Consider the following 111,948-nt stretch of genomic DNA (forward strand, 5'->3'; position numbering starts at 1 on the left):
TTTATTCGCCAGGGTAATTAGGTCATACTGGGGAATTCCGAAAGGATATGGGTGAAGGCAGTACCTTATCACCGAAAACGAAAGTAAATGCGCGACAAGAAACAAAAGTTTCACGTGAAATGCATTAAACCGAGCCGAGAATGAATTGCAACCGAGAATTTATAGGAACTGAAACTGAAACAATTCGGACGTTAAACAGATATTAGTGTAAATATATTGATTGTTTTGCTGTTGTTGTTGTCTATGCTGTTGTTGTCTGCGTGCTGGTTTTATCAGTAATTTTAGCACAATGTTGGCTCTATCATGCAGAGAAAATAGAAGCTATACACGTTTCTCAAGGACACGCTGAGGTAACAGGCCTGGGCGGGTATCGAACCCGCTCTTCTTGGACCACTAGTTGCGCTACTTGGTTGACTGTGAAGTGTGTACGTTACAGAGCGGTGAGTATTTAAGAGAGGTGATGGTGGGGTTGATAAAATTGCAAAATGATGTTGCATATGAAAATCCACCGCCTCCAAAATGTCTGCGGTCAGCTACGACTGTATGGCTCCAGATATCTAACTATACACTATCCAAATCCGTGCTTGCACACACGCTCAGTCGATAACGTTTTATCTGTAATCGGAAAGAATACTGTCGTTGACTAAGTTCAGTGTAGCATCATTACAATTGTGTGGCTAGTGTACGAAGTGTACGGTTTGATGAGACTTCCATTCCTGTATACATGGTGGCTCATCTGGCCATTATTTTGCTTGCCATTGTTTCATGAGACTCAGTTTGTATGCACTTTTCACAAGGCCATCTTCTCTCTGTCGTCATCGCTCTGACCTTTTAGGTTGAATAATTTAATATTTTTGGACAAGTGGGTGGGTGTTCGTAAGTTTTGGGATGTTTAAGTTATCACGTAATGTTTTCTATCTTCTTTTTATGTGGTCAGATTTATGCACTCAGGTAAGCTTATTTGTTTATTCAAGATATTTTAACGGAAATAAGACTCAATCAATCATCGTTGAGCCGAGAAATACAATTACTATAGCGCAGAGCGAATTTAGTCAGTTACTACTATTGTCATTCCTAATCATTGTGATAATTGGTTTTCGCTGTCAATCTGACTGCGCTTCAGTATATGTGAGCATCTGAATTATTTTTTATCAGCTATCGATAATAGCGAAGTTACATATTCTGATAATGCCTGTTTATTTTGTAGGTGAATAGCCTCCTTTCATGTACAGCTTCCTCGTCTTATTGATTTTCCGCTGGTACTGACCTTATACACAAATATTGTTCAACTTTTATATTTCTATTTTATTATGCTGGTAGAAATATGTGTACATTATAGTACTATTACATACATACATACATACATAAATGTGAAATCACCAAACTCTGCTCGGGTAAAAAAAAAAAAAAAACGTGTTTGATCTCCACTATGAGCTGCTTTATAAATGACCACTCTCTATATAATTTGCATCGATTATTCCTGCGCTACATGGCGATGTTTTATGTAACCCAATGGTAACATTTTAATAGCTCTGTTTGATGTATTGATGATGTTTAAATAGCATGATAGTGTTTCAGTAGTAAGATATGAATGAAGCCTTGACACCATTGCAGAAAATGCAAATAGTCAAGGAAGCAGCCTCGCAGTTAATGGTTTTCTTGTTTTCATACAGTAGTAGCGTAAGTTGTCAAGCGATCACATTCAAATATTAGCTGTGTTTCAGTAGTATGTGATATCTGAGGTCTATATGGAACAGTAATTGTATTTATTCAGTGAACCGTTTTATTTTATTATTTGGCTTGAGAGACAGTTGATATTTAGAAGACATTTAGCAGGAAGTCTCGTAGTCGTCCACATGACCTACTAGTGACGTAGACCGAGCTACATGAAGTCTCGTAGTCGTCCACATGACCTACTAGTGACGTAGACTAGCTACTGGAAGAGGCAACCCACTTCGCGGAGTATGATGAACATAATCTCCTTGGGTTTTCTGTCGCAAAAACATTTATATTTATTCAAAATGTGCTATAACGTCTAATCAAATGTAATTGTGTGTATTTGAACTAACTTGCATTCAGCTCTTTTCACTATCTATCTATCTACTTTCTAGCTACCTTTATCCAACCATGTCTTCTTTGTCTTTCGTTATACACACCGAGTCATTGTGATACTTGGTTTTCGCTATCTATCTGTTATATGCTCACACTTAGTTGGCAACGACGCCGGAACCTATGTGGTAGCCCGAGGTTTGGTTTAAACACGCACTGTCGCTCCTTACTTTGTCTGCTATGTAGAATACTTCTTTTCCATTTAATTTTCAGAATTATGTATAAAGCTTCTACTTTTTATCCCTCCACCCCCATCCTCTTGGAATTTTTTTTTTCTCTTTTTTTTTTTTCTTTTTCTTCCCTGACAATTTACTTCTTTGCTCAGTCAGAAAACAACCCACAATTACATCATTGCTACACTGGAACTTGGTACACTTAAGGAGACCCAGTCTGACTGGAAATGGACAGAAAGACATTTACCATTTCTTGCAAGGAGAAACGCTACACATGGGGTGACATAACGCCGCAACAGTCTTGGCATGCAAATAAAAGGAAAACAAATTGTACGAATCAATAAATAAAGCAAATGTTTTTTATACTCTTTGATTCATTGGAAATACCAATCTCTGATTAATATATAAAAATAGATTATTTTGGAATCAAGCCATCCAAATGCATTGTTTATCATGTCTGGCGAAGTTTAATCAAAGCTGATTTAATAAATCTGTTCAGTGAATTGTATGAGATTTCTTTGCAATAGAAGATAGTAGATATACTATATTTAAAGGTGAAAGTATCGATGCAGCTATAACTAAATAGCAGTCAAGTTAACTTGGCTAATGGGTCCTCTCTCTCTCTCTTTCTCTCTCTCTCTCCAGTGGCTTAAGTGGTTAGAGCGTCCGCCACGGATGAGGAAGGTCGTGGGTTCGAACCCCAGCTGAGTCATTTCAAAGACTTTTAAAAATGGTATTAACAGCTGCCGCTCTCGGCGTTCAGCATTAAAAGGTTGATGTTAGGACTGGTCGGCCTTGAGTCGGGATAAAGCTACTGGGTGACATGATGCTTCATGTTTGCGGCATGCTGTCCTAGTGATAAACGTATATATTGAACCAGAAGGCTAAGGCTCACGGTCACGAGGGAAGGAATAAGGTGTGGATTAATAGTCCTTGCAGGTGCTGCTGCCCATTTCAAGTCACACACACAAATACTTACTTACACACAAGCACAAGTGTGCGCTTCAAACAATTTCAATACAATTATTGAAGCAATTGTTGTTGTTGGGTTTAACACCATTTTTCAGCACACGATAGGCTATGCATGGCGGCCAGTATTAATGGTGGAGGAAGAACCTTGGAAAACCCCGGGAAGAACCACCGACCCACGAGAAGCTACTGGCATGCTTCCTCACATACCCACATTGGCCGAATCCTAGACTCGAACCTACGCAGACAGAGGTGAAATGGCAGTGATCCGTAACGGAGAGAGCTTTGGACCACTCGGCCACTCGGGGCCCCTTATTGAAGCAAAATAATCTAAATGTAGATTTGTATATAAAAAAAATCATCATTCGATATTTTGTATTGTACAAAAAAAAGGTTCATTTAAAAAAAGAAAATTTTAAATGCGCTTTAAAAATGCACTCGCACTTCAGAATGTTTGTATTGTTTTTGTTTTGTTTCTTAGTCGTTTCTTTTTGTTGTTGTTTTATTTTTTCCGTGTTCTAGTGGGTACATCCTCACTGTTAGATCAAATGGTTGAAATCGAACCCGAACTTCACCGTCCATATATCATGAACATCATTCATCCTCATAATTTACGGATGTTAATAACTGAAATACTGTCGACTGACGTTAACCCCAAATCCACCCACCCAGTCATTTCATTGGCTCCGATTCAGTAATGCCATACATCACACGATATTTGATTTAAACATAGTCATGTGCGAGTTACATCCATTACCTTTGAAAGCAATGCAATATATATATATATATATATATATATATATATATATATATATATATATATATATATATATATATATATATATATATATATATATAGTCGAGGTATGCCGAAATATGTTAAAAGTAGGTTCATGTGACGGATATGTTTCTTGAACGGAACGGAACGTTGCTTTACAGTTCCAATAGGCATAATATATTTTTTATTCGTTTCGTTAAAGAATAATATTTCAACTCTACCCGATTTCGACCGCTCGGTTGGCCTAGTGGTTAGAGCTTCCGCCTCGGATGCGGGAGGTCGTGGGCTCGATCCCCGACCGAGTCATACCAGAGACTTACACAAATGGTACTAACTGCTGCCTCACGTAGTGCTCAACACAAGAGGTTTGTGTTAGGACTGGCCGGCCTAGTGTCAGGATAATGTGACTGGATGGGACATCATGCTACATGTCTGCGGCATGATGCCCCAGTGCTAGACATCACTATAAACTTCCACATTGCAGACATTGTAGCAATATGACTGAAAAATTGTTAAAGCTACGTTAAAAATCCTGATCACACGCACACTTTCGAATTAGACCCGTAGCATGATGAAGTTGCAAGCGAAAAGTCGCCTATATCCGGGCCGTTTCTATTTCTTCTGGTAACAACAAGATGTGTATATTTATGTAAACATGCAGTGATTTTTATTACATCAAGGTTAATTGCAAAACTAACAAATCATCAAAATAATTGGTTTGAAACGCACTATTATTTTTTCCTGTCAAACTTTATGTAACAGTTGCGTATCTGCGGACAGGCAGCTACGCTCCTGTATTCAGTTATAACTTGTGCAATGGTAACTTTCATCACTGGTGTATTGACTTTATTTCCATGCTTGCAACGTGTAAATTCCCTGCAGATCGCTATTTATAAATTTTACCTCTTTCTGCACTAAACCAGATATGATAAATGGTGCTTTTCCTGGCTTAGTTCCAAAACAACGCACATTTAATGGTTAGTCAGAGAACGGTCTTTCCAGCAAAACTGAAACTAGACATCGTGATCACTCGCTTTACTAATTGACCTGAATATGTAAAAGAGAGTTCGTACTACAAAAAATTGTAGAACATTTTCAAGTCGAGCAGTGGCGTCTTCTAATAAACTACAAGCTAGTGCGATTAGGCAGAGAATAGTTGGAGGATTTAAATTTGCCCGCAGTAATTTAACCAGCAAAGTCCTGGAAATTTCAACTTCGACAACATGTATTTTGCCCGCAGTAATTTAACCAGCAAAGTCCTGGAAAATTCAACTTCGACAAAATGTATTTGAATTCCCTTGAAACATTAGTGCCATGCTTTTCGAGAGCACATGCGGTGAATCTCCTATAGGCTTTAGACATATGACATACAAAAAAGCATTCAACGTCAGATATTACAATAAATGACATTAGCTTTGACCAAGTTTGGAGAGGATAATTACAAAACCAATATTCGACAGCGTTGAACATACTGCGTTGCACATATATAGGTATCAGCCACATAGAGAAAATTCAATTATGCCTTGCTTTTCTTTGTTTGTTGTGTTCTAATGGCATTTTTATCACATTTATTATTGTCTATATCATACAGTGGAATTGGGAGAAAAGTGCCTTTCACTGCTTCTCTCAAGGACTTGCGGAGGCAGCCATAGAATCTGTGTTAAATACACGAAATGATTATGTAGGCGGACCATCAATGCCCAATCTGGATACAGAAATAGAACGGACAGCTGATTTAGAAATTAAGAATGAATTTGACATCTCTGTAAATATGGATGAAATATTGCAAGGGATAGCGACCGGTATGGAGGCAAACTACATTAAACCTGTAACGGTGTATGAAACGGATATATCAATAAACGTTGATATGTTGATGATATTCGCTTGAAACGACCCGAAAAAAACTTCAAGAAAGAACAACACTGCTGCTTAAATAAAAACGTTTCCAAATTTATTTCAAGACGTGTGTGTGTTTATGGTGGTTCAGTCACTTCAGTAGACGAGAAAGGTATCAGAGCACAAATGACACTATTAAAGGGAATACAACTCAATAGATATAATGCCAGAAGAGGGATCAGTTGTTAAATTTTAAAAATGATAAGCATATATTAAAAGTTTTTTATATCTTTTCTAGTGATTTTCAAAGTATCATCACTGAGAAAAATTGTAATAGTTTCCCATCAAACAAATATATCATGGAGAGTGCAAATAGCTACATACATAACAATAGGGCCTTGCATGTACCTCAAGTCAATTCCTAGATGTTACAGACCAATCGTTTACAGAGGAACCGATTGCCTTTGGATGTATTGGGAGTAATTGGACAGGACAGCCGAAATAATATACAACCAATTAGGGATGAAACTAAAACCAATGGTGTTCACAGGGGAGTATGTAAAACCATTTGACACAAAAATCCATTTCATACCTCTGAGAACAAATATTCAACGATAAAAGTTATAGACGGTGTTGTTCCTGCGGGACAAAGCATGTCACGTATATACAACGGAGCTAACATAAAGGTCACTTGACTGGAGTGATAATAGATGATGTCGATAACGATTATAATTAGAAATACAAATTTAACAAAATCATCCCTTTGTTCATGCACATCTTGTCTGATAATAAAAGTGATCTATTTATGAGAACGTTTCTAAAACAAAATGATCCGGATGAAGAGATAAAAAAAATATTACCGAATGACGATGAAACATATATTTCATTCAGTACGGAATTTATAGTTTCATGAAGGATGGATAGAAATAACTGAAAAGCAGAATCAGCTTTACAGATATTTTTTGGTTCACATCCCAGTCTCTAGAACAGTTGATTAAATATGTAAGGAATGACAAAATAAAATATTTAGGATCCATAACATCTAAATAGCTGACGAAAAAAACATCTGCACATACGAATAGATAGATAGTTTTATACATTAGATGAAACAGCTGTACTGTTCAAAGAAATATCATATTAAAAATCTAAATGATTAAAAACAACGCAGAAAGGCCAAGTTAAAAGTTTTTCACTATATACCAAGACGCCAAAGACCCATTAAATGCATACGATTGCGACATGATTAAATGCATGTCGGTAAAAGAGATGGACAGATTTGAACAAATTATCTTCATATCTTTCCTTCATAACCTCAGTGCTCAACTCTACTAGGATATAATTTCTTTTCCAACTCATGTAGATGGAGCTGATCTCTCGCCAAGCTGTATTTCCGTCCTTTGTTCACGACTTTGAATTATGTCAAAACATGATGGTTCGCTACGTGGTAGATACAAGAACCCGTTCGTATAGTATTTTGCACAACTTTGTACTGTTATATCTACTTGTTGTAAATTGACCCTAGTGATTTAAACATGTAGGAGTCCGGAATTTGTCGTAGATTTTATGTTAAATGTTTGTTCTGTATACGCAAATTGTTTTGTTTTTTTTTTTGTTTTTTTTTTTTTTGTTTTTTTTCTCGCTGACGACGAGGTTGTTTAGCCAGAGACGTTGGGAAACCGTTTTGAAGTTTGCGCCGTTATCAGTTTATGTGTCTATACATGCCTTATTCTCAAGATTTTCAAATGAGGCAATTGTTTCCAGAGGATACCAAGTATTTCTCTGACGAATAAGAAAAACACAGAATTTTGTAATGGTTATATTAACAACTTTTACACGAGCAATCGTTGTATATGGCTTGATTGAAGACACGTGATTATTGATTGTATGGTAAAATTAGCCACAGTGTATCCATTTTCAAATCTTTGTAAAAGAAAAAGTTGATCTTCCCAAAATTTATATTTATGTTGTTTCAGATAGTTGTATAAACATTCAAACAATCAGTATAAATCATTTCTTTACATTGAAAAATTTGGTATGAACTTGACTTTTCATTTGTAAATAAATCGAAACTCAATTCTCTACCTTTACACTGTCACGTGTAATAGTGTTGATTTTCTTTTTAACCTATCCCTTTCCTCTGCATTAATACTAGATTACCTGCTTTTCATTAATGCAACATTTGCCTCCTCTCTTTTGTGTTTCGTTTTTCCATTTCCACTATAAGTTTTCTGTTACATTTACAACATTTTAAACTGATTATAGCATTCGTATTTCAAATTTAATTCCAATTACTATCAAATGAAAAGGTCTTTGAAAAATTAATATTCCAAATATGTATTTCAACGAAGTTTGAAAGGTATTGTGGCTTTTACTTCATATACATCATGTAAACTTCTTCACAAACTTTCTCACACATCATGTGACTTGGGTTAATGTTGTTGTTATCCTTTGTGATTAATGGTTTTATGAATGTCTTAATGCTGAACATGGTTAATGGTTTGTCCAGTAAAAATGCCTATTTCACTGACTGGCTATCTCAATCGCTGCCATCTACGACGTCGGCCATTTAGAATGGTATAAAAACATGCAGTAAATAATGTACATTTGCTTTTTTTTAAGTGTTATGAACAATCTAACAAGATACCCATCTACAGCTGCAACTGTTATTTTCACCCATTTGCGACCTATCATCAATACTTTCCAACGTACAATGATTTCAGATTTAGGCCACAATTTGTCATTCCTATCGTCGATCCGTGGATGAATTCGATACTGAGCAAGATCACTCATATTCATCTCCATCTGATAGGCTGAGCTTATTATCACTCTGCAGGCATTGTTTCTCAACAGATTTTGATACAACTTGGAACACCGGCTTATGCACTCCATTTCTTACCCAAGGTCAATAATTAGCAAGATTAATCAGGTGATATTGCATTAGATTAGATGAACTTGTTAACATTCTAGAGTGTGTATTGACTGTATTTTTGAGCCCATTTTGTGGAAACGTGGGATGGCCATCAAGTTGTATTATGAGAAAAATCTGCAAAGATCACAGAATTTCAGAGCAGTCAGTAATAGTTCTTAAATCATACGTAAATGAGGCATCTTTTTTGGTATAGGGTGGAGGTTAAAACACCTGTTCCTTCTCTCTAAATTAAAGTCAAGGAAATAGCCCTTGTAATGACTACTGAGAATCGCAGGTTTAGGGTCCAGAGTTCTTCACTTTGAAAACAGTGTGAAAACTAGTACAAATACATTTTATAATACCAGATCCATACAAAAGGTCATCAAAACTGACAAAATTAGTAACACTGCACCTTAAAGACAGAAATGAACAATTTGCAATTGAAAGCTTAACAGAAGCTATGAAATTAAAATTATAAGTGAAATTGGACAGTTGCTAGCTAGCATAAACTATGTGCAATGTTGTAATTAAGGATAAGACTTTCTTCACACAATTAAAGATATGTGTTTGCATGTAATTGTGTTCTTTTTTCCTAATATTGGTTTTATTTGAATAAGAATATACTTCCTGAAATATGTAAAAACTTATTAAACATTAATTTCCAGAAAATGATTTCTAAACGAATGGTCACATTTGAAATTCAGAAGCAAATTTTGTTTGGTAAAACAGAGGTCAACAGTTTTTATTATATTAATGTAGCTCAGTAGTTAGCATACTGTATTCATGACTAAAAAGTCGAAACCCTACCATCAGATTACCCTGACCTGGCAACCATAGTGTATCCATGGGCAAGGCATTGTACTCCAACTAACTTCTCATTAAATTAGTTGTGCTATAAACACCAAACAAAACTGCCATGTTACTGTGCCTGAATAATTTATTATTTATATATTATATATTGTTCATATGGCATTTCATATCTTTTTTTTTCTTTCTTGCTTTTAATTTTTGGCAACATTTTTTTTAAAATTACACATATAATTTTCTTCTGAAACTTTCTAATATAATTGCCATGAGTACAGAAACCATTGAGGCCTAATACGAATCTGTGAACTGATGTAAATTTAAGTGTCAGACTTGCAACTCTGCTGAACACCAATTACCACTCATCTGTCAATTTAACTTTTTTAAATCCTGAATGACTTTGACCATGAGCAAGTGATTATACATATTAATTATGCTGTTATCAATGGAATTTTTTATGCAGACTGTAGTAAAATACATACAGTCAGCAGGATATAAATTTGAGATAGAGTCTGCATTGGTCGTGTTCTTATCAAGCCGCATACAACTACTTAGTGAAATGGACAAATGTTGTGTGAACCATATGAATGACATCAGTCCCACATTGGATCCAGGTTAAAAGGACTTTTACACTCCTACTACTTAATCAACTCCATACAGTATATGGGAGACAGGTTGCATGTGGTTGGCACACATGGTGTTATGGTGGTAAGATGCAGTTTATGAAAACTACCCTTCCTATTATTAAACACATATAGGTACTTGCAAGTTAGGTCCAACTGTAAACAAAATAGACCCTGATCTGTCATCACATATTGCACCTGCAGAGCTGGGTCTGTGACATTTGTTAGTCGTAACAAGCCAAACATAGACCCAGATCTGCTGGCACATAATGTGATGGCAGATCTGGCTATGTACAGGTTGAAGATGGAAGAAACTTATAAGTAAATTTATAGTTATTTTTTTCATGTGGCAGTTGATAAAAAATAAAACTATGCCATGATTTTCATCATTAAAAATCCAATGGTGCTGAAGAATTCAGAACTTATTGGCTTCTTGTACAATACGTAAAATAAGATAATATGCTTGGATTTATTTCTTTTTAAGTTTGGTAAAGGCCAGTCTGTATGTCAAGCTAATACTCAATGAATAGTCAAACCTCTATCGTGTTAGGTTTGTGATATTGACTCCAAGGTCAAAGATATGAGTGACTGCATCGTAGACTGAAATGTCTTTGCTCCATTAAGGAACATCTGTAATGGATACAGAAAATATAAACCATTGAAAAACTGTAACCATATGGGTGAATGATTGGTGCCGAATCAATTATTTTTGCTCAATTATGTGACATCTGAAAAATTAAAAGAATCCATATGGTGAATAAGAAAAATACACTGCTAGTGAAAATGGTGCGAACAATCCAATTTCCAATGCTTACATTTCAATGTTTTGACTACTGTTCATAACTGTTTCAACTTTTGCTGTATGTGAATGAAAATCTTAAACCAAAACCTTAAGCTAATTGACAATGCTGATGTTTCTGTCAGAAAAATGACATGAGCTTGAAATGTGGACAATATTAACCCACGTACTTAGCTACTTCAAGCACACTTCATTTTCAAGTTAACACAGTATGTATAAGGTTTAGTGGCCACCTATCGAAAGTCAACAGTTTGCTTTGAAATATCCAGTTTCTTCCAAAGCACACATCACACAAAGATCTCAGCCATCAAGAAACTAAGGACCCCAACTTATGCAGATCTATCATTAAATAATGCAATACAAGCTGAAGAACTTATACAATGAACATGAAACCAATGAAACTGAAATTAAGTTGCAAAATATGGCATGAAAATACTGATGCCATGTAACCGCAAGAAAACTTAATAATATAATTAAAATAATAATATAATAATTTTGTTTGCACTAACTTGGAAGTTTCCAAAAGCAACAGAGCATATATGGTCCTACACACACATGTGCCAAAGACACATGTACACAAGGCAAGTGATTTTAAAAAATGGACAATTTTCTACTTTAATTAATCTCCCCTTACAATACATATTGAATGGGAAAAACAGTAAATATCAAATATATTTTAAATTATAAGAAAACACTGGCTTTCATCAGCTATCTTTATTTCACAAACTTGATTGCAAAGCTCTCTTGGAATGGAAAATACAAATGGTACATCATAATGATATGGTTGCCCTGGGTTACACATTAGTGATAGAAAAATTTGCACTATTCATGAAATCATCACATTAACTTAAACTCAGTAAGCTCTATTCACTGAAAAGGGCATCTGACCATGTTGTTCATTGTCTTTAGAAATTATTACAGGTCATAAACCTTTAGTGTAATCTCTTCAACAAAGACATATCTGCTGCAACTTTAAAGAAACAATTTTGTCTATCATACAAATTTTGGTTTTCTTTTAATACATTTAAGAAAAAATTGTGAATTATCCAGAGAAAAGACCAGTGTAAAATCTTTCAATAATTGGTAAAAAATGAGTCTGCAACTACTGAGGAATTGTTACTGGATTTAACAAAAATGAAAACTCGGGTTCATGGGCCGTTGGCTTACAAAATGATCTGAATATGACCATTCCAAGTATTGCCTGCAAGATCAATTTCCCTATAGGGAACAAAAACCCTTGTGCTTTTTCTTGTCAATATATAACTATTTTCTTTTTTTTTAAATCGGGTGAGGAAGATAAAAATGCTGATGCTGTAAATTTTGTTTAATTTAATGCCAAAAAAATTAAGAAATCTGAAATTAAATGAAAAAATTAATAAAGAAGCATACCTAAGGTACTGAAAACTCTTAGCTAAAATTTGGGCTTTTCACTCTCAGTTTTAGTAAATTTTACAATATTTTGAAGTTGGTCCATTTAGAATTTACTGAAAGTACATGAAGTTTCTTCCAATATCCGAGGAATACACTTCTTGGAAATGTAACTTTTACAGAAGAAACCTTTCAAAGCACAGCTTTATTTATCACAGTACAATATACATACAACTTCAAAAATTCAAAATAATGGATCTTTATGACGGTACTTTATTAAAGAGGGACAAGAAATATGTTTCTATAAAATTGTCATTAGAAAATAACCAGAGTATCAAAATCGTTAACCTGTAAAATGGAATATAAGTTCACAATGCATCAATGAAATAAATTCATGTTACAATACTATGAATCAAGTTGAAAATAAGCACTATTTTTACAACTGTAATAAAGTTGATGGGAGAAAACAATTGCTGCAGATTAGAAAATGTATTGCTTGATATTTTCGATAAAGGTAACTGAATTGGCACAACAATGAATGCATATTTAAATTTTCAATGTCTTAAATAGTACATTTAGTGTTAATGTGTATTTTTCCAAAAAAGTAACAAAATTTCAGAATTTTAATTATTTTATGAAAATAATAAAATCTCTGCAGACAATGTCCCAATTTAAAAGTTTGCCTTCTTTTTAACAAGAATGTTTCCTTCAAGCCTTCATATTAAAGCAATCTATTTCAACAGCATACTATGAAATCCATCATGATTCCTTTCAACACATGAAAAGTTCCTTATTCACTTAGAAGACAGTAATTCTATACTTTGCAGTGAAACTGAAGTATAGTCCATTTGCTCCAGAAGTAGACCTTACAGTTTCAGGGAACCTAAAAATAATTCATTTGCTCCAGAAGTAGACCTTACAGTTTCTGGGAACATAAAGAATAATTCATTTGATCCAGAAGTCGACCTTACAGTTTCAGGGAACCTAAAAAATACTTCATTTGATCCAGAAGTCGACCTTACAGTTTCAGGGAACATAAAGAATAATTCATTTGAACCAGACGATCTGACATTCTCAGTGAACCTAAAAAATAGTCCATTTGATCCAGAAGACCAGATATTTTCAGTAAAGCTAAACAGTCCATTTGATCCAGAAGTATACCTGAAATTTTCAGTGAGCCTAAAGAATAGTCCATTTGATCTGGAGGTAGACCAGATATTTTCAGCAGAAAATCTGTTTTAGTAATCCAGAGATGACTATCAAGTCCTCTAAGGTGTATACAACTCCCACTACAAAGAATTAGACTTTATTAGAAAAAGATTGCTTCTTGATCTTCTCTACTTTTATTGGTTTCCTATGACACCTTTCCCTGGAGTAAATTTGGCTCTTCTGTCCTATTTGACTTGCACACACTAGTGGACATGCAATTACTGTAAACTTCTGACCTACATACCCTAGTGCACAGGCAGTTATTGTAAACATCTGACATACAAACCCATGTGCACAGGCAGTTATTGTAAACATCTTTCCTATATTCCCAAGTACACATTCAATTACTGTGAACATTTGACCTACATAACCTAGTGCACAGGCAGTTATTGTGAACATTTGACCTAAATAACCTAGTGCACATTCAGTTATTGTAAACATTTGATCTACAAACCCTAGTGTAAAGGCAGTTATTGTGAACATCTGATGTACATAACCTAGTGCACATTCAGTTCTTGTGAATATCTGACCTACATTTCCTAGAACACATTTTAATCATTACAATATGGTAGCCACATCAATGACATGTTGCATGTCGAATAATACTTTGTGGAAACCAATCATCTTGAGGTGACCATGTGTGCAATGACCTTATGCATACAGAATATAAAAACAAATAGGAACATAAACTTTGTTCAACTTTTTCTTTAACTTCTAATTTTTACAACTGGACAAAATAGCAAGGATAATGGATCTTTTAAAATAAGCTAATGATAGCTGCAACCTATACAAGGACAGATGGATGAATCAATGGATTGATCCATGAATGAATAGAAAGCACGCTCATCAACAAAGAAGATAAATATTTCCTACTTTTTATATACAACTGTTTTTTTGGGTTTTTTTAAAACCTACCCCGAACTATTAAATCTTGTAACTGTTCATAATGTTATCCCCAAAAAATGCATTTATAGTGAATGCAATTCAGGGGATGCAGCAATTATAAGCATTAACATTTTTAAAGTAAATGGCCTTGCATTTTTGACATGAGCAACAGACATGTGGAAGGGGGTAGAAAAGGAAGAGACACAAGATAAATGGATAGATAGATAAGTAAAGAATGATACGAAGTACAAGGGAGAAAGGAAGAAACAAGATTACCATTAATGATCCATTATATGCCTGTCCTGTGTTTAATAGTCCTCTGTATAGGCAACAGTAGGGTATGGTTAATAGTCCTCTGTATAGGCAAAAGTAGGGTATGGTTAATAGTGCTCAGCATAGGTAATAGTAGGGAATGGTTAATAGTCCTGTGTAGGTTGTTGTTGTTGTAGGGTTTAACGCCATTTTTCAGCACAAGATAGGCTATACATGGCAGCCAGTATTAATGGTGGAGGAAGAAACCAGGAAATCCCCGGAAAGAACCACCGACCCTCGAGAAGCTACTGGCAAGCTTTCTCACATACCCACACTGGCCGAATCCAAGACTCGAACCTACGCAGACAGAGGTGAGATAGCAGTGATCCGTAACGGAGAGCGCTTTAGACCACTCGGCCACTCGGGGCCCCCCTGTGTAGGTAATATTAGGGAATGGTTAATAGTCCTCTACATAGGTAATAGTAGGGAATGATTAATAGTCCACAAAATAGGTAATAGTAGGGTATGGTTAATAGTCCACAAAATAGGTAATAGTAGGATATGGTTAATAGTCCTCTACATAGATAGCAGGGAATGGTTAATTGTCCTGTGTAGGTAATAGCAAGGAATGGTTAATAGTCCTTTGTAAGTAATAGTAGGGAAAAGTTAAAAGTCCTCTATATAGGTAATATTAGGGTATGGTAAACAGTCCTTTACATAGGTAATAGTAGGGTATGGTTAATAGTCCACCATGTAGGAAATGGTTAACTGTGCAGATTAGTGGCCAATTGGTCTCATCAACTTCAGCCTTTATAAATGTATATAGTCCGGAATGAAATTTAATGTCCATCAATAATTACTCTCAAGTTACACTTACAATGACATTTACCAATCACCTCTGGGCCACAGAATCAATAGATTGCTTTATTACCATAAGTACGAGCCAGTTACAATATTTGGTCAAGAACAAAGGTTTTGCTGAAGATTTTTTTAAAATTTGAGCCAGTGACATTGACCTTGAATCTTCTGAGACCAAACTGAATGTGCCTCTTCCATACCTCAAGTACAAGTCCTCAACAACCTTGTGTCAAGGTATATGGCCAATAACAAAAGTTATTACTCTAAAATTACTTTTCTTTTCATTAGGGATCTTGACCTTTGAATTTTTGTTAACAAAATCAAAAGGCTTCTTTCTTTCCCAGTGTGCAAGTCATCCACAATCTCTGGTGACGGTACCTGGCAAAGAACTTAAATTTGTGTCCATTTTTCTTCCTTCAGTTACAATGACCATTGACAGCTCGATCTGAAACTCAATAGCCTTGTTCCTTACCATCCACAATTTGTTTGGTAATTGCAAATGGCAGAGAATTCAAGTTCTTGTGAAAAAGCATTTTTTCATTTCTTGGCCAGTGACCTTTAATCTCTGATCTGTTGAACCCCAAATTAATGGTGTTCTTCTTCACCACAAATGCATGCCATCCACAAAGTCTGATAACTGTTGATGGTGGAAGACTTGATCTATTATGCAAAAACAATTTGTCTTCTTTTAAAAGCCATATTCTTCACCTCTTACCCTGAAATCTATAGGATTCTCCTTATAATAAGTGCAAGCCATCCACAAAGTTCAGCAACTGTAGATAGTGGACAATTCAAGTTATTTCTTGTAAAAACAAAATTGGTAACAGTGCAAGTCCTCCACAAACTTTAGTCTATAACTAAAGTCATTATGCAAAAACAACTTTATTCTATCCATCAGAGCGAACTTGACCTTTCACCTTTTGTCCACAAAAGTACGAGGCTTCTTTCTTGGTAACTTTCATCTTCACTAGCCAAGGTTCCGATACGATAACCCTATCTACATCTTGGCAGATCGAACAAATATATTGGTACTTTGTCCTAGTGACATCTGTTGGATACACGAGTTGCCTCCCTTAGTATATAATGCCAACTAACCAATAGCATGGTGCACTGTACACTGGCTGAAAATGGTGAGGGCAACTGACCTAAAAAGGATACTTTGGAAGCTTAACATTGAAAGGATGACTATGTACCAGTGGGAAGCGATTACAGGTGTATCTGAGTGAAAGGTAATTGTGCAAACATGGACCAGCAATGGAAAATTGCTTATTTATCAGTCCAATCAAGCTGTGTGATCCCCTTGTTTCAATCATGTAGGAAAATTGTTCAAATCTGAACAACTTAATTTTGATTGGATGTGGTGGCTTGCTGCCACATCCAATTTAATTCACAGACTGAAAGAACAGAAATATCTGCTCGATACACCAAGGTGTAGATAAGGTTATCGTTTCAGAACCTTGGCTAGTGAAGATGGGGAACTATAGATAGTGGACAATTTATTAGTTATTGCACAAAAAACAAATGTGATAACATTATCCTAATACAATATACTCTGCCATAAAGCAGGAATATAAAAAAATGAGGTGAGACAGAATAGAGAAATGTTAAAGAAATAGGTCAGAGAGCAAGACGAATTTAGAGCATGAGGGAAAGAGTGAATGAACACTGATTGAGAAGATTTGAAAGAATGAGTTCTTATCTATAATTCACCCACATGCAATTTATGTTGAATGAAGGAAAATAAAGAGAAGGAAGACATGGGAAATAATAGCTGGAGGAAAAATTTCTAGCTGTGATGGGAAAGAAGACAAAATGAAGTTAGACAGGGTAAGGTGGGAAGAAATATAAAAGAGATAGGCAGACTAGAAGATGTAACTGAGAATGCACAAGAAAGTGGGAGAAAGTGAGGAAAGAAAGGAAGAACTAGAAATTTGTCCACATAACAGATACCTATCATTGTGATGCAATTTAAGGGCAAAGTCAAAATGTGACAATAGCTCCATGAAAATGTTGCAGGAAAATGATGAACATCAAATTATTTCAGCTTTTCATAAAGTAAACCTTGTGAAACATTTTATTTCCTTCCATACAGCCCTTACAATCTTAAATTCTCAGAACTTATATATTTTACCTTTATTTTGTTATACCTTGTCAAGAATTTTAACATCTTTGCCTTATATCTTGTAGTAGTACATGTTTACATTTATTTGGTAGGGTTCATTTTCCAAAAGTTAAGCAATTCTTTTGTTTTCTTCAGAAATTATCTTATTTGCATTATATAACCAGTATTGTGATGACAGACCATTAAATCCTGTGCATGCGTGCATACATACATACACAAAAGAATGTAGCAAGTCCAAAAGGGGCCATAACTCTAAACTTTTCACATTAAATGGGAAAGTGGAACCTTATTTAGGTCTTCTTAATATAAAGCCACCTATTAAATTTGGTTTCAATCCAGGAACATATTCAATATTTATTTAGCAAAAACAAATGTGCAAAGTTTAAGTTAAACAGGAAAAGTTCAAATCAAGCTTGACCTAGATCCTGATAATATAAAGCCCCACGGCAAATGTTTCTTCAATTTATAAAATCATTCAAAAGTTTACTGAGCCAAAACTAAAGGGCAAAGTTCTAGATCCAATGTGGCCATAACTCCATAGAATTTGTTAAAAAAAGGTAAAATTCTAACTCAAACCATGAATCGCCTCATGACATGTTTAGTTACAATCCATGAAATTCTTCAAAAATTACTAAGCAGAAAATAAATGTTCAAAGTTCTATTTCAAAAATGGGCCACAAATCCATAAAATTTTAGCGGAAAATAGTGAAAACTTAATTTGAATTCAGTATCTGTAATTTAGAGCCATATACCAGATCTGACTTTATTCCATGAAGTGCGTCAAAAGTTACTGAGCAGACACAAAATTGGAAATGAGCAGCACACCACTCAATGGAAAAAAAAATTCGCAGCAAACAGCAAGTCATAAATCTGGTAAAAATAAATATCTCACAGACAACATAGATGTCATGTTCCATTGATCTTTCAATTTAACAATCAAATTACAGCCTTCTCATTTAGGAAAGCGAAAAACTTCATTTGGAACATTATAGGAAAATGCTGACTGAAAATTGAATACCACTTAATCAATCACTGTACTCTTCTAATAAATATAGGCCCAGTTAAACTTGTACATAAAAAATCAAGAGGTTCTGTGATTCCATGGAAATGTGGATAATGGGACTAGGGATAGAATGCAAACCCAAACTGGAATTAGATTTTATTTCACAACAGCGATGTCATACAACTACATTATATTTTTGATGTTCTTAAAACTCAAAATGCTGATCTCCACTGCATCACAGTGGTGGTGTGCATTTGGACAATACACTTTTAGTGACTGTTTATTATGAAAGAATTTGATATAAAAATTAATTACATTCATATGGGTCTGACTTTACATGGAGCCTTGAGAAACAACTAATGCCTCTAACAATTGGCAACTTAATATACAAAACCTTAGAAACACCCAATCATCTTTACAAGGAATAACTTCCCAAATGAGCCTTGAAAAATACTAAGTGACTTGACAGTTAAATCTTATTAAAATATTACTGTTATTTCTCATTTCATTTTAGCTTAAATAATTCTTATTAATCTGATAAGATCTGCAAGAAACACTTCACTGGATCTCAAGATTAGAGTGATATCGGCATGCAATTTCAGTGTGTAGGCATCTGTTTTAAACTAAAATTGCTGATTTTAAATATCAAGTTGAGGCAATGAATATCAAGAAAATTGAGTTGATCTGCAAGATTTCGGATCTGACTGTAGACCTAATCTAAAATTAATATCAAAATACATTCCTTGAAAATTTGTAAAGATATAGTGAAATATTTATAGATTGCTAACTCCTAACTAGATTTTTTTTAAATATCTTTTCTTTGCACACTGTCTTGTATGGAATTTGTCATAATAGTACAAACTTTGCTACAGACTATCTTAGTGGTCCAATGTGACCCTCAGAAACCCAACAGGTTCTAGCACATATTGGGACAAGTGCTTATATACCCTCAGCGGAATTCTACAGGGAAGCAACTACAGGGCAAGCCAGTGATCACAGGGGCAACTACACTTTCCTAATGTTAACAAAGCCGCACCTTAATTATTAATTGTGATCATAAGCTAGATTACAAGAGTACATACATAAACTAAGTTAGGAAATATCAGCAATGTTCAGCCTCAATGCAGTATATAATTATGCGAGATGAAGACCTAATTATCCCAAATAATAAATAGGGTGATAAAAGATGTTACCGAGTTTACTGTGATAAAATCACTAATTTATAATATATTAATTTAAAATGTGTAAAAGATTATTTATGATCAATTTACATGTACAAAATTTAATATAAATGGTAATCACGTCAATCTTGAGTTGACACTGGATAACAAAAGCTATTAATGAAAAAATCATTAGGAATTGTCTGTAAATGTTGTCAGCCCCCATCCCCCCCCCCCACTATAACACTGAAAACCCTGTGATCAATGAACTTTATTTCCTGAAATTCTGATGTCTAGACTGCCTGCCCATTACAATATCAATTCTAACAACAACTCTCCCCATCATAAAATGCAAAGCTTTTTCTGACTGGTTACTAAAAATAAGTGAACCAGGAATTCCAAGTGGCACTCGAACATGAATCTTTATCTGTGCCTGACATTGATTTGGTTGTCCATACAAAAGAACAAGGTCAGAGAAAGAGGTAGCAGTGAGGATAACTGAAGAGAAAGCAACAGTGCCTGCAGGCAAAATATGAATACAAAGGGAGAAAGGGGAGTTGGCAGGCAAAAGTAATGCAGCAGTGAAGCAGTGAGAACATATGCAGAAAGAGAAGGCATGTAAAGAAAGTGTTACAGAAAGCTTTATTATCTATGACGTAATAAATTAAACATAGGATAATAAATTTATATTAACTTTAGAAAAATATAATTGCAATATTTTTATTCTTTTTTGTGTTTAAAATAACTGTACAGAAGCAACACATCTGCCTGCTTTGAGAAAATGACCTAATTGCTAGCCATCATAGTTGTTGACATAAACACTAACAAATGTTACTACAGAATAAAGTTATGCTCATCCCACTGACATTGTGTCACAGAAGACCAATACAAATAATGGTGATTGTGAAGGAGACTTTTAATTTAAAAAAGTCTTTCAAATTTTTAATCTGAAATGGAACTATATATACAAATAAAAAGTTAAACACCAACATTCATCATTAAACTGAATACACAGATTTTAAGAAAAATATTTGAAAAACTCAGGTCCCCTTCTGGATCTGATGGTCATGGACTACATGCATACACTTATCTACCCCATAATTCTCCTAATTGATGGCAGGATTCTTAACTGCAACTGATGTTGCAGGATACACAATTACCACATATATTCGTTATTAAGTCTGGTCCAAATCCAAACACTGACCCTGACCTACCATCGCATAATATCCCAGCAGATCAGGGACTATGTCATTTGTTCTTCTGATTAGTCCTAGCAAACTACATAGACCCAGATCTGCTGGCACATTATGTGACTGCAGATTCAGATCTATGCAGTTTGCAGATGGATCCATCTTGTAAGCAAGTATATATGGTACTCTCTGTGTCACTGGAAATTATAACTACTGTCAAGATGAGATTCTAATATCTGTTTTGGTGTGATCATAAATTTCCAAATCATTCTACCGATGATTAGTATATATTTACATGAATGAAACAGCAACCTGTAATTATATACTGATGTAATATACATCAAAATAAACTATTTTCAACCTTCAGATAAACTGAAAGGAAAACTGAAAGGACTAAATGTAAGACTGCATTCGGGTAATGTATACATTAGTAGTGTAACTATATGTACACCAATACACACATACATTATTAGTAGTGTAGCTATATTTATGCCAAAACACACATGTATAATATGCATAGTAACTATATTCTATGGCAAAGTAAAACAGTGACCATTCATTAATTGTTATACATGAAGATTATGTATGTACTGTATGATATGCTTACACATAAAACGTTCCTCTTCTACACCAAGAACTATGCACACTATGTCAAGATACATTCATATAATCTTCCAAATGACGGAAACAGCTAGAAGCTAAGCACACCCTGATATCAGAACATATGGACCAGTGATGAGGAAACTATGACCAATGAGTTTATCACCTGCTTTTACATGATTTGTAATTCATATTAAATATGGACTAATAATTAAATGGGTAAACTATGGAGTTGTATTTACAAATTACAATTTTAAAGAAATTTTAGACTGAAAGTTCTATCGACTGGAGCATAAATTTGTTTGTAGTTTTTAATATTTACGTAAATCATACTGAGCATTTTTCCAGAACACTCAAATACTGCACAGATTAGTTTTTACCTCAAGGTTTGTGGGATTATCATGAATGAGACAACATCATGTTACTTCGACGATATTCCTTACACAAATGTGACTGGTTGGTTTTCAAGAAAGGAAATTTTGCCCAAAGAAATGTTTTTGGAGCAAATTTTGTTGACATTAACATAAAGAAAATATCTTTTCAATCTCTCAAATTCAGCAATTTTTAAAAGACATCTATATATCAGATAGATGAAGAGAAGAAACTCTTCCCAGTCCTTCCCATTACCTGCCCTTACCACAGTAATGTAGCAAAAGTGTGCTCTGCATTTCCATGGGGGAGGGGGTGGGTCTGTGGTTTAATAATAATGCAATTATGCAAGTAAGCTCGAAAAAATTCAAATATTTACTTTCTCCTTTGAATACATGCCCTGATCACATTAATGTCAGGAACAGGTAAAAGGAGGAAGAAATTCTGATCATTCAACCTCTACCATGGGCACCCTTCAAAAGAAGAATGTCTAGATTCCCTATATGAAGATAAAAACACTTTCTTAACATAAGAGCAGCACAACTTCAATCATGTAACACTGGACAACTTTACGCAGATAAGAAGAAAAAAAAGTCTTCTTACCGATAAAAGTTCTAGCCTAAACTAGTAAACATGTTAAATCAAATTGAGAGTACTGTCCTGATGTCTGGTCATTTTAATGAATGAAAGCAGCTGATGCCACTGGGTCACATTCTCATCTCAGCAGAGTTAGATCTGAGAGATACAAATTTTAGAAGGCTGACTGTGCATGCCTGCCAAAAACATTTTATTATGTCTCAGACAGAAACATTACTTTCCAATGTGAGAGCTGCATAGATCACTCTGATCTCATCAGCTGAAATCTTAATTAGGAATATCTGACCTTCGTGTACTCCTGAGTACATTAACCATATTAAGGTAGATGGATTATCTACTCTTTCCTAGCCATCACTAGGAGACACGGTGCCCAACACTTTTCTCCTATGTATTCCAAGTAATGCTGGAGAGCACAGAAAGGGTTTTGCATCTCTGCCTCTCCTGTGTGTTTCAAGTAATGCTTAAGGGCACAGAAAGGGTTTTGCATTCCTGCCTCTCTTGACATACTGATTGATGACAGAGTGCACATGATCACTCTTTGTCTGCTGACAGCAACACACTCTTAGGTACAAAATGTGACTGCACCATCAGGACCATGTAACCATCAAATCTAATCTGTAATTTTTGGCGTCTTTCAAAAGGGCATGCAACTCATTTTGCATGACCAAGCTAAAGCTAACAGTAAGCATGTCTTGTAATTGTGCAGCTTCAACAAGGTACTGGCTAAAAGTCTTGAACTGACTAAGCAGAGCTATGTCAAACCCCACAAAGGATTCCAGTTAGGAAATAGGGTGAGAGCTTTGAGCCTATTAATGTCAAAACTTAGCTAGCAGGTCTGATAAATCTTTATCATAACCAATATTTCCTCTGCCATGATGCCCAAGTATGTCAATATCACAGAGCGAGCCTTTGATGGTTGTCAGAGCTACCTCATTTCTCCTAAAAAATCTAGAGAAAAAAGTCACCCAAAGGGACGATGCTGCTGATGCATAGTCCCCGAAAACATCCCATTTTCCCTCATAAGCCTTCAAACTGACGGGCTTTCTAGCTCTTGAGACTCTCTCAACTTCAGGTTGACATTTATTAACTTGTGAGGCTCTCCCAAAAAAGCCTAACTTATTGTGGTTATCCTGCACTATGGAGATTGTCCTCAGCAGGCATTATTCCATGAGTGGCAGAGTATCTGGTCTGTTAACAGATATATCATGAAGCACTGGCTTGCCTGTTAAATTTGGCAGCCAGGTAAATAATGTGGCTTGTTTGCAAGGCTGGAGGATGGCTTAAAAGTGTGCTGGATGGTTGGATGAATGTTGGGATGGTAAGCTGTGGCCAGTTGTATGATTATCTAAGTTCTGGGACAGAAAGTAAAATGGATGGACCAGCTCAATAGACCTCTGCAAAACTCTGCCTATCATGGAGTATGTGGCATTTCTTGCTCATTTCATGACCTTTAATCGCCAGTCGATTGGCACAGTTGGTCAGCCAGTTGGAGTTAGCTCAGAAATTACCTTGACCATACAAGATTTTGGTATTCCACAAAAAAGCTGCAATCTGAATGGAGGGTTTGGGGTCCTCCCACAACGGGGTATCGACAAGGAAGCACCCCCGATCTGGGGGTCCAGAAATGCATTTTACAATCATAAAAAACTGCTTTCTGGTGCAACTTATGATCATAATATATAACAAAATAATCATTTGAAAAACTAACAAACTTACCAAAAAATTTCAACTTGACTTGAATAATTTCACAATATTTACTGTCACATGAATTTGTTCTCCAAAACTATTGGTGCTTAAGTTATTTCATGTGCATGTCAGTGTTCACATCATAATTAAATCACAATAATTTCTCAATTTTTGCAGCAAATATATTATAATTCTCTCTTTTCATAACAAATCTGTAAAATAAACACCCAAGTACATCAACTATATACAAATAATCCCATACATTCACTTGTCTTTTTCTCTAATGGACACAACCTGTTGATATGCCAGTCTAGCTCTTTTTATGGCTTTGGCAAAGATTTGTTTAGCCTTCCTTTTTGACTGACTTTTTTGGCTCAATGTGCAATCGTTTCTTTTCCTTCTCAAACTCGAGCCTTTTTCCTTTCAAGCTGGTGCTTGTGTTGGCGACATGCAGTGCGCAGTCTGACAGAGAGCTACATCTGTTCTCTCATGCAAGAAATCTTTCTTCTTATAGTAATTAAATGCACTTTTTCCAGATGCCTTCTGAGCTTCAATTTTTCCGTATGCAGCTTCTTTTGTAGGTAACATTCCAAACTCTTCCAACTGCGATTAACATAGAACAGAGGTCACAAAATGCCAGTCCTCTAGCCTTCAGTTTTCTTACAAATGGACCAACTGAATTTCCAAACTTTTCACTCCAGCAATTCCCATTTCCATATGTTTTTTAAACCTTTATCTAAACTTCTCGTGTCATGGTCTCTCTTAACAACACGGGACGCCATTTTTTGCAAGAATACTTCTTTTTTCCATTGCTATCAGTTTCCATTACACAAAGATTCACTGGACGAATTTAAACTTTTGACCCATCAGAATACTCTTTACGAGAGTCATGGGCTAACTAATATATGGAATAAATACATTACAAGGTTAGTTGTGGAATGGGACCGAACAGACTGTTTTTTTAAAAACCGGATCAGAGATGATAAAAAAACCCAGACTATATCAAGAAAAATCGGATTCAAGTCGGGAGAAAAGCAGAATTCTGCTTTAAAACAGAGACAAATCATGTCTGCTTTACAAAATTTGTGGCACAACAGATGGACCAACTCAACAGATGCCCATATGGCTCTACACACCACAGAATGGCAGGCCAGTATGTGGCATGGTTTGCTGGTGTGACAGACCATGGTCATCTGTCAATATGGCTGGCAAAATCCGAAAAAATACCCCATGAATCTGGGCTTTAGGGCTCCATAGGCCATGCTCTCCCTTTAACTCCAAGCCACTACTGGAGGTTACATCGCTTCCAGTCCACTGAGACTTTACTCGTTTCTTCAGGTTTTCTTGCAAAACCAGGACCAAATTCCTTCTGGGCACTTCAAGCATACACTGCAGTTAGAAGTCAATGAAAAGTGAGACATGTTGTCTTTGATGACTGTGGCAGTGAAATGACCAGAATAACAAAATGTCAGAAATAACACCCTGAAAGTTAACATAAAATAAAAGTGGAACAAGAGAGACTCATATCATGTGTGTCCTCGTCAACATAAAATCATGCACTTTTTACATTTGATTGTCATTGTTTAACTGAAATGACAAAAATTAAAAATCAGAAATAACATCCTGAAATGTTAAATATAACAATAACAACATTAGGTACTTAAATAAGTAAAATTAGATGCAGTGTGTGCAAATAAACAACCATCAACAAGCACCAACGATACCATGTTGCAGCACAAGTTCAGAAAGAGAAAATATTCCACAACTTTCTCATAAATATCAATCCAAAATAACATATAATGATTGCAACATATAGTAAATATCTTTACACTCAGTACTAAACCAATTTGTCAACAGATGGTCAATAATGTATAAGATACATCTTGGATTTTATCAGAGGTAATGGATACATGTGAAGGCTAAAACTGGGTAAACAACTGTAGCCTAACTACAGTAACTAACTGTGGTAGTTGGAGGTAAAGGAAAGATGTGGGGAAAGTTTCTTCCCTTTCTCCATAAAGTGATATAGACCTGAAAGACTAGAATTTGTCTTTCCACAACTGCTGCATTTGTGAAGTACCTGAGCTTCTTTCCTAATATTACTGTGGTCGGGGAACATGTTCAAAGTTGAAACTGGAGTTGCAGATGTACATAGATTTCAAAACGAAAGGGCCTAAGGCTGTGGACCTCCCAATCATAACACAACCTGAGTAAGGAAGTCAGTGTTTTCCATTAAGGTAGGTCAATGTTCAATAAGTATAATATAATATCCTGTATTGCTATTGTTAACCTGGAAAACATGCATCAGAAATGTTCAGCGGTGAGACCTGATGCAGTAAAAGAAGCATTATATTCAACTAAAATGTTCGTAAATTACAGTTAGACCATAATGATCTCAAGTGTCCAAAACTGCAGTTGTAAACCCAAATGGAAGTCAATGGCTTCTTGCTGCATCTCTCAAGAATTTTTGGTGGTTTTTTTTTTTCTAAATTTCATATGAGAGTGGCAATCATTTTTTCTGCCCTGAGCAATGCTCATGTAAACATGGCTTGATGCCAAAATAAAAGCAACTGTTGCTTTTCTGTTGTTTTTCCAAACGTGCCTAAGAATATGAATATTCTGTCCCAATTGTTTGAACTTTTTTCATGAAAACAATGGCAGATTAATGCATCTGAGCTACTCCTGTCAAATTGGTCTTGTGATTCCCTGTCAAACTTCGCTGAATCTAATTTGAAACCCCTGACTGGGATCCAAACTGGACATGGATTCTGACCACAATGATTTATTTTCATACTGTTTCCTACTATTTTTCTAAGTAATTTAAGAGTCATTTCAGTAAGACTTAGGATAAAATCATACAAGTTGGGAGGTATGGAGCAGCAACAAGCCATATTTACTGATGCAAAAGAACAGGGGAGTTATGACCCAAGGAATTTCACCAAGAAAAATGTGATCTGAGGAAATATTGAAAACTTTCCTTATAAATTAATTTCTAAACTGAACATAGAGCCCAAAGTTATCAATTTTCCAAAATGAACTAATTTAATCCATATCTGAATTTTTATTTCTTTGAAAATGATGAGATGGAATCGAATGATACAAAACATCTAATATTAGTATGACAAAATAAATGTACCCTTTCATCTCAAAATCATGTCCTTCCTGTTTAATGCTTTTAGAAATGTATTGTGTCAACGGTGAATAACTTCCCATACTGCAAATTAGACATTCACTGAATTTCAGACAACAGATCTGAACACACATGAGGAATGAAGCACAAACATGCATGAAGTTATGGTCAATAACTGAGAAAAGCACTTCTACGCACAGATGAGGTAGATAAATAGTTATATAAAAGGTATGATACACAAATAAGAGTTTTAAGGAAAATTATGTTTTCTGTCCCTCATAGCCTTCTAACTAAAGAGAAATTTGGCCATAAAAGTGCACCTCTGTTGATTTTACAGTCTGGATTGCTCTTAAATTTTAAATTAAAAAATCTATCAATTAATTTTAAATTAAACAATCTCAAATAAATAATATATTTATTCTTGAAGCTAATTTTTCTTCCCATCTCTGACCTTGGTTCAAAATTATTTTGTTTCCAAATCTTCAAATCTGATATTAATTTAATGCTTTTTTGTTTTTGGCAGCACTTTTAACACATTATTGGCTATATCATAGCAAGGAAATAGGAGCCAAGTGCCTTTCCCATTGGACACACCAAGGCAGCTGACCTAGACTGGTCTTGTTTAGATTCAAACCCACGACCCCTGGATTAGGAATCTAAAACTCTTTCAACAGAGATTATATGGCTCCCCATGTTAATAATATGGAAGAAAAGACAGAAGCTTTAAAGTGTTTTTTATTTTTATTATTCACATAATTTGAATTTGCCCTCCAATAAAATTATGTTACGAATTAAGGAAGATATCAGCACACAATATCCATTCTTATTTCACTGGTTTTTCTCTGAGACTTTTCTCCAAGACTTAAATATGGATCTCAAATGATGAAATTCTTTTAAGATTTTCATAATTATATAAAAATGCAAAGAAACCTGAAGAAACAATTCCAAAGATATGTATTGATGTAAAAACTCCTGTGGGGACACTCACCAAACAAAATATTGGTACTGATGCTAAAATATCAAATGTATGCAAATGTTAAGAATTTTCTCCAAAATCTGTGCAATAATGGTAAGAGTTTGTTTTTTTAATTAGTAAAAGCCAAATGCATTCATTTTTTATGCAATTATTGAAGTAAATCTCCAAAGTATGAATAATAGACATTTTATACTTGTAACAATAGAGTAAAATGTCATACTGAATGTTTGAAATAAATATTTCAAGGAACAGAACCCCAACTGAAAATAAAATGGACATTTTTTTTCCAATTGAGAGGAAATGCAAAGAAAAGAGAGATTTATTTATTTTTTTATAAATCTGTATAAATGTCCAAAGTTTTGCTAGAGAAATACATGTAGTAAGTCAAAAGTGTATGTATCTTATGTACATGCTTTATTTTTTAAGTATGTACAATTATCCTTATTTTGCAGTAATTTCTTTGTTCCTGAGATTATACAATCAAGCCTCAGTATAACAGACTTTTTTTTAACAAGCAAAACCTTATTCAAAGACAATTCCACTAAGAAAATAAGCAGTAATAATATGGCATATTTTTAAAACCAACAAAATTTAAAAGAAATTTTCAACATCAATATTGTTGCTGGTTTTCTACTGTTAAAACTGTGTGCGGTGACCTGTCTGAAACTCTTGTATGAACATCAGTAACACACTGAGGTAAGTGTCCCTCTGTTTTTCTGAGTTAGTATCATTGATTGAAACCATGTAACAAGTGCATCAACAATCAACAATATGTAACTAAATCTAATATATTCTTTCATAAAATAACAAGTAAGCCTGTGCACGTTCCACAGTGGCTTCTGTTACTTCATTAACCCGGCTATCGCTGATGTGGAACCATCGGCCTGGTGGCGCCATAATCTCACCGACATTATCTTCTTCCACTTCTTCTTCCACCCTGTCTCCCATTTTGAGGATATTCTCTGTGTACTGGTGGAGATATTCATTAACAGAGACCTGACGAGTGCTGAGGAAGTTGGTCAGTGTGCCGATATCAGGTCGGACTTTTACGTATGCCGTGTAGTGGCCGCCCTTCAAATTTCCACTGTGCTCAACCACTCCATAAAGAGAGTACAAGATTTTTTTCTGGCCCCGTTTGACATTCTGCAAGAAGAAATAACTGGAGTAGAAAATGGATCTTTAAAAATTGATGGTTACAAGAATATATGAAATGACAAATGAATTAAGAGTAGGAAATGAAAAGGTTTCTAAGTTTACATGCTTTTTGTATCTACTTATATACAAAGATACTTTTCTCCCCCATATGACTTGCAAGAACTTTGACATAACATTCATTCTACAATTGCTGACAATGCAAATAAATCAAGTGACTCTGCAATCATTAATATTCTTGTCTTGGCCTGGTATTCACATGGTAGTTCAATGATGTTCTACTACAGTATCATGAACCTTACTGATGCCATAATTCCTTGACATGCAGTGAGTATTTGTGAGCAATGATGTGAGAGTGCGTGTGTGATTTGGATTTTTAATGTATCTTTTTTTTTCAATTTTTCAGTCATATCACTACGATATCTGCAGTGTGGCAGTTTATAGTGATGTCTAGCACTGTGGCATCATGCTGCAGACATGTAGCATGATGTCCCTCCCTGTCACATTCTCCTGACACCAGGCCAACCCGTCCTAACACTAACCTCTTAATGTTGAGCGCCAAGCGAAACAGCTGTTAGTACTATTTTTTTAAAAGTTTTTGGTATGATTCAGCCAGGGATCTAACCCATGACCTCCCACATCTGTGGCGGATGCTCTAACCACTAGACCACTGGAGTAGTTCAATGATGTGAGAGAATAAAAATGAATTATTGTTTTACGCTATCCCCTTTAAATTCTTTCTAGTAAAATAGGTTTCTTTGATAATACTCATCTGATAATAATACTTTACAAATAGTACCACCAGCTTGCAAATCCAGCCCTCCAAGCTAAAAGTTTTAGTCATGGGAGCTAAATGTTGTCTGGTCCCATATGTGGCATTCAGACAGAGTAAGCTCCCTTTCATATAGGGACTAGTAACTGGATTAACATTTAGTGGAATGCACCCTCTCCTAGTCGTATGTAACTGAGGGAAGGCTTGTAGGGTGTATCCGAATTATGAATGTATCGGTATCATTGAAGAAACATTTTTTTTTAAAAAATTGGTTTCTTCTTTAAATACGTTACCCAATCAAAATACCTTAGGAGATTAGATAAGAGATTATGGAGTTACATTCTCATACCCTGCCGAGACCATCTGTGATCCCTGTAAAGTATCTGAGACAACTTCTTGATCAAGAACCCAGTACGAGCAGACTGTATGCCCAGATGCAGCTTTTGGAAAAGGGAACATTTTTCTCGCCTGCAGATGCAGCAAAGTCATCAACTGCAAAATAACCTAGGAAGGTAACATTTTGCAAGGTGGTGATCAGTCCCACCAGATCTTATTTAGCCTTCTGGGATGAAAGCTCTCTGAGGTTAAATCTAGAGAAGGATGACTCCAAACTCCATCCCATGGACTGTATAATGTCACCTAGGGAAGAACTTTGCTTGACTGTGATATTTGTTTCAATTGCCCAAACTTCATGTGCTGGACTGCATAACAAGTTCACATAATTTGGATTAATTCTCCATATGCAGAATGGATAACCAAAATTATCCAAGACCATAGAGCCTGTACTGAAAAATCAACCTTTCCTCCACCCATATCATCCTTTCCCTCTCTCACAGTTAACAGACAGGAGATCTCTCTTTACACTGGTATGGTACCACATTCAAGTTCGAAACAAGACAATCAGATTACCTCGAGTTGAAAGGTTCATGCTAAAGAGGTTTCACCATGAAAGACTGGCTGTCTCTGAGTGGGAGCTTGAAGACTGGCTGTCTGTGAGTGGGAACTTGTTCTTGGGAATGATTTGGTTTGGATTTTTTGGTTTAATGCCATTTTTCAGCACAAGATAGTCTATATAAATTGGCCAGGATATTTGATGGAGGAAGAACTGGTGAAGATTCCAGAAGAACCTCCAACCAATGAGAAGCTACTGTAAAACTTTCTCACATACCCATGCTGATCAAGCCAAGATTTGAACCCACAACAACAGAGTTATGATGTGTGATCTGTAAAGGTGACCCATCGCCTCCCTAAACCCCTCTTGGCAATGAAAGCAGATCCATTATAAGTGACACTGATCTGCCCTGTGGGAACTGTCTTTGTTTTGTCCTCTCTTCTGTGCTAATACAGCTTTTCAGAGATCGTGGAAGGGTAACCTTTATGATGATTCAAGCTGTTTCATTTCAAAAAGCCAAGGTAGAAAGTTAGCTATCTGACATATTGATACTTTAAATGGAGAAATGTGTTCACGGTACACCATTGTGAGAAAATTCTCAAGTTCCCCTCAGACTTTGCAAATGGAGGGCCTTCCTACTCAAGCGATTCTCTCCATCTCCTGTGAGAACTTTGTTTTTGAGGGCTTGGTAATGATTCAGATGTGCAGATTCAACAGCTCATGGATGCTTGAGCTGATTAGAAAATATCTCTATTTTTCTGCAGCTAGATTTATCAAGTCATTTGTCCATGATTTTTCCCAGCTGAGGGGAGAAAGCAGGATGATGCAACACTCTGATTCTAATGCTTTTTGTAGCATGTTTGGAATCAGAGGTGTTGAAGGGTAAGCACGTTTCCAAACTGTCCCATCAATGAAATCAGTGTTAACTGCAAAGATCTTTGGATTTGAGTAAGATGAGACAAAGGTTGAGAGTTTTGCATTTCACTATGTCAAAAACAGTGATCGATTCCAGCGGTATATATGTGACTGAAAATCAAGGAATAAAATGACTATTCTGTTTGTATTACTTGATTATATCAGGATAGCAAGTCAACAGATACAATGAGTCTGCCCAGAATATGATGAACTTGTACATGGATTTATCACTGATGGCATCATATTAGAAAATCATCAAAAAGAATGCAGAGGTCTGAGGATTAGTTTCCCCCTTGCCTGATACAATTCACAACAGTGGAGTTGTTGGATAAGATGAAAATGCCCTTTCCATATAGCTTCTCATGCCACCAATGAAAAAGCTTTTACTATGGTTTTCATCTCTACTACAGTGATATGCAATAGATGATCTTGAGTGAGCCATAGGCCTCCTGGAATGATGGAAGATGTGCACCAACACCCATTATACTTGCATCTGTACAAACCATCAACTTCATAAGTTGTAAAAGCAAGGAAACACCCAATGTAAGCCAAGTGAGGTTCTCGCATTTCCTGAGATGGGACCTAATATGCATGGTGACTTGTATTGTTTGTTCCAAGGGGAAAAGTTTTGATCTCCATTGGGACAATAGTATCATTTTTAATGGCCTCATAAATAGGCAACAAAGGACAATGAGTAACCCCAGTAGGCAGAGACACTGTTCTGTGCCAGAACTGAAGCCACTGTTTAACTGATTTGTAAAGTGCATTCCTGAGGGAGACATAGTCTGTTCATGGAGTTTGGAACTCCATACCCAAGTTGGTAACATGTTGGTATGATATTAGAGTTTTCTTTATTTGCATGGAATCCAAGTCTAAGGAGGAGTGAAACAACGGACTTTATTTCTTGATTTAAAATACAACTCACCTGGTGTTTTTAAAAAATGTCTTCCAGGTATATGGATGTCATGGACTGAAGTGAGCTATTATTCTATCCATAATATATGTAAAGACACAAGGACTTATGCTGAATCTGAAACGGAGTACTTGGAGCTGATAAACTGACTCCTTGAAGCAAACCAAATGAAAGATATGTGAACTGACACATGCACATATGCATCTTGCAGATTTACAATGATAGTAAAGTCTCCCTCTAGATAACATTTAACACCCACATTGGTGTTTCCTTTTGGAACTATGGTGCACAGATGAAACAATTCAGAGTGCTTAGACCTATGACTGGGCAAAGATTACTGTTGGCCTTTGGGACCAGTAACAATCTTAAATAAATACTTGGTGATTTTACATTGTGAACAGTCTCTACTGTCCTTTTCTGGAGAAGTTTGCTGATTTCTCATTCTAGTACACCTGCCTTGAATGGGACATTACAGACATCTGAAGCTTGTATGTTATAGGATCAGTAGGACTGCTTTTCTGTCTGCTGTATCACAGAAGCATCCTTCTTATTCCTTTTCTTATCTCCTTGGTCTCTGAAACTGTCTGTGGGAGATTTGTTTCTTTATCAACTTGCTCCACATGGCCATTGAAAAAGCGGTTAGATGAGAACGGCTGCAATCTAAACTTAGCTTTATGGTGGTCCTTTTAAAGGGTGGAAGTGAAGAGCACTGCATTTCTTTAAATCAGATGAATATTTCTTGTCACTGTTAAAACATTGGCAACTGTGTTCTGTGTAGTATCTGTGCCATCAGTGAGAGAGATTTCCACATGTCTTGTGGGAACTATGCTGGGGCAGAATAAACCATCTATACATTTCCCTGTTTATACTGTTTGCACCTAATCCTTGCCCATGTTTAAAATCAGCAACAAAAATTAACACCGACAATGATATACAGGTGTAGCCAGCTATGTATTCTGCTTTATAATTTATTGATTTTGTAGGTTTAACGGCCATTTTATAGCCCATGATAGGTTGTACATGACAGCCAGTCAATTTCATGCAGAAAGAATCAGCTACCCATATGGACAGAGGTGAGATGTGTGTAATCTTTAAAGGTGAGCAACTAAGACAACTCTGACACCTGCCGTAATTAACCCAAAAAGTGAATGTTTCTGGACTGGTACACTATGGTATGTGAAGTTACCTGTGAAAACGGGCACACATGGCAACTTAATCAGTTAAAAATAAAGAAGCATCGGTCTCAGTAACTACAAAGTAGGCACTATATGCAAAATAATACTGTGTAAATTGTAAATTTACTGTGACAAACACCCCAATACACTGTCTAAACAGGTAAAGTCACTTAAGTGTCACTTTTAGTAACTAGGACTATAAATTATCAATAGGAAACTTATACAGCAAAACATGTGCAGTATCAACTTAAATAACCACTACAACCCTGAGTCTTCATTGGCACAAACATTACCTGTACAACACAATAAAGTTATCAATTATATGAATGCCCTAATCTGAGAGGCCATAAGAGTGACCCATGCAGGTAAATAAGGAAGGCCACATATGCTTATGACTGACAAAGTTGCAATTCTACAATAGAAAGAAAGATATTGTGTGTGAAAGAAAGGAGAAATATAGAGAGAGTATACTTCCTTGAGAAAATAAATTCCTCAAACTTACTCTAATTTTGAGCATCTTCCAAAATATCATTTGCAATGTCTATCAAGAGGAAAGCACAAGATTAACATGGGATTGGGTGCCAATCAAAAGATCACTCTATCTGATGGTCACACATGAGGCCAGGCAACATTTAGCTTTCATAGCTAAACATTTAGCTGGAACGACTAGATTTGTGAGGTAGTGGGAGTGCTGCTAATCTATCATGATCAGGTAAGGCATTCAAACAAAAAACAACAAGGCAAAAAGACAAATAATTATTGCATGGGTTGGCAGTAAAAGAAATTCCCAGTCTATGAGTTACAATATTTATATTTGTTATGCAAAGCCTCTCAAATGGTAAACAACATAACCCCTTGATTGGGATTTCCATATCATTGTTGCAATCCCATCACAGATCCTATTAGTCTCACCATATTTACATGCAAGACAAAAATGTACTGCATTTGCTGACATCAGGGTTGTTTCTATATGTAAACTCATGCAAAGGTTCTGATCAAAAATATCTCTGGGCAAAAAAATGGATGAATTTTATATAAAAAAATCATTAAGAGGCTCAAATATCTAAAACTGCTCGCTCAAATGTATACAATACATAAAAATATGTTATCCAAATTTCACAAGTCTACATCATGCATTTTTGGGCTTCCAGATGCTAACAGAATACAAGCACAAAGAGGATGTGTTGGCAGATAATATCTGGACAAAATCAATATGTCCTGGATGTACTTGCAGTGGGGACATAAAAAAAAAAAGCCACCACCTTTACGCACTGGCATGGGGACATAAAAAGCCACCACCTTTACTTACCTGGCAGGGAACATATTAAAAAAACAACCCCCTTTACTTACTTGGCAAAGAGCACTACAATATGGAGCCAGATCCAGGACAAAAGGAAACTCCACATGGCGGTTCAACTTCCTCATGTTGTTGATTCCAAGCTAAAATCACAAATCACACATCTACTTATTATAAAATTCAAAATAAACAAGGGTTATATAGATATGTCTTGCCTGTTTTTCTTTGAGTTACATGTCTGTACAATAACTTAGTATGTAATACACATTTTTGTTGAATAACATCCCAAGGGTTATCATGATACTGTTTTGTACTGCTACAAATATGTATATGATGAAAAAGTTGATAATGCAACTCTGGATGTACATCCTGGAAAAGTGCAGCAGCATACTGCTGAGAATTCCCATGTCATATTATGATAACAACTAATTGTGCATCCAACTTCTCATATTATAAATAGCAAAATACATAAATACATAATGGTTCAGGTCACCTTCAATGAGTTCATTGCAAAAGTTTGCTTGTCAACATAGGAATTCAGCTGAAACAGAACGAAACATAAATGATAAATCTAAAGCTTAATGCAAATGTTTAAAACATCCAGGAAAGATGGTTAAGAGTTTATTTGATTACATTGCTGACATTTATATACAAGCTTCCAAAATCAGCTTTTAATTTGGGACATCACAAATTACCAATGATGACATTATTGCCACACAAAACAAGTCAAAAAGGATATATACCATACATACTCATTCTAAAGTTGATTCCAACTGCAAACTAAACAGAGTCCAATCTGCCGTCACATAATAATGCACCAGCAGATTCGCGTCTTTGCAGATTGCTAGGAGTAATCAGTAGAACAAAAAACACAGAATCTGATCTACAGGTGCATTATACTAAGGCAGATCAGATCTTTGTTGTTTGAGAGTATATACAGTATGGACACTATCAGTAAGTGCATAACAGATAATAATGTGCCTATTCTTGATGTCTGTCTTAGAATGCTAAAAGAACAACATAGCAGAACCTGTCTTGAAAGACAACTCCTTTAATGAAAATGGTATAGTCTTCAAGACAGGTCACACATTTATAATCTATATTCTGTGTTTTTGAGAACCTGGTTTCTCATGACTGGCAATCTCTCAAACCAGTAGTCTTCAAGACAGGTTTTACTGTAGTAAAGCTTAACACACCAGCAACAACAAAGAACAATTTAAATAATAATTAAATCAACTATAAAATTACACTTCTTAAAAGCGGGATTAAGATAGAAGAATATTTATTTTTACATCCTGTACTATTTGAGATTAATAATTATGGTTCTTCAGTTCTGGATGGAAAAAATATTCTGGTGCTATTAGGGGAATATATACCAATCATCAGACACCTCCTGTCATACAGAAGTATTTAAATAAGGTAATCAATTATATGGCTGTTCACATCAAAAGAGAGTCACTTCATAGGAATTAAGACTCATGAATTCCTTGATATAGCCACTGACAAAAAAATCTTGTTCTGTCCAATTATTCAGGAAGAGGAAGTTAGAATGGAGTTTTCCGCAAATGTGGATATTTCCAATGAAAGAACAAAAAACAGTAAACAACTCCATTATTTGTTGGTTGCAAGGTACATTCTGTTGGCACAGATATGAAAAAAGTATAAAGTTTAAGAACTGGTGATGTATCAATTAAGATGTAAAGAGTTTCTGGATTGGCATTAGTCTTCATGTCCAAAATCAGGAATACCACATATCTGGTATCTTGCACACCAAGTATTGGCTACTGCATATTGGGCTGCTAGAAAAATTCCCTATCTCTGAAAAATATTTACAGACTTAGATAAATAATTATTATTTTTATGAATTTTCAGCACCAAGTTACAACAAAATTTTAGAATTGAAGTAGGTCATGATTGGCAAGATCAGGTGAGATGGCTGTCCCAGCAAGATAATGTTACAGATAACAGTGAGAGTTGGTCAGTGCTTATTTTAGACCTGGATTACGAAGTGACTGCAAGACCACAAAAGAAGGATAGCAAAAGCAAAGGGAATCCTAAACAATATTAGAACATTTAACTTCCCTGCACCCTTATTAACTGCTGAAAGACATTCTTGATGTGCTTTGTAATTTATCAAGGACATTCTGAAGAGATGTACTTGATATAGATCTAGTAAGCTCTGTGATAGCTGAAATGCTCATAGCACATCCGTTGTGGACCTGCATGAACAAATTGATGTTTCAGACCAGTACAGAGGCACTGAGCTTTCATGCTCTTTCAGAAATGGACTTATATTTAGCAATGTTAGGAAATCCTGTGTCAGAAACACAAATGCAGAATACGATGAAAGATTTCCTCAGCAAGATATGAACATTCTGCAGAACCATGACTAATGTGTTTAAACACCCAAATCACTGCCTCAGTAACAACAGGATTTTAAAGACCCTGGCCATAAGTCTTTTGAAAGAATTAGTACGATGTACAGAGGTCCTGATGTCCTCCTGAATAATGCTGATCAAACTAGAAAGTCATAACATCAGTTCAAAATTGTTTGCTGAATGTTAAGCAGACAGCATTATCTGCTAACTATTAATGAGTATTGACACGACTTTCCCAATTACAGAATACTGGCAAGTATTCTGTCGACAGTTTATCTCACTACAGTGCCATGTGGATGGGGGTTTTCTGTGCAGAATAGACCTCTTTCTACCCCCACTAACATACTAATTGTAGAAAACAGGATGATTATTGCATATGCAGCATAACAACTAGCTTAAAAAAGTACATGGTGGTTTCAGAGGGCCTTCAAAGAATGATTTAAAAACTATTACAGTAGTCTGAGTTGATTCTGATAAACACAGACCAGTCTTTTGTATTGAATAATGTCTTCATGTGTTTCACTTTATTTGAATTAGTACTTAATATTTCCTTTCTTTACAAATAAATATTAGTTTTGGACACTTTATCAGCCTTCTTTGTTTTATCATCCCCCTTGAAAATCTGCACCCCCCACTTTTTGGTGCTGCATCCCCAATTTTGAGACACTGAGGGTACAAAAGCCTCCTATTTTTAGAACTAATCAGAACATTGATTTTAGACCACTCTATAGCTGAATGTTACAAACACACAATCAGAGAAAGGTCCACCAGCTTTAATCAACCCATGTGCAGTGCAGATAAGAAATTCAAGTCTTGTCTTCTCATCTACACATGGTTTGTAAAGGCTCATGCAATCAGTCTGGAAAATGGAAGGGAATACATTTGATTTACAAACAATAACCTGTCAGGTGCAAGTAAGAATCTATGCTTGCTGTATGTGCTATCAATGGGATAATTTTAAAATTAGACATGCCTTTGAATCCTGTAAAGTTTGGATACATTTTATTGTAATAAGTATCACGTTTGGACCTGGAATGTTGGCCATCCTACAGTGCAACAGGTTTTGCACTAGTTTAGCAAACAATCCATACTTAAACTCATTATAAGTCATATGTCTGTACGTAAACTCATCCAGCTAATGCTTGGTTTTAGCTGAAGCCGAGAAATGAAGGTCTGACTGACAAAGATCAAAGTTAGACTCATGCTTAACATACAAAGATCAAAGTTAGACTCGTGCTCAACTTATAGCATTTTACACCAACATTCTTCCACTATCAAACAACAGACTTCTGCATGTACCAGTAGAATTTACTGACTCTTTTCACGCCTATTATGGATTGATCAGCACATTTTAATTAAAACATAGGAACAGCCATGAAATATTAAAGGTTTGATGGGCTGATGCTAGTGATACAGGACAAGACAACAGCCAGAAAGATTGGTCAGTGACATCTGACCATTGTGATTTTCAGGTCTTGGTTCTTACTCCCCATACCCACACTTGAGACCCTAAATTAATAACCCTAAAATAAATCATACATATTATGCATCTGTGTGCATGACTGCAGATACATTTTTAAAAAATGACACCAATTAAAATTTAATAAGAACAGTGTACTGCATGAACTAGTAGGGAATGACTGACTCTGGAGCTTACTTACCAACAATTAGTGTCAGTGACCTGGACCCATGGTCAAGGCATGTAGTTTTGAACTCAACATACATGCATCATGTTGTATGTGTTGCCCACTCAATCCAGTGGACATGGACAGAGGGGCAGGGGATTAAGTGCCCACTATGAGTGGTGTTAGTCCACAGAGTCTGTATGGATCTTCCACCCATTCTAGTGGAAATTCACTCAATCTAGTGGAAGTCTGTCATGCATTTTATTGCAGACATAGTGGTTGTATGGCACCCCTCTCTGATTCTATTGTATTCTCTTAGTGAGTGGACACATTAAACAAACAGATGGGAGAAACCCTAACAGCATAAACCCAACCATGGCAGATGCCAATTTCATACCTTTACCTGTACAAACTCTACAGAGGTAACATTTCTTGTTCTATTTAGCAGTGGCCTAGCTAGGATATATAAAGACACACATGCTTTAACAGAAAAAAATGAGGTTTCAAATTTCATCAGTATCTTCCCACCCTGTCCATAATATAACTTCTATCACAAGAAATTGCTTGGCTACAGTTTATATTTACATACTGTTCTGCATCAAGTTGTAACTTTGATGTTCTTTCCCAGTAAATGATACTTCATAAAAGTGTTTTGTGTGCTGGTTAATAATTTACAAGTTTCCCTTTTATTTCCATATTATTTCCAGGACCCACTTTGAAGAAATCTATTAATAGAAGCAGTGATACATATCAAATTTAAAAAGAGAATACAAACAAATGCCATACTTTATACTGAACATGTAAAATAGTATGCACAAGAAGAAAATATGCTTAGATAAAGCATTAAAAAAAGAAATGAACACAACTGGAGGATATTTATTGTACAGATGTAAATACAATCGTATCTACTACTGATATGCATTTTACAACTAAGTTTGTACAATAACAGACATTTCAGTTGATTTGAAAATGAAGAGGATATGATGTACATGTATACACTGAAGAAACTAACTGCTACTGCAGTAATTGCAGTGTAGATTGAAAGAATGTGCCAAATTTTCATTGGCATTGACTGAAAATAATATGCAAAAAGTTTATCTCCTACTGAAAATATTTAAGTGATTTCACATTTTGATCATGTTCACCAATCCATGTTATAATATTACATGAAAACTCTTCAGATGTCCAAACCATCAATTCTAAGGAAATTTATTAAGCTGTTGGTTATAGAATGCAGCATCAAGTGCTTCTCAGAGCTGCTTGCATAAGAAAGAGTAGATCAATGGTAAAAGTAAACCTACGTGGAGTTCCTGAGAAAATATGTCACATGGATAGCAACTACTAAACAGGCTGTCCTAGCACATTGGACAGTACTGTGTATATTTCACTTTGTGGGAACAGGCTAAGCAAACAAATTTAAAAATCAATGGCAGAATGAAACCTGCTAATACTTACATGTGATTTCTTTATCCTTTTTTTTGCTTACAAGCAGAATCTCTTTCTTATATCAAAATTACTGTAATCAAACTTTATACTGTGAAACACCTATCTCAGCATTCTTTGCTCTGAAATCTTTAATCTCTCACAATATACGTACGTAATTGCATTTTAGTGGACGAGTCTTTACACATTAAACAGCATTGCGTACAACTTAAAGTGAGCAATCTGCATTAAGTATACAGCTGAGCCAACAGGTAAGTTCCACGAGCTGTAGCATATGTCATACAATTAGATAATTATATTGCTGTGACTTCTAACTGGGACAATAAAACTTAATTAGTCCATTACAAGCCATAACGACCACAATGTCCTGTCCATGATGGATACATCATGAAAAGGATTAAGGTCCACCTTGAATTTTCCATAAAACACGATGCGTGTACTGTATTGTCCACAAACCATTTTTTTTCTGTACAAGGCTTACAATGACCATGACCTCAGTTATTTTGACGCCAGAATTTATAGGATTCTTTCTTACCCAGTAAGTCACCCACAACTCTGGTTAAGGTACACGGCTAAAAAATGAAATTGCTGCACAGACACATTCAGACACATTTAGTGGTATTACCTTTGACATCTTGACCATAAGGTCACTGTTTCTTCCTTATCAAAAGTGCAAGCCATCCATGAGGTTTGGTCCAGGTCTGTTATACAAAACTAAAGTTATTGTGCAGAAAGCATTTTTCTTCTTTGATACTATAACCTTGATGGTCAAAGTTGTGGCCCAAAAATAAATGGACTTTTACCATACACCAAGTGCAAGCCAATCACAAAATCTGGTCTGCGATGCACAAATAATAATTGTGCAGAAAATATTTTACTCTTTCAGTAACAGAGAACCAGACGATTGATCTTTTGTCCTCAAAAGAGACATGCTTCTTTCTTTCATCAAGATGAATTTACCTGTTAAGCATGGAACTGAAGATATCATGTGGAGAAGGAAAAGCTAACAAACAGATGGGCAGACAGACAAATGAATGGACAGACATGGTCATAGCATAATATGCTCTGCAAAAAGGCAGTGTAAAAAAATACAGGATCTTTAGCCCCATGCCAACAACCCTAAGAAGTGGACACAAGGTCTGGTGAATTTCTACCCAGAAATTTGGAAGGAGATCGGGTGACAGAAAGATGAATGGACTGACAGATGATTTAAACCTATCTCCACTGCCTTTTAAAATGTGCAACCTACCTGTTCAAAGCGTTTTAAATGCAAGGTCAGTACTGCCGGTGGCTGGATAATTAGGTACTTCTTGTTGGCATTGGAATAAACTGTCTCTATCTTCTCTGCAAGAAAAACATGAGCATTTGTTACCCATTGCTGAACATCCTGTTTGAAGGAAGTCATTTGAATAAGGCATAACATTTTTCCATAAAAAGCTTTTGAAAATTACTGTATGGTAGGCAGAAAGAGCAACTTGCTTGTGAGACAACAATCAAACTGTTATTTAAAATTATTTACCATCATGACTTTCCTGAAAACAAAGCATGCATAAAAAGGCCAATGATCTTCTTTTCTCATTCATTTTCATCCCCTTGCCATCATGGTGGAGTGGGCAAGATTTCTTGCTCATTGAAAGTAAATCTTTTTGATACATACAATATTATATAACTTTTTTGTGTGGCAGTACATAGCTTTACAGTGCTGGTGTGCTGTAAAACCCACAATCAACCAACCAACTGGAACATCTACCAAGCTTTCCACACGCATTCATTAGCTAACACATCTCCATCATAATAACCAAAGTGTGATGACTTAAGCAAGAATATTTAGCCGAATGAAAACATGCACTGATATGTCAAAATTAAAAACACCTATGTTGCTTTTCAAAAAGTACAATACAGATGGAAGCCATCACAAATGTCTATACTTTTGATTTGTATCCCCATTCTTACAGCCTTCATCCACTCCCACTCACTGGGATGCTTTGTTGTTGTTGTTGTTGTTCTAGGGTTTAACGCCATTTTTTAACACAAGATAAGCTATACATGGCAGCCAGTATAACTGGTGGAGGAAGAACCCTGCAAAACCCAGGGAAAAACCACCAACCAACAAGAAGCTACTGGCAGGCTTTCCCACATACCCACGCTAGCCGAGCCTTGGACTCGAACCCACACAGACAGAGGTGAGATGGCAGTGATCCAGAACAGTGAGCACTTTAGACCACTCGGGGCCCCCACCCACTGGGATGCATTCAAGATATTAATCCATTGTTATCATCTATTCATAAAATGTCATGCCAACATCATACCAAATCTATTAACCTTCTGTGACCTATGTCCTCCCCCCTTTCCTACTCTTTTCTTAGTGTGCTGCATACTGGATCCAAGACTATTGTTGTCATCTACTCATCTTCCTGAAATATCATACCAAAATATCATGACCCTCCCTCAATTAGTACAGACGGAACTGTGGTTACAATGAGAACTGTGATGGACAAATGGATGGGTGTGGCCTATTCCAACAGTGAAACATCAATTATCTGGGGGCATTTCATTCAGATTATTAATCAACTGGATGATAGATGTTTTACTGTAAAAGAACTGTGGATACAAAAACTGGGTTGGGAGAAGGATAAAAACAGTATTATAACACTACAGGGATATGGAAGATTAGGAAGAACGCTTACCTTTGTGGGGATTTTGCTTATGCTTAAGCTTTGTGCAATTCTTGCAGCCAAACTTGTTGTTTCCAGTCAAAAGTTCTGGAGAGGTGAACAGATTTAGACAAGACTCAAGAGAGCATTCATGGGAAGCTGGGTGATATCTTGGTGCTAGAGTTGAGACAGATTTTTTCTGCCCCTCTCCCCTGATCTCTTTGCGTGAGCTAACTGGCCGTGAAGCCTGTGGAGTTGATGGTTTTGTGTATTGCACAATGAATGAAACGGAAACATCTTCATCGTTTCCAGTTTTAAGTGGTTTTTCATTGTTATCTACTGTAACAGAGTCCATACTTTCTACTCTTTGTGTAGACATACTTGTATTATTTGAAACATTACAATGACTAGTGTTGACCGGAACAGCCACATAATTAATTTTCACAGACTCTTCACTAGACTTGTCCTGAATAGTCAATTTTTCCATATTCTGAGGTAAATCTTCTGAAATAGTTGAAGTAGTAATCTCACTGACATTCAAGGTGCTAATTCCAGATTTAACATCTGAAATTACCTGCTCCCCAATACTTGACTGTTTGCAATTAAAAGGTTTGCTGCCTGCAGCAGCCGTGAGTTCCACTGATTCCTCAAAACTTACATCACCATTCACAAGATAACCGTTTGTAACTGGTCCATTTATATATTCCACATGTACACTAACATTTAATTTATCTTTGGAATCAGTTGATGATCTCTGTTCTGCTACATCATCATCTGCAGTCTTACTAAGGTCTGGTTGAGGGAGTATGTTACCCTTTGCATGACTGGAATTCATCTCTCCATTAGAAATTGGGATCTCATTCCTAGATTCACCAGCTTCCTCTGTTTCCTCAACAGCAATACATCTACCATTGGGCATCACCATGAAGGTAACATTTACATCTTTTGTTGCATTCGTAGAGATGCTGTTCTCCAATTGATCAGCCATCTTACATGTTCCAGAATCCACAGAGTTGACTAGATTTGGTACATTTTTTGATTGTGCTGATAAACTTATGTCAGGACTTTGGAATGTTTCCACACCATTTTCTACACTGCCAACCATTCCAGAATCAGCCACTGTAGAATCAACAAGAGTGTGACAGTACCTAGATGCATCACTTTCCAAGTTGTCTTCAACATCAGCATCTGTTCAGAAAACAGAAGGTTGAAAACATGATACAAAATCTTGACTAAGAACTATGAAATTTTGTATGGCACATGACAGTAAAAAATATTAACATGAAATATTTCTTTTAAAATTTTAAGGAATACTTTGTTTCTTAAAAAATATTTAGCAAAAAATATTAATGAATTTATTTTGTTTTCGAAGACCAACAATACAATTTTCATGGTGGCTGCCTAGTGGCAATATCTGAGGTCTAATCAGTATCATTTTTTTTTATATTCAGGACCATTTTATTTATATTAATCTTCTGGTAAAACCCCCACATTGATATGACTTTCCATATACAATAACAAAATTTTCAAAAAGGCTGCCATGGTGGCCATACTGGAAGCTTATTTGGGACCAATTTCATTTAGTACCAACTACATATAAAAAGTCTTCTGGGTCACAAGACATACAAAAAGCCTTCTTGAACAACACTGAAACGGACAATTTTACACAGAGCAAAACATGGCAAGGCTTCATTTAGACTATTCACATAATGTAGATTTTTATTTGCACCAGTTCAGGTTTCATTGTGAAAGTTTTCTTGCAAAGATAATTTCAAATCATGTGACATGGAAAGTTTGGATGATTAATGTACTCATATGTCTGGGCAGCATCAGTTATTATAGTTCATGAATTTGAGAAGAAAACAACATAAATTTTTCCCAAAACACTGAAATAAAACCATGTTTTAAATTTGTTAATGCTCTTTTATAAGATATAGGACCCTCTATTAAATGATAGTTTCTGTAAGTATATCAACAAACATATTAAAAAGTTTATTTAATTAGACAGAATGCACTGCTTTGCATTTTATACACATTTATGACATAGTCCTTAGTTTCTTGTAAAATTTCATGTCAAGTTCATGTCTGTGGCCAATCGTCCCTTGTTAAATAAATGTGCTGCTATGGAACAAAAAATCAAACCTAACTTGTTGTAATGGCTTTGTTTTTCTCTTTGTATACCAGTGAACATCCATAATTCCCTCTAAATATCAATCAAATTGAATTCGTGACAGAATCAGTTTGAGATCCTGAATACTAATAAATGGGTGAAAGTTGGGGGAAAACAAAATTACTGAAAAATAGGCCAGGGGTCCAAGACCTCATTTGGGGTCTAGGCATATGAAGCAACCTGGAAGCTAAAATAGAAGTAATTTGACACTATATATTTGCATGAAAATTGTAACCGAACAATCCAAAATTCTGAATTTTTAATATGATGCATACATCCATTAAATCATTAATACATAAATTTCTCAATGTAGCTTTTGAAAAAAATGTGCACTCTTTAGCTCAACAAAATTTTTCCATTATTATTCTGTAAATGTGAAAATTAAGGAGCTAAACACAAAACTCAGATGGAAATGTTTGATACATTATAAATCAAGATACCAAAACTGAATGTAACAAACAAACATGACAATAGTTTTATGAAATAATTAATTTGCTGTGTAAATCAATGAGGCTCTTTCAGTTAACAAATAACCACAACTGCTTCTTCTAAAAGGATATTAAATAATTCATTTTCATTCACTTAGTCAACAAATAATATTCTCTCAGTCCTAAATTTATTACAATGTACTGTTCTTTTAGCCATTTATACATTTGTACCTGTCTGAAATGGAGAGAAGAAAAAAACATTAATGCAGTTATTGTCTGCAAATTTAGCATGGGAAATATTCCAGTCATCCCGACCAATGACTAACATGCTAAGATAATGCAAAAAATTATTATTTCTGAAAAAAAAATCTTTTTCTGAAGCAACATGGGAGGTAGAAAAAACAATGGTGGAATAACATAGGATGGGAGGTATATGATCAGCTGAGGTGTCTCACTCAAGTAATTCAGTGCCCTCTATCCACTATCATTCCTATGAAGTAACTGTAGGAATAAAAAAAACAGTGGAATATAACAACTTAGTTATTCATGTTTCCACTGAGGGCACTGAATTATTAAGAAATTTATGATTCAGCAGAACATATGAGAGCCTCAAGTGAACTGAATACCACATAAAAACTTCCATTTGCTCACTGAACAGTAAATCATAAGTTTAAAATTTAGTATCCCTAAGCATTGATTGTTTTGCTGCTAAACACTTTATAACCAATTCAACCACCCCCCAACACCTCCCCCAAAAAACTCAACAGGTTTACACAGTTTGGAAGATCAACCTGTGGGGACATTCTGAAGACAGAATTTCTGTCATATGACAAATAACGTTTACCCATGCCAGTATCTAAAATGAGGTTATTACCCCATATCACTGCCTTTCATGCTGTGTATTCTGAACTGAATTTGTTATCTGGCAAAACTGCATCACCCTCTGCATTAAATTTATTTGAATCAAAATATGAACAAAGTTGTTGTGATGAAAGAAAAACATAGCCAATAAAAAGTAAAGCCTTTGTCACACTATCCTGCTATTGCAGGCAACATAAAAAGTAACTCTGTCTCAGTGTCCTGTTAATGCACGTGAGGAGTAACAACTTTATCTCACTATCCTGTAATTGCGACTGGGATAAGACATTACAACTTTGTCTCACTATCCCGTTAATGAAGGTGAGATAAAAACTAAAAATATTTCCAACCATCTCCCTACTGCCTTTGATATAAAAGTAAAATAAAAAGCTCTTCTGAGCTATTTGGCATTCTATAACATTCTCTACCCACCTGATGCAGATCTTTCTTCCTCCATATCTTTGGTATCCTCTTCCTTATCTTCTTCTCTGTCTCCTTCCTCTCCTTCCTCCTCATCCCCCTCCTCCTCTTCTCCCTCTTCCTTCTTCCCTTCCAAAGGGGCAATCCTATTAAGGGATGTTTTACTAGCTCTCTTCAATAAAAAAACAAAAACAATATATGAAGGCTGAATTCCAACATTCTGCAAGGTAATAAGAAAATTGTGGAGCGTAATCTCAGTATTTGGCTGGATCAAAACTAAATTGGTGTGGAGCATAATTTCAGTACATGGCTAGGTCAATACTAAATTGGTGTGGAGCAGAATTTCAGTACATGCTTAGGTCAATACTAAATTGGTGTGGAGCATAATTTCAGTACATGGCTAGGTCAATTCTAAACTGGTGTGGAGCATAATTTCAGTACATGGCTAGGTCAATACTAAACTGGTGTGGAGCATAATTTCAGTACATGGCTAGGTCAATACTAAATTGGTGTGGAGCATAATTTCAGTACATGGCTAGGTCAATACTAAATTGGTGTGGAGCAGAATTTCAGTACATGCTTAGGTCAATACTAAATTGGTGTGGAGCATAATTTCAGTACATGGCTAGGTCAATACTAAACTGGTGTGGAGCATAATTTCAGTACATGGCTAGGTCAATACTAAACTGGTGTGGAGCATAATTTCAGTACATGGCTAGGTCAATACTAAATTGGTGTGGAGCATAATTTCAGTACATGGCTAGGTCAATACTAAATTGGTATGGAGCATAATTTCAGTACATGGATAGGTCAATACTAAACATGGCTAGGTCAATACTAAATTGGTGTGGAGCATAATTTCAGTACATGGCTAGGTCAATACTAAACTGGTGTGGAGCATAATTTCAGTACATGGCTAGGTCAATACTAAATTGGTGTGGAGCATAATTTCAGTACATGGCTTGGTCAATACTAAACTGGTGTGGAGCATAATTTCAGTACATGACTAGGTCAATACTAAACTGGTGTGGAGCATAATTTCAGTACATGGCTAGGTCAATACTAAATTGGTGTGGAGCATAATTTCAGTATATGGCTAGGTCAATACTAAACATGGCTAGGTCAATACTAAATTGGTGTGGAGCATAATTTCAGTACATGGCTAGGTCAATACTAAGCTGGTGTCGAACGTAATTTCAGTACATGGCTAGGTCAATACTAAATTGGTGTGGAGCATAATTTCAGTACATGGCTAGGTCAATACTAAATTGGTGTGGAGCATAATTTCAGTACATGGCTAGGTCAATACTAAATTAGTGTGGAGCATAATTTCAGTACATGGCTTGGTCAATACTAAACTGGTGTGGAACATAATTTCAGTACATGGCTAGGTCATTACTAAATTGGTGTGGAGCATAATTTCAGTACATGGCTAGGTCAATACTAAATTGCTGTGGAGCATAATTTCAGTACATGGCTAGGTCAATACTAAATTGGCAAGATGACAGGTAGTACAAGTTCAGGCTTTGGATGGATCACAAAACAAACATACATTGGTTTGAAAAATCAACAGAAACAGCTAATGTATATACAGCAAAGCTTCTGAAATAACTAATCCCATATGAAGAAGAAAGTTATACAACTTAGGTAATGTGACTGTTAACATTATGAAACCTTATCATGTAATTTGTAATATATGATTTAATTACAGCATTAACTGTATTAAAGTGAATTCAGTTTTTCAAAGACAAAATGTTTTTTTAAATATTTTATTATAACATTAGAAGTACCTAAAATACTTTTCATATCCCAATGCACCCACCCCTACACACATCAAGAAAAGGCATTAAAGGCATCTTTGGCTTGGTGAGTAACAGTAGTCCCAAGCTGCTTTCAGCTTGCAGGAAAAGAAAGCCAAACAAGTCTTCCAAACATGGTTTTAATGTTGTTTTTTAAAATCTTGCTGGCTTGATAGAAGTGGGGTGGACTCGGAGTTTAAAGGGTTGTAAATGTACTCTTAACATATTATGATTCTGTAATATGCCTGGGAAAAAAAGTGGTTAAAAAAAGCCAAAACAGCATAAATATACCTGAAGAAGCTGAGAAGGGAAGTTTCATATGTAAGTTTATAACAGCTGCACTGTAGTGGTACGACATGCAGAGTGGTTATGTTACTCAACACAGTTATTAATGATTTAAGAAGGAAGACAGATAGCAAGAACTGTGCAAGCTGTGTGAGTGGCTACTTTATGTACAACTAATAGCAGCAATGTAAAAGAAGGAAAAAAGATAAACTGCCACATCTGATACCTTCGCCAGCTTTTTTGCCTGCTTCCTCTTTTTCTTACTCATGTGTTTGCTGACCTCTTTGGTTGCTGCCCCCTCAATCCCTTTCAATATATGTGCATCTTTATTATCTTCCATGCTCTCTTTGCTATCCTTTTTCTTTGTACTGGTCATCTGATTAGGTCTTTGGGGCTGCAAGTAAATGTAATTTTTAAATTCTACCTAATTCAAGATAACTGACAGCAAATTCCTGCTAAATGTATAATGCACTCACAACAGTTCTCATGGCCTGATCTTGTCTATGATTACAGAAAGAGGAATAATAATTTCAAAATGATATGTACACCATCTTGCCAACATCCCTTAACTGTACCATATCTTTTTAACCCATAGAATACATTGGACCTTTCATGAAATAATGTCAATTAGTAGCATTAAAAATGAATCAGGTGTTCTCACCTAAATTCATGCATTGATGTATTCACCCTGTTATCTGACTTACATATACTTTGTTGTTGTTGTTGTAGGGTTTAATGCCATTTTTCAGCACAAGATAGGTGGCCAGTATAAACGGTGGAGGAGGAACCCTGGAAAACCCTGGAAAGAACCACTGACCCACAAGAAGCTACTGGCAAGCTTTTTCACATAGCCACATTGGTCGAGTCCAAGACTTGAACCCACACAGACAGAGGTGAGACGGCAGTGATCCATAACAGTGAGTGCTTTAGACCACTTGGCCACTCAGGGCCCCTACAGATACTTTAACATTGTTGACACTGTCTCCATCATCCCAATCAGAAAAGTGATACTAATGTATTTTTATGTTAGCAGCCATGCCAACCCTAACAAGACCTTCTCAGCAAGGCAATAGATATTTTTCTGTAAGTCAGACCAATTTTCAGTAAGTTGTAACCAAATCATCTCCTGATATTTTCAAGTTGGAAAGCACAAAGAATGTTCTGCGGTGTAATCAGAGACTGATGCATTGACAGTAAACATTATGTTCAACTAAAAAGTTTGTCAAGTATACTTAGACCTTAATTACCTCCAGTATAGTTTCACAAACTGCAGTTCCAAACCCTATGGAGTTCAATGTTTTTCTGTCTCTCAACTTTACATAATACTAGGCCTTTTTAAATTTCATGTGATGATGGCAATCATCTCAACTGCCACAAGTCATATTCAAATCAACATGATATCCAATAAATGTAATACTTTCCATCAATGTTTTGTTTTATTCCAAGACATCAGGATATTTCTTTATCTTCTGAGTGTCTGAGGTACTTCTATAAAGTTAGTATGGTTCCCTGACCAACTCCATTGATTTTATTACAAAACCTGGATCTGATTCACTCACCAACAAGCCATTATCCAAATTTTACCCCAACAATCATATTTCCATAATTTCTGCAATTAATCCGCAAATCCTAATTCTAAGGGTAATTTTGTAACTTTCAAGCAAATCAAAAGGGTTGTTAGGTCTGTGCTTGCTCAGGCGAGACAAATATGAAGATCTCAATAACAAGACCACCTCTGGTTTAAAAAAGAATTCCTCAAAGATTTTAAATTCTCTTGAAAAGGGAATTAAAGTTCATTTATTTTCATGTAAATTTTCAAGTGTTTCCATACAATGACAATTTCTTTTCAGAATTTAAATTAGTGGATTAAGGACAGGCTCCAATTATTTCAATAGATGGACCAACATACAGTCTTAAATTAATATTTTCAACCAACCACAAATTACCAAATACACTCGCTTTTAAGTGAACAATTTTTTAAACTGAAAATTCATTTCATGCAGAGATGGGGTTATAAGTGTGACACAGAATTATTTTTCATAAATCTAGGGGTAATGTTGGAAACTCTAAATGTTTACAGTACATACTACAAATACAGCCACTTCAAATATTTTTACATTTTCATACTGCCCACCACAAAGTGAAGTGCCTGTCAATGCTGTATACATTGGGTGTTGACAAGCAAGTATACTGTTTCTCTTGTGGAAGTCAGAACAACCTGCATCTGTATTAATATTTGTGTTTTGCTGCAGAATAAGCTTTGATTTAAGTTGTATTTTCCCTTTCCAGTATGGCTTGTACATTTCTCCAAAGTGCAACTTGGATGCACATATAACAAGTTACCCCTTCAGACTGATCCAATTTACAAAATCTTCCCCGATTTATAAGAGGACCAAAGATAAATTTGGGGGTTGTTGGCAAGTTGATTTATAATCGATTGTATATGAGAAAATTCATACTCCATGAAAAACAATGAATTCACTGCAGTCTCAACTTTTAAAAAAATCTTACCTTCTCCTCCATGACAGGCAGAGACAAATCCAGGAATGGTTCCAAAATCTGTGAGATCTAGAAAACAACATAAAGTTACAAAAGTTGAATAATTTTAAACGTCAGAAGAAATTAAACTTTAAGCTAGATGAACAGGGATACTATTTTAAGCACTGCCTCAGCTAAAGAGAAAATCAAGTGTAAGGTATGAAATGTACTCAAAGAATTTAATTCACATAATTTAGTAATTATTTTTTATATATGGAGAGTTTTATTTATTAAATCTTAAGAATTTCAGCACAGATAGCCCAACAGTTTAGGAAAACATAACCTTTAATATCTCAATTTCTCTGATCCAAGAGATTCTTACAGAAAGCGATACATTAGTGACATGTAACCAGAACTTCTGAATACTGATGTATTAGCTTCAGTTCTACTGAATTTAACCCAATCATCATATATGTGCAAAAGTGATAGCGAGAGAGGAGAGAAAGAGAGGGAGTGACAGATGTTTGTATGCCATCATTGCAAGTGTGAGTACTGGGTATACTCCCTAACTCACAATGCCTGCAATCACTCTATAAATACATTACAATTTAGTAGTTTCCAAGAACAGACTAGTTGTATTAAGCATGTGAATATCACAAATCTATTACTTGAAAGCTGATAAAAAGCATGTCAGAACCTTCCAATACAAAAGGATACACTTACATGTTTGCATTCTTCACACGTTACAGTGCTAATAAGACAGCCTCCAAACAAAGAATCCACAAATGTGTGCTTAACCTGGCGACCATATTCTGAAGGATAACAGATTAGATAAATATTATGTACCAAACAGAAGCAATCTTTATGTAATGTTTAGTGATTTTGATCAATAATATGAATTTAAAATTTTGGCTAATTATATTTTAGCTATCTGAGAGATCAATAGGAATTAAAACATGAAAGTTAAAAAAAAATTCAAAATCTCATTTTGCTGTGAAATCACCTAAATTTCTTCACTGCTAAGTATGCCCTCTATAACATACAGGATTTATTAGCATCTACAACACATACTCTCAGATCTACCTAAACATAATAAATGCAGATCATGGTTTATTTTGTTGACTTGAAACCTCTAGTCTCCTTTAGCCAGTGCTTAAGCATCCAACCTCTCCCAATGTTAGAGCATGACAGGTGTTTTACTAAAAGAATGAACTTCTCCCTGTGGGCTCCTTGCACATGCCTATTAGCTTACAGGTAAAAGTTTCCCAGGTTAATCCAGTTCAAGTTGTAAGGTCATGCCCAAGTCTGAGGTTGTGCTATCATGAATGGGGTGTGGTAACTCTCTTGGCAGCTACCTGTTTCTCATTGTAAATCAGTTCTATCATTTGTGAGACCATGTGACATAAAGATCTGGAGAAAGCAGATTGAGCATGCCAGTCAACTGGGTCCACTATGTCTCAAATTGATATATCATACTCAATAGTCATGCTTGTGGAAATTACTTGGATTTCTTGAGCCAAAAACTTCACAAGTCAAAGCTTGATCTTGTCAGAGTTCTGAGTACGCTGATCTAATAACCTACTTTCATCCAGGTGGCCAGGCTTGTGGGGTTATGTCTTGCTTTGTCACAATATGTGGTAGGAAAAGCAATTGATGGCTGCCATGGATGTTTTCGAGGTGTCTCAGGTAAAGGTGTTCCAATTGCTAGTGCTTTCAGGAGCAAGTCATATATGATAATGGCTTCAATGATGTCGAAGACAGACACAAATCTGGAGGATATCCTCTCCATGACTGAAGCATAGAACTCTGTTTCATGTAGAATCTCTCTGACAGAAGCAAGGCATGAAGGAGTTTCTCTGGACAAGGGTGCAATACTGATGACTTTGGCTACTTGATCAGTTGGGTGGGGAGCTAGTATCCACTGTTACACTGAGCAGATCATTGACCTAGGACACATACCATCAAAAAGAACTAGTTTATAAGCCTTCCTCTAAATTTCTGGATTAGTTTTGGCATCTTAAAGTGCTGGGGGAAGGCATAGGCATAGGCTGTATCCCCTCACAGCTGACTTAAAGTGGGGAAGGCATAGGCATAGGCTGTATCCCCTCACAGCTGACTTAAAGTGCTGGGGGAAGGCATAGGCATAGGCTGTATCCCCTCACAGCTGACTTAAAGTGCTGGGGGAAGGCATAGGCATAGGCTGTATCCCCTCACAGCTGACTTAAAGTGCTGGGGGAAGGCATAGGCATAGGCTGTATCCCCTCACAGCTGACTTAAAGTGCATCAACAGCCTATACCTCTTGTCTGGGTCAGGGATTGCAGAGAAATGAAGGTAGTCCATTTGTTGTTCCTCTTCACTGCAAACAGATTTAACACTGGTTGGACCCAATCTATATGAAAAATGGATGGATGGATACATAGAAAGACTACTCCCTATGAAGCAGTTAGCCTCTCCTTGATAATGAATCAGGCAGGAGACTGAACCTGCATGGTATGTGTTGGACTTTTGTGTACATGTCATTTAGGTACACCAACAGAGGTATTATAATACCATAATGCAGATCTCCAGCGAGATTATTCCCTTGTTTGAGTTCTTTGAAATTATAAGATCTGCCATCTCTTGGATGCACTCTATCCAAGAGTGGCAGGCATAGAGAATGGCCTTTATTTAGAGGATTGATGTTTAGAACCTTCTCTTACACTGTCCACTTACCCCAACCTGACACACTGGCATATGTACTGCTTGTGATTTCTGGTTTGGGGTATTCCACTGCTAGCACTGCCTGTCTTGCTACTGGCATCTATTGATATGAACACTTCAAGATTGGGAGCCATTGTTCCAGTAGACTCATCTGCAGAGGATGCATGGAAAGGTGGACAAGATGGAGGTAGCCATATTGGATGTCAAATCAGTGCCATTTATGAAGCCATTCTGTGAAAATCCCATGCTGATATGACAATCCATTCAAAAGAACAGTAACAGTAACAAGATTTTCAAGATGGCCACTATGGTGGTCATTTTGGATGTCCAAGTGGCAACATTTTTATTTAGGACCATACATTTTCACGACAATTCTTCAAATACTACAGTAGGATTAGCAATATCAAATCTCCCACTAATGGATGGTCAGCTCCCACTAATGCATGATCAGATGACAGACTATCCCATACATTCTTCTTGTACATAGGACTATTACTGATTGATGGCACACTGTATAATAACTGCCAATAAATATGAATAACTCAATAAACTCATAGTAAAAGAAAAAAATGCTGTAAACATCAACTTTTTTCCTACCTATTCCACTGAATGAAAATGTTGGATATCTAAAATTGTGATAAACTGCAAGAGACACTGTTATCAGTTTGAGGTAAAAGTTTACACTGTTAAACATCTGGGATACAGGTGACCACCACTGTAACAAGAAAACCGGGTTGGGGTCAGATTATAACAAAGAACACTTGTGACCGAAACAAAAATGCAACGTGTATTTATCAACGATTCAATGAAAAAGACTGTTTGATTCGTGCGCCAACAAAATCCAAATATTGGATATTTAACAAAATATGCACAGACCTGATAATGTATTGCAATATAAATGAAATGTGAACTGATATGCAAGTAAAAACCTGAAATAGTAAAAAGATACAATGATTAACAATTCAAAAGTGATTCCACATAAACAATGGATAAAATGATTCATATAAACATTTAAAATTTCCACACAAATAGTAATAAATGATTCGTTCACTCAAATAGTGATGCATAATGTTACCCTCAAATAGTGAAATATGACAAGTCTTCACTCAAATAGGGCCAAGTGGTCTAAAGCGCTCTCCGTTACGGATCACTACCATCTCACCTCTGTCTGCGGCGGTTCGAGTCTCGGATTCAGCCAATGTGGGTGTGTGAGAAAGCTTGCCAGTAGCTTCTCGTGGGTCGGTGGTTCTTTCCGGGGTTTTCCCAGGTTCTTCCTCCACCATTAATACTGGCCGCCATGTATAGCCTATCGTGTGCTGAAAAATGGCGTTAAACCCCACAACAACAACAACACTCAAATAGTGAAATATAATGTGAAACATTGGGACATATATATTGTGGAGTCGAACACAAATCCGAAAGGTCTTCTCAGCCCCAATGCTGTTGAATAGTTGAGGAGCCAGCCACAAAAGGTCTACCCCTTCTGGTCTGACTAGAGATCCGTAATACCTCTTGTTCTCTGCAGACCCATTGGTCCAGAAGCCTTGGTTCTTCCCCACATGATAACCTTTATCTTCTTCAGGGCCAATGCCACCCCCGCCAGCAGCACACTGGGTATAACACAACCCAAATTAGCACCATGACTAAACAACACCTACAATATAGTGCATATATGGAGATACAGCACAACTATCACTCTGTCCCTCCTTCACCACAACACTCAGCATTCACCAGTCACTGGCCATCAATCAATCAATCACCAATCAGTCAACTCTATAGCTGGAGATTGCATGTCATAAAGTGGACTGCTCACTGACAAGATTCGTAATAATGAGTTACAAAGTCTGTTTGCCAAGGTGAAACTTAGATGAGAGTGTACTCTCACTGAATAGAAGAACTGGTGCCAAATCCCATCCATTCAATTTTGCTCATGCTAGAAAGCATGCTTTTTCTCAGGGCCTTCCAAAACCCAAATCCTTTTGTACCTTTTCATTAATTAATTGACGCTGTTAAGTTGTCTTGTACCTGGGAAGTATACTCCAGTTATAATCCTGTCTGCTGCTCACTTTATCTCCAACACAGAAAAATGTTTTGTGCTTTATTTGTTAAACTTTATCATATAACATGTTTGTTGGTGCCATTTTCATTGCCTGCCCAAGAGTTCATAGCACATGAATTTTGCATGTGAATTTTGTCAAGCAGTTTTTTTATAATTTTGAAGTTTCATGCAAATATTTTCCATGTATATTTATTATCATTAGTGTCCTCTTAGTAAATTCAACTTGATGCTTCACTGATTTCACATGTGTATGCCTTTGTTCCGCTTGAAATATTCGTAGTTGTGTCAAGACAGTGAGCAATATCAAGCATGTAGGATGTAAATGCCTCTGTCCAACTGATGACTACTATACCGTTATATCAATGGTTTGAAGTGTAAAATGGGTCTTACATGGTATCTGTTCTCATGCCGGCATGAGAATGAATGGGTGACCATCAATAGGAATTTTCCTATGGTTTTTTGGGAGCTGAATTTCAACAATATTCCCATTCCCCAAACGCTCATATTTTCACAGCTGGGACCTGAACATTCCTAATTTAGGTGATATATAACTGAGATTCAAGTACAAGTCAAACAGCAGAATTTTGTTCTGTTCTTTCATTTCTCAGTCAAATACATTACCTGGTCAATTAACATTAGGGAAAAACTCTGCTAAATCCGAATCAAACCCTCTTTGAAAGGCAAAATACACCCCCTCTCTTCATATATATATATATATATATATATATATATATATATATATATGAATGATATAGACAAAGGGAAATATCTCTTATAAATCAATTCCCGTTTCTCCACAAGGTGGTAAACTTGCCAGGAAAAGCTTGATATGTGAAGTGATGTATTATAATCTGGGTAATGTATTTCAAGAGGAAACCAACATGCTGGAAAATATTTGACTAGCACAGAAAACCATGATAGTAAATCACAATACAATTAAAATATCAATAAATATATAGCATTAAACTTACGCCTGACTTTCATCTTGGTATCGTCATCAACTTTTTGGGGGTTGACATTTTCTTTCAACTTGAAATACTTCAATACTCCAAGCTGACCCCGCTGGAAAAGGTATGATGTATTTTAAAATCAGAATTTCAATGGACTCTTCAGTCAGTATCGTTTATCTCCCACTAGACCACTCTGTGAGAGGCAATATGTATTTCAAAATCATAATTTCAATGGACTCTTCAGTCAGTATCATTTATCTCCTGCTGGACCACTCTGTGAGAGGTAATATGTATTTCAAAATCATAATTTCAATGGACTCTTCCGTCAGTATAATTAATCTCCCACTATACCACTCTGTGAGAGGTAATATGTATTTCAAAATCATAATTTCAATGGACTCTTCAGTCAGTATAATTAATCTCCCACTATACCACTCTATGAGAGGTAATATGTATTTCAAAATCATAATTTCAATGGACTCTTCAGTCAGTATCATTTATCTCCCACTAGACCACTCTGTGTGAGGTAATATGTATTTCAAGATCAGCTGGAGGCTTGAATTGATACTCGTTTACAAAAGATCAAATGAAAGAACATAACTTCTGATATATTTTCATTTTTGGTCCTTGTATACATTATAAACATACTGCTCATATAATATTTATATTTTATCAGAATTTTCTTTTCTGTAATTGCCAAAATATAATTTTTTTAAATACATGTGCACAGGGTTCCCACGCTTTTCTAAAGATAAATTTCCAGGTCATTTCCAGGATGAAATTAAAGAACATTTTAGATTATAAAACATGCATTTTCTAAAACTTAAGATGTTTCTCTTTCAAGACTCTCCAAAACATCTAAGAAAAAAAAGATGATCATGTACAAAACCACAAAATGTATCACACGAAACAAGTTTGATTATATTCCTACAAATTGGCATGTAAAGTCATTTCAATGTACAGAATAAAAATTCTAACTTTATTTTGCTGACTTGCATTATGTTGCTAAGTGGGAACAACACAATGAACATAAATTAGTTTTGATTCCTTTCAAACCTTTAATTCTAAAGAATTCTATAGCAATATATATATATATGCATCATATAGAAAGTAAACATCTATTACAGTGTAAATATAAAAAACAATAAATGTAAATAATTAGAATCTTGTCTTGCAGCGAAAAGAATTAAAACCTGAATTTATCTGTGCCAATAAAATCCCAAACAAGATTTTCAAACAACTTATCATGATCTGGTTATAAATCCATCATTTAAAAAACATTTTCATAAGGGTTGATTTAAATTTTGACAAAAGACCTTCAAAATTATATACTGTTGTATAAACAAGGACTGAATTTTCTTTAAAATCATCTTGTCTTCTTGTAATTCATTAAACCAGTCCCCAAACATGTATTGATACAGGGACTCGTATCGTTTTTTTAATATATAATACAAGGGACAACAAATTTCTCATTTCAGCTCTGAGATTCAGCAATTTGGACTACAAATTTGGCTTAAAACAATTAGCAGTCCACTTTCTAATCCAGGTTTCCTCCAAATATTCCCAACCAATTTTTAATATTTGGACATTTAGGTTGGGGTGTGGGGTCATTGCAATTGCATATCGAAAATCTGGACTTTGCCGCCACTTATGTTATATCGACTTATACCTGCATGAAATCGATAGGAAAATTATTTTTTTTCTCAGAAATGGCAAGTATTATAATTGTTATGTCTCTAATCCGCTGACAGACTAGACGAAACTACGGCATAGATGAAACCTAACCTGTTGCTCACCATTTGCATTACTAGTCACAAGACTTCACAAATCTCAAACAAAGACATCTGAAGTCTAATAGTTATGTGATATCAACAACAAACTCCTTTTTAATGTTGTTGTACAGAAATTTAATTATATTAAATGAAAGTCTGATACTTTGTGTAAAAACCAGCAATCTGGCCAGTGTGATTTATCAAGCAGAGAGCACATGTCAATGTAGTAGTCACATGAATCTAATCCACTGAGTGTTTGGATTGCCTCAGCATACATGTTTATTGCAAGCACCCAACTGATCCATACTGCACCCTCCGATTATTCTGGTTAGAACGCGATTAATTTAACTCACAACCAGTTTAGTTACAACTCAATTATGTGATTGTTTCGGGTTAAGTGTTGGCAGAAAATTCCCAGGTTTATCCCAACTTTCATCAATATTTGCAAAATTCAAGGACTTTTCATGGTCAGGAAAAAACTGTCATTTCTCTCGACTTTTTCCTGGTAGCATGGGAACCCTATGTGCAGAATTTTTAAGTATGTATTTCATATCAACTACTCTTTACAAGTAACCAATCTTTATTTATATTAAATCAGTTTCTCTGACTTTCATGTCTATGAAAACCTAATTAAGTCACACCACCAGTACACATCACCTGCAAGTGAAAATGGGCAAGGACCTGCATAATGCTTTTGTATGGGCAAACCCACTTAGCTGTTGTGCTGATGGAATGCACAATATATCTACCACAACAAGTTTAACTATTGTAGAATCTTACCCAAGCCATATTAGCAAAGAATGAAGTGGCTACCAAAGATGACAAAGGATCATTCCAATAAAACAGCTTTCCAAGTAGAATTCTGTATAATGCTATGTTTTACCTGCTCTGCTGAGGCATTTTCCAAATACCCAGTAACGTTAGTGGGGCATGAAAAGTGGTCACTGTAACCTACTTCTGTCTGAAATTGACATTACCCTTCATAATGAATATAACAAAAAGTTGTCAATCTGTGCATGCAAAAGTATCAGTAAAATTGAACTACGTAAAAGCCAACAACAACAAAGATGTTACAAAAGTATGTCGATGTCCTGCCTATACATTATAAATGGGTTCTTTTCTTTCTTGTCCTTCTGATCTAAGAATTATAAATGAATACATTATTTACCTTGATTTCTTCAGATCGCATGCTGTCTAGCAGGTGACGCAGAAGCTCATGACTATCATGTTGCTGGTTGCCTTTAAACATCGGGGCTCTATGATTAAATGATATCAATTGAAAAAATGGTTCAGGACTGACTCAAACTTTTGGAAAAAATGCCTTCTCCTCCCATAAAGAATAGAGCAAGTGTGCTGGATGAATACAAAATGTCAAAATTGACAATACTGTGACATGGCTGGATAAAAATGTTGTTTTACATTATCTGGGATATCAGATGAGGAGGTTGTCAGATTACATATTTTTAACCCAACTGATGCAAAATCTATATACAAACAGAAATAAATACACATCTGCTGACTAGAAAACTTACCATAAGTAACATCAGACAATTAAGAGGATCTCTTTTCTCTTTATTTTAGCTGTAAGACAAGAGATGAGATTAATCGAAAGTGTACATCAGTGATCTCTTGTTTAAACCAACAAATCTGGGTCTTCCTTAAGAAGATATACTTGTCATAAAGTAGTATTCTTTGTAAAGATGGGTTATTGAAGCTCACATGGGGGTCTTTGTTATGACTAGGGTTGGGAAGATGTGGGGTTCATGACAGCAAGGGAACACTGTAAAAGTGAAATTACTTTTTGCAGACTTGTCCAAAAAGGGCACTGGGGTTGATAATGTTGGTTCGAGTTGTTGTGTTCATCTCTTGGAGGAAGTATACCAGAGCTGTAGTAAGGGGTCCAGCTTCTGTAAGGTTGATTTCAATGCTAGGCTGAAACAACATAAAGATGGGTATGGAGAAAAAGAAAAACTGTTACCTTTGAATTAAAACATGTACATGTTGGAAATCAAGTGCCTGAATACATCTTCAGCAGCTCTGATACAAAATAAATACTGAAATATTCAAGAATAAGGTACTTTTTACACAAACAAATCTGCACAATCTATTGGAATAACTAGCATGAAAAGCATGCCGTATCAGAAATATTCCACAAGACTTGGCTAATACTAAAAAAAGTAACAAGTCTTCTGCAGAACCTGCTAGTCTCACCTTCATAATTGTGATATTGTATCCAAGCCATATCTGACTCTCAAATACTTTTTAAAAACTCTTTAAAGCTGAACATGCCACTGTTGCCATTAGAAAGTGACACCTATGTCTCACTATATTTAAATAGGCAAGACAATGAAAATTGTCCACTAATTCTAATGAACAACAAGTTGAGAGGCACTTGGAACATATTATGCTATTAAAAGAAAACCTTTAAGAACCATACCAAGTCCTTAATAGCATCCTCTTCATCTCCACTGGAGGTACTGGAATCATCACTGATGTACTGCTTGCCTGGCAGAAAGAGTGGTCCCCCTTTCTTGCCCCTTTCCATCAAAAGGTTCTCCAGACTGTATGTTTGAATTAAATTCTGAAGAAAAAATGTCAGATTTATTTACTCATCATGAGATAATTCAAAAAAAGTCCAGACTCTTTTATTAGAATAGAAATGAAATATAAAAATGAGCTTATATGAACAAATTGATAATTACCTCTTATTAGTGCAGTCATTTATTAATTGAATGGTTACTGCAACCTATTTGTTGTGGAATGCTTACAAACCTTGTGCAAGGACATTTATGAATAAAGTTTCATAAACACAGCGTACCTTGAACCTGGAGGTACACAGAAAGTTAAATGCTAAAGTCTGTAAGTATGCTACATCAAAATGAGCAGCAAATTTGCAGTAAAGTTTGAATCAAATATTTTATTTTACAGATTTAACTGAAGCAACATATATACCTAACTTCAAACAACATTTTTTGTGAAAATGGGAACCTTTATACAGAGATGAGCATTTCTGTGGGTCGATGATTTCGTTTTTGTGGGTTTCAATGACACTTTCAACACATTATTACACTGTGCTAAGAAGTAAAGGAAGATATATTTATTTTTTGTATCTTTTTTGTTCATGTAAATACACTCACCTGCATGACTGCATTGAAGAAGCATGTGTTGCCCAAATTACTCAGCCCCTGCAAGTATTCAAGTTTACAATTTTCAACGCACAATTTACAGTGTTTAATAAGACAATTTCCAACTGGTTAAATCTAACCATGCATTTTCATGTCGTGCACTGGATATTTTGATGCTCCATAATTAGTACTCCATTTATTATTTTCTTTTAGATGCAAATGCCTTTCAATTAGATTTGCAAAATTTTTAAACACTTTAGATGCTCAACACTCACATCAATTCAAGACTACAGTTTTCATTCATAGAATATCTAATTTAGACTGCATATTAGCAGAGGATATAAAAAAATTGTTGACACTGAGCATTTTGTTCTGATAAAAAACAATAGTACAATAACTTAGTCTTGGGACACTATAGAAGTTTTTACACCCTTGATTAATTCAAGATAAATTTTTTTATGAAATAATAAAGCAGGACATGAGATCACAGCCCTTTAAGAACCATACAATAAGTTAAGGAACCTTGAAAACTCTCGTTTCATAACTTGCAGATTGGTGTGTTCTCTCAGCTGTAATGTTATTTTAAAAATTAAAAGAAAAACAACTTTCTGCTTGTTGAGAGGCTAACTCTGTCAAGGAACAGATGGGATTGTTATAAATCATGCTATATAAATTAAGTGGAAAACAATTAATGATAAGTATATTTAATCATATTTTCGTCTTGTTTTTATTTGAAATAGATAATTTCCTTGAGCAATGACATGCATTTAGCATTACCCTTAAGTTATAACAGCATTAACAATAAATTCTCCATTTAATATTGTCACTTTATACATTACTGCATTAACATTGCTGAAAATCAACAGTATTTGCATTGTTTTCCACCTTGAAAATGTAAACAACTAATTTCAATATGGAACCAGTAACACACAATGAAATAATGACAGGTACTGTATATACTCATGTGTGAGTCCAACTGCATGCAAACTGCACAGACCAAATCTGTCATCGCAGAATGCAGATCTATGTTGTTTGATGTTTGACTCGACTTATAAGCATGTACATACGGTATCTAATTATTAATGCAGCAACAATTTGTTTTGATATAAGAATGTGACAAGGTACAACATTTTGAATAAAGCTAAATTTTTAGGAATAAACAAGGTTATAAGTGACGCTAAGCACAATATACACTGTAAGTACTATAAACAATATAGCTCTATTTTAGGTCTCACATTGTTAGTGCTATACAATATGTGAAGAATGAAGTCTTTAGGTCAATTAAATTTATTTGAATGTCATATTGGACAATCAGAAAATACGCATAAAAATAAGAACAAAAAAGCAACCAGAGTGTTTTTTGACAAGGTAACTGAACAAGAGCTGACAAGTGCTGTGTAATGTTTGGTGATCTAGCCAACTGTATCTCCAAATTTGTGTGCAAGTGTTCAGACAAAGAAAATGTTATATTTGTTATGTCGATATATCTTCGGACACAAAAATCATTTATTATTGTTTAAGTGCTCTAAAACTTAAATTCATTATGGCACTTTAAATGAGAAATCTGGTTCCATACCATTACTTTCTGGCTTAATGATACACTGGAACCTTTACTCCCTTTTAAGATATCAGCACTGGAAGATGCAGTAGGACCTGCTGTATTTCGGGCTACAACAGAGAAAACAAAAAAGGTAGTACAGTATCTACTGAATGTACAACTTCTATACAATTTTAGACAAACTTCTAAATTAAACAAATTAAAATAAATTTCATTTGTGAAGCTTTAAACATTTAAAGAGTAAATCCAACCTTTAAACTTGGCATTTAATTAATTAGAGTTCATTTCAATGCTAATGTTGTTCCAATTCTTAAAGTTATGACTAATCTGATGACCAAAATTGAATTATCATATGTGAAGACAAACTTAATTAACTCCCATTTTCTTCCACTGACTTTGCACTGGCAAATATCACTAGTGATAATGGGTAGAATGTAAACATTTCTTATTTCAGCCTATATTCCTCAGATTGCTTCTTTATTTTTACACGTAATAAATTCATTTCATATTCTAGTTATTAAGTTAAATATTAGTTATATAAAATATATATATACATTATAATTTCGGGTATATAATATCTTCTTCACAATTTATTTATACAAAATCATTATGGACACATCTTCTCTAGCCAAGGTTCCAATATGATAAACCTATATACACCTTGGCAGATCGAACAGATATTTTAGTGCTTTGTCCTAGCAACATATATTGGATTTCATGAGTTACCTCCCTTAGAATGTAATGCCAACTAACCAATAGTGTGTGACAGCGGTGCATTGTACATCTGCCAAAAATGATGGAGACAACTGTGTGTGTGTGTGATTAGGATTTTTAATGTAGCTTTAACAATTTTTCAGTCATACTGCTATGATGTCTGCAGTGTGGCAGTTTTATAGTGATGTCCAGCACTGGGGAATCATGCCACAGACATGTAGCATGATGTCCCACCCAGTCACATTATCCTGACACCAGGCTGACCAGTCCTAACACTAACCTCTTAATGATGAGCGCCAAGCGAGGCACCTGTTAGAATAATTTTTGTAAGTCTTTGGTATGACTCGGCTGGGGGTCGAACCTACAACCTTGTGCTTCAGAGACGGACGCTTTAACCACTAGGCCACCAGAGTGGTGATGGAGACAACTGACTTAAAAATGTTTAACATAGAAAGTATGACTACATGCCAGAGTGAAGCCATGACATGTTTATCTGAGTCAAAGGTATTTGCATAAACACGGATTGGCAGTGGAAAATTGTTTATTTATCAGTCCATTCAAGTTGTGTGCTCCCCTTGTCTCAATCATATAGGATTCCTCCCAGGCAACTAAGTATTTTGTTCCCTGAATACATCTGGCTTTTGATTTTGCAATATTTATTTTTGTTTACCTCCAGGTGGGTCCTGTGCTCCTACTCCTGCCAACTTTTTAAGATGTTCCATGCATTCTACAAGCCGCTTGCTGCGGTCAACTGGAATCTCGGCATTGCATTCAGAGCACCTAAATGTTAATACACAAGTTTTCAAAATTCTGACAGAATTAAGCAAGTCACACATGTTTACATAATAAATCTTAAAATTTGTTGCCTCATATTGTCTGATGGGTGATCAACGTGTGATTTCTTTAGAGTACGATGTCACAACTAATAAACAATGAATACTCTGGATTTAAACTCAGAAACTTTGAATACAAGATTCTAACAACACAGGAATAGATCTGATGGTCAAAATATATATGCACACCTTTCTCTTAAGTTTCCTTTCATTCTGAAATCATTTCTGTTATTACCTGATCTTTGGTTCTAAACGTTTAGTGCAAAAAGGACAATATTTCTGTAAACAAATTTCACCTTACCAAGCCATCCAGGTGGTGGTATTGATGATCAGAGAATGGGAATTGGACCGTGGGGTTTCAAAATGTTTCAATGCATGTTTCTCAGTGGAGTTCTTGTCACAGCCCTGAATCAGAGAATAAAAACCAATTTCTAGAGTAAAATATGCTCTTTGATAACACTTAGAAACCAATTTTTAGAGTAATATATATTCTGGGGTATAACACAATCATAATATAGTGGGAGTACATTCACCAATACGCAAAACTGAGCTCTCACAAGCTAATTAGGAGACTGAAGTGTGCCCAATATCACTCATGTGAACCACTGACAATGTCAACTTGTAAATGTTAACTCACACATATATGGAAACTGTTGGGGAAAGGAAAAGCATGGAGTACTTACATGTATGACTGAATAAAAATGCTTAAAATCTAATCCAATCATCTGGATATAAATTGCAAATATGCCATCAAAATTTTAACCTCGAGTGGTATTACTTAATCATGGTAATATGGTTTTCATGAAGAAAAAATCCCAAAGATAACAATATATATATATATACAAGATCAAACAGGAGTCCCTCAATGGGACTGATGCACAACTGTCCAAAACATAATGTCCTGGAATACAAGATCAGACCAATTCTTTGTAACTCCCAAGTGTTGAAACCATCTCTGATATTCTTGAAAGATTGTTGTTGTTGTTGTTGTAGGGTTTAATGCCATTTTTCAGCATATGATTGGCTATACATGGCGGCCAGTATTAATGGTGGAGGAAGAACCCAGGAAAACCCCGGGAAGAACCACAGACCAACAAGAAGCTACTGGAAAGCTTTCTCACATACACACATTGGCTCAATCTGAGACTCAAACCCACGCAGACAGAGGTGAGATGGCAATGATCCATAACGGAGGGCGCTTTAGACCACTCGGCCACCCTATTCTTTAAAGATGAAACAAATTTAAAATTTGCCACTGTAGTGGCCATATTGGAGTTAAGATTGCCACCATTTTCAGCTAGGACAAACTAAATATTTTTAGATGTCCTTGGGTGAAAACTTATTGACAATACAACCATCCATTCTGGTGAAGTAGTGTGATGTGGGCCATTATGGCAGCCATACTGGATGTAAGAATGGCACATTTGCATTTAGAAACAGCTAGATATCATAAAAAATCTTTTGGTTAAAACCCTTTGTTAATACGGCCAGCGATTCAGGAGGAGTAGCAATTACCAGATTTTCAAGATAGCCACTTTGGCAGCCCTATTTTATGCCCAAGCAGTATCTAGACTCTTTTGGTCTACGAACCAAAAGCTGAATGTGCAACTTTTTATGTATCAACTGACTCCACTATGGAACATGCTTGACATGTGCACCAAGTTGAGAAGAAATTCCTTTAAACATTGGAAAGTTATTTCCACTGAATTCTTTGTTGCCTCAAACCACAAATTTACAGCCAGAATGAAATATTAGTCACATATAATAATGAAGTGCCCACCTCCACTTCATACTGTGTGTCATTCCTAGATATCAACAAAGCTATTTTATAAATTGTCAATTATGAAATCTGGCAGAAAATATTTACTTTAACGAATGGGGACCTAAAAAAATTTCTACCACTCTTACTTCAAAGTGTTAACACCGCAGTTGTCACAAAGTATTGATGATGCATCTTTATGAATAGTGTTTTCAAGAAGATATCATAAACAATTACTTTAATAATAGAGAAAAGGAACATCAAATGTCAACAAATGTATTAGATAATTTCTGACATCAGGAAATTAGCTTCTTATACTAAGAAATGAACCAATTTATTATTACATTTACAAGAAAATTATATCCCCACTGGATATGCCAGATATTATACAAAACGAGCGAGTCTAGTCATCCTTTGTAAGTACAGCTCTCCCTCATTAAAAAGAGTTTACTACCACCAACTGCATCATGTACTGGGGATCGTTTCACAAACACTGGCATAACTTACACACAAAGTAGGAAGTAACGCACGCCATAACTTACACAAAGTAAGGGGGAGAAGTGTACAAATAATTTTAAACTATTATCCTCATCCTGCTATCTTTGGGGACTGGAACAATTCTAATTTTAGAATTCAAGTGCAGTTTGTATCATTTTCTCCATCACACGACTGTTAAATATGATTGAAATGGCAGCATTTTTCACTACAAATTCTACTTCATAAAGTAACTTTCACATATCTGGTTTAAAAAAAATGCAAACTTCAATGCTACATACTACATAGTTAGAATGAAGATGAGAAATAAACAAAAGACAGTACATATAGAGTTTGGATTTTTGCATTTTTTTTAAACGTAGCTTGAACAATTTTCCATTCATATCACTACGATGTCTGCAGTGTGGCAGTTTATAGTGATGTCTAGCACTGGGGCATCATGCCACAGACATGTAGCATGATGTCCCACCCAGTCATATTATCCTGATACCAGGCTGACCAGTCCTAACACTAACCTCTTAATGCTGAGCCCAAGCAAGGCAGCAGTTAGTACCATTTTTATAAGTCTTTGGTATGACACAGCCAGGGATTGAACCCATGACCTCCCGCATCCGAGGCGGACAATCTAACCACTAGACCACCAGAGCATTACAGATAGACATAGATATTCTTTGTTTGGTTGTCTTTTTATGTCAGTGCAATACATAAAGACCATATCATGTCAAGGCAAGTAAAGTGCCTTGCCCTGGGGCAAACCATCACAACGTAGGTTAATCTAGTGATCGGATTTGAACCCAAACCCAGGACACTATCAACAGTCACCACTGATCTAGATGAATATACTGAAAAATAGAAGTAATTCACAAATGCATCTTTATCAGGTGGATTTTTCACTCATAAAAAGATTGTTTTTGATAACATAATATGCTGCTATCATGAAAAGTTTTGTTGGCTAGCTAACTAGCTAGTCAATACATGAAAACGAGATGATGAGTAAAACAGGTGATAAAGGTGCATGTATTAACATTTAAATTTGATTTGGAGATATCAGAAACTGAGAGAATTGTTTGCTCATATTAAGATTCATTATGTAATACATTATGTAAGATACGTTATATACAGCACAGGCAGTACAGGGGGAAGCTAAACCCCCAAAGTCTCAATAAATTCTTAGTAGTAAAAGCAGGGACTGGTATACTGCCCCAACAGTAACATTGTTAAGTAATTACCTGATTTCCACACTGCAGACAGACCCATATGGTGGGGTCTGATGCTTCCATCAAATTGTCAGACCCGGTGGCCCCTTCAGTGATGTCTTCATAGACCAGGTCTGTTTTCTTGGAGCATGATGCTTCTTTGGCACATCCCTATAAAAGCAACAGATAGAGAATTTGAATCATACACTGCACAGACATTCTACAAATGCAACATGAGGTATCAATTCCAATTCTGATCCATTAGCCCTGCAAGGAAAATGTCTATAATGAATTTAGTTTTTCAAAGAAAAGATCAGGATTACAAAAACTTTCTCCTACCCAACAAAAGAATCTGAGCTGCCCATCATCTTTGCTAGACCACAGGTCATCGATCCACTTCAACCCATGGCACATTAAGCTAGCTAAAACAGTATCTATTGCTCTGCAATCTTGTTGGATATAACTGAAAGAAACTGATCTAGTCAGACCTCTCATTATATTTCAAATGGAAGACTGATGGAAATAACCATTGCAGCCTCAGTACCGAATGCCACATGCAAGTTTCTCCAACTTAAACATTTAAAGCAACTATTAACACATTAACCCCTGGCAACGAGTTAATGTGGCAGGAAGTAGTAGCCTACTGCCGAGCACTGTAGCGTCAAGGTCATGCATGATACACTAAAGTGGGTGGTATTATAGAAAGGTAGACAGATGTAGCTCTACAATGATACCAAATAATCTGGAAGTTCTAGTTGCACTACAAAATACAGAGGGAAAAACCTCATTTATTGGACTCGATTTTTTCCCACCCATAATTCGCCCATGGACTGAATCTGATTTTATGTCTGGACTTTAGACTTTTTGGTCTCAGATCTAAGGCAGACCAGTATGAATTGCAAACAGACGCAATTTTTCAAAAAGTAGGATAAGCTGGGCATTTGGAATAAAGTGCAGTCTTGATATGAAAATAATGGGTCCGTTAAGCAAAGATAAAAAAATAAAAAAGAACTCCAACTTTACCCTTCTGCTCATGCGCGAACCAAACAGCCAATGAAAAATGACATTTCTAACACAACTAAGCATTAGGTTATTGGAAAATCACCTGGAAGTTGATAGAAATAGCTTTCAAAATGTATTTCCTACTCGAATTTCAGGCAAAAACTTCCAGGGGTTAATGTGTTAATGGGTGCATTTTGATGACATCACCAAATTTGAATATTCCTTGCATATTTAATCACATGTGCATCATCAATGCACATAAATTACAAATGTAGCCATTCCTTGATGATTTGTAAAAAAAATTAAAAATCCTTGTTAACACATTAACCCCTGGCGACGAGTTAACGTGACAGGAGGTAGTAGCCTACTGCCGAGTTTTGTAGAGTCAAGGTCATGCATGATACACTAAAGTGGGTTGTGTTATAGAAAGGTAGACAGATGTAGCTCTACAATGATACCAAATAATCTGGAAGTTCTAGTTGCACTACAAAATACAGAGGGAAAAATCTCAATTTTTGGACCCAAATTTTTCCCACCCAAAAATTCGCTCATGGTTGGTATGAACTGCAAACAGACAGACGAATCTTTGCAAAAAGTAGGATAAGATGGGCATTTGGAATAAAGAGTGGTCTCAATATGAAAATAATGGATCCATTAAGCAAAAATAAAAAATAGAAAAGAACTCCAACTTTTACCCTTTTGCTCATGCACGAGCCAAATAGCCAATGAAAAACGATGTTTCTAACACAACTAGGCATTAGGCAATTGGAAAATCACCTGGATGTTGATGTCTTAGGATATATTCAGAAATAGCTTTCAAAATGTGTTTCCTACTCGAATTTCAGGCGAAAATGACAAAAACATCCTGGGGTTAATGTGTTAATAAGCAACTGTTAATTTCAAGGACATATAACAAGATCTCTCATTAGTAAATCTATTTTATTAGCTATGAACAGGGAAAGTGGGCACTTGTTCAGAACACCATTTCAGGCAGTTAAATATGCCAGGGGTTGACGTGGATTAATGGCCCAGTAGCTTGGTTAGAGTACTGTATTCCCCTAATGCATGGGACATAATGTATACTGTGTACTTTGCCTTATCAGAGACTTGTAACATTGATGATAGAGAAATTTGTCACTGACAATTAAATATTCCTGAACTGGGCTTATGCCTTATCCATAGCGTTATCATTCAGTATTAGCAAAAAGTCTGTGTTATCAGCAATGAAAGTTGGTGCTGAACAAGGAATGAGTCAAGCAAATTTAGTTTAGGTTTTTTCTTTGCGTTCTGTCATTTGAGACCCCAAAGAATGATCAGTTTGGTTCAGTTTATTGTTTTACAACAGAGCTGCACAACCAGGTTATATAGTGCAGAGGTAAATGGAGCAAAGTGTCTTTCTGATGGACACACTACGATAGCCAACGCAAGCAGATCCAATGGAAGGATTCAAACTCACTTTTTCTTTTGGTTCCAAATTATGTAAACTAACCACTAACCCACAGTAGTCCCTTCCTAAAGATTGAGAGACTAGAATGTAATCGATGATTACACAGCTCACCGCAACCAAGTCTTAAGCAGTCTCCACCAGCTATCATAAACACTACTTACTATGCAGAAAATAAGTTCAGACTAAAGTAATCATGACAAATTGTTGACCATGTTCCTAATAAAAGAATTTCACAATTTTAGCTTGTAAATATTTTACAATTCAAAACTTAAACTTATAATCAGCACTATATAGCCCAACCCTCTCTATGCTCATCTACCAATCTAGCTACTGTGACATTTTTTTTAAAACAAGAACATTTATTCCTTTGACATCACTGTAGAGGTACTACAATGAGCTGGAAAGTCAGGGAATAATGTTGTTTTTGTATTATTTTTTTTAAGTTCTAAAATAAGTTTGAGAAGATATTTTGTTATATTGTGGACACCTAGAAGCCATAATTTTGTGGGTTAAAGTCAAGCTTTGAGTAACCTTGGAATGCTAGCAAGTGGTACATGCATAGTTCATGCACCATACAAATTTCCTTGATAAACCAATATACACAAGGCCTCACATAATAAGTAGCATGCCATTCTTCCATCTAACACCTATACTTATTCATATGTACAATACACAAATTTCCTACTGAAGGTAACCTATCATAATATCCAATGTATAGTCATACACATCAAGAAAGCTTACCAATGAATAGACATTTATACTTACTTCCAACTGCATTGAATAGGACACAATGTATATAGAAGAATCCCTATGGTGATAAAAACAATTTTTTACCCATATTAATAAAGCATAAATGTAGGCCACTGTGACCATTTTTGGCTTTAATGGTTTAATACCAACTGAGAGGCACCAATGTATCAAGATTTATGTCACCCAATAAATGAGCAATGACACCAAAACTGAAACAAAACCACACAAGTAGGAAACATTGGTCACAGAATCCCTCTTTGTAAAAGATTATATAACTAGTCAAGATGCATTCACTCGAGTTTCATGACTCTGAGGACAATAGTATGAACATAGTATGCCACAAACTCATGCTGTCATGAGTTAAATGCTAAAGCTTAATCTAAGCCAGCACAAAATGGAATATAGGTCACAACTCACATGTTCTGCTGTAAGGGGGTCTTAAAGTACCAGTGATGTAGATCATCATCAATTTCTCTATGAACAGTGCCTGAGAACTAAACATCAAATGCAAAATTTAACCCAAGTCAATGGGCATCAAGGATGGGTCATAATGACCTACTACTGAAACGAAGGTGTAGTGGTCATCAAGATGTACACTTCGTCAAGTTTAAGAAATACAGATTGGGCAAAATGTATGTAACATGCAAAAAGTTCATATGTCTTGAATGGAATGGATAACTTCACCCAAGCTGGTAAAATGTGAAATGTATGTCACAGTGACACTCTGTATAGGTGTAGTACAAAGATATGTACACAATTATCTATAGTTTGTTAAGCACAGCATTGTGAATGATATGAGTCTGTTTTTCAAAGAAATTTCACATCAACATCTGAAATGAAGCTAAAATTATAGAATTCATTTTGTGCATGAATGATTTAAACATAATTCATATTGACGTACAGCATACAGTTAATCTGATACATGATGAAACAATATGAACTGTGTGCATGTAATTTACCATCCACAAGAGTAAAAAAATTTACTGCAAAGAAATGAAAGGGGGAAACTACATTATGGATGAATTTAGCCGAACAGGAAAGGACTTTTCCAAAGATCCTAGCAGCATCGAACATTTTTATGTAAACAGATCACCTGGTTTTAGATTATATTTAATAAAAAGCGTTACACTCTATGTCGATTCAAAGGGTACTGATATTGTTTGTTCATGAAACAAATTAGTTACTTTTAGCTACATTGAATGATGCTAACCTGAAAATTCACTGAGCTATAGATGTGGATATCATTCATGATATTATGCATGATTTCACCCAAACCAGTAAAATGTGAAATGAGGGTTAATTTTTTATCAGTGTGGTACTAAAAGAGATGCATACAATCATTTAGTGCGAGTCCAACATGAACACAGCTTGAGAAATACACATAAAACACAAAAATGAACCAGTCAGTGAAACATAAAATATAGGCCACAGTACTCTACTTTTGTGATGAACATGTAGTACTCATCAAGATGAATTCTATCATCAACCTTCATTATTCCAGGTATAACAGTATATTTTGCACAAAACATGAGCTAAATTCCAAAACTTAAACCAAGAATGTACAGCTAATGTACATTACATGCAAATTTAACTCCTACCAGAAGGGGGTTGGTGCTATGAAACAAACTCCAGACTGTTGCTAGAACCTAGAAGAAAAGAGCGAGATTAAGTGTGGCTGTACAGACTTCAGTTAGTAAAATGGTACTTCTCTATTTTGCAGATGTTAAATAATGAGACAATATTGGGTGGGGGGGATAAAGTTGTGATACTTACCTGTTGCTATAGCATAGCTGATACTTTTCTGAGAGAAAAAGAACCCAACCATATGACAAACACTGGATTGTTCCTTTATTGCAGAACCCTAACTTAGAGGGACATCAGTACAGGGTTGGAAGAGGTAATCTGGCGATAGTAAAAGTTAGGTATTACATAGTTTAACCCCACCCACATTTCATTTTAATATCAGTAGTACTGTACCTGCTGCTACTGCATAACTGAATTTGTCCATTTGGTGTGAGTCTTAAAATCCCAAAACTGCCAAATAAAAACAAACACAAGAAATACTCACCCTCAATGAAGAGTAGGAGACTACTGCAAGATGAAATCCACATAGGCATAGGACACTTTCTGAGCAATGATGATTGGGCCCAGTGAGAAAATGACTTCACACTGGTGGGCTAATAAGCTAAGAGGAGGAAAAGGAAAAAAATAGTGTGAAAGAAAAGAAACACAACTTTGATTACATCGTCCAAAGATGAAGGAGTTAGGTTGACCCATGATGCAGCATCTGCTTAAATGTCATGGGCTTTAATTCCAGGAAAATCCATGAGCAGAAGGCCAGAGACTGGTCATTTAACACTGCTTCCACTGCATCTTTCTGATAAAGGGAGGGAACCTCTTCTTGTATGTGCACAAAATTTAACTGGTGGAAGAAAATGGGGGACCTTACTAGGAGGGATATCCTGAAAGCAGGTAAGTGTCTTTTATGATAGAAATGACCCAGCATAAATGTCAGAGCAGTAGGCATAGCGTTTCCTGTGTTATCACTTCCTGTACCTTACCACTAACTAATAACGGCGATTCAAAGATTCTCAATGGAATGCTAAGGAATGGTGGGACTTGAGTGATGATGAAATGACAGGTGTCTCATCTCACCTAATCTAATTTGCAAGAGGCTGTCAAAGTACCAGCCACAGAAGGGTGTGCAGCCTCAATAATTATCTTGGCAATCCTAGTCACAGATTCCTAGGTATAATCATTGCCTGCTTTTTGGCAAGCCGGAAAATAGCAACTGATGCTAGATCCAACACGAAGATGTTGCCACAATATTATGAGCAAGCTTCGAGGTAGCATGAAAGACACTCCTGACCACCTTGTACAACAAAAGGGAGGTCATATTCACCATTGCAGTGTTCTTATCTAGCATCATAAGCTTGATCGTACAAGCATCCAAATGTGTTTTACACCAGCATGATGAAAAAGTCACAAGTATTTGGCTTTCAGAAAACAATGCTTTAAAACTTCGCAGCTCACAGGGTTTTTCGACAGACGGTCTGAAATTTACTTTATTTCTGTTGACTGTGACTGTAGAGAGAAGGGAGGAAAGTTTTGCTCATGTGCCAAGACCACTGTGACCTTAACCTGATAGGCCTGACTTGCAGTTGGCAGTGGCAGGCATTTGGAAGCCGGTAACACTGAGTATGTTCCATAGTTGAATCTGAGTTTGTTATGGGTAACCCCATACTCACTATGCAAATAAGTACATCAAGGCCAAAGTCTATGTCCCTATAAAACATCCTTAGCAGTAAAGAAAAGGCATTAACACCATCCCAAAATGTATCATAGTAAAGCTCACAAGGATGAGCCATATATAAATTACTAGCCAGTTGAAAAATTAAGTTCTAATGTATGGATGGGCTAACACTATGATGAACTGAATTGTCAGGTCAACTGCCAACTGGCCGGCATACATGGCTCCCAGCTGGATGATTGGCTTCAGAATCACTTGTGCAGAAGGTGTGGCAAAACAAATTGATTGGTCACTTTGATATACCATGGAACTACCAACCAGTATGTGGCATGGCTAGTGAACCTGATCAATCTCAGGCCACCAGACAATAGGTACTGCTGGCCGGATGGATGGACTGGCTTGTCAGCATCCAGAAAGGCATTATGCAAGAATGTTGAAATGGATTATCAAGATCTGACCAAACCCCATGCACACAGACTATCAGGCCCAAAGGCCATGCTTAGATATATCAGGGGACCAGTGCCCACTGCGCTGCCTAGATATGGGTGACACTCCCCAATAAGCTCAAAATTAGCTAACCAAGGAGATTTGTAACTGAGATACAAGTAAAACCTGTCCTGAATTTAGCAAATGTATAATTGTTTCCTGCACTAGTCAATGCATCTGCAGCTCTAATAGCATCTGGGAAGAATCCAAGAATGACACTCCTCTACCTCTTCTTCCTCATCTTCTGCTGACGTTATAGTCATAGATATCCATGTACGTCTAATTTTGGATGATGGAGGTACCATGGTGAAGAACCTCACCATGCTTGCAACAATATTTGTCTTGAAACAACAGGAAATGTGTATATTCTGGGCATGCAAATAACAACAAACATACCAACAATACTATGTTAAAGCACCAGGTCAGAATAACCAAAGTCCACATATGTAAAACATTCACATCAATACTGATTAGAAGTTAAAAAAATAATGAATACCATACCATCCTCTAATATACCAAAATTCTTCTAAGATATTCACAGATTTTCGAGTTATCTTCAGCACAAAGTTTAAAGTACTGTAGCAGAAGCTTACAACTGATGCCACCTAACAGTGGCCAATGGGAGGTATTGAGGAAGTAATTTTAACTTTTCAGGACAGTTGTATTAGGGAGTTAGCAGAGTTTATTTTCGCAAATCAATGAATGTATTGAAAAGAGAGAAGACAAAAAAAAAAACACAACCAGGAAATAATTTACACTAAAGACAAAGCAATTGAAACAGAAGTAATAAACTAGAGGAAGAACAAAAATTACAGTTTTGAAAGTTTTTGGTCTACAACAATTACACTGCATAATCTACTTACTGAACACTGTCCAAACTCCTGTTTCTGCAGGCTCTTTTTCATAGCATTGAAACTAATGGACTTATTCACATGTGCACATCCACAAGCTGAAACAGGACAGAAATTAGAGGTGACTATTGTCCAACAGATGACAATACAGCTGAACTACATAGTGATTTTTGTCTTTACCCACTCAATTAATATAAAAGCAAGATTTAATATAAGCTGTGATAACTGGCATCAGTACAGGTTTAGTCTTGTATATTTCTTCGTACAGGCAATAGTTTCACTGGGAAACTGTAATGCACCTTTTCTTGTTGTCTTTAATTATAATGAAGTGCTGCAAAGACAACTGGAATGCTATTATTTGCAAAATATGGTGAATCTGTGCCTATACAAGCAGTTGCAAACTTTTAGAATTTGATTTATATGTAGATATCAAATCAGATGAATGTACCTGACAGAATATCTTTCCAATTACACTAAATTCTTTGTATATCTGGCCAATTACATTAAATTCTTGTATATCTGGCCAATTACATTAAATTCTTGTATTATTACAGTAACAAAAAAACTGTATATAATTATTGTTTTTCACTATGCAAAAGGTTCACTGTAAATGGATTTTGCAGCAAATGGTAAACCCAACTTAAAAAAAGTTTATTTCCTCATTAAATTTACAATGGCACATAAATAAATTTTATGATCACAAGAATGAAATGTTCTGAGATAATCTCCGAGTGCTTTTGCAAAAATGAACTGTACAGATAATCACCTTGTGCCAATGAAAATGAAGATCACTGACAATCACCTTGTGCCAATGAAAATGAAGATCACTGACAATCACCTTGTGCCAATGAAAATGAAGATCACTGACAATCTCCTTGTGCTAATAAACGCAAGAAATTATGCTAAATGACTGGAGACATCTAGTATCCTTATATGAAGTACAATCAAATGCAAAATAACTGATTTTGAATAACACTCATACCTGTAGTTTCATCTGAGGAGTCAGATGCCTCATTCTCCTTACTCTTTCGAAACTTGTGCTTGTTCTTCTTTCCCATACTTCTATACGAACTTGCAACTTCTGTTTCATCAATTACTCTCATTGAGAATGTAGCAACAGGCTCAAACTGCAAAAAAATATGTATATGACTCATTATGTGAGTTTTGTGATAAATTAAAGTTATCCATCACATCCAAAAGGAGTGGGCAGCATGGGTGACCGTCTGGTATGTCAAGTTGGTGCAGGGAGTAGCAGTACCATTTCAAGGAGCATATTCTCTTATTCTGAGGATGGGGGCATCAAAAGTAATGGTTGCCCAGGGCACAATGTCATCCAGTGCAAACTTGTGATGAACCCAACTTTAAGATCAGTTTCCTTATGAGGGCACTTGAAATAGAATAAAACTACTTTCAAAGGCATAGCTACTGGTGGTTGGGCTGCAATCACAAAACTGTTCATAGTATTTCCTTGTTACTAATGAACATTTTTAAATGCATGAACTCCATCGATCTTTTTAAAAGTGCAATGAAATCAAGTTCTATCAATAAAATGTTGATTTTGTTTTACAAATATTAACTGATATTTTGTTGCTGAACTAGCAACTGGGCTGTACGAATAACTGGGCAAACAGGGTGCACTATTAAGAGGGCAGGATGAATCGCCATGCCATTTCTTATGAGAGACAATACCATTCTTATAATGCGATTATAAATCTCATTAAATTTGCAAATTTTTGTTATATTACATCTACTGTATTTGTCTCACTTTAATTTGTCCCAGCCATTAATCTGTGCCCCTGTGGGTGAGGGTCGTCAAAAGGACAATTTGTGGTCAAATATCTGAGTATTAAGTGTTATTATGCATTAATGGCTTACATAGTGTGGGGCAGTTTTCAATCCATGAATGTAAAAATGTAAAAAAGTGAGGTCATATAGAAAAACGTGTAGCTAATATCCCTCTGAATGCATCCAAAGACATCAGTTTCCAAGACATTTTCGCTTAGCCAGATGCTTAGATGTGTAAAAGATGTTTTCAAAGGCAATTTCCAGAGCAAATATGTAGAAGTTTAAAAACTGGACTTCTTTTTTTTTTTTTGGTGTATCGAACCAACCATTTTAATTAAAAATATCAAACTTATCCCATCTTTTGCAAAGGATCATCTGTCCATGTGCATTTTGCTTTAGAACTAAGGCCAAAAAGTATAAAATCTAGACACAAACTCCCTTTCCGAAACATGGTTAAATAAAATAAGGTTTAAAAAATAAAGTTTTTTTTGGTCATTTTTATAAAGTCTAATAATTATTTTGGTATCACTGCAGAACTACATGCTTATCCGTTTCAGTAATACCACCCACTAGGTGATTTTAAATGATATGGACATTACAGACCTTGGAAGAAGGATACGACCTAGTGATGCATAGACATGGCATGTAGGTTTAACAAGTCATTTTCTGCAATTTCTAAACTTTATGCTTTGAATTACTTTTATGAAGCCATACTACAACAGGGCTCGAAATTAGCAGTAGTCCGCTAGCCCAAGGCTAGCAGATTTCCCGTCGGACTAGTAACTCATAATGTTAATAGTCCGATGGGCTAGTAAGTTTCGGTTATCAATAGTCAGCATTTGTTTACGCCATTCCCTAATAAAGACTTCACTTAGCAGATGTTCTGTAGAATCAAAGCAGTGGCCATTGTAAACACAGTCCTAACATATTAGCATGAGAAGATGAAGTCAATTTCTGCCTCGGAAAAGGTACATTTCTATAACAAGAATCCATCTGATTTTGTGCATTTCACTTAACAGCGCAAATTATGGTCCCGCCATAAACAATGGAAGTTTGGTAATTGATCCTAATTAATCTGATAACTAATTAAATGAAAAAATGACATGGTATCACACTTTATTCACTCGACCACAGTAACAAACTACAAGGTGGTATACCACACAAAAGAACACGGCAAAAACTATTCAAGGAAATTAGCTTGCACGTTTTTTTGTTTAAGGTTTTTTTTTGCTTGCTTCCCAGACACTCCAACAGTCACAAACAGGAAACTGCATATTTTACATTTCCATCGAAATAATTATAAGAATTAGATCAATTTATTACGATTATGTTATAGACACATCCTTTTCATACTACTTTTTCTATGATGATAAGAATAGTTTTTATATTTTTCCCTTACAAGAATGAACAAATAATTGAATACACGTGGATATATCCAAGCAGAATGCCGTACATTTGTTGGGAATTAAAATCTCTGAGCATGGGCATCTAAGATTTGAGCATTTTCCGCCTTATTATTAATTTCAACAATACACTGAGGTTCGATTAATTTGGAACAATTACCAAACTTACAACTTATGATACTGTAATTGGAGCTGTTAAATACAGCGCACAGAGTGTCAGATGGCTTTGCTTGATGGGAACACACCTTTTCCAAACTGAAACTAACACTATCTTCTGATGCTAATATTTTAAAGCAGTGTTTACAATAGCCGCTGCTTTGATCATGCAGAACATCCGCTGAAGTTAAGTCTTTGTTAGGGAGAGTCCATTTAATTGTGGAAGGGGGCAAAGACATGTGTTTTAAAACGTGTTTCTTGCTCTGACTTTCTTATATAAAGGACACTGTGCCATTCCTTTTCTTGCTTTATTCACGTCAGCTATACAATAACATCTCGTATTTCAAAACAAGGCACAATTCCTTCATTATAAGACAGGCAATATGTGGCATTTGAGAGAAGGTGTTCAGCCACCAGAAGAAAAAAAAAGCAAAAGTTGAATCAGAATGATGAGGAATAACTCTTATGAAAGGGAAAAGCGTAATGGAAAGTTTCAGAAGAAATGGACAAGAGACAGGGAATGGCTGAATGACGAGGAAAGGAACATTATGTGGTGTAACTGGTGTATGCAATTCGCAAAAACAGAAAACATCTAGTTCTGTTGGGGGTTGTTCGAACTTTAAAACTGAATAGGTAAACGTACATGAAAGCTGTGTGACATTGTTTTGTGAACAGGACTAGTAAAGATTTGGCAGGACTAGTAAATTTCTCAATATACTAGTCCTTCTGGCTACAAAGAAATTTGTGTTAAATTCGAGCCCTGCTACAAGTATGGCCCAGTTTTCTGCAATTTCCTTGTCTGCTAGCATAACAATTCCCACTATTCATTACATGGTTATTTTAGTTGCCAAGGAACTAGTAACCTGTGTAACTGACTTGCTCAACAAAGTATACCATAATTCAAAAGTACTGGAAATGTGAATACTTATCACCAAAAATTAATAAATCCACACCCCAAGTGCCTGTGATCATGCCAGCCTCCCCTGCTATGAGCCTTCCATAATGGGATTTGAAATCCTCATGTTAAAATAACTATTCCCCTCCATACTTCATTCTGGACACTGGAGTATAGATTTTGTTTTTGTCACTGTATACTACTTGGAAAATAAATGCAACAGTTTTCACTGAAGATTTCATCTTCTCTTCTTTACACTGTCTATCAATGCTCTAAACTTGTGCTAATAAAAAGCAGAAAGAAATTTCTTACAGTTAATGATATTAACTGTCTTATGATCTCTGGCAATGTGCACCTTCTATTCAGTAAGCTTGGATTGCTCTCAATTTAGTCTATAACAAATCTGCCGACAGTTTTATGTGCCCCATGGACACCACCAAGGGAACTCTCATGTGCCAAAGATAAAGAAGTGTCCCTTCAAGGGACTGATGCTCTACTACCTAAAAATAATTTCCAGACAAGACTATTTCTTCCTCTTACAAAGGTCAGTTTAAACAATGGCCACCAGCCCATGGCCTGTGGGTTTTAAGGAGTGCCAGTTAATACAGACAGCTACAGTGCCATATGACGAGTTAACATTTCTAAATCATTAGAAAATCTGATTGGGAGGGCCAGCAGATTTTACTGCATGACTAATTGATATCCATGTCAGCCGGGCGATGGAAAATTCTGTGTTAAGACGACTTCCATTTTAACTGCCGAGTATTGAAACCATTTCTGTTATTCTACAGTGATAAAAAGATTTTCAAACTAGCTGGTGTGGTGAACATATTGTATGTCAGATCGGCAGCAGTTTCATTTTGGACCATGTAGACATCATTATAAACGTTGTGATCAAAACCCCATGCCAATATAACTATCCATTCACGGGGAGTAGTAATAGCAAGATTTTCAAGAGACAGTCTGGCAGCCAAAAATGGGCAAGACTGGCACCATTTTTATTTAAAACCAATGAGTTATCATAAGACGTCTACTGGTGAAAACCATATGTTGATACTGCCATCCACTTGCAAGGAGAAGAGATAACAATATTTTCAAGGTTGCCATCTTGTATGTCAAAGGAACACCATTATACGTTAGGGTCAACAAGATATTATAAGAAGTCTTCTGGTACAATAACACCATGTTGATAAGACATTCTGTTTTGGAAGAGTCACAGTAACAAGATTTTAAGATGGCTGCCATGGTTGCTATATTGCATACCAGATTTATACAATTTCTATTTCAAGTAGAGATTACAAGAAATCATTGGTAAAAGCACAATGTTAATATGACTAGAAGAAAAAGCAATACATTTTCAAGATGGCAATTGGTGTGGCACCATTTTCATTAAGGACCAACCTGACATCATAAGTCTTATGGTGAAAAAAAAAAAACAAAAAAACATGTCCATATGACTTTCCATTCAGGAGGAGTTACGACTTTCAAGATACCTGCCTTGGAGTGTGTGTGTATGTATGTGATTTGGATTTTTAACGTTAACTTTAAAATAATTTCAGTCATATCGCTACAAGGTCTGCAGTATGGCAGTTTATAGTGATGTCAGGCACTGGGGCATCATACCACAGACATGTAGCAACATCTTCCACCCAGTCACATTATCCTGGCACCAGGCCGACCAGTCCTAATACTAACCTCTTAATGCTGAGCACCAAGCAAGGCAGCTGCTAGTACCATTTTTATAAGTCTTTGGTAAAACTTGGTCAGGGTTTGAATCCGCAATCTCCTGAATCCGAAGTGGACACGATATTTAAGAAGGGTACTCTAGCAGCCATATTTGATAAGCAGGCAGCACCATTTTCATTTTGTACCAACTAGACCAGGGGACAAATGCGTGTGTGTAAAGTTTCATGCCAATCCTACGTGTAGTTTGGAAGGAGTAGAGATAATAACCTTGTGCAAATAGACAGGCAGATAACAAAACATTCAATAAGCTCTTCTAGTCTATGCGCAGTAGAGTTAAAATATAAAGGTCACTAGTGCAAGTGTGCAGCCTAGTATGAACCCTGGTGGGTATCTCAATAAAATTTCAAAGTTACAAAGTTATAACCAAGAGGATCAAAGCTTTATGCCATAATGGCATGACCAAGATGTTTCATTTAAAACCCTATTAACAAGTGTTGTTACATGCATAAAATTTGTCTAATCTTGAGTTGACCCATATGCTAAAATCTTCCAAAATTTTACTACATGTGTTTCTATGACCATTTAACAAGTCAGGATTGATTTTGCAACTAAATCCACCAGGAAAAAAGAAACTTAAAAGGTTATATTTATAATTCAGATGTTTCTTCTCTTGGTGAAAAACAATACATTATTATAGGCATAGTCAATTCTTTTGGCTCTCTGAACATTCCAGTCAGCAGTTACTTCATTGATATACATTGTATGTCTGGCCTATAAATCATATTTTGGGGGACTTGTTTATCTAATAAGTTGACGCCCTGGTTGCATGGTTCAAAATTTCTTCAGAAAATCTTACTTCTAAGCAAATAGATACAGTACATGTACAAGTGTTAATCTGCAAGTTCCACCCCCCTGGAAAGATCAGAATTCTAAAACTATAATGCACACTACAGATCACCTTCAAATACATCCCAAGTTTTCAAGTCTACCTTGAAATATTGAGGATGAGTTAAAAAACATAAACAAGCTCAAGGAACATTTAACAAATCATAAAATGATCACTAGGCAACTCCATCAACGTGAAACACTGGGGGAAAAAAAAACACACATAGATAGATGCAAAACAATTTCTGCAATTTCCTTCCAACAGTAAGGGAATCAAAATCAATAAGTAAGGCAATCATGTCTGTTAGTATAGTACACATTACTTTAGATCATGATACAAGTGCCAATAATTTTATTCACAATTAGACTGCATCATAACTATGTAGTTCCATTGATTTTAATTAACAGACATAGCATTCATGCATGCTATCTGTTTGAACTTGAAATTCAGCTCTTGCAGGCAGCTTAAGGAGATAGAGGAAGACAAATGTTTCCAAGTATCCTAATTTTAGGAGGGACTTTGGGGATGGAGCTCCAACATTTTTAAGGCTGTGGCTTCAGCATTCCAATAATTAAAATCCTGGGGTGGGGTGGGGGGAATTTGCCTTCTTATGCCATTATAATTGCAGAATACTGTTTGTTTTATGTTTCTTTTTCAAACAGAAATGTATCCCTATGCATTTAGGAGAAAAGATGGACATGATGTTACCCTTCTTCTCAGTGCACACACATGTTCATAATTTTCAGTCCTCCTTACAATTAAAAATAGAAAGGCTTAACACTTTTTAATCTTTGTTTGGAGATCATCTTTACATGTTCATAATGATTTCTGAATTCTGATGCAGCTTCAGCAATCTGGGCTAATAGGTTTGGGATGGATTAATGTAAATTCAAAATAACAGCCATAAGTACAAGTCTAAGATATGTATCAACCAGGGTGTTTTACCACCAAAGCAAGTCTTAACACATCAAATTAACATTTAAAATAGGCCCTAGGATCATGCCAGGGGGAGAGAGAGAGAGAGAGACACACACTCTTTATAGCCATGAAAAGACAAACTCGAATATGAAACTAAGATTGGCCACTGGTTCTATTCTTAACCCCACCACTATCAGTGGTTACTTGACCCTTGGATGCATGGGGTTTTTGGTGCCAAGAGAAGCATGTGAGCATCTTTTACATTCTCTCATACAATATATAGATTTCAATAGTCTTTTGTAATCCGTATCACCTCTACACAACTGCATTTTTTTAAAAATATTTAATTAAAATAAATGCACCACAAAAGCAGTGTTGAAAATTAACTTTCAGAAAATACAGAACTTTTTTAGGTAGGAACTATTTGATAACTTCCAAGTTTGTTTAGGTGATTTAAAATCTGTTTTGGTGATTTCAGAGTTTGTTTTGACCCATTTCAATGCAGATGACAACCTGCTGAACGAATGTTTCACCAAATGACAGACCTGTGACATTCTGCAAAATGAAAAACTCCTTGTACTCTTGAAAATTCTAAGAAATCAAAATAAGAACAGGAAAAGAAATAAAGAAACCATCAAAGCAATAAATTCTGGATTGATGCAAAACCTTGCAATCAACTGTACTGATCAATCTCCAATACTTTTTTCCCCATACAATAATTCATAACATTGTGCAAGTATTGTGTCACAAATATAAATGTCATCAGATTGCCAATGCTCACTGACTTTGAAATATTTAGCATTGTACCATATATACTCGCTTAAAAGACAAAACCAACTGCAAACTGCACAGACATAGATCTGCCGTTGCATAATGCACCAGCAGATCTGGGTCTATGACTTTTGTTAGGAGTCATCAATAGAACAAACAACATAGACCCTGATCTGCAGATGCATTATGCCACAGCAGATTAGGGTCTTCGTTGTTTCTAGTTTGACTCGATATATATGCAAGTAATAAACAAATATAAGGCAGTTGACAAATGTGATAATTGTGATTGTAATGTGGATGTAACAACTATAAGTGTTCTCAACTGTGCTGTGATGTTACAACTATAACAATTCTCAATTGTGATGTGATGTTACAACAATTCTCAATGACTTTACCTTGCCATTATTTCATTCTGTGAGCAGACTGAAGGAATCAAGAAGATTACTGTAAACTCTTTTCCATATTAATTTATTTCATTAGCTTAATTTCATTACAACTCAATAAATTTTACATGGCACCAGAAGGAGAAACAAATGATCATATCCCTTTAACTTTTTTCATTTCATTTTTAAGTAACACAGCATGCTACGTTCCATATTTTCTTCAACGAACTTTAACAAATTTCTTAACGGTAGGATTAGGTTAAAAATCCTCAAGTTCTGAACCTGGTGTTTCTTGGGCTGTCATTGCATTTTTCCTTGCATAGTCATGTCATTATGTGATTTAAGCTAATAATGTTCCACTGTTACTCATTTTTCAGACCATGGGAATGTCCGATTACACGATTCATTCCATGAACCACTCGTCTCTTTGGCATTCTGCTTTCTTTTTAAAAAAACTAGATGCATAATTTCTTCAGCCAGTATCACAAGAATCATGCTCATCTGCAGCCTTGAGCTTCAATATGAAAGTAACGACACTGAAATAAAAGGTTTTTATAATGATTTACATGGGAGTTTGTATTCCTCTGATGAACAAATTAAGTCCCAAACTCTTGGCACTATATTTCTAAATATGGTATGCAATTAAGTGGAAGTGTTGCAAACAATACATCCAGATTTATACTATGATGGATTAAAACTGTGTGAGTAACACCTTTTCAAGAGAGTTGTCAAATCATGTGTGAGTAATCTGTCTTTAGATCAAACTGATCACTAAGAACCAACAACCAATTAACAAGTTTCTTAATATCCTTGTCTGCCAATAGTTGAACCTACGTGGCTTCACCTTATCCCATGTACGGCTTAAACTGTGTTTGATATCTCACAAACTAGATGACTGATATTCGTTTTCTAAAATCAGATCAAATAATGAGAATTTCGCAACAAACAAAAAAAAAAAAAACAAGTTGCATGCCAAGTACTCAGCTGTTTAAATTTTCATGCATCCTCATTGCTCACTTTTACATGGATTTTGTTATCTCAGAGAACCCTTAAATTTTGTTCTTTATCAAACAATCCATAAAGATATCACCTGCTAAACTTAATTAACAGGTGACTAGATCTAGTTTGCAATTTGTATCTTTGTTGGCCAATCAAAAGAGGTATTGCTGCCTAAGCTTTAAAACTCAACAGATTGAAGGTTACACTGCTCATAGCTCATTCAATGGGTACAGTGAAGGGAAACCAATTCCTTTTGTGAACAACAGTGCAGGAAATAAATCAGTTTTTTTGTTGTTGTTCTAGGGTTTAACGCCATTTTTCAGCACAAGATAGGCTATATATGGCGGCCAGTATAACTGGTGGAGGAAGAACCCTGGCAAATCCAGGGAAGAACCACCAACCCATGAGAAGCTACTGGCAGGCTTTCCCACATACCCACGCTAGCCGAGCCTTGGGCTCGAACCCACGCAGCCAGAGGTGAGATGGCAGTGATCCGGAACGGTAAGCGCTTTAGACCACTCGGGGCCCCAAATCAGTTTTTCATAAAGATGTTCATTTGTTATTCTAAATAACAATAGAATAATAAGCACAAGTCCTAGTTTTATTGTTTAGAAAACTGTAACCCTTAGCTGGTTATTTAAAACCAAGTGATTTGCTATACATTACCATGAAGCAACATGTTAATGATTTTTTTTTTTAATGATGGAAGCTGAGAACCTCAGAGATACACCTCATTTTGGGACACCCTCTGCAATGAGTTTCTTACTGCCACATGGGACAAGTCACTTTAACAGGACAGAATTTAAGAGTTTGTCGCGTGACAAGGATTTGTCAGTCACAGCAATATAGTGTCAGGGATGGTCCTGGCTTTTAAAAAGCTGTCGCAAAAAAAATCGCCAACCTCAATATTTTGTCGCCAATTTTCAAAAAGTGTCGCCAAAACAAGTAGTGTACATTTTTCCAAGTGTTAATTTAGTCTATTAATGTAACAGGCAATGAAAATTACAAAAGATGGGTTAGTTAATACTTTAATTACAACAAGCATTAACAAAATGTTACAAAGTGTTACATGAAGATCCGTCGCGATTTTAGGGCTGCCCACTTGTTGAATGCAGTTTCAAAGTCTAATTTTTCACATCTGTACATGCTGATTCTCATTAAATTCTCGAGAGATGAGATGCAGAGCTTATTTCTGATGTCAGTTTTTATAAGGTTCATCATACGGAATCCACGTTCACAGTCTACAGTGCTGACAGGTGACACCAGTAGTCTCTCAGCAGCCCCCCACCCACCCCACCCCCCATGGCTAGCTTCACAAAGCTTGTAGCGAATTGCTTCCTAACTCCCAAGAATGATCACTGAATGCTGTATAAATTTTCTCGACAAGAAAAATAGGATCTCCATTCCCACGAATGAAACGTACACGAGTCAACACCTAGCAATACTGGACCGTATATATAAGCATAAATTCACACCCAATTTAGGGATTCTTTCACTCCTGTATTTTGAGAAATAAATAATTATTATTAATTATGCAAAACTGGTTTTTTTTTTTTTTTTTTTTTTTTTGCTATTTCTTGTTGCGGAGTTTAAATCTCTGCAGCCGTAACACGGGACTGATGGCAAAAGGAAAAGATCAATGAGTAAAATGCTGCACTGGCGACAGATGTAATTGTGATTGAGATTTTTTCCATTTGCTTTGTATTTATACACAGTAGTCGGTACTTCAAAGGTTATCAGTTTTCTATGAAGGTTCAGCAAAACTACTGTATTGGTATATGTATAAAAAAAACAGATGGATTAGCCATACAATTAATTGTATCTGTTCTATTCGCGTCTTCAGAAGTCGGTCAGTTGTAGGTATAGTGCGGTAGCATGATTGACTGTATCGCAGCATACAGTCCTCAGCCCAGATGTCAGCATAAGCAGATTATGATGTTGTTGTTGTTGTTGTAGGGCTTAACGCCATTTTTCAGCACGCGATTGGCTATACATGGCGGCCAGTATTAATGGTGGAGGAAGAACCCGGGAAAACCCCGGAAAGAACCACCGACCCACGAGAAGCTACTGGCAGGCTTTCTCACATACCCACATTAGCAGATTATGATGTAACAATGCACTGTAAAGATGGGGTTGTCAATAAGAACAAAGGATCGTTTGTGTAACAGATTGATTCCAATGCATTGCTTAGTCAAATTTGTGGCTTCCTTTCGTTCTGCCTTTTAATTTATCCAGTCCAAATCCATGATTGTATGTACAAATTAAATAACCAAAAAGTATGTCGCCAAAAAAATCGCCAGATGGGATATTTTTGTCGCCAATAAGGAAAAAAAATCGCAATTTGCGACATTGGCGAAGCCCAGGACGATCCCTGAGTGTGTATGAATTATTAATGCACACGTTATAGATTCCTGGACCATGAGAGTTCTAATGCATTCATTGCTTTTGTGCCTAACGCCTTTTCCTAAAATGTTAGTAATTCGCCACACTAACGATTATTTGTACTAGAATGTGTTCAAAACAGAGCTGTGGTGCAAGCTGCTTGTTGACACTCTTGTTGTAGTTGTTGGGTTTAATACCAATTTTCAGCACAAGATAGGCTATACATGAGGGCCAGTATTACTAGTGGAGGAAGAACCCTGGAAAACCACAGGAAGAACCAGTGACCACAAGCAGCGACTGTCAAGCTTTCTCATGTACCCATGTTAACCAAGCCCAAGATTCAACCCCACTCAGACAGAGGTGACATGGCAGTGAGCAGGAACAATGAGCGCTTTAGACTCGGGGCTTCTTTGACACTCTTGAAGAACTTAAGAGAATAAATCTTGTTGATATTTATGTAGTACTCTATTCAATGCCAAAAGTCAGAAAACTTAATGAAAATCAGATTATAGGTGTCCTGTCAAATAAAGGGAATGTTATCAACAAATAGAAGCACTCTCAATTAACAGATTTACCACAGTGCAAAAATGGATACTATGATGATCAATGTTGTGATAGAATTCTGTGTAAAAACATTTTGTTATCCCCCTCCACCACCAAAAAGAATCTGTACACAGATCCATAGCAAAGGATGTAATGAACTTATGGCTTGGTGCAACAGCTTGATGAAACCCGTGGAGGCATTGAAATGGGGCCTTTTTGGTTAATGATTATGTATTATAAACAGCAATCATGTATGTCTATGAAGTCCAGCAAAATGTCTGGTTGCACTTGGGAAATTTTAAGGATCCATTTTTAATATATTTTAAGCAAGACAAATACTGATAACATCCTTAATCTTTTCACATTTATAATGTTTCATTACATGTCTGTCCAAAAGTCATGTGACCAAAACTGTCATGAACAAATTAAAATAAGTTGAAAATTGAATATTTTTTGGTCCTATAAGGAGCAAAAATAAATGTCATGTACAATGGGTAACTATAACACTAAGTGACTATGTCAAATGTATCAACTTACAGGACCAAACAAATTTTATACAATCACATTGTCCAGGATAATCTGGCAGAAAAACTGAACTTGCCATCTTGAGATCTGAGTTTGCCCATGTATAAAACATAATATTACAATGAAAGTTAGAAAATGAGGTAAATTAGAATTGAGAATGTTTTCTTGAAATTGTGTTAGATTTTGTTTATAAATAAACAGTTATTCAGATTTCTCATCATCTGTTTTTGCACATCAAAAACTTATGATGCCAATAATTCAGTTATCAAATAAGATAAGAGTAAATGTTACAACTTGATAGATATGCAGATGAGAATTAGTGGAATGATCAGCAATTTTATCACATAAATATATTCGTCTATTGTTAATCATAAGATATATATATTCACAGCAATCCACTAAAATCTGCAAAAGTCTAAATCCATTCACAAGCTTATGTCATTTATTGGATCCAGTTGTAAATCAAAAGGGGCAAATAACTCTATAAACAAGAGAAAAGTGGGCCTGATATTGCACACCTGGTTTATGTAACTCACCAGTCAACCAAAACAGGATTCTGTCATATTGTAAGAACAAATCCTATGGATACTAACTAAAAAATAAGATATCATGTTTATTTTGCTATATCTTGATAAAAAAAAATTCTAAAGAAAAAAATCATAATTAATGTGTGTACAGTTTCATTCTCATGATCAAAATCCTCTAAGCTCTTTACAATATAAAACCATTTATCAAGTTTGAGAATAAGCTGAATGATAAATACAGACTGTACATCTATGAGGTAACAAGCTCAGCCAATCAGATTCAAGGCACACTGTACACGTATCTCATTAATATGAGCTGATTTCACTTATTATAAAACCCTGTGTTGCACCATGAATTCCATGGGACACAAGATAATTAAAATACAACATCCATTAGTAATGCTAAAAAAATGAGATAATCTCATTTGCTTTGAAAGTTTTGTCACCTTAACTTTGTCATCTGCATGGCACAATCATATTTTCTGAGACACTTACATTACTGCAATAAAAGGGTCATCATGTGCTTAAGTAATTCAAGAAAACTTGAACATGTGAGACTATACAGGTAACTTGAAATTATCTGCACTACAGAATTTCTGAACCTAATCTCATTTAACTTTAGTGTTCATTCATTATTTAGTAATGTTTATCTTAACATGTTTTCTGATTTACTTTTCAAATTAATAAATCATTCATTAAATGAAAAACTGAGTATTTTTGTCTCATTTGTAATTAATTAATTTTCAAAATAAATGTAATCTTCCTCACTGTAGGTGTGACCTTAACCTCAAAAATGTTACACTAACAGCAGTCAAATCCTTTATACTACATCTCTGCAAACTATAAAGTTTGAATCACTTTTAAAATGGATATCTGCCCTCTTACTGTTTGTATCACCTTTAATGACTTTGGCCAGTCAACACAGACATGGATGGACATACACTAAAGAAAACTTGTATTTTTCTCTTTTTTTTCCCTAATCAAAATTTGTGCTGGGGAGGAGGGGTAATAGGGTCCAGATTTGAGGAAAATAGGACACAATACTGTTGGAAACTTGCAAAACCACACATAAGCTGCAACACTGAAAACCTATGACAAGCACTATCTCAGATGCAAGGTCACATCATTTGCATCAATAATTTTCATTCATAATTATGCTTAACCATTATCTTGATGACATGAGCATATTTACCAAGTTTAATCAATGTCCTATCAAATATACAGTTTCTAGAGTGGTAAGAGACTCTCATCTCATTCAAAGCCATGAAGCTAATCATCAGAGATGAGTTTCTTTTATTTCAAAACTTATCTGTAATATAGATGTCACAAGTTACGTCAATAACAGTAATCACCTAGTTAATTTGAAATCAGTCACATGAAAACAAAATTGGACAGGCCAGTTTTTGTGAGACAACAAACTCGACACATTTCATTAGAAGAAGCAGTACAGTATTGTGTCCAGCATTCTAATCAGGAAGCAGCCTGCTACTCACACAGGGGTTGCTTACAATTTAACTCTCAGTCATACATCTAGTATAAAATAATACAAGGATACTTCTCTCCTTTCTTGCGCGACCTATTTAAAAATCCATGCTGATTTTTCAAGCTATATTTTGCGAAGCGCAATCAATTTGGTACCAGTGTTTAGCTCAGCCATTCAACTTTTGTGTGCCTATTCCATGTTTGGATTACAATCATACCTTTAAGGAATGACAGACCATTTTTCCACAATACTGCTCAACATGGCCATGATCATACCCACTTAATAAGCAAGAACAACATGCTTAATGGAATACTGCCTTCTCATTGGCCAACAGAAAGTAAGTTATAAATAAATGCATTTTCTTTCAACCAATGAGAGGACAGTATTCCATTAAACCGGATTTCACTTGCACATTATACCCAACTTACAAAACTTACAACACAAAATGATAACACCATGTTTTGCAACCCCCCCCAAAAAAAAATACCACTTAAAATTCAGCATCCAACAAAAACAAAAATCAGATTCCTTCCTTCCACCCAAATTTTATTTTACAAGCCTATGCAGCAATAAAGCATTGGAGCACGCCTCCTGGGCATCACATATTGAAATGATTTTTAATTAGCACAAAGACACTGCTGCTTTCACAGATAACTGAATTTCACAGCAAGTGAATTATTATTTATTAAATTTGTGCATTTCAGACCCTCAATTTGTTTTATTGAGTTCCATTATCTTTGTCAAAAGAATGTCTTAATTTCAATTAAAAAGCAGGAAGGTGCACAATTCAAATATTCTTGTTATCAGTTGCAGAGGTCCATTGGTAACCATTGCTCTGATACCATATTAACCAGGGAAACATTCAGTGTCATATTTAGACTAGTAGGGTAATTCCAACTTTTTAAGTTCTTTCTGCTGTTTATAATATAAATTAACACATGACTTGTTTTGTCTTTTGTTATTATTTGTCCAAATTTGCATGCAAGGACATTTCACAACAAGAGGACACTGTCTGACAAATTGATGTAATCATCTTGTCACTCTGATAACTAGAGTTCAAAAGCTGCATTTACATCATTTATCACTCAGCAGGCATCAGTCAACCAAAGTTTTATAGCTTCAGTCATGAATATAACAACTATGTTACTCGTGCTTAAAATAATGTGTGTGTGTGTGCATATGATTTGGATTTTTAATATAGCTTTAACAATTTTTCAGTCATATCACTACAATGTCTGCAGTGTGGCAGTTTATAGTGATGTCTAGCACTGGGGCATCATGGCACAGACATGTAGCATGATGTCCCATACAGTCCATTATCCTGACACCAGGCAGACCAGTTCTAACACTAACCTCTTAATGCTGAGCACCAAGCGAGTCAGCTGTTAGATCCATTTTTACATGCCTTTGGTATGACTTGGCTTGGAATTGAACCTGCGACACCCTGCACCCGAGGCGGACTTTACAATAATGATTTGTCTGAATAGAACAAGTAAACACTGCAACAAAGATATGGGAAAAAATATTTAGCAATGGTTTAAATAGTGGTCAGATTAACCCAGGTTATTTAATATATTATGGTAATTCGAGCCTAAAATACAAACTAGAGACAATGTAGACTAATGATGGCTTTAAAAAGCTTTATGAAACAAATATATGTAAATATAAAAATGTGATAATGCACACGAGTTATATACAATAAATATTTTCACTGTCAATGACAAGATACACAAGAAATTAGAGCTATGTTAGACACTTATATTCTAGCCTGCATAAGTATCAATGCCATGCCTACAAACGAACCCAAGTTTAAATCCAATAACGTGCATATACTTTTTTCTTCAGTTATTTTATTGTGCCGTTTTGCCTTGAATTAGGAAGAATTGTTACTACTGATATTTTCGGTGTGAATATACACAAAACACTGTATAACATAAAAAGTAAACCATTGACATCATTGGAAGGGATTAAATAAGAAATATATCAATCATTTATACACTTTACTAAAGTTGAGCCTAAAATAAAATGAAAATGTATTATTATTATTTATATTTAATTTGAGTGAACATTGGATTTATTTCATATCATGGGTGAACAACACACATTTTCACTCATGGCACTGGCACACACGAAAATACAAAGCTGTTCACCCACGCAATGAAATATATCCAATATTCACTTGTTTCAAGCAAATATTCCTTCTCTGATGAGACAAATAAAGGTTTATAACTAAAGAAAGGAAACAAAAATAAAGTTAACTCTCTAAAGACCCATCTAAACGTCTCTTTTCTCATTATCTATCTACCAAGAGCTCAAAATATGAAAAATACAAAAAAGCTTTGAACTTTAAAATGACAAAAAACAAACTTTCATGTTCACAGATGAAATATATGTAGGTACAGCCCATATATGTGGTCAGAGTGCACCAAAGGGGTCCCCGACAATTTGAGATTGGGTATATATTATTTGAAAAACGATTCAATCCTTTGGACAAAAATTCTCTCGTCTACCAAGTAAAATATGTGGAAAGTGTGCCACCTACCTCCAGAGTGAACATGGTGTCAAAATTACAAAACTTTTCTCTAAAAATACTGAACCAGAAAATATTTATAGTGAAAGCTGCTGGAGAATCCTGGGAAAAACTACTGGATCTCACAGGAGATGAGATATTTGGCTTCCAATGTGCAGAAAAGATATCGATGAAACTGAAGAACTGCTTTGTGGGTTCTTGCTTGAAATATCTTAATTTTGACAATTTTTTAAAATAAATCTGTTATTTTTTTCAAGTTTCTTCTATATCTCTCAAGGATCAAACATATCATTTATCTTATATATTTTCTTACAGAATGCCCAGAAAATCCAAAACGAAGTACATACAGTATGAAGACAAATCCATAAAGCAAGTTGAAGTGTGGTTAAAAGTAATGTCACCAGTTACCAGACAACATGTCAACAATCTGGAATTCCCATGACAGCAGTCATTGACCCTGTGCAAGGACATTATGCTGCTGCTTTATTGCTAGGATTCCATACTGCAATTCTGGTGGCAATGTTAAAATCTCTATTGTCGACAAGGTCATAGATACCTCTACCAAAGGGTTCAGCATTACAAAGTACCAACTGACTTGCCAACTGTACATCCATGCAAATCATCACTAATGAAGACCCCATCCAAAAATTATATACCTGGGAATGAATGACGAAGGGGTGTTAATAAAACAATGCTCTAGAAGAGGTTCAGTTGTATTTGACTTAATTTATATTTGATTTAATTAGCATGTTTGTTAGGTTTTTTTTAAATTATTCCATTACATGCTATTGTAATGCTACTTTATTTACTGGATTTTATATTGTTCAGTTCTGAATGTTTTTTTATGTAAACAACTAATAATAGCAACTTTATAGCTAATGCTGACCTACCTCCTGACCTTGAATCAGAAACCAGTAAGAATTGTAGCAAACAACTTTTTTATATTTTGTTTTTCTTTCTCAGAGTAAGAATCATAAAGTGGTATTGAGGCCATATTTGGACTATGTGAAAAATAACATGTATCAATTAGTTTTTTCCAGAGGACTGGCCCATATCCAGGCATATGTTTTGCATTTTAGCTCGATTTATTGTTGATGTTTTGAGAAATAATTGTCATCCTTGCCTAACACTTGAGAAGTTAAAGTGTTTTATGTTGTGGCCAGTTTTGGGGCTAATTATTTGTTTATATAAAGAAAAGTGATTCTTTTCCCTGGAATACACACATATAATTATATATACATGAAATTAATGTTGTACATTTGTGTTTTTCTGCTCATTTTCCTCATGTATAATACAGATGAACCCATTATGAAGCATTTGTTGAGTATGAACTGTTTTTAGTAAAATTTCCCTCTCTTTCTCTCTCTCTCTGCAAGTTATCATGAACAGTTGCAATTCACAGTACATCTGAAAAATCAGAGGGCAAATTCATTTTTGCTTTCATAACAAAAGAAGGCAAAGCTTACATTTTTCAAGCAACTTAGTTGCCCACTTCGCCTGGTAGCATGACCCCTGGCTTATACTTCATGGGGTTTGACATGTATGAACTTAAAACAAATCAGTTCAGGTTCACATCTAAAATAATTGCCCTTTGTTCGGGTAACCAATCATAAGGATCAAAGGGCACCTGGGTGACTTTTTTTAAATTTTGACATCTTTATTCATAAATAAATAAGGAACAAAGTAGGCTCCAAAACAAATAGATAAATGCTTATACAACTAGTGGTGACATCATTTAAAGATTTTGATTTAAAGAGAACTCTAGCAGAGTTGAGCAGGAATAGAGACAGATATTAAAGTATTAGATAAATTTTGAACTATGACCATTTCCTCCACCCCCTCAATTTGTTCTACTCCCACCTTATTTTTGTGACTAGGCGGAGACCCCCCTTTTCAATAAAATCCTGGTCACATCTAGGCTTAAATCGTACATAGGGAACAAACCTGGAATGATTCCTTTTATGCACTGATATTTAATCTGTGACTGTACATTTAATCAGTGACTGTACATGCATATGGGACAAATAAAGTTAGCACAGAATCAGTGAGGGGTCAGATTTCAAACAGCCCAAGTTGTTACCTTGCTTACATTTTACAATTATTTCTTTAAGAATGAGCTTTGGGTATTGTCAAGTTTTCCTTCTTCACTAACAAAAATAAGTACCTGTGGCCACGGCAGTTTACTGCATCTGCGAGAAGTACGATGTTATGGATTTTGTCGATATTCATCCAAATGGCCAACAACACTGAGTAAACTCATTGACAACCAGCAGGTAGATTGTTTAAGAGTATTTTTATCTTGTCATCGATGAGAATAGTATAAAAATAGATACCAATATACGTCTCTGTACTATGCATACTGGAAATAAAACCAGTACCTGTATGTCAACATATAAATGGGCAACACTTAGTGACCTACTACTACTCAACTTTGTATCATATTGCTGACTGTGTATTGTGAATCATATCAATACAAAGAAAGGCGTATAATTTCACCTCTAACACAAAGCTTAGGGTTTCAAAAAATCATGTGAGCTGTACTGTAGGTTCACATTCACAACTGATGTTGATACAAGATGGATGCCAAACTGTGTAATTCAATGTTTAATCAATAAATTGCCATTTTGTGGTTTGTTTATTTCTTGCATACCTGAACACTTTCTTACTGTCTCCTGTACTTGCAGTTGATTGAAGTATACAGAAACACAGATTGTGGAATCATGTGGTTTCTATCTTGTGGTGAATTTGTAGACCTTACTTTACCATACATCAGTCAACGTCAGTAATTGTCACTCTTGTGTTAAGGATTTCAGTGGTCCGGATGGACTACATTACGCAACACAATAAGAATGGCGTGATGGGTGGTTAGAAACGAAATTACAGACTCTGAGTTTGAAAACCAACGTGCACTCTCACAACTCAATGAACTTTACCTAGATCCACTTAGACTATCGTAATGGAACTCGACAGGTCAGACGCCGAAAGCAGCTTAGTACTTTACGATAAAAGAATTCACAAAAATAAATGGAATGGCCAAGATGTGCCATACAACTACGATCTGACCAACAGCATCCGCCACCAGTGGGGCTAGGGCTTGAAGACGGAAAACTACTTGCTGGTCTACAATCAGTGCTGATGAACCTTTAAATAATGTTACAACATCTAGGCCTATGGGACTGACAGTTGAAATGAAACATTGGTGAATTTAACGTAATCACTGGTACGAACAGATATATTACTTACCAATACAAAAGGTATGATTAGGAGTGTTGCGACACACCAAAAGAACCGTATTCACTGAGTGAAAGATCGCAGAAATCTCGAAAAATTGGGGGAAAGTCTCACCCGTGTCAAGACATCATGGCGAGACCTACTTACGAGGCGTAGACTGGTTTACTCCAATGATGGTGATCAGTTTTATTTCGTTAGAGTACCAGTCGAACGTGGTATGACTAAGATGCGAAAAGTTACGAAAAGTGCGAAAAGTTGCCAAAAGTTACGAAAAGTTGAGAAAAATTAGGAAAAGTTAATTTAAAATTAAAGTAAAATAATAAAATAGAGACAAACAGTCATATATACAATTACATATTTTAATAAGGATATACAACATATCGCTGTTTTAATTAACATTTTATACAATTGTATATAGTGCCTTGGTATTAAGCCATTATCATACAAAGTATCTTATGAATCCAATAACTTTCATGAGTGTGTTCATGTCTTCATGCACAATATCTATTGGCATAAAGAAAAAGTAGTAGTTATATTATTGGTATTAAAATTTATTGAAATATTAACATTTTATAAATGTGTTTGTCCAACATAGTGCTTGTTACATTTTTTATACAGGTTATCAAATAAATCACATCATTTGATACGCAGTTAGTGTTATAACGTAAATAAAATACTTCTTTTATATTGGCGCTTCTGAAAGAAGTACTTTCTCTGATATTTGTACATTGAGAGCACCGATGTCTGTTACATTTAAATGATGACAATTATATTTTTTATTTTCTGTCTGTTTAGTTCTAATTAAAAACATCTTGTGAATTACTGGGTCTTCTACAAGCACAAATTGGTCTATTTTTTTAAAGTGTTTTTACGCTGTTTTTATTGGGTAAAAAATAAGAGACTCCAATGTTTATTAGTTAAAATGCCTAAATTAGGTAATGAAAGATTATATTGTATTGTGAAAGGAATTATATTTTTCTCTATTGTACATTTTGCTGTGTTTAAAGCCTCGTGGTGAGTAAGATTACGGGCATTTGTTCAGCGCAGAAACAATTATATGTGTAGGATGATTTCTATTTTGGAAATATGATTGGTGGATATTAGTTTCCTTGACATGACTACTGTAGAGATAGTGTTATCAATATTTATTATTAAATTTACATCTAAAACTGAAACTTGCGTTCTAGATGCAGTATAAGTAAATTTCATCGTCGGGTGAAAATGATTTAGGCGATCAATGAATTTTGTTCACTTCTTCTGATGAAAGGTTCCAAATCATCGAAATGATATCTAAAGATATAAACCAAACAAATGGATTAAACTTTTCGTTTTGAAGAAAATCTTTTTCTAATTTACCCATGAAATGGGAAGCATATGAAGGAGCTATAGGACTACCCACTGACGTACCCATTATTTGGATGTAATTCGTATTATTAAATTGAAAATAATTATTTTCCAAGATAAGTTTTATTATTTTACAAATATCTTCACTAGATAGTCTGATATTATTAGGTTTGTTTTCAAGAAAATATTTACACGCTTGAATGCCATCTGTATGTGGAATGTTGGTATATAGTGATGTTACATCTAATGATATCAGGATTGAGTTATCAGATAGCTGTGGAATAGACTTCAACTTTTTAAAGACATCAGTAGTATCTTTAATGTTTGAAGGAAGTGATTTCGTTCAAGGCTGCAAAATACTAAAGAATTATGAGGCAAACAGTAAATGCGAAACTAGTTGCACATAATTATCGGCGCGTTTTTTTTTTTAAATGGCAATTCTAAAATGTAAAATTATATATATATATATATATATATATATATATATATATATATATATATATATATATATATATATATATATATATATGTATTGACCCCGACCCGACTATTTTTATTTTTATTTTCAGTTTTAATTATTACTTTGTATCACAAATTAAATTATATTGTGAAAAAAACTTATTCTACATAGGATTTAATATATATTTTTGCATATAAAGTATTTCCAAATAGATCCTTTTTGCGAATGGTATCCCTGTCGCGTAAAGGACTTAATTTATCTGCGAAACGGATCGACTATATTTTATTTACAATCGGTATTTCTGTTTCACAAATGGAATTATAATGTGTAATAACTGAGTTTAAAAATTATTTAACATATAGTTTTAATAACGAGTGTTTATAGGTTCTTGTAGTAAATGGGGTCATTTTCGCAAACATGGCTTACCGTCTGCAAAAAGAATCCAACATGTTCGTACCACTGTTTCAATCACTACTTCGATTTTAAGAAATGTAAGAAGAATTATACGGTTTGAAAGGATATTGACTTTGAAGTCTTTATGGAAGGAAACTGCATTCATTTGCATGGTGCGTGGACACTCATGAAAAACAGTAAAATTAAAAACATCACTAAGATTAATAACAACATCCGAAGAAAAAAGAAAAGTTAAAACCAAAGCAAGAATAACTTTTTAAAAACGAGACAATATTTTACATAAACTCATGTTTAAATTTAAAATAAGTATGCCATTTTGAAAGAAATGAAAAGAATAAAGATCTTAGAAGCACTTTTCCCACCTGTTTTAACTTTATTTTTAGTTTTTTTTAGCTGTTTCGAAATATGTATTTACACTGATGCAAATGAAATAACGAAAACCTTTGCTATTACTTACTTGTTTTAATAAAAATAATGTCGAGAAAATGACTTTGTTGTAACTTTGAGTGACCGAAATTTGGGAACAAATAAGCTTAAATACTCAGTTTAATGCAACTTTTCTCGTCTTAGCTTACATTAATTTTTTGTATTTTTCCTAACTTTTTTTAAATTTTTGGTAAGTTTTTGTAACTGTTTTCAACTTTTCGTAACTTTTTCGCACTTTTCGTAACTTTTCGCATTTTTCTCAACTTTTCTTAACTTTTCGCACTTTAGTCGAACGCAAGCGTCAATAATTGGGTATTTTACAAGGTCTTAGAAGATAGTTTCGTAAATTACTTAACTTATGGTTATGGCGTAACTGTTTCATCTACTATTGCTTAATCATTAAGAAATATCATGATCTCGGGGCTCCCCCTCTAAGTAGACACCGAGGTGCTGGTGGAAAATATACTACACAAATTCCAAGCTAAAATACATAGCCAAAAAGTGGCAAGAGTATGGGGTTATCAGGAAATAAAAACTGGAATCAGAATTATTAGGGTGATCAAGCAAGATGCAGTAAAAATACCAACCTTTTTCTATGTGCTTGGGTTCTTGGTAAAGTCATGGTATCGAGGCTGTGAGCAGGAAAGACCGTGCTCAAGACGTAGAATGGTGGGTCATGCATCTAGAGATTGTAAGAACCCAGTTGCAGAAAAGACATACGCAAATGTAGCCGCGACAAATGGTAATCAAATGGATGATGAAAGGGCAAAAGAACTAGATACAGAGACCCAAAATGAGATCGCAACTGGAAAGAATTCCCTTAAATGCAAAGGAAATGTAACAAATACACCGTCGGTGAATGAAAATACAACACCAACAATCAAAACAACAGGTGGCAAAGACTTGGAGTGGGAAGATTTCGTGACCCCCAAGAAAACTTGTCACCCAGAGCCTCCAGAATAGGCAGGAGAAACACCAGAATCTAACCCATATTTCCTCTTGCATATAGAGGACGAGGACGAAAATGACCAAGAGAATGAGAAAAAGCGGGAGGAGGAAGGACCGGTAGATCTACTGGAGATCACACCCCTGACTTCAACTCCGGCCAAAAAAAAAAAAAAAAAAACATGGGACGTGATCTTACAGTTCCTCCCCTGAAGGGAAGTTGAGCTATGACGACCGTGGACAAAATCTAACCTTACAAACCATAATCCCACCGGTAAAGCCAACAATCATGTTTAAAGAAAAGAAGAAGAAAAAAAGATACAGATGAGACAGAAAACGAAAAAGATACGAACACAGATATCATAACAGAGATGAACACGGAAACGAGTAACGGAAACGACATAACTGAAGACGGAAATGAATATTTAAAAAAAAAACGGAGTCTCTGGATATTACAGAGCCCCACACCAACAGATAGTAGTCAGTCAAACGAAGCTCTGGGGTCTACCCGGAGCCTCACACAAATATAAAATATTATATTTTAAATCTGAATAATACTAATAGACAAAGCGAACGCAGACAAAATAACCAAAGAAACAAACTTTGATGTGATATTGTTACAAGAGACACATAATGGAATCACGCCGGAACTCAAATACTTAATAGAGGACAAACTAAATGTAATAGTTATATGTAATGATTTTATATATAATGACACCGGGGGGGGGGGGCAACAATTATAAAAAATAAACAGGGAGCAAGTTGGGAAAGGTTTGACGAGGGAGTGTTTTTTAAGGGACGCCTACTACATATAAAATTGCAAATAGAAGTAAGAAATTAAATTTTATTGATAATTTATTTAAGTATCTACAAGAATTATCAATGGAAAACCTCATTTTGGGATTTTAACTGGGAAGGGATGAAATCGACAGAACGACCGATCTAACAACAAGTGATAAGATAAATAGGACAGAAATGATAAATCTAATAAACAAACATAAACTACACGACATATATAGAAAACTCAACATTTTAAAATGGGAATTTACTTTCGACTATAAACAAAAACATTCAAGTAGACTTGATAGGTTTGATGGTAATTATTGCAATCCTTTAATTTATATAAATGCAGCCATTACAGCATGAAACTATCCGACCACAAAATGGTTATTTTGGACTTTAACTATAAAAAAGAGGTAAATGGGGCTTAGGACAATGGAAATTGAACAACAAATACTAAATGAACAAGAATATATAGACATAATAAAAAACGAAATTGAAGCTTTCAAAAATGAAGAAACCTTTAACATAATACATGAGTGGGATGCACTAAAAGATATAATAAAACGAAAATCAATTGAATATTCGAACATGTGGGGGGAAAAAAGATAAAAATTAAATTAAATTAATCTTAAGTAAGACATGAGATGAAGAAGATAAAAAGCAACTAATAAATAAATATCATTGAAGAAGACGAAAATCAGGGCAGAACAATTAGGGCGGGAAAATTTACAGACATCTATAAAAAGGCGAACAGTTTATATAAACTGGAATAATTAAAGGGTGGGTGGGAACTACCAAATAAAATAAAAATAAACAACGCAACTCATACGACAAAAGAAGAAATTTTAAATAGTATTTATTTATATTACAAGGAGTTATACACCACACAAAATATAGATCCAAATAGAATCGACAATTATCTAAAAAATGTTGACTGCGAGATGATATCAACAGAACACAGAGACCAGTGTGACAATGTCATCTCAGATGCAGAGATTAAAGGAAACATTGCTACACTTACGAAAAGAAAATCGCCAGGGAAAGATGGGCTCACCATGGAATCCTACCAAAAAATCCACGGTGAACTAACTCCGATCTTGAATGCTCTATACAATAATATATTTTTAAGTTAGAAACATATGTCTAAATCCATGAGAGAATGAATCATTATCATTATTTAGTAAGGGAAAGGCAACAAGGATGACATTAAAAACTGGCGACCTATATTACTTCTGAATATGGATTGAAAAATCTTGAGTAGGATTTTAAAAATAGGGTTATGGGTGGAATAAATAAAATAATTAATGAAAATCAAACTTGGTGGGGGGAAAGGGCGGGCTATTCAAAGCAACATTTTAAATATTAAAACAATAATAGATTACATAAATGAAACAGGCATGAAGTGTGCTATGGTACTCTTCGACCAGGAAAAAGCTTTCGATCGATTAGAACAAAACTATATACAAAATGCACTAAAAAAATTTGGCTTCGGACCGAACTTCCGAAAATGGACCGAAATCCTATACACAGGAATAACCTCATGTGTTCAGGTAAATGGAAAATGCACGAAAGAATTCGATATACAAAGATGAGTGAGGCAAGGGAGCCCACTATCATTGCTATTATACGTAATGGCAATTGAAATTCTAAGTCATAAGATAAGAAACAACCCAGGAATACAAGGTATGCAAATACCAAATTTAAAAGAATTTAAAATGCTCCAACATGCTGACGATTGTACGAACTTTATAAGAGAAGGAAATTCTTATAAACACCTAGAAGAAGAATTCGAACAATTTTGTAAAGCGTCAGGTTCAAAAATAAATCACAAGACTGAAATTCTTAAAATAGGCAACTGGAGAGGCAACCACCCGGGTTCAACTCCTCTCCTACTGAGAGACACGGTGAAATCTGTAAGGGTGTATTTTGGAGAAAAAAAAGAAACTATAGAAAACTGCAAACATATAATCAACAAAGAAAGAGAAAATGCGAAAATCTGGGCCCTAACGCCACTATGCATCACAGTGGCCAAAACATGTTTATATTCAAATATCAATTACATAATTAAATCTATCGACATGGATAATAAAATTCTAAACAAACTTGATAATGAAATTATAAACTAAATATGGAACTATAAAATGCATTATGTCAAAAAAAGAGACTCAATATAGAGCAAAAGGTAGAGGGGGATTGGGCCTGCCAAGCCCCCTACTACTAAAAATAACCGATATAATAAATAGGTTAATAATAGTGCGACTTAAGCCTCTTACGGCGTGGGAGGTACTGTATATCTACAGGTTCGGCTTCACTGTGAGAAGCCGACCGGAGATATACAGAAACAATAAAATCACTAAATAACTTGAAGTGCCACGTAAATTTAGACATATAAAAGACATACTTTTAAAATATATGGATATGACAGAGTTATGGCAAATAGATGGTAAAAAGAGTTATGACTGGATAAGAGAAGATGTAACTAAAAGAATAAGATGTAGAGTAAAAAGACATCTGTGGGAGGGGTTAACTGGGCAAGAACTTGGAAAAACTGGGAGAAAATAAGATCTGTAAAAACACGAAGTATTGTTTCTAAATATCTACACAACGCCTGGCTTACAGGCGAAGATTTTTGTTGTTTTTTGTTGTTGTAGGGTTTAACGCCATTTTTCAGCACAAGATAGGCTATACATGGCGGCCAGTATTAATGGTGGAGGAAGAACCCGGGAAATCCCCGGAAAGAACTACCGACCCTCGAGAAGCTACTGGCAAGCTTTCTCACATACCCATATTGGCTGAATCCGAGACTCGAACCTACACAGACAGAGGTGAGATGGCAGTGATCCGTAACGGAGAGCGCTTTAGACCACTCGGCCACTCGGGGCCCCCTTAAAGGCGAAGAAGCTGTTAAACGTCGTTTGATTAGGATAATACCGAAACGCCCTTTATGCATAACACCAAATTTTACCAAACTACATACGATCGCCCACTGAGATAAAACAAAAAAATAATAGGATACTACTGATTATGAAAATTTGTATAAAAAAATATAGAAATATCAAAGAAACAATATATTATATATAGATGTGGATTATGAAAATAAAGTGGTTTTAAAAATAATTGATTATATAATAACAAAAATGCTTTCCTGTGGCCAGGTGATAAAAATTATCAAATAATGAATACTATTAAAAACTTTTTTGTCTAAAGGACTTTTTATATAAGGTGAAGCTTCCATACGGAGGGAGAGATGGGGGAGGATTTTCGCTAATACCGTCCGCTAAGGGTGAGTAACGCAAAAGCGAGCTGGAGCCCAGGCCCCAACTCTCTCCTCATAGTATAAAAAAATGAAACTCGAACATACAACTGAATAGTACTATTTTTTTACTAGGCGCTACGCGAAATGAACAGACCTGCAAAAGAGCAACAGAAAATCCCATATGGTGGAAATGGACAAACATAACAAATAACAAGGGGAGTAAAAAAAAAACCACAATAGGCCTAAATAAGTACTTACCCATACTAACCTGTAGGGACTAGCACCAAAACAAGAAGAAAAAGAAAAATATACTTTTGGAAATTGTATAACCTTTCCATAAATAAAGGAGAAGACTATATTCTGCAAAAAGAGAAACATTAACAAATAAAGAAAAAATGTGGATCCGTATTCAGATATAGCTGCTCAGTCTGAAGTACTTAAGCTATAGAGAGAAAACGACACACAATTATCACACATATAAAACAATGTTTCCTTTTAAAACTACATATTACACCGTTTTCTCGACAAAATTCAAACTTTCTCTGTAAATTAAATCAAACTATTTAAAAATCTAAACAAACCCCAATAATTTGGAAATAATTTCCAAATAACTAAAACTATAACTATATGATAAGACAACTGGGAATATTTTGATAATGTCTACCGTCTCAACATAGAAGTTATATTGTAGGAAAAATGATCTTTTAAGAGCTTATCCTAGTTGTAAGTGAAAAGAAATAGAAAAATTGTTTTATTGATGGAATTTCAGTCCTTTAACAGTCTTGAGTTTGGAACACTCATTACTAAAATAAGCACCCGACTCTTTGGTGCGGAATTGAAAGCACATGTTTCAAACACATACAGGTCCAGAAAATGCCGCGGCTAATATCCTTTCCTCTACACAGAAGCTGACATACAGGTTTCATCTATACCGATAAATATAAGTTTGATCATGAACGCTCAAAAATTTTAAGTTATTGAATTTTTAATATCATTTTGTTTGCATATGTTTGCTATGGGAACTGAATTAATACCGTGAGTCCGGCAAAGATCGGAAAACAAAAAGGGGAAGAAACTCCGCCATTGGGGACCAAAACCCAGACTTGGATGAACAACCCTAAAGTTCACACTAGGGATACAAATACCCCATCAAAAAGTCTAAATTTGAATTTTTTTTAATTAAAATCCTATAATAAAATATACAAACATACATACCTTTGGGGGATACACAAACATATAACAACACTTTTAATTATTTTTTGGGAAATCAGAGGGGGTGCATCTGTCTGGTGACACAAAAAAAAACAACATTAAGAAATGGGTATATTTCAAAATTACGTGTTTCGTGCTTGTATTTTTCTTGAAATCGACTTGATGCATAAACACCTCCCTAGATGCCTTGCCGTACATGTATATCGACAATGAAATACCAATATTTGCCTAGAAGAAAAGCTAGCCACCTGAAGCATTAAACATTTGGGTTCCATGTTTCTGTTCAGTCTGTCCATATCCTGGACTAGGTTTTTCTGAGACTCTTTCACACACCTGTTCACTTCGTGTGGCACCTTGTGACTTAGCCCTGCGATGTCTATGCACCATACTTCTTACCTGTTCCCCTATGTTACCTGCAAAAAGATTTCTGAGAGGGTTAGCATATTCAGATACAAGGTGTGTTTCCCCTATAATTTTGTGATGTTAGTTGATTATAAGTACCGGAGGTTTAATGATTATAATTGTGTTTCATTAAGTTTTGAAAAGTTATACTTAATTTAGCTCTTATATTTTCACTGGGTGAAAATATGAGGTTGGGGCTCCAGCCCACACTCAGGCTGGTACCTGCACCTACTTTGGCTGTTAGTCCTACAACGTAAGACACATCGCCGAATATTTTTGTTGGGGGGGGGGGGTGATAGCACTAAAACGAAAACAACATGTGCTATGCCTTACATTGTAGGACTACTTGTGCTGTAAACTGAAGCCACCCCCCACCCCCATTTGATGTCATGTTACTACAGGCTACTTATTTATCCTTATCACCTGACCACAAGCCATCATGATGTTTATTATATCGTCTGTGACTTTTAATAACAAATTTCTATCAAAATACACATCTAAGAAAAGTGTATTGTTCCTCTGGTACCTTTCTCTCTTGCTAATTTCCATAATTATACTTAATCTTCCATTTTTCCTATTTTCACACTGGGTTATTACGTGGTACTTAGTGAAGTTTGCCCTTTTACATAACAGTCATTTGGGCATTATATTAATCATATGTCTCCTTAGAGCCACTTCACCCGTCAGCCATGTATTGTGTAGGTACTTAAAGATTAAATTTTGTATTTTTAAGGATTTAATTTGGGACCTGTGCCCCCATACTCTTGGCCAATTTATTTCCCGGTTCTCCTATTCAACTTTACATTTTATATTCTTCGTGACTTCCTCTCTTATCCATGTGTAAGTATCATCTTTCAGTAAATCCATAATTCATTTTTGTCTCTAAATTTAATTAAGAGTTCTTTATTACTTCTATATTTTCTTGGTACTTTTAGTTTCTTCATTAATAGGTTTTTATCTGGTCGGTTTCTTATTGTGAAACCAAAACAGTATATGTACGATGCTTCCCATGGTGCCCTTGGTTCTCTATTTAGTGTTTTAATTCTATTTTTTATATTGGAGCATTTTAGAAGTATGGGGCTCCGTAGTGCTAAACCCCCTCTTTTGTTTGTTCTATTTAGAGTTTCTTTTGTAATGTAATGGGTTTTGTAACCCCATATAACATTTATTATTTCATTGTCTACTTTACTGAGCAGTTTATTATCTATTTCTACTGATTTTTTTAATATGTAATTGATTTTCGAATACTTGGCCCTCTCCATTATGCATAGACTGGCATTAGTGCCCAGATATGTTTTCTTTAAAAAAAAAACAACAAACATATTCATATAGTTTTCTATTTCATAGTTTTTACCGAAATAGACCCCTAGTGTTTTAGCTTGATCTTTTACTAGGTGTGGTGGGTGTCCAGGGTGTTTCTGTGCCAGTTTCATATTTTTTAAGATCTTTGTTTTATTGTGATTTATATTCAAAACCAGAGGCTTTTCCAAATTTTTCAAATTCTTTCTCTAAGTATTTGGATCTTCTGGTATCTTTTATAAAGTCTGAACAATCATTGGCATGTTGGAGAATTGTAAATTCCTGTCGTAAGTTCAGGATTTGTATCCCTTCTATTTTCCATGTTGTTTCTTATCTTGTGACTTAGGATTTCGATTGCTATTACGTAACACAGGTGCTCGAGCATGATGTTAAGAAGAAAGAAAAAATAATCTAAAGGAACAAAATCATACAGAGTGACAAAATTCCTTTTTCCCTTTAGATTATTGTCTTTTTTTTCTTAGTATCAAGTTCGCGTCGAGCTGTGTAATAGAATAGTGGGCAGCCATGCCGCACTGATCTCTGTATTTCAAATTCTTTTGTGATCGCCCCATTTACATGTACTCTTGAAGTTATTTTATTATACAGGATTTCAGTCCAGCTTCGGAAATTATTTCCAAATCTAAATTTTTCTAGAGCTTTTTGTTCTAATCTGTCAAAGGTTTTCTCTAGGTTGAAAAGTACCATAGCACCCTTCTGACTGGTTTCATTATATAATCACTGTCCTTATGTTGAGAATATTATTTTGGATATCCCTACCTTTTCCCCCTACAAGTTTGGTTTATATTAATGATTGTTCACAACCCCTTTTTAACCATATTAGCTAAAATCCTGCTTAAAATTTTATAATTTATATTTAGGATGGAGATGGGCATCCAGTTTTTTAATTCTTCCCATTCTTCCTTCCCTTTGTAAATAGTAGTAATTATGCCCTCCCGCATAGCTTTTAGCATTGTACCTTTCTTAAATGAAATGTTGTTATATATCAAGGATTGGTGATATCTCACCTCGGAATTTTTTTATAGAATTCCGCGGCGAGCCCATCTCCGCCGGGTGATATCCCTTTCACTAGCTGTGTGATGGTTAATTTTATTTCTTCTGTTGAGATGAAATCGTCACATGTGTCTCTAAGGTCATTCGATATCACCTCGCATTGTATCTCATCTAGCTATTTATTTATGATATTTGTGTCCATTTGTTGGGAAGTGTAAAGTTCTTTATAATAGTTTAAGATGTACTCCATAATTTCTTTTTTTCCCAGTTAATTCATTATTTTTATCCCTTATTTTATCTAATTTCTTTTCTGCTCCTTTTCTTATTTCCTCCCATTTATACAGGCCTTCTGCTTTCTTATATAGTTGTGTTTATTTTCATGCTCTTTCCTAATTGTATTTTAAAACATTTTTTCCATGTTTTGTAGTTGCTCTTCTATTCAAGTAGCCAATCGCATTTACTTTAATTTTATTTTTATAATTGTACCACTCATTATGTCCTTATTTTCTGTACTAAATTTTATTAAATCTTTTCTCATCATTTTCACAAATTCCTGTTCTTCAATAATCATGTTGTTTAATTTCCACTTACTTTTTCCCCATATACTCCTATTTTTAATACATATGTCTAATTTTATTAATTTATTATCAGATTTTTAACTTTGATATTTCTACATTTTTATATAAGTATTTCTCATAGTTTGTAATGTAAAGTTTGTCTAGTCTACTAGCTTGTTTATCCTTATATTCATATGTATAATCTTTTCTTAAGAAGTTTAACCTCCGATAAATGTCCACTAATTTGTGTTTTAATATTAAATTTTCCATTTCTTGTTTAAAAAGTGTATCGTTAGGTGTTACCTAGTTCATGTTTTGGAGTTCCTTTGTGATATTATTATGGGTTTCTTGTATAAAAATAATGTCATATTCGGTTTCTTTTATCAGTTTGGTTACCTTTTCTTTATCAATATCATATGTATTCAATGAAGCTACTTGGAAGTTTAATTCTTCCATTTTCCTTACCTAGACAGGTGCCGCATATCATGACATTAACTAATTTATGGTTATTATTATTATTTGTAGTTTATTTCTTATATTTATTGTGTATTTCAGTTTGGAGGGCACTGGCCCTTTGGCGGATCTTGTATATTTGGATTTTCATCTTGAATGTTTTCCGTTTCTGAGTCAATTTCTATTTTGCTGTCTTTTTCATTATCCTGGTCCATTTCATTGCCAGTCTCATGGTCTTCCATGTGTCCGTGTCCATGTCCAATGTATGTTTTTCTGTCCGGGGCTCTTCCCCCTTTTTTTTCTTCTTAATGCTCAGAGATGATATAACTACTATTTGGGAGATTTAGTTCTCCTCAGATGTTGAAATTTCATCTCCAAAGGAGGGGCTAGAGATCAGTAAAGTTTTCTTCCTCTGTTTGTTTTGCAATTTGGGCAAATATGTAGATGTCAAGGGCTATAAGCCTATTAGGTCCACCAGGCCTTCTTCTCCTGGAGGGATTTCTTTCCCCTCTGGGGAGGTCCCCTCATTCCCCCATCATATTGTGAAGGAGATAATACGGATTCTTCTCCAGTATGTTCTCCTTTTCCTCCTCATTAATGGTATTTTGTCCCCTCCCTGTCTTGTTTGGGCTGAGGACATTTTCCCATTCCAGATTTTTTATTTTGGTATCATCCTTATCCCCCATTTTTGTCACATAGTCAGCACTTGGGGTTAGGATGTTGTCATTGTCTTTGGTGTTCTCTGTCACTTTGTTGGTCACATTTGTACCTTGATCTTGTATGTCTTTTGGATTCCCATTTTCATTATTTATGTTGTTTTTTTTTTTGGGGGGGGGTTTGCCCTGTTTGATGCTTTCTATGAGATTATCTCTTTTTGTATCCCTTCATTTTCCTCCACACTCAGGTTGGTGTTTTTGTAAGCAGTCTTGGCTGCATACGTTGCCAGTACAGGTTGATTCTTGCAGTCCTTTTCGTCGTGACCAACCTGCTTGCAGCAGGGACAAAGTCTGTCCACCTTGCAACCCCTGTGCCATGTCTTGAGGAGAAAGCACATGATACAGAAGTAGGCAGGGATTTTTTTTTTTTGTGCCTCTTTCAGGACTGTGACTAACTCCTGATTTAATGTTCTGAAATCCCATACTGTAACAATTTTACTTTTACTTGTGTCTTAATTTTGTTAACATTTTTGAAAGTAATTTCACTGCTATCTATTTCAAGAGGGAGCCTAGAGACAAAAATATCAGTTACTTTGTCTTCCACCTCTCTGACTATGGGTGGGG

At 35.4% G+C, this 111,948-nt stretch overlaps 1 protein-coding gene across 5 annotated transcripts; it reads right to left on the reverse strand.

Annotated features, from left to right (window-relative positions):
• Window positions 1–11,698: 11,698 nt before the first annotated feature.
• LOC149786238 (ubiquitin carboxyl-terminal hydrolase 45-like) lies at window positions 11,699–98,250 on the reverse strand. Of its 5 annotated transcripts, none has more exons than XR_016424892.1 (21): window positions 98,119–98,250; window positions 77,989–78,133; window positions 77,019–77,104; window positions 69,254–69,391; window positions 66,072–66,175; window positions 65,608–65,717; window positions 64,242–64,333; window positions 62,678–62,725; window positions 61,978–62,121; window positions 61,339–61,472; window positions 60,709–60,796; window positions 57,790–57,880; window positions 52,782–52,870; window positions 52,092–52,148; window positions 49,807–49,974; window positions 47,509–47,668; window positions 43,654–44,808; window positions 42,216–42,310; window positions 35,574–35,663; window positions 13,283–29,547; window positions 11,699–13,232 (listed from the first exon to the last, which is right to left on the reverse strand). XR_016424892.1 is itself a non-coding variant. In XM_089976611.1 (21 exons), exons 3-21 carry the CDS (start codon window positions 78,107–78,109, stop codon window positions 29,188–29,190), a joined length of 3,330 nt encoding a protein of 1,109 aa, XP_089832737.1. In that variant the 5' UTR covers window positions 78,110–78,133; window positions 93,699–93,824; window positions 98,119–98,250; the 3' UTR covers window positions 11,699–29,187. The 5 variants fall into 5 exon arrangements, 4 of the variants coding, with proteins under 4 accessions (XP_089832737.1, XP_089832736.1, XP_089832735.1 ...); XM_089976611.1 differs by adding an exon at window positions 93,699–93,824 and having other exon boundaries at window positions 11,699–29,547; XM_089976610.1 differs by adding an exon at window positions 93,699–93,844 and having other exon boundaries at window positions 11,699–29,547.
• Between the last annotated feature and the right edge of the window lie 13,698 nt (window positions 98,251–111,948).

This window comes from Sinohyriopsis cumingii, chromosome 12 (assembly GCF_028554795.1).
Source record: "Sinohyriopsis cumingii isolate HCF-2022 chromosome 12, ASM2855479v2, whole genome shotgun sequence".
Lineage (NCBI taxonomy): Eukaryota > Metazoa > Mollusca > Bivalvia > Unionida > Unionidae > Sinohyriopsis > Sinohyriopsis cumingii.

Excerpts from the sequence above, each read along its gene's own strand:
- LOC149786238 (XM_089976609.1), bottom strand. The coding sequence starts at position 78,109 with ATGAGAGTAATTGATGAAACAGAAGTTGCAAGTTCGTATAGAAGTATG. Across the intron at positions 62,726-64,241 it reads CATTAAGCCAGAAAGTAATG|GGGCTGAGTAATTTGGGCAA; the intron begins GTATGGAACCAG and ends GAATACTTGCAG. Across the intron at positions 35,664-42,215 it reads ATTTAAAACGCTTTGAACAG|CTTGGAATCAACAACATGAG; the intron begins GTAGGTTGCACA and ends TTGTGATTTTAG.